The sequence below is a fragment of the Neolamprologus brichardi genome, chromosome 15 (genome assembly GCF_056152115.1).
Source record: "Neolamprologus brichardi isolate AB-2024 chromosome 15, ASM5615211v1, whole genome shotgun sequence".
In the NCBI taxonomy this organism is placed as follows: domain Eukaryota; kingdom Metazoa; phylum Chordata; class Actinopteri; order Cichliformes; family Cichlidae; genus Neolamprologus; species Neolamprologus brichardi.
The window spans coordinates 14,008,508-14,152,686 of NC_142118.1; the positions used below are offsets into that span (position 1 = coordinate 14,008,508).

The following is a 144,179-nucleotide window of genomic DNA, read 5'->3' on the forward strand; positions in this document are numbered from 1 at the left end:
ATAACTTGCTTTGCCTCAGTACTCAGAAGCTGTTTGAAGTCAGAGAGAGTCAATATGACTTAAGGGGAACAGATTTCTTTAAAAAAACAAAACAAGATAAGGACAAATATAAAGCAGAGATGTGTTTCTGTTAGAGGAGTTAACCTGTGGAATAGTTATGACTGTGATTTAAAAAGGTGTAGTTCATTTTCCTTGTTTAAAAACATGTTTTTAAAATAGAGTATTAGAAAAATGTATAAATCAAGAATGAAAAGAGCAAAAATAATAATACTGAAACTATTGATTGTTTTGCTTTGATGTAGTTACTTATCTAAGGTGGAAAGTTTTTTTGTTTTGTTTTTGTTTGTTTGTTTGTTTGTTTGTTTTTGCTTTGCTTTGTTTTATTCTTTGCTTCGAGCCCTGTGTACAGGAGCTGCATGCAAAAAGATCTTTTGTTAAAAGGGTTGGCATAATAAGCATATGCTTCAGCCAATACCTTTTGATTAGCCTTGTCTCGTGCTTTCTTGCTTTGTGGTAATCTTTATTCTGTATTCACTGAGATATTTGAATGCTAATCAAGAAATCAAAAAAAGACAGTGTTGTTAGAGTTAGAGGGCAGTGTTGTGGCCTTTTTTCTTTAAACCTTCTCATTTTTAAGGTTGGTGATGTTACCGTATGGTTAGGGTGAGGGTTAGAGTTGGGGGTCAGGGTGTTAGATGCCATGACTTTATTAACTGTGATGTAGCCTGACTGGCTCAGAGAAATCCTTGTAGTCCTATGATATTAAAGAGAGGTATTGGAGATTCACTGAAATTATGAAATATGGTTTCTCATCCAATTAAATGGTTTATGCTCATTGAGTTCTCAAATTACTGATGACTGCAACAATTAAAATGGGGAAGGTTAATATGTGACACCTTGGGATACAAGTATAAAAACCACTACCTACATATTCATCTATGTTTTTCCCCCCACAAAAAAGATGAATTACAAGTTAAAAAAAATCTATGAAATAATTTTATTCATATATGTCACTGAAAAACATCAATGCGGGTACTTGCCTGTATCTTGTGATATTAAATTTATGCAGTTTTCTTATGGATGAGATTTGAGGTACCAGGGTTAACGACGCCTGCTAAAAATATTTCTGTACGGGGCTAAACAGATCAATTGAGAATGGAAAGTGAGTGGGGAAAAAAATATTTTAAATTGGAGGGTGTCTATCTTTTTAAGTACAGTCATTGATAAAGGAGGATGTCTTTAATTACTTCAATCAATTTGAGCTGAATCAATCTCTCAGAGTCAATATACGACTTTTCCCACTTGAGGCTGATGTAATGAGGGTCAGGCCTTTAAAGTTTATTGGCAATCTATGAGAAGGAAAGCTGGTGTCAGGGCGAGTGCCACACTGGAATATTCATACAGTGGAGAGCGACACGTGTTACGTAAGAACGCAACAGACATGTGACAGGGTTGATTAGAGTGTGTGGTGCTGATGTAGGCAGCAGGGATGACTTGTGATGAAGGACAAAGGCTGAGGCAGACAGGAGCATGGCGGGTCACTGATGATGTAAGCGTAGTTGTAACTGTATTTAACACAAGTGTTATCTTAGCTGAGGAGGAGAGGACAGGGAACGCTGATAGAGAATTAATCACCGGCTATTTTTGTAATCAGATTTCTGTTGTCAAATAATCTGCACTTTATGTAGCTCAGCTCTATCACTATACTGTTTGCCCTTTTTGAATAAGAAATCAATTATGTCAGGTTTTTTGATCAATTTTTTTTAAAAGAAATCTGTCATCTTCTGCTGTGTGAGGTTGTGAGGGATTTTATTTGTATATGTGATTTTTTTTTTTTTTACATTTATAACCAAATCCCTCCCAATCTAACAAACCCAATCCTTTTCCAGATATTGATTAAACCCTTAAAACTCATGTCTTCATGTCAAGAGCTTAGATGTAAATTAAACTCTACACAGATCTATAAATATGCTGATTCGTCCCTACCTCCTGTGAGCTATTTGCATGTAGCCTGGCCTGAGTCCCTCTGAGGGGCTCACTCAGGGAGTGAAGTGAGACACGAGTGTGTTTTGATTGCAAGACTTTTGCTTCTTGGTGGCTTTGGTTCACCTCTGCGAGCTGGTTTCTTTGTTCTTTTTAGATTGCTTCTTTTGTTTTATCTTCATGTCACTGTGCTCATCTTTATTCCAGCAGAAGATTATTTGAGTGTCTTGTTTTCATTTTCTGAGTTTTCAGACTTTCTATACTTGTCTTTGCAGTTTTATTCCTGCTTTTTTCTGTAATTTTTTTTTGTGACCTTATCAAGTCTAGTTTCTCATTAGACTTTTCCAGGGATTCTTTTTATTTCTCCTGTTCTTTGTATCAACATCCCATCTGTCTTGTTCTGTTTATTTATTTATTATTTTAGCTTGGTTCCTTTTTATTTCCATGTCTCGTGCTTTGTTGTCAGGAGTTTGTATTTAGGTTAGGATTAGTATCCTTTGGTTATTTCCTGTTTTACTTTGAAGTTTTGTTTCCCGTTCCCTTCTTCTTCTTCTTCTTCTTCTTCTTCTTCTTCTTCTTTTAAATTTTTAAAATTTATTTACAAATCACCCATCAGTGTGTATGACTAGTCCTAACACTCCTTGCTCAGTGTTTTTTGATTATTTTCATGTTGGTTTGAGATAAAATATCTCCCTCTGCTGTTACTGAGTCTTCTGCTGGCATGCCTATTTCACGTTTTACAGAGGCAAAGTGTGAAATGAACATGGTGGACAAGTGTGTCTATTACATGTTTTCTCACAATATCAAGTTGGACTGACAGTGCAAAGATCCGAAATTATGATGTTAAAACTAGAGTTTACCCGAGGGTTTAGAAATACCAGGTAAAACTTAGACAGCTAAGTTAGTGCTTAGTTGTAGTGTTTGCACTGGTTCTTCTACAGGTGAAGAACATTTACTATCTTGCCACAATACAAAGTTCTACTTCAGGCTCAATCCTGCAGGAAAAAGTGGCATCGTTACAGAAATGGGACTTTCTGAGGAGAACAAGAAGGAGTTTTGACCAAACCTCAAAACTTCCCAGATCCCAATCTGATTAAGAACCTACACCCTGTTGGGGATCAATAAATTATTATGCAGGTGGTTTTAATCTTGTGGTTTATTGCTATATACTGCCTGCCAATAGAGGTCATTCTTGGTAAATAAAGTATACTTGTAGTATTTCTGTGTTTGGAATCTTAATTTGGGGTCAGTAAATTGCCCAATTAAGGAGAAAAATGTTGGAGAAAGCAATCAATTTCAGAATGAATTGTTTATAATCTAACAGAAAGCAAAACCGAAATAACACACTTCGTTCACAGCGAGATTACCTTTGACCCATATGTCATGGTGGTACAGCCCAATCAGAACAAACTTTCCAAATGTCCAGAGGTCACAGATGAAAACCAGTGAACCAAAGTCTCCTGACCAAAATATTCACATTAATGTGCAATGTGACATTCCTTCATCCTGCAGAGCCGAACAGGTGTGTCTCAGTCACTGGGGTGTGAAGGCTAATAAACAGATTCTTCTCTAATTGAAGGGGTATTTGGAATAATTACAAAATGACAGCAGGGGCAGTGGCAGAGTCACGGAGGCAGAGCAAATGATGGGAAAATGAGAGGCTCTAATTGAACATCATTGGGAAGCTGAAGGCCATGTTAAACCTCATGTAATGGGATGGAGGCAGCTGAAGGGAGCCCCTCCCAGGTTGCTTTAAGGCTGGGAAGTAGGTGGGGGTTGAACACTCGGGGCGGGATGGCTGCTGTCTCCCTTGCATTGCCCTAATGATGTCCTCGTATCACGGCATTACGTAACGTGTTCTCCAGTAAAGTTTAGTTAGCCGAGTTGTGTGTGTGCAGGACTTGTGCATGTTTCTGTGTGTAGATGTACACTGGCAATACAGCTGGAGTTAACTGGTCATCGAAATATGACATCAATTAGCTCAGGCCACTGAAAGCACAGATAACAAATACAACCTGGCAATAAATAAGTAAATAATTAAAGATTTTTAACAGAAAACAAAAATAGTAAAGCTCGTCTATTATTGTCAATACTGTTTACTTCAAGGATTGGCCAGCAGAGGGTGACTCCTCTAGTGTTAAAGAATGAAAGAGTAGATTGACATCTTTGCAGTAGCCCACAGTATGAAATTTTTGCGACTGCTGAAAAAAAACAACAAAACGAAACAAAACATGTTCTGCCATTCTTAAGTCATAAATCAGGTTTTTATTTACTTATGAGCTATTGCTACTTAAATTTACACAGCCTCCTGCAGCCTGACTGAAGAATTATAAAGTATCATTATGTATAGTTATGTTTTTCTAAGTTTTTATTTTTTATTTTTTAGAACCATTACTTTCGTATAAGTAGCAATAAAAGACCTCATCTTACTAACATAAAACTGTAGATTACTCTGCATAGAAATGTTCCCTATTGGTATGATATAGATCAACATTATAATTGCAGATTTAAAGAAGTAAAAACATTTTTAAAATAAATCACAACTGAATTTAAAGTCTTTGAGCCCTGTGATTTGGGTAATTGTCAATATCTACAGGAGAACTGATATGGATTCCAATGTAAACACAGTGAAGCAGACTTAATTCTACTTCCAGAGACCGTAGCCAGATGCGGCCACAAGATGGCAGTGATTTAAAGAATGGGTGCCAACAAGAAACTCCGTGCGTTCCATCTGAAATTGGAAGTCAGAAGCTGTGTCCCAATTCTGAGGCCGTCAGTCAGGCGTCAAAGGCTGTCCAAATTCGAAGGCTGCTCTAAATGTGGCCAACAAATGTGTCCTTCATTTCCCCGGATTTGAAGGATGGGTCGGGTGTATCCTTCATGGGCAAACCTATCCCAGAATTCAAAGCGTAGCTCAGCCAATTCCAGTTTCTAACAATGGCGTCAGCTACTTAGTTTTAATATTATCTTTCTGGGTCAAAAAATAAACTTTTAAGATATTTTCAGGCGAGAAGGTAACTGTGTAAACCTCAAATATCTGCTCAATTTATCAAGACATCACATATTTGCAAAAGTGCTCAGACGTTTTCAGAGAAGTCTGTTACCCACCAACTCGATAGCTTACTGGGAGGTCAAGGCTCACTAGAGCCGGAGAGGACAGCGAACTCCTGGCAAATCGTTTTCAGGAGCAAGGAGCAGAAGGCTGAGTTTATTAAACTCCACCGAGACAGCTGGTGACGTAAATCTGAGGGCTAGACCATCCCATTTCACAGCCTCGCACTTCCGGCCTTCTCAGTCTTCGGAGGACCCGGCCCTAATAGACTGCGAAGGCCTGGTCCTTTGAAGGTTGCAGCCTAGGAATTAGGACACAGCTAGAATTTCACATTCCCAGTTGTCTTCACAATCCAAGATGGCAGTAGTGCACCCCAACCTTTTGTACCCCACCTTTTAATCTGTGCAGCCATTGTTGTGCCACTGGAGTCCTGTGCGACAAGAGAACGCCAATCTACCTCAAGTCTACAAGTCGATCGTGCGCTCAGTGGCACTGTACGGGTCAGAGTGCTGGCCAGCGATGAGCAAGCACGAGCAAGTTCTTCACACCATGGAGATGAAGATGCTGAGGTGGCCCCTGGGTCTCACACGACTCGACCGAGTGATGAATGAAGATGTCAGGAAACTTTATGAACCGCTAGGAAAGAAGAAGTCATTGTTGTGTATTTGTGACTCATTAAATAAACCATACACAGAGAAATGACCAGTCACTGTCTGTGAATGGGATGCAGTGATGTTCTGAAGCACAAAAAAACAACAAGAAAACCCCAAGCATTACGCTGTATTACCAGTGATATAATGGCTCTATCTTGCTAAGGAGCAAAAACAATTTTCCGACATATTACTGGACAACACTCAGCTCCAACACGCTCTGAGGTATATAGAATGCATTTGAGGCAGAACCCTTTCTTAGATGAAAGAAGAGAGATCACCTTCACTTTGTTATTTTTTAACTGAGGTATAGAAAAGTACTGCTTTCCTTGCTTGCACTAATGGAACACAGCTACATCCTCATCCTACTAGTTCACAGACCAAGAGGGAAATCCTGTCAAAGTCAAGATGAGGTTTGCCAACTTTTTTAGAAGGTCATAGCACTTCTTCCTGTTCAGATGGAGTCACGCACAGCTGCCTGCTTACCTTCCTACATCTATTGTTTCTCCTACTTAACTTTGAGTGAGTGCTCTGAGATCATCAGAGTGCCTTTGCACATCACAGAGGACACATTTCAGAGAGGATCTCCTCTAACTGAAGACCTGTTTGAGTGAGAGGGGATGACTCACAGGTAAATCAGTTTAAAGATGCACAGCAAATATGGTGTGACTCATTATATCTGGTGTTTTCCCCTCTGTCTCCTTGACTTACTAAGTTGTGCAATTAGTAAATAGCATTTTGCAGTATAACATCATTTACTGTGCGCAGTCGGGAGATTCCGTTTAAAGCTGAGTCATTAAAAAGTGTTTACAATTGAGACATTGGTATTAAAGACCCAGAGCCTAGAATAAATAAAACAGCTGTAAATCCATGTCTAATGACCTTTAAATCTGTTTTTCTTGGTTGCTATTTGCCATTAGGAGCTAAACCAGTGTGGTTTTTAACATTTCTGAAAATCCATGATGTTCAAAGTACATCAAAGCTCTGACTTCTGTGTGCAGCCTCTTCAAAATCGTAGTAATGAGGGTTCAGTTTCGATGCCCTGCTTAAACTGCCGCAGGTCAAATCCTAAAACTTTTTATGACGGGCCCATAGCTGCAGGAAGTGCTCAGACTCATGAAGATGTATTGGTGATTAAACAGTAGAGGGGAAAAAAAAAAACTGATCAGCCTGCAGCAGGTCTGCAGGACTTTGCAGTTGAGGCCAGTTCTCAGCTTAAACATAATAAAATACAAAATAAAGAACACCAGCAAAACAAGCCTCACATTAAAACTGTTAGTGTTCTTAATGAATTGTCAAATCTGATTACATCCATATTTTTTCTTTAGAAAACCCTCAAACCTAGCAGGTTTTATTTTAACTCTATTGTTAGACGTTCGTTTTTCTAATCTTTTAAAGCATCAGATTAATGTATAGCTAAAATCAGTTTAGTAGTAGAGGGAAAGAAAAAAGTTCATATGGTAAGTCAGTGTGATATTTAATAGTACAAGACTATAGCATCTGTGTGTTTTTATAGAATATTTTATGATTTAACCCTGAAATAGATAAAGAAAGAGGAAGAAAAAGGATGCATTTAGAAAAAGTTATTATGTAGACCCAAAATGCAGGACACCCTAGAGGCACATCGGCAAAGCATAAAGGAGGAAAAGGGCATTCTAGATAGAGAACAACAAGTCTCCAAAAGACAATGAATTGCACAGAAGACCTCGGTAAGAGCATAAGGTAAAATGCACAGGAGGGTGAAAAGAAGTTTGTGTATGGTGTTTGTTTATTTGCTCATTTGCAGAAAATCTAAAAAGGTTTAAAAACAATGTGAAAAAACAATTGAACAAAGAGAAAGGCAGTGGGTGCAGTTAAAGTGTCAGTTGTGCTTATGAAGGTTCCTGAGTGATAAGACCAAGAAGTATCTGCATGGCAGCCATAATAAACTATTCAAATTCTCTCCGCTCTTGGAAAATCTTACCTGCAAGCCATCATCTGTAGCAACAAGCCAGCATTTAAGGGTGAGCCCAAGCCTCTACTCCTTGCCAGATTTTCTGCTACCTTATCCTGGTGAATCAGGGCCCAAGCACTTTTAGACTTGTGTAAATTTCTCCTCGTGTTAACGTAGCCACCACCTTTTATTTATTTATTTAACATTATTTGAATTATCTTGCATTCTTTATCGAACAGGTGTCTCCATAGTGTAGTGGTTAACAGATTTACTTGGTCACAAATACCCTCTGGTGTTGTATCAGGATGAAGAATAGTTGAAAGTAGATGATTGGTCTTTTTTTGTCCATGTTCTAAATACTGACTATAATAGGCTACATTAATATAAAATATAATCCTTTCAACTATTAGTTTCCCAAACCCATCAGTTTGCAACATTTATTTTGCAATTAAAGATTTTGAGAGGGATAGAAACCCTGTTACAAGATTTTACATTGTGTTAATCATTCTTCTTGTGTACACATGATTAAAATATTATAATACAATAATATAAAGCATTGCTATTCACAATATATATATATATATATATATATATATATATATATATATATATATATATATATATATATATATATATTTACTTATTCTGTTAAAGTGCAGGTACTTTTAATCATGTAATGAGTCTCTACCTTTCAAAAAACATTATTTAAAATAAATAGTCACAGGTTTGATCAAAGTGTCATGGATTAATTGACGTATTGATCGGCTGAGGCAGCACTTCGGTTTGTGAAGGGAGGATTTATTCTGGCTCAGTCACGGTTGACTTGACTGACCTGTTTATTGAAGCCAGAGCTATTTTTAGCCTGGCTCACGGTGTGGAACTTAAGATTGGCCAGAATCTATCAGTCAGTAATCGAGGCAGCGACGTGCAGTACAGATGTCATCGTCTGTCACAGGCTGGCAGAGATAAAGTTAGAGATACAGAAAGGTCGTCGAGTTCCAGACATGCTGTGTGTTATTTCTCAGAAATGGCTCACTGGGGAGTTAACAACTAGTCTCACATTCACACAGAAATAGGCTTTATATAGCTAAAAATCAGAAGAAATACAACCACTTTATTCCCTGAGAAAAAAAAAGCTATTCCTCTTGCTTGGTATGTTTGTGTTCCTGTGTTAAAACATTTATTTGAGGCAGCGACGTGCATTACAGTAATTTGTAAGTAAAAATGAGCATTAACTAAATAACTGAAAGCAGCAAAATTAAGATTGCTCGATATCCCTAAACAGTGGCTGCATCTCCCGCTGACGTACAACATGTCAGAGAACCACTTACTGGAAACCAGTGACTCTGGAGGTCATTAAATTTGGCCCAAGTGGACTTTTCACTTGACATTTTGTCCGTTTCTGTTTGCGTTATTGCCGTCATGACTTCTGTCTCAGCTTAAACATTATTTACTTCTCGCACACCTCTTGTGGCTAAATTACCCCTCAGTCTAAACATGGAATATTTCAGTAATGCTGAAAACTCTGAGGAGCAGCTTCTGGTTTTGCCTTGGCGAGCTGGGAAAAGCTGGGGTCAAAGAGCAGACTTTAGAGTTTTTATTGGAGCCGAAAAAAACAGCTGGATACTGTGGAAATGTTCTGGTGAGTCATGTTGAAAGCATCGGTTATAGATGGACATGAATCCTTGATGCAATAAAACCATCTCACAGCTCCCAGCAGTGAACGTGAATGAAAAAGTTTGTTTGTTTTTTTTTAAACCCCCAGCTGCTCTGCTGAAGTAGGTCAGTAGTCACCAAAAGCAGCTGTGGTCTGTCAGGAATTCACCTGATTCCATCTTAAAAGAAAATGGGCTGCACTATGTTTCTATGTCCGATGTCTTTTTTCTGGAATTGAAGTTTTTTTTTCAAATTGTAGTTTGAGCATGGAACTTCATTATATGGCTAAACTAACAATTATTGTCCATTATCAATGAACCTGATCATTACTGCCTGTATAATTCAGGTACTAGACGATACAATTGTGATACGTGTTCATCAAAGCTGAAAACTGAGTTTGCTGAAGAAAACAGCTTGGATTTTTTTTAATGCTCTCCATGGTTCCCCCCTTTTAAATCTTGCCTGCTTAAAATTTAAGTTTCTACACAACTTTAATGTTTCCCCCCTTTAAAAAAAATGTAGTGGAGTAGTTTTACATACAATATTTTAAGCCAGGCCTCTGCAGCAGCCTTCAGATATGTGGGTCCAGTGAGCTATACCATTTCTTGGTTACTTTTTAGAGTGACATAATTAGCAAGGAGACAGGCAAAAAGATGTTGGCACTGAAGTACTGCTTTTATAATCTGTATTTTTTCCATAAATAGTTAGTGCAGCTATGAAACCTGGAAGCAGAGTACTTGCAAGATTAAAAAAACACAGAGATAGGCAATACGTTGCAATGAGTGCACAGCATGCTGCTACAAGTGCACGAGATAGAATTAGTTCTTTATTGTTTTATGCAATAAAGATAACTTCACTTTTACTTTTGGCCTAAACCATCCAAGCAGAGGTTTTAAAAATAAAAACATTAAAATAAAACGACACTCTTTTTGTTCATGTTCAGAGGATATTATGACTTGTATCCTACAAGTTTTTCAGGGGTAAGGGGTTGCTTTAGGTAACAAAACCCACATTGTTTAAAGATCATTATATGGTACTTTCAGCTTCTCTGGTATTTCCCAATTGGTTGCGCCAGCGGATGGATCAGCATATTGATTTTTCACCAGATGACATAGCCCTGCTATTTATCAGGACTTGGAACTGGCACAAGGAATACACTAGCTTGTGGCTCCTGAGGCTGTGTTTGCGTATTCCTCTCTGTCACATTTAAGGTGAAAGTGCAAATAAACAAATCTAATCTCAAGCCAATGCAGAGCTTTTCAGTATTCATCACAAATTCACTGGCTGAAGTTTTAAATCCTTCATATTTGCTTTTGTGGTTAGAGTTCAGCATGTACAGAGAGATTTTCAGATTTATAGTAAATCAGGTAATAGATCATACTATACATTTCTTCTTTTAGCTGCTCTCTTTAGAAGTTACCTGAGTTACTCATTTGCTTCCATTTCACCCTATCCCAAACATCCTCTGTCCAGCCAATGCTATGCATGTCCTCCTTTACTACATCCATGAACCTTCTCTGTGGTTTTCCTCTATTCCTCCTGTTTGGCAGCTCCATCTTAAACACCCTTTGTCCAATATTTCCATCACCCCTCAACTGTGCATGACCAAGCCACCTTAGGCCTGCCTCTCTAACTTTGTCTCTAATCCGTTCGACCTGAGCTGTCCCCCTGGTATGTTCATTTCTAATCTTGTCATTTCTAGTCACTCCCACCGAAAATCTTAGTATCTTCAGCGCTGCCTCCTGTCTTTGAGTCGGTGCCACTACTTCCAAACTATACATCATAGCAGGTCTCACGTCCATCTTGTAAACCTTTCCTTTCACTCTCGCTGCTGTCCTTCTGTCACAGATCCCCCCTAACACTCGTCTCCTCTGGCTCCACGAGGCAAACAGATAATTCTGTACAATATTTCCAAACTGTTATTGATTGTTAAGTAGCATTTGTTTTACATTTCATTTGTATCTCATTAAAAATGATTTTCTATAAGAGGTTTTTCTTTACTGAGAAGTAAAAGTAAAGAACTGACACCAGGGTTATTAAAAGAGTTACTCTTCACCTATCTACTAGTGTCTGTAAATCCTGTAAAAACATTTTGCATGTGGATGTCTTGGGTTATTCATATTTTTTTTTATGATAAATAAAGTAAAAGGAAAAATTAAATAGTCAAAAATCAAGTTTTTTTTTTGCGTTTTTCCTTTTTTCTTGGTTCACATGTAACGTTTTTTTTTCTTGTAACTTAAATACCTGAAAGATTTTTTTTTAAAAGTGAGATTATTTATCCTCCATTTCTTTTTCCCTAATGTGGGCATACATTTTTTCGCTGTGCTTCAATAAAGGCTGACGATTTTTTAGTAGCATTGGGGCACAGTGTTCTCAGTTTCTCAGTGAGTCCACAGTATTTCATAAGGAGAATTAAAATGGGATACATGCAGTCGGAGAGAGAGTGTGTGTGAGAGAGAGGTGGGATGGATGCGTGGAGGGGGGTGGGTTGGTGGGTGAGGGAGGCGTGGTGCTGAATGAACAGCTCCTCGGCTCATAAAGTAATCAGAGAGCTCCTCCGCTCCGTCAGAGCAGCACAGCCATGAGCCAGCCGAGTTCCCCGTCCTCAAGACCCGCTCTGACACTCCGCCTGTCCCCCTAACACACACCACACCACCATGAAGAGGCAAAACGTGAGGACCCTCGCCCTCATCATCTGCACCTTCACCTACCTGCTCGTGGGAGCCGCGATCTTCGACGCCCTGGAATCTCAGGAGGAGACGACCCAGAGGATGGAGCTGCACCTGAAGAAAGGGGAGCTGCTCCAGACATTCAACTTGTCCTCGGAGGACTTCGACAAGCTGGAAAAAGTGGTGCTGCAGCTGAAGCCGCACAAAGCCGGCATGCAGTGGAAATTCGCCGGCTCCTTTTACTTCGCCATCACTGTGATCACGACAATAGGTAAGAGAGCAACTTCTTAGATCCTCTGCGGAAAGTCGGACTTTTGTTTGACTCTCGGTTATTGCACAAAACGAAGAAAATTCGTCTCGACTATCAAATAAACCTGTAGTAGACCTAAAAGTGGAGCACAGTTTTAGATTATTGGGAGTATAAAGACAAAACGCGATTGAATATGAGGGAGGAGGTACCCCGATTTAAGTAATTTTTGTCCAACACTGCTGATCGCATTAAAATATGATCACTGCACAATGTCCTGGTCTAACCAGTGATAGCACAGATGAAAGAAACAGAGCATAAAATATCATGTTATTTAAAAACATATGAATGCAACAGGTTTATAATAAAATAGATACAGCCAAATCTGCCAGGAGACATGAAAACCGAGTATTTTAAGAGTATATGAAGATAGCATGTGTGTGTGTGTGTGTGTGGGGGGGGTCTTTAACCATAAGGGTTTAAATAATTTATATTTATTTTATTCATAGTTAGTTTGCTACATTTCTGGAAGACTACTGAGGGGCAGGCTCATCCAGACAAGTTCTGCCTCAATATCATAAGTCCTTATGAATACGTGTGTGAGGAAGGTGGGAGAACATTTGGAAAACTTCTGCTGTCAGGAAATACCAAAGGTAACGTAGGAGTGCTGTGCCTGAATCAAAAAAACAAAAACAAAAAAGTAACCAAAAAGTCAGGTTAGAGCTCACTGGGCAAGCAAGCTTTGAATGTTACATCAGCTGAAAGTGGCCACATTTATTTTGAGTTCCAGCATTATAGAGGATCATTTAAAAGTCAAATTTGAAGCCAATGAGTGCGTAAACATTAAGTGCAAACTTCTCTCCAAAGAATTCTTTTGCTCACAACTTTCTCATTAGACATGAGCTTCAAAAATCTGAAAATCTCTCATGTTGAACTCTAACCACAAAAGCAAATATGAAAGATTTAAAACTTCAGCCAGTGAATTTGTGATGAATACTGAAAAGCTCTGCATTATTGGGACCTTCATTTGCCTCTTCATTTGTGCTCAAATGCATTTCTCCTGTTCCGAAGGGTCCAAGGACAACACCACAAGCCTGGCAGCTCCTTACTCAATTTTTATCAGGCTTGAAAATTAGCCTGTTTGCTTTAGTGGTTTCACTGGAGGTCAGCTGTACTCATTTTCCTCCATAGCACTCTCTGTGCTTTACTCAGTCTGACATCATATCAGAAAAATGGAACTAAAAAAAAAACTTTAATTACTGTAATGAATCAAATTGTCTTGTGATCTGAGGCCAGGTTTACATCAGCTCCTTTTGCTTTTAAAAGAGTTATAACCATTTGTTTTATCATTATGCTCAAAATAGCCATGAGAAAGTGCATCAAAGTGAAAGGAGGGGTGGTATTGATGCAAATACAGAGAATTATCACCAAATTTGCAGCTCCCTGCAGCTTTAGCACATCCTTCACTGTAAATCTGTCTATACAGTAGATTACGGCTGCAACAGGTAGCTCTACTCAGTGTAGGTTCTTTAAAATGCAATTATACCCATTGAGAATGATTGAATTCCCATTGAGATCACAATGACATCTTTTACAGGAGAGAAAAGTTGAGGTGGAAGTTGCATACAATCAGAATCACTCTACAAAGTCTGGATTTTCAGGTTGTCAGTTCAGACAAAATATCCTCTGTACAAGGGGGAAAGTGAGAAAATCCTGGTTTCCCCACATAATTCATACCATAAAACACACTGTTAGTAACTTGTGGATGACTATGGTAGGTCATTTAGCAGCTGATGAGCCACATACTTCCCCAGTGATTTGGTAAAGACATAAAACAGCGATAAAAAGCAGCGAATGTTAAATAAGTTCAATATTTAGAAAAGTTAAAGCACTGTGCAACAAATTGTTGATCTTTTTTGATATTGCCTGAATTTTCAAAGAGTCTTTAAACAGTCCACTGTTCACAGACTTAATGCTCTTCCCAGACATACTGAAATACAATATAGCAGAAGTAATGGAGCAATTGATTAGCTTCTGTGTGAACCATGCGTGCACTTAAAGGCTGTTTTAAAACTGCACATTTTGCAATTAAGAAAAATAATTGCACTACCATAGTAAGAAAATGGTTTGCATATGAATATATACCAATAAAATGTTTCATTAGATACTAATAATTCAAAAACCATATTCAGTATAAGTCATAAACCATAGTTCTTAAAAAGATAAGCTACCTCTGTTACTAGACAGCCAAAGTGGCACATTCAGATTGTTGTGTTTGCTCATAAAGTCATATTTTTATAGATTACACCACCTCATTTATTTCTATACATTTTTTAAAAAGGCTTCACTGTCTCCCTACATCACATTGTCCTTATCTGTCAGAAGCTGTTCTTACCTTCGTCTCCTATCTGAGTCTTCCTCCTGTATTTAGTGACTGGGGCAGCAATGACTATTGACCTGTGACTTGTAACCCTATCAGATGCAGGCAACTAATTGCACACTACCCCAGCCCCCGGGTGGCTGTAACTGCATTCTGTAATTGCGAGCCTCGAGGCTGCTACAAATACAGTGATTGGCGTTTCAGTCTGCCATTAAGTATTAATGACAACACCAGAGCCTCGCTGTTCCACTGGACTCCTGGCACATAAAATCAACAGTACGGACACTGTACTGTACAGATAATATCACGCAGCCGTGGCTTATAGCAAAGTCCAAATATTGCTCCAGGATATGAGAGTGGAACGCCTAATTTGTTAAGCTGAAGCGTAAAAATAGACAAGAACCTCTTAATTCCTCGCTTATTCTTTGAATCTATAATTAAAGTCATTTTCAGAATGAGGCCTCAGGACTTTCCGCTCCAACACAGGACACCCCCAAGGACCAGAGAGCTCAGTATGATCTGCAAACAGCTCAGTATCAAGAATAAAATGGGGAATTTTCCATGTCAACTGCCAGCTAGCACATGACAGAATCAGTCCCTGCAAGCCGTAATGATAATTAAGGGTAAATCAATGAGCCACAATATTAAAATCACTGAAAGGAGAAGGTAATAACAGGGATCATCTTGATACAATGTAATGTTGTGCTAAATACCCCAAATGACTTAAAAACATTTCAAAGACTTTGAGTAATTGACTCGTCTGTGTGATACACCAGTACCAGTACATTAAGTTCCCACCCTGACCTTCAGGAACAAAAGGCCCTACAGTCAGAACATTTTTCGAGGTCCTACATCCAAGCCACGATTTAGCATTACAAGGGGGAATTGCACAGTATTAGACAGGTGGTTTTAATGTTTTGGCCGATCCATGTAACTGACAAAGGCAGGAGAAGCTACAGCCAGTAAGCACACATCGTTTTCTAAAAGAGAAAAGGGAAGGAAGAGGTTGGGGTGTATATTTACTAACCCAACTATGGGAGTAATATGGAATCAATGTGGGATACACCTCCAAGGAAAAAACTAAATGAGCTTTGGGCAAGAAAATGCTCTCTAAATGCCAGCTGGGGAGCGCCCCTGCACGATTTCGAACCGAGTATTATAAAATGTGGGGGTTCACGGGGATCTGAAACAGAGTCATCTTCCCTGTATCCTCACCCACCCTAGGGGTGAACTTCTTATCACTGCCACACCACAGGGCAAACCTTGAACTCTACCAGGCAGAGGACTATTACATAACACAATCCGAAAGAAAGAAAGAAGGACACGGGCATACAATTGGAGGTCATGAGAAGCAGTCGTGGGCAGATGGCCATCATATAATATGTTGACTTACACTATAGAAGTCTTTGTGTAACAAGCAATATGATATCACTGTATGATTACACAAGCCAAATTAAATGGTTGGTTTGCCGGAATTACGCTCACACATTCACTGAATTGACTTTCACTGAATTCAGACAGAATTCCGCAGAAAGAAAACAAATTATATTTATTGTTCTCACAAGTTTAAAAAACACATTTAAAAAGCAAAAATAAAAAACTAAGAATTTTTCTATTAGTGTTGTATGGAAGGCCATTTCTGCCACAAAAAAAAGTATCCATAACTCAAAGTTTCAACTTACTAATTAAAAATTTTGAGAAAAGTAACTAGAAATTTCGAGTTAGCTCTGCCAATCAGTAATCTACGTGAATGACGTCATTTTCTTGTTACCCGGCAGGATATGGTGCAGAGGAACGCACACTCAAAACCAGATCGCAACAAATTGGCCCTTTCAAGAGTACATTTGCTGATAGTAACACCCTGTGATTCAAGCTAATAACACAAGGATTTCATTATTTGTGAAGCCCCGCTGAAAATACTCAGCAATTTGTGCATTCATGACTGGCTATAATACTGGTAGCTTAGCTGTAGCATTTGTAGCTGAGGGCTTCAGCTTCCAGGTAACAAGGAAATGACATCATTCACGTAGATTACTGATTGGCAGCGCTGAATCGAAATTTCACGTTACTTTTCTCAACATTGATGTTTTTGGATGTTTGATAGAAATCACATTTGGTGTCACATATACAGTGAAAGCTGCTCACATCACAGATGCACAAGATGTTCTTTAACACTGGTCCTGTGATGCACAGCAACAGACAGAGACCAATTTCTGCAAACTTCAATCTTTTAATCAGCCTAATCAGGATGTTGTAGTGTCTAAATGGAACAGAAATGAAATTATCTGGCACCAAACCACAACAGCAGTTGCATCAAGGCACTTCATATTGTAAGATAGTGATCTTACAATAATAGAGAGAAAACCCAACAATCAGACAACCCACTTTGAGCAAACACCAGGCGACAGTGGGAATGAAAAAATACCTTTTAACAGAAAGAAATCTCCAGCAGAACCAGGTCCAGGTAGGTACTCTGCTGTGACTGGTCGTGGTAAAGAAGACAGCAAAAGTAAACAAAAAATCAACTGACCACACAGCTGAACAGACAGAGCTGTGAGTAAAACAGGACGCATCTGACCCATCACTAGCTTCAGATTTTGTGACATCACTGGCACCTCACCTCCCTACTTATATGGTTTTTGAAACACCGTAATAAACTTTATAATAACTTCCCAAATAATGTTTATAGGTGCACAAAATACCATTAAGCTGCAATTTTTTAAAAAATTTTTAGAAGATTTTGTTTTTGTAAATTTGTAGCTTTACAAAGATCTAATATTTTCATGCAAACTAAATATTAACCAACTGATCAACATTATTTACCACAATTCCTTTTTAACACTATAAAACAAGCTGGTGCATTTTAATTGAATGCAGTTCTGAGTGTCAAGAGAAACCTACAATTGAAATGAGACTTTTTTTCCCTTTGTTTTAACAACCCTAACCCTAGCAACACCTTGGTGACATCACAGCCTGGAAACCCATCAGGCCCAGCTTTAAGGGCTTTCATTGCAGGAAGTAGTCATGCTGCTCTGTGCACCAGTCAGTGTTTATAAATCCAGACACCTTCGCAAAAGCTAACGCAAAGCTGGATAGCATAGTGGTGTGGACTGGGTTTAACTGGGGCCTTTCTGTGTGGAGTTTGTGGAGTGTGGAGAGAATGAATGGATAATACAAGGCTAAATTGTAATTAGATTACATCCAAGGGATTACAAAACTGCATTTTTTCACCTTCTTGTTCAGTTACATCCACCTAAAGCCTGCATAAAAGTGACTGGTCAGTGGAAGTGGAGCTACAGGCAAACTGCAAGGCTTCTTTTACCTCTACTTCCTGTCCTTTAAAATCTTGTCTCCTACCTACATATTCACGTGCATGACTTTATAGAGATTAACGGTATTGTTAATTCACCATTACCAATAACTTTTCTCTAACCACACTTTAACTACATGAGCAGATACTGAAAAGAAAAATGTTGTCTGCAACATATGTTCATAAAATAATTATTACAATATATTTAGATTAGCTGTCTTAAACACTTGGACCACCTAAAAGAAAAAGAAACAAGCCTTTTTTAAAAAATGTCCTATAATGGTGTGCCTTCTCTGACCCAATGACAGCTTGGACAAGCTCAAGCCTTCTCATAAGCCTGAATTTAATCAGCAATCAGTGGAAGTAATCTTTCTTTGCAGTTGCTGCTTCCTCTCTCCAACACCATCATATAAGTAACTACAATTTTCTGAGGTGATTTAATCATGCAAAAAGTCTCATAAAAGACAGAAAATTCAACAGGAACATGTCCCAGTAACTCTGAATAAACCGCAGACCTCACTGTGAGTTATGGAGTTGGTTCTTCCAGATGGAATACTCTCATTAAAAGCACACTCTTCAGTAGATCATTCACTAGAATGAGGAAAACATAACTGGAAAGAGAAGAAAAAAATATGCAGGACAGAAAAAAAAATGCATGAACGAGCTAATTGAAAATGAATAAATAAAAACCATTTCAACTTCAAATTCTTGTTGATTGAAGTTTTTTTTACTCCCACATGTGTAATATCATATCATGTACCTCAAAAAAAATCAAAAAATCAAAAAATCAAGACCTCTGGGGTACTGCTGTAGCTCACTTGGTCAAGCAGGCGACCCATACACCGTAAGGCTAGTTTTGAATCTCCACTGTCCTATCCCAAAAAAAGCTAAAAAGACCCCCAAAAATCAACATCTGTATTTTCTTTTCATGTCTTTCATTGGGCTATGTCCAGTTCGGTCTGCAAACTATTTTCTGCCACTGTATTATTTAGGTGAATGATGCAAAAAGTTAGTTTTTATTTTGCATTTTCAGCAAAAAATTCAATATTTCAAAAGAGAAAAAAAAGAAATAAAAAAATAAGCATTTCTTTTCCTCTGGATCATCTAATATCTAATCCCTGATGTCATTAACCTTTGCTTTGGGCTCATAAAAACATTTTTCTTTTGAATAGGATCTAAACCCACATGGTTATAGTTAGAAAACCATTACTTCAAAAAAAGAGAGCATGTTTTGCTTGGATTTTTATGACAGTGAATCACCTCTTGTTAAATAGTTCTTGTACAAAGATCATTTGGCTGTTTGCCTATTGTTGATTCAGTAGACGTGAGCTCATTGTCTCAATAGAGACACATCATCATCTGTATCCTTTAAATCTTTAACGTTCTGAGGAGAAAGAAACTGAATCCAAATGTGTGCGGGACATGCTGTCTCTACTAGTCATTATAATCCCAAGATAAAGCCTTGGAGTGTTAAGGAGAATCCCCTAGTTTGTTTGCAGGACATACTCTGCCATCACATTAAAAGTGGCTTGGATCACAGTACTGAAAGCTCTTCCAGCACTGGTTTAGTTACTCTGTCACCAGCAGTACATCAGTTCTTGATGTGCTGGGCAGTTACCAAGTGCGTAAGCACATTAGTGTATGCATGTGACGTATGCTGCTGCTTAAAATGAGCAGGCGTGCTCAGCAAATCCTCTCTGGGTCAATGACTCTAATGTTTCTATATGTGGGCTGGCACTGAATAAAATATCTGATCATTTCTCTATCTCCATTGCTGGCAGCAGTTTGATTTGGCAGCAGGCATGAACCCGTCTTTTAGCTGTTGCATAATTACGCACGAGGGCACGTGTTGAATTATTAATGCAATTAATTACTTACATTAGAATCACCATTATTATTCAGTCAGCTTAAGAGGTTAGTGCAGTAAGTGGTTGAGTGCACAAAGAACGTAACTCTCAGCGGATGTTCCTCGTGGGCGCACCGAGACGAATACTTCAGCTCTTCTCATAGGAGAACGGAGAAAGTGTCGGCTCTGGGAAGATAAAAGAAGGTGAAGAGACATCAGCAAAGATAAAAACAATTATTTATGTATTTATTTAGTTATTTATTTTCATTTGACAAATAGTGAACTTTAAAAAAAATTTTTTTTGTTAATTTTGAATTTTACTCCACATGTTTCAGTCCAGAGGTGTTACCAGGAAATCATTATCCACCTGTTTTCTTCCGGTTTTCTTATTCAGTGACAGTGGCTGGAGCCTGCCTACATGAGGCGCACAAATACCTACAACTTAAAAAAAAAGATTGTACCATCTTCAAGGCTAATGACTCGAAAAGTCATTGGTGTTATGGCCGATGTGATTCCATCTTAGTGTTTGACATGTGCAGTTTCCACTCATTTTGTAGGGAAAGTTTTAACTGAATTCCTAAAACATCAGCATGAGAAAAGAAAACTGGATGCATATCTCCGTCCACTAGTGTTATGCAAGCTCCTTAAGGTCCAAACTCTCTGTGGGTGCCACTCATGGATGAATTAAAGAGAACTGGATACTAAAAATGGTGTCTGCTTGCTTGGATGAAAATTGTTCTCCTGGAGCCCAAAAAGTTTCCAGCTTTGAGGTTTGCTTGTGCAGCAAACTGCACATATGCATTAGTGTTTTCCCTCAGTGGCCCTGAGTGTGGGTTTCTGCTTCCTCCGCTGGCTTTACGTTATGACACACTAGCATTTATATAGTGTTTTTGTAGTCTTACTGCTCACTAAAAGTGCTTTAGAACACAGGCCACATTTAGTCATACATTTCATTCATACTTTATTCTATAGTCATTAATGACTTCATCTACCTCATGTACTTAATGAAGTTAGTACATGAGCTAATGATATCATGAAAGAAACAACGTTTATGGGGGGAGAAAAAAAAGAGTAAAGATGCATACTGTATGAGTGTGAGGGAGGCTATACGGTAGTTGCCACATTGCACCCTTCTGGTGCTTTCATTGGCCACAATTTTTACCCATGTCAACTAAACCAAGTCATAGTAATTCCTGGCCTGCATCTGCACATACCTGCAGATTTAGACATAGACAAAATTCAGGCATTTCAGTCCTGCTGCAGCAGATGTATAACATCTAACACTATGCAGGCTTTCTTTACTAACATTTGTAAAAGAAACACTTATTCTAAACAACAAATAACTTCCAGTGTAGTACTGTAATATGATGCCACCAGTGCAACAAGTCAGTTTGTGAAATTTCTTCCATATCAGACATGAGTTTCCGACCTCCTTTGGCATTAACATCAGCACAAAAACTGTGCATCAGGAGCTTCATGGCATGGGCCGAGCAGCTGCTGTAGATGGCAACCATAGAAAATGGTTTGTGCAATTAAAAATAGGATGAATGATGAGTAATAACTTAATGACAAATATGCACAAGATGAGAATTCGCTGTGCTTTTCTAGCACATGTGCATGTCGCACCAATTTACCAGATGCCCATGACAAACTAACAAAATAACTCAATGACAAAATAAAGAATTTATTTTAAGTGTCAAAATTTATGCAAAATTCATTTTCATGTGGATTTTTATGCACAAACTGAAAGTGTGATGGAAACACAATGAACATGTAGAGCACACAGTCTTCTGTGACAAGTCACGTGTCTAATCAGATTCAAGAAATCCTTTTTTAATCACATTAAAAAGGGAACAAGCTTTATTTTGGTTTGCAGTCTTTTTCATCCTTCAGGTTGCTTTGCACTTTATTAATAACTAATCAAGATCATGTGTTTTCTCTAAATTAAGGAGAAGAAGACACATAAGATGACAGCTGTATTCCATATTAACACTTGAATTATTTTTATTGCTGTTGATACATAAATGATTTTTAATGAATCCTTGTTTTTTTTTTTTATTTCAAAATATCAGCGTTGCTCTTAATAATGAGAACTCCCAAAACACAGTTTTCAAATGAATAATAGTCAAATATTATAAAACTCATTTACAGCAAATAAATAAAGAATAGTTATAATCAACCAGAGTGGTTTTAGTTTACAGTTTAATTGAATTAGCGGTGAACTGATCCCGATGCTGCTGGGGAACAGCTGCTATCTTTTCGGAGATTTTGGGGATAAGGTAACTTTAACTCTTCTGTGCTTCTACAGAAGGTCCCCCAAACAGAACAAATTACCTTATATAACCCAGTGTTGCATTCTGAATGTTGGGCTCTGCCCTCCAAACCCATCATGCAGACACACTTGGATGTAATGTGACATACAGCTTGGAAAAAAAAACCTTTCCACTTCTCATTTTTACAGGAGTGACATAATACCAGTGTATTTCAATAGCATATTCAAGTTCCAAGCCATAAAGATCAAAGCAAAAAGTGTGTATATGCGTGTTAGTAATAAAACAAATGATTAGACTGAGAGTCAGTCAGACGGTGTGTTCACAGGGTCGTCTTTGAAAGCCTGAAGAATTGAACGGATGACTAAGCTTTCTCTGTTTTATTCGTCCAGCTCTGTGTCACTGAGGTTACAAGCAGATCACAAATCTGTAAAGGAAGACAGTAATAAGTGTGCAGCTGAATAAGGCACACTGGTTAATGCAGATGATGGGGTCACTGAGGGAGACATCATCAAAAAAGGAGAAATATTACACAGAAGCCTCTGTGTAGGTTTTCAAATTGATATAATGTCAACTTTTGAGTCCTCCCACCTGATGCGTCTTTGTTTTCCAGTTTGTTTCAAGCAAAATCAGTTAAATAATCTCTATCATCTTAATTGACCATGTTCTGATGCCTCCGTGAAGTCCCAATCACTGTGAACAGTGAGTTTAGCTGAAAAATACATTTTACTCTCACTTCCAGTCAAGCAGAGTTATGTAATATACTCCCAGACTCATACTTCCAGTAGTCCTTGCTGATGAACATATGATTAGAAACTGTAGTATCTCATTGAGCGGATGTGGCTCACTAATGCCGAGCTCATGTGACATACTGTAATGCACATAAAAATCGCACCGAAAGAGAGAAAGCTCCTTTTAAATCCCTTGGTCTCCTTGTGGTGATGCTAAATATTGTTGTATTGATCTATGATGGACTTATGGTAATGATCAATGTTTTTCCTCAGGAAGCTGCAAACAATTGTGAGCTATAATAACATAAAGCTTGACTTCAGTTTGTGGCCGCTGCTAATTATCTGCAATTACACGGTATAAGTAAAGGGGTAGCTTCCCAAACAGGTTTTCTAAATAGAGATGAATGTAATATTTTCCCTTTTGTCATGTGCTGGTGGAAGTGATGAATTGGCTGAACTCCCACAGAGTTGGTGTTCTTTTGGTTTACATCTGATGCCACCCATTGTTTGGATGGAAAGCTTTTAGAAGCCAGAGTGGCGGGCTGGTATTTATAATTCCCTGTTTCAATGATTTCATGTTGTTCTTTGCGTTACCATGTGACTTTTCCCCAAAATTCGCCCTGTAATTTAAGATAGTGTATTTTGCATCCATGTTTAAAGCAAATCTGTCCTAACATTCTGCAGATTAAAGTGCACACTTTCTACTCATTTTCAGTTCCATGTTTTTATTTGTGGACTCTACTGGAGTACAGTCAAGCGCTGTTCAGCATCTGTTTGTAACAAACTGTTTAACCTGTTCTCCTTTTAAGCCAACCTTCTTCTGATTTGTCACCCTTTCAAACAAAACATTTAAGCAGGATGTGGGTGGGGTTTCTGTGCTTACAGAAAGGACTGTGTTCCTCAGCCATGTGCCTGAAATCCATAATAGGAATACACACATACATACATATATATTATATATAATATAATATGTAATATATAATATATACATTTTAGAGGAGCCTGAAGCCTGAGCCCTTTGGCTCACAGGGGCTTCTTGCACATAAGTGTTTTGACCCACTCTTCTTCACAAGACTGCTTCAGCTCATTGAGGTTTGTGGCTAGTTTTTTATGCACAGTGCTCTTAAGGTCACACTACAGAATTTCAGTCAGGTCGAGTTCTTTGACTTGGGCTATTGATATTGCAAAATCTATTGCTTCTTTTCTGTTTTTAGCCATTCTCTTGCACATTTGCTGTTGTGTTCGGGATCATTCTGATTTTCCATGACTCATTATTGGCTAAGTTTTGGCTGTGTGAAAGATGGCCTTTTTGACTCTTGAATACTTTGGTATACAGAGGAGTTTGTGGTTCCTTCAATGACTGCAAGGTGCCCTGGTCCTGCGGCTGCTATGCTATGTTTGGTTTTCCCAACATGTGATGCTGTGTATTATGGCCAACTATCTCCACTTTGGTTTGGTCTGTCCAAAGGACCTTTTTCCAGAAGTACTGTGATTTGTTTAGATGAGACTTTGGAAACTTAAGATGTGTTGCCATTTTCTTTTCAGAGAGGCAATCCTTCCAAACAAGCCGTACTTATTCAGTATTTTTCTAATTGTGCTGTTATGAACTTAAACATTTAAAATGCTATCTGCCCGTGGAGTCTGAGATGTAGCTTGTGGAGTTGTTGAAGAGTCTCTGAGCTTTGTAGAGTAAGACCTTGGGGTGAATTTACAGCAGTCCACTCCTGGGAAGAGTGGACTGCTGATACCAGCAAAGTCCGCAAAACTTCTGCTTTTATAAAGGTTATTAACTGCATCTGATTCGCAGCACCTGTCTGCTACTTGCCCACTTAATTCCTGTGGTCACAGTAAGTTTTCACTCGACTCTATATACTCTCTTCTTTTTCATATGACTGTAGGTCTGTAGGTCTATTTGGCTGTTAGCTGACTTCTTTACTATTAAAGGTAGACCAACAATCAGTTGTCAGTCAGAGATCTCTTTTCTGCCTTTGCGATATTATTGGCTGATGTAACTTTAAATTAAATACCAAATCTTCAGAAATTTTAGTCAAAGTGTTTGAAAGTTGGCCAAACTTTCTCTGTTATGAATTGGGTTAAGCAAGTAACCAGCTTTTTAATTATGATGGCAGGACGCCACATAATCGAACTTTTACAAGACATTTTGCATCTAAATTTCAATGTTTCAAATTAAAAATACAGTCTTTGAATTAGTGAAGAAGATGCAAACCTTTACACTCAGCCACAGGCACAAACTAAGTGCATAAATACTGAAAGATGCACAGCTGTTACTGGCTGAGGCAGGTTGTCGCTGGTTTGGATCTGAAGGAGTTAGGTCTGAGAAAGTTGATAGAAGTCACTCTCATTGCTGCTGCTGCTGCTTCGTTCACATGACCAGCCAATGTTTACCTATTGTGCGTCTGCTTTATGCTCCGCTGCCTCTATGGAAAGTTGAGTACTTGCCTGACTCACTAAACAAAACATGACATTGTATTTATTAGACTTTATATCTCAGCAGGAGCTGGCTGGAGTTTAACCAAATAAAATAGTACACAGTAGTGAGATCTCCCACTGATTCTGTTCCAGAGTATAAATATACAGGATACAGCATGAAGTCTTTTCTATATTGGGGCAAACTGGCTGCGTTATGGTTTATTTGATCAGAAATATGAACTCTTTCCTGTGTTTTTTCTCCAAATGTAAGAATGCCTATAATCTCATATCCTGCAATATTGAATTATGAGCCTCTTTCACAACCCAGAGCTTTTAGTGAGCGCTGGGCACTGCTGCTCGATTAATGTCCTAATCCTTCCATTGGAAATTTGAGATTAACTGAGATGTGTCCTAGCTCCATCAGACACTAAATATGTATTACAACTCAACACTGTAACAATGTAAAGAAATATTTCAGGGTACATTGGAAAGAATTTGTGGGATTATACCGTTTTGTCTGCGACAGTTTTTAAAATAAATTATAAATGTAAAATATTGTTGTTAGATTTGTTAATTAACTCCGTTGGGAATGTGATTTATTTCAGTTTGTCTGTTTTTTTGTCTCTTAAAGTCAGGGACATGAGAAAAGCCTAACTCAGACCTTTGTGGGGAAATCTATATTATAACTTAGGATGTCACCGGAAAACCCTCCAACCGTATGCTTTAATCTTCCATGTTGTCAGATCTGTACCTGTGTAGGGTTAAAAAGCGTTTCGACTTATGTTGTAAGCTATGATATGGATTTCCTGCAGAAGTCTAAATCGGGGTAAATGTCTGGAGTCAGTCTTGATCCAGATTTGCTCTGAATTCAGGGTCAGATTCTTTACCATCGTGGGATAGAGCAAAAGTGGGCATGTGTATGTACCATATATCTTCAAATACACATAAAATTAAAATTAGAACTATTAGCAGAAATTAGTGTTTAATTAGTTTAAATCAAACTGGGATTTATTAAAGCCTCCATGTGGTTCTGAACGTAATAATCGTGTGAGGATCAAAACAACTGCACCAAGACTATTTTGAGATTCCAGAGAATCTCCAAAGCAGCTTGTTTATGGTAAGAATGCCATCTGACCTCAGTCAAACTAGCTGTACACAGGAAGGTTGAGCTAAACACCTTCCCATAGCCAGGTGTGCTTAGCACGTGTGCTGCCTCCTGTGCACTTCACTGTCTTAGACTCAGTCTATCACAGTTTCTTAAATTTCATATTCATTGTCCACTACCCATCACCTGGTTTCTAGGCTTTCATTAAGCTGAAGGACACAACAGCACTTTAGTCTTTGTCAGATTTGTTATCCCAACCTCTGGTCAGGCCCATGGCGCATCTGTTTATTGAAAACGTATATCTGTGTTCCTGCGAGGCTGTCTTCAAAAAGTGATGCATTTGTGTTATAATATTTCCTCTGAATGTCTTAAATATACCCCTGACAAATACTCTCCACATTAGAATAATTAAGGAAAGTAAAGCTAACGGTGAAATCAATAAAAACTAAAATGAAACAAAATCATTTCAAACCACAGAAACTAAACTGAACTAAAAACAAAACTGAACATCAAAACAACATAAAAATAAAAAGTAATTAGGAACTATAAAACTATAATAACTCTGGTTTTGCCAATGTTTGAATTCAATTACAGACCATAATGACTTCTAGGAACAAGATACATCAGGCTTTGAATACACAGTCTGTTTGTCAGCTGGACCAATTCATTTTTTTGTCTTTTGATCTTTTATGTTACTTAATGACGGTATTAAGAACTTGTCTTTTTTTTCGTTATAAAAGACAGGGCTGCTGTTGGAAGATGAGACGTGTGAATCTCTGCACAGAGCAGACTGACTGCTTGTTAAAACTGTCACTGGGCTGCGTTCGCCGCGTTTCTCTTCTCGTGACCTGAAAAGGAAAGGTATTGGGAACTTGTGCAGACAGTTGGGTCGTAACTCCAGGAGCAATGCTGGCAATAATGCTGTGAATATTACACCTCTTTGTTTTTCTGACTGGATATGCAATGTACAGTAGAGGCAAAATGTGTGTATTACAGCGTGCTGCCCCCCACCCACCCAGCTGGGCTGGTTTTATTTGACTGATTAATTTGGTTTTAGGTTGTAGCACAACGTGATAGGATGCCTCTGCTTCTTTAACTTCTGTAACTGAATGCAATCATTTCAGCCAAGAAGACATCTCTGTGGTTTACTTTCTATACAACAGACAGCTGTTTATACATTTTTACCTTTGGGACATCTCAGCCTGTCTCAACTTTGTCTGTGCTGTTTATCGAAGTTTGTGGATTTTTTTGTTTTGTAATCACTGATGTCCGAAAGCCATTAAAGCGTTCAGTCACATATTTCCAGGTGGTATAACAGACATGTCTGAGCTAGCTGCAACCATGCTCACTCATCGTTTCTGCCAGAACATGATAACGGTCCTTACATGACATAGAGATGGATGCACACTGCATACTGTTGAAAGAATCTGCATTTCTAGGTATCCGTGCAGTTATATAGACTTCATAAAAATTACTTGTAGGACAAATCTGCTATGTTCTGGCAGCATAATTTGTGCCATTTGGGCAGTTTAAACGTCAGATTTTTTTTTATTTGCTCTGCTACCCTTCTCTTAATGGTTCTATAAGTGAGATTTTAAATTTTAATATCGCAGCACAGATCTATTGGGTATTAAAAACTAAAGCGGAGTAATGGGGTCTTTAGCAGAGAATGAATTTGTACTCCCTTTGTGTTTATAGTTATCCACAACATCATGCCAGGTTTATTCACATAAGTCTCTCAGTTTAAGCCTGTTTATAAAAAGTGTGAACGTAAAACTGAATGCTTGATGAAAGGCTCCAGCCAAGAGAGTTTAGATTAAAGAATAAAAACAGTATTTTATTCGTGTCATTTACCTCATTTATATGAAATCTTTTCATGTAGCTCTGTCTCTGCAGCTGTTCCACTGCCTTTTGTTTCTCCATCCGAGCTACTAAAAGCTATAAGTGAAGGGCAAAATATGGAGATTGTAGAAGACTTATAAGAAAAACAAATGTATTTAAGAACAAAAGAAATGAGATACATAATCAGCAAATCGGTGATGCAGTTAGTTTCTAGACTTACGTATGCTGTATAAGTAAACCAAGAAATAGAGTTCAAACAAAAAGTACATGGAACAGAGTAGTTGAATGCTTAGGACAGGATGTACTGGCGGTAAACCAGAGTGACAAAATTTACTCTCAACCAGGGGTGGGCAAATCCAGACATCAAGGGCTGGTGTCCTGCAGGTTTTACATGTGTACTTGATCCAACACAGCTGATTTAAATGGCTAAATGGCCTTATCAACATGTCTCGAAGTTCTTCAGAGGCCTGGTAATGAACTAATCATTTGATTCGGGTGTGTTGACCCAGGGTGAGATCTAAAACCCGCAGGACACCGGCCCTTGATGCCTGGAGTTCCCCAGCCCTGCTCTAATCCATCCACTCCCCTCATCTAGCCACAAAACTTAGGTTAATCTAGAGCCATGCACAGTTAAACAAAGAGCAGAGGAGCGCAGCAAAACAGCCGTAAATACATATGATGATGGTTTGCTCAAGAATTAAATTTTAACCTTGCATGTGAAAGTAATGATAAGGAGGGAGCTGGTAGAAGAGAACCTGGAGAGGTGGAGGTATGATCTGGAGAGAAGATTGAAAGTCAGTAGAAATAAACGCATGTATGTGAATGAGAGGGATACGGGAGTAGAGGTAGTGAAAGTAGATGAGTTTAAAATACACTATATTGCCAAAAGTATTTGGGTGTACTTGAGTAACGTCCATCCATCCATCCATCCATCCATCTTTTTCCGCTCTATCCGGGGCCGGGTTGCGGGGGCAGCAGCCTAAGCAGCCTAAGCAGAGAAGCCCAGACCTCCCTCTCCCCAGCCACCTCCTCTAGCTTATCCGGGGGAACACCTCGGCGTTCCCAGGCCAGCCGAGAGATATAATCTCTCCAGCGTGTCCTGGGTCTGCCTCGGGGCCTCCTCCCGGTGGGACATGCCCGGAACACATCGCCCAGGAGGTGCCCAGGAGGCATCCTTGTCAGATGCCCAAACCACCTCAACTGGCTCCTTTCGATGTGGAGGAGCAGCGGCTCTACTCCGAGCCCCTCCCGGATGGCTGAACTTCTCCCCCTATCTCTAAGGGAGAGGCCAGCCACCCTTCGAAGGAAACTCATTTCCGCCGCTTGTATCCGCGATCTCATTCTTTTGGTCACTACCCACAGCTCGTGGCCATAGATGAGGTTAGGGACATAGATCAACCGGTAAATTGAGAGCTTCGCTTTTGCGCTCAGCTCTCTTTTCACCACAATGGGCTGGTGCTGCGGCCGCTGCACCAATCCGTCTGTTGATCTCCGGCTCCCTTCTCCCATCACTCGCAAACAAGACCCCGAGATACTTGAACTCCTCCACTTGGGGCAGGAACTCATCCCCAACCTGGAGTGGGCACTCCACCCTTTCCCATTCTTAATCCATAAGGTTTAATACATTTACAGCTACATCAGCTTCAACTTTTGTGGGAAAGTTTTCCACAAGGTTTAGCGGTGTGTTTATGGGAATTTTTGAGCATTCTTCCAAAAGCACATTTGTGAGGTGAGGTCAGATACTGATGGTGAACAAGAAAGTCTCTGCTCTAATTCATCCCAAAAGTGTTCTTTCTGAATTTCTTGACTAGACTTGTTGTGCAGGTGGCATCCTGTCACGGTACCACGCTGGAATTCATTGAGCTCCAGAGAGCAACCCAAGCACATTGTGTCGCATTGAAGACACAAGTGTATGATTGTGTTGGTTTTTTAACACCATTTTAATTATATTCCAGCACAAACTTTGCAAAAAACACTTGACAAAGTTTTGGCTTCCGATTTTGACGACTTCTCTTCCTGTATCAGCGCTTATGCGGCAATATTGTCTGAGTGGCGATACCTATTGTTCAGGAGAATACTGCAGCAGCGGGTATAAATACAAGTGACTGTGAGATGGAGGTTGCGGTGGTGAGCGAAGCGAACATTTGTGGGTATATTGGCACCTTAATAAGAAGACAGGACAAGATTTGAAATGAGCACATCAGAGGAAGAGCTCAGGTTGAGCAGTCTGGAGAAAAAGGTTAGAGAGGCAAGACAATAGGTTCATGGATGTAGTGAAGGAGGACATGTGGAGGGTATGTGTAACAGAGGATGTTGCTCGGGTGAGGGTGAGATGTAGGCAGATGATCTGCTGTGGAGATCTATGATGGAAGCAGCTGAAAGAAGGCGATGATGGGAAAGTGGTGGCAAAAGCTGAGCTGATGTTATTATCTTCAATTAATATAACCTTTCTAGCTGTTAATGAAATACAAAGGGAGGGAAAGATGCAGCTCGTTTGGTTTGAAACGCCAGAACTCTGTGGTGGCTGCTCTCTGCACCTTTAAATCTACTGTCATGTCGTTCAAAAGGGCACTCATTCATAAATTATGTAATGGGCACACAGAAAAAAATGGATGGATGTTATGTTTGTTATCTCTGTCACATAGTTAAATTCAAGGACAAAAAGTATCTGATGCAATTGTAACCATAGATTTGGATTCATGCTATTAAAAAAATGCATTGCAAAGAGCATGTCTGCCAACTCTCAAGCACATTACAAACAAATGTTCCTTTTTCATTCCCACATCTGTCATGTAAAAACAAGCCTGGATACACACATCTGCAAGACGGTTTTTACAAAATCAGATATTAGCTCTACGGCATATTTTCAACCAAGCTACACGTTCATTATTTTAAGGGACCTTAAAAATAAAGATTTGTTGTTGTTGTTGACTATTTTTAATTGGTGACTTCTAGCAGGAGTCCCCACAGGCTACAAATTCAATTCAACAATACTGTACATCTTACAAAAGATTTGACCTCTCAGAAATTTGAATGCGGACAACATCCAAGCTTTTGCAGTTCATAGGCTATGAGCATTAATTTCAGAAATCCATGCAAACCATTTCACATGAGTTGTCTCACAGGACTTGCATTGTGTTTATTAAATTTTGCAGAAATGTGGTGGATAGCACTGACAAAACGTTTGGACAGACACTTTCTCTCAACCATGCAGAAGAAGCAAAATATTACAGCTCGCGTTCGGCTGCAAATTGCCTGTGTTTATTCAGAAATGACTAAAATGCTGATGAGAAAATTTCATCCCATAGTTCATAATGGCCACTCTGGTATGAGTGTGCTGCGCGTGAACCCTCTATAACCCATTCCATAAACATTACTGTACAGAGCCATAGCTAGATGTAGGATATGATGCATGCAAAGCTAATTCAATCAAGAAATCAGGAGCAAAACAACATCAGAAAACCAGAAACGATCTACATCTAAAAAAATATTTCAACAGATCATTTGTAATTACCCTCTATAGCTCTAAAAAGTCTACATCACTATAACACGACCGCACTATAAATCTCCCAGAGAAACACAGTGTCATAAAATGCACCCCTCACACAGATTTCTCTCTGTAATGGTGGGAGTGTTCATGCCAGCTGAGCCCTGATTGTATGCCCAAAGCAGTGAGCTGCCTCTCCCGGCACCCAGCGATGGTGGAGCCCAAGTAGCCTTAGCTATTTTTTTCCCCCTGGCCTCAGAACATACATGTGCCAAAAACAGAAAGCTCTGTCCATATCACACATAGGATTCTCAGCTGTGCGCAGTGTGTCCAAACACTGATGTGAGCGCTGAGAAGTTAATACTGCATGTTTATGGTTCACACTAAAAATGAGAGCCGTCCTCGCCGTTCTTATCATAACAACCTGAAGTGAGTTTTCTCACAATTCACTGGCTCCTGACGGCTCCAACTTCTCTGCATCCAGAGAGGGGGATTGTGTTGAACGCTTTGGTAACCCGGGTGTTGTATTAGTTTTACGCTACTCCAACTGGCTTTGAGCGCTGGAATGATTCAGTCCGACAGAGCCGAGCGACTGGAGCTCGCCTGGCTTATATACCGTCTCCCAGGGGAATTTGTTTTCCAATTTGTTTCCAGCATCTGTTTAATCTCTCAACAAGCCAACCTGGATGAAGTGGACTGTCACACACCGGGGCGTAATGATAATAACAATAACAGTGATAGTTGAGTCATGTTTATCCCCGAGGGCTGCGAATGAAACACGAGAATATGAGTACACATTTAATTTCCATTCGAACAAAAAAACCCCCCCCAACAACAACACAAAAAAAACCCACAAAAGAAAACAAGTGTCCTGTGAGAACCGTGGGCTAAAACAACAGACTGCTATTTTCTCTGGAATAATCCTAATATCACAGCTGTCAGAGTGTTTGCTCCTTATCTACATGCTGGTTTGCGCTGCTGGAAAATGGTGCCAGGGCATTTACACCTTTGGACTATCAAGTTACCTGATTGGTGGACGACATGCACACTGACAACAGCGACATTAATACCAGCTTCTTAGCAGGTTGCTGTTCACCTGTCACAGTTTTCAGGCATTTTCACACCTATAGTTTGATAACTCTGGTCTGGATCAGTTGATGAATTTTTAAAGCTTTTCCTATGGTTTGGTTTGTTTTCACACGGAGAAAAAGCCAAGTGAAGTCCCTTCAAACCAATATGTCGCTAAAAAACCACATGAGAATAATCTGTCCGCTTATTGACCAAAGCGTGTCTGGAGCAGGAGCAACAAAAGTAAACACAATAAGAAGCTGCTGTGTTCTGGACTATTGGAGAACATGGAGAATTTACATTCATTTCAATGCTAGTTGTTATAACTTCTGCTCTTCTATTCTACTTCTGTCAGTGCGCCCAAGGGCGGCTGTGGCTGCAATGTAGCTTGCCATCACCAGTGTGTGAATGTGTGTGTGAATGGGTGGATGACTGAAAGTGTAAAGCGCTTTGGGGTCCTTAGGGACCAAGAAAAGCACTATACAAATACAGGCCATTTACCATATATAGTCTGGGATACCTTGCTGCATCCCAGAATACAAAGCAAAGTTGTTTTTGTTTAGCTCAAACCCCTGATAGTTGGTCTGGACTGCAGTCAGACCACAAATAAAACACTGCAGTTTATTTGAAACCACACTTAAAGCACCTCCTCCAAAGGGTCTCTGTGTGGTCGTCTTGGTATGCGCCCAATCAAATATGGTGATCACATCTGCGCAAATGAATCACACCAAGGGGGAAAATGAGCCAGAGTTTGGGTTAAACGGACTAAACACATCCTTAGACTGTTTTTGAGTCATCTCTTGTAGAATAACAAACACTAAAAGGTTTCATATAAAGTATAAATAAATAAAATATAATAAATTGTTATTTAAAAAAATGTATTTTGGCAGCACAGTTCTTCTGTTAAAAACAGTTTCAGAAGTATATCAAATAAGTGAAAATTCCTAAAAGTAATCCTAATCCTTGATAACTGTCTATATTATAATATTAATACAATATATTATAACATACAAACAATAGTACAAACAGTGACGTTTTTTTTTAATTTGCTGCTGAATTTGTGTTTTTTTTTTTGCAGTCTACTTTGCAATCATGTCTACAGGGTTTGGTTTTTGTATTTCTTTTTGAGCCTCTGCTTTAGTTTTATTACTTGGGTATTTCTTATCAGTTGTGATCACCTTTAGGTTGTTTCCAGTCCTCTCCAGTGTTTCCTGTGTATTACACTGGGGTTTCTTTGCCTCTGTGTTTAGGGGCTTCCCTTTTATTTCCTGTTTTATGTTTGATAGTCTATCATGCTTGAGGTTTACTTCTTCTTTGTGATTGTCCTGATTAGTTTCAGCTGTATCTTGTTTCCCTTCTGTTTCCAATTGCCAATGAGGCATCAGTAATGCCCATTCCCCTTTGTCTTTGTAATAGTGTCTCTTTAGCCACCCCCATGAAAGCTTTTTTCCTCCTGCAGCTGAAAAAAAACTAAACATTTTTTGCAGTCAATAAGTAAAAATGTTGGGTTATATAAGTCTTAGATGAACCCTAACCCTCCTTAAGTAAGGCAATATTTCAAGATAACTCTCTAACCAATCTTGAGACAATAACCTAAAATTCTGACTTATGGACATCAAAAAAATAAAAGATTTTAGTGGTGCTAACAGCATTCATATTCGCCTATATGCTACCCGTTCATTTCTGGAGTTTTGGAGTTTCAATTAACTTGCATTATGGCTTTCAGTGATGTGGACTTTGCAGTCAGTCTAAGTAAAGTTCAGTTTTGTGTGACCAGTCTGTCTTTAAATTTGCAGACTCTGACAGCTTCTTTATTTTTGTTTCAGTATTGGACATGACTGCATTCTCAGTTTCTCATGGCTGCAGGGCACAGAAAATATTTTGTCATATTGTGTGGCACAAATCAAAAACAGAAGCTGCTGTGTAGGTGCAGCGCTCACTAATCTTTTGTTCTAATAGAGAAGAAGCAAGATAGACACATACCTGGGAATTTATCACTACATTCAAAACAACAGTCTACTACAAAGCAAGTTTAACATTGTCAGAGTTTCTTTGTGTTAGCTTGCTTGACAGAACCTCAGTCAGAGATAACAGGTATCAAGTTGGTGGTTATCAACTTTCTTTGTTAACCCAGGTTTCCTGCTCAGGCTCTGTGTGCCCTCACATAAAATGACGCATTCTCCTTTTAAGCAAAATGCCAGAGGTGGCAAAATTGCGGACATTCTGTGCTCAAGTAGAAGTACAGATACCAGTGTTGAAAAATACTCCAGTCAAAGTTGAAGTGCTGATTCTAATTTTTTACTAAAGTAAACGTGAAAAAGTACAAGTTCTGAAATGTACTCACAGCAAGAAAGTAAAAAGTAGCTCTTTGGAGGATGTTTCTACCAGCTATTTTCGTGCAAACTAGCTGAACCTTGTTGTATGTTAATGTAATAATAAAATAATATCAGTAGAAGGGCATAAAGAATTTGAATACTTTTGCCTAGCTTGAATTATTTATGTTGAACATGAGCAGAGAAAAAGAAGGAAAATAAAAAAGCTGTATTTTCTTTGCCCCTAAACAGGAAAATAAGTACAGTCAGGAGTTAGAGTGGAATTCAGGGAATGGGGGAACCCTAAAAACAGTTTTAATGGCTCAGCGTGGGGGAAGGAAGCACAGCTCACAATAATTTCTATTGAGAGCTCCAGAAGATTTTCTTAAGGCTGTGGTCAGCTGACCTGCTGCCCTTTGCAGATTTAAACACCTGAATTCAACCAGATGTAAACAGATGTTTCATGAGTTGTCCTGGCTGGTTTCCATTCTCGATACTGACAGTACACTGTTTATGCTGTCTTTATACTAGACACTGTGCACCAGTCACACACTGGCCTTTACTTTAAATCCATCACAGTACTGCAATCTGTTTATCCTTCACTAACCTGCAGAGGATTTTTATGCATCCTTATAATAACACAGTTAGTCGACCTCAATTTGTTTTGCAGCACATTTCACAATATGAAAAAGACATGTCACATGTTTAGACCCAATATCTGATTTAAAAACCTTAAGCTTTAAATTTCCAGTTTATCAAATACGAGTCCTCACCACCTCTTCTTCCTTTACTGCCCTGTCTTTCTTATCTTTCTCCATCTCTGAATGAATTTAGCTGTTTCTTTTCTCTCCCTGTGAAATACAGCAGCTGGGCCTTTAGCTAGCAACACACTGTGTGACAATCTTCACACAAACAGTTTGTGTGTTTGCTGATGTTTGTTAAACTGGTAGAAACGTTGCATTTGAAATGACCTGCCAGTTAAAAAATATTACTCCCTTTATCTTTGCAGCTCTTTTTTCTTGCTAGATACTGAAGTACCTGAAACATAACTTAAAGACATCTGCCGTTTTTCTGCTCTGGTGCCAAATAAATAAAAGGAAAGAAAGTGGGTCTAATGGAAATTAATTAATATTAATAATTTTAATTTGATTAAATTTGATCATCACTGCTAAGTGGTGAAATAAATATATTTACACAAGGCAGTAAAACATATGAATGCATTTATATGATCGCTCAGTGCAGTCTATTTATTTCTAAACTCTAAACTGCATACACATTGACGTTAAAAATTACTCACTGTTCAGCTCTTATGCCTTTGGATGGATAGCTATTCTTGGTGATAAATAACAAAGACTTGGGAGTACATTATGATTAAACATAAAAAACGTATCCATTTTCTGCATCACCATCTGAATGTAAATTCCAGTAACAGTACAAAGCACAGTTTGCACTGCTGTAACTTTATGACTGTGCTTCATTTGGTGGTCGCTTTCAACTGATAAACTAAACTCTGTACATAGCCTGCTTATGTGTTTTTAAAGTGCTATATAAATAAACTATGATGATGATGATGCTTAGGACCAGGTTGTTCAGCATAAGTTATCCTGGTGATTTAGCCACATTAAATGACAGTCACATTGGTGGCAATAAAATCTCTGAATTTAGGCTCAACGTACCTCCCTAACGCTTTGTTGACACATTTCTCCTGGACGGTCTGCTTAGACCTGGTAGGGCTCGTAATACACTCTTTTGCATTCGTATTAGATAACAGGGATGCATGACTTTGTTGCACTAATGATTAACAAAGTCGGCCTTGCAACAAAAAATATAGCCGTTTTAAACATGGAAGGTGCTGTGAGATGAAATTCAGCCCAACAAGACTGATTTCACTATATAGTCGCACGAAGAAGTATTCAGCTTTCAGTTGAATATTGCTGTCTTTCAACACCAATACAACTCAGGATGACAGAAATATTTTCTGTTCTCTTCAAAACATTTACAAATCTGTGCTGAAAATCTTTAAACATAAGACTATGGTATGACTAAGTATTGGTAGCTTTTAGCACAAACAGATCAAAAAGATGTCACGGGGCCGAGTGGCCTGTACTGAGCAGGACTCAGGTGCAGAAACCCAGAGCTGAGACAGCAGATGATGTGACAATTTATTAGGCGTAGTGCAAAAAACGTAGCAAAGACAAAAAACAATAAGACGTGGAGTTTGACGTGGCGTGGCCTGGGAAACGTGGCTAGGGCGAGGAAACGGGATGCAGAGTGGAGCTGAGCAGGGAACAGTCACATTGCAGTAGGGGACATGGAGTGTTGAGAGGGGGGTAAGAGAATCCAGGGAGGGCTGAGTGGCGTAGAAAGGCTGACCTGAGATCCGGGGCTTCAGATGGAGTGTGATGGCAGGAGGGCAGGCAGGTGAGGCACAGAGGGATTTTCAAAATGATTGCTTGGTATCCTGAGTCTGGAGGTGGAGCGTGAGCCAAGGTGAAAACAGCAAATGTGTTGATGACGAACTGGCAGTGAATGAACATCAATGTGTGGCTTAAATCCCTCTGGCTTGATTGCCTGCAATAGGCTCCAGGTGTGCAGGAGTTGGCCCTGCCCAGGGGCGGATCCCAGGTAGGTTCAGGAGCCTTATGGAAATTCCAGCCACCCACTGCAGACCATGACAAAAGATCATCATGAAATACCTTAAGGACTTTATTAAGTTGAAAAAATCATAGTTTGTGGTACAGTGAATACTCTCTTACAGTTTTAGATGCTGTGCTGTCATCATTGGATAAAACAAACAGTTATAGTTGCGTAGCAGATAAAACTAATTTTCTGTGATGGATTGAAATGGGAAAGAGGAACTGTTCTCGTGTGTGTAATGTTTAAATAATTCATTCATCAGCACTGGCTGTTTACTTTTTAATTCATTTTGTCCACATAATATATGCCTATTCTTCCTGTATTAGCCACACATTTTATCAGCTGGACAGTTTGATTCTAATAAATATAAAGTGTAAACTGGAGTGAAAACTGTTTTTTGTTTAACGCACTGAGTTTGTTACATTATAAGAATTTAAGTCAAGACAGGATTTAAACCAAAAGTGGTGTTTTCTTCAAACTAGGATTCACGATAAGTAGTATTGACTGCCTGATGTATGGTATCAGGCAAAACATATTAAATGAAACACATGAAGTCTGGAGTCTAGCCCTCCAAGTAGGTTATCATGAATGCCACGGAGCGATTTGCAGATATTATGTGATCCAGTTCTGGTAAGGTGAACCTGCAGATTGAGAGGGGGTGGGGCACCCTGTCTCTTTGCTCCAGCCATATGGGCTGCCCGAGGCAGCAGTTACCTCACCAAGGTGACAAAGAGACCTGACAGTGAAAACTGGATAGTCATTCTGTAACAGTTTTCCAAAGTTACTACACTTGCAGGATTTGATGAGGAACATTTATTGACATGTAATGCATTAGTGTACATTTTGCAAAGGCAGGTCAGTTCAAAGGGCTGAACACCCTTCTTGTTATAAGACCAGAAAACCTGGATGAGCAGGGACACTCGAGTGTATAAAAGGATTGAATAATAAAGAAAAAACAACCAGAGCTGCCCCATCAGCACACTGTCAGCCTGACTTGACTTGATATTGAAAACCTGTGATATTAAAAGGTACACCTAACCTCTAACACACACATTATATTTGCCTGTCATCTTTAACTTAACAAGGACAAGTTTAAAGAGATGCAGTACAAGCTCAGAAAATCCAATAAACATGGTGCACTTGAAAAAGACATGTGTTGCTGATAAAGACTTTTGTGCTCCCACAATTTTTATTGTTCGGCTTTTCCAGCCATTTCAATCGAGGCATTGAATCCCTGCTGTGAATGACAGCATGACTCTCTTATGAAAAACCATTAAGCCAAATGCTTTTTGCTCTTTTGTTCAGATTTATCTGTCAGTTTTGCACAAGAAATATAAAATAATCACAAGATAAACAGAACAACATGCTGTCTTTGCAGAGGCACACGAGGAGTAGTTAATTCTTTTTAGGGTTCATATAACACCTTAATAAGATCCATTACATGATTTAATTGCCTCTGGTCATTAAGTCAGGTGCCAGCATTAGTCTTGTGCATCACATGACACGACATATGATAGTTTTACAATGTGGCAATGAGCCTGGTCAACGGCTCAGCCAGGATGTTGATGGGCAATTGTGTCTCCAGCAGAAAGCCGTTGTCTGACGACCACACATGCTCCTATCTCTGCGAGAGTGCTGTGATGCACCCACACATTCTCTCATGTGGGCTTGTGTTTGGAAATGTCTTCATCAAATTCCATTTTAAAAATACCTCTTGAACTGCTGAGATCATCAGAGGACAGCAAATGGAAACCTGCTTACCTCTGACAAGTTTGTTTAACACAAGAGTCCTTTTCTCAAACTGCACCTTGTGAGTCACAAGAATGAAAAGTGAGACTCTTTTGCCATTGAACTGTACCAAAAATTGAAATAAAATGTAGCTAATCTTTGTTCTGGTGCGTGCTTAATAAGGAAATCCTAGAAGGTTGAGTCTGTTCAGCTGGATGTATGGTTTTCACTTGAATGAAAGATTTTTCTCCCAGTATAAACGTATCAGATGAACAGGATCAACTTTCTGGTAATTAATCTTTCTTTCCATCTGATATCGCTATTTATGTATATAGAGCTGCTTCTGAGTTGCACACATCATTGGGTGCCATTAAATTATTGCAGAAGAAGAAAAGTTAACGCCATGATGTTACTGTAGGGGCACCGGTTCGGTCTTAAACAACAAATCAAGCGTGTGGCATGGATATGTGTTTGGCATTTTTTCCTTGTGCCTATTAATCTTGTATCAAGCCCCCACACTACTGTTCTGGTCTTGGCTACTCACATAAACTTAAAAAAAAAACAACCAAAAAGACTGATCAGCAGCACACTTTGAGACTTGACTAATCAATAGTTATAAACAGTGTATGGTTTAGGCATTAAAACTACTTGGGACAAGCCCACTGTCCAGGGTGGACCCCGACTCTCACTCTGTGGTAGCTGGGATAGGCTCAAGCCACCCTGCATATGGATAACTGGAAGAGAATGGATGGAACTAGCTTCTGTTCAGTATTCTTGTAAATACTAATAATGGTTCAGGAAAGATGAATGCGAGGTGGCCTACATAACCAAAAATGGTTCACAATCCTTTAAAAAAGCCACAGGTCGGGGCTGGGTCCGATGAACATGGGCACAGTTTAAGTTGTTTACGTAGTGAGACACGTGTCATTGCACCTCCTCGTGTTTCTATGGCCTCTTATTTAGTTCTGAGTTTTTCCATATTATCTTTTTGCTTTGAGTAAATTGATCTTTCTGTGTTATGTTCCAGACCCCCCCCCCCCCCCCCCCCCTCTCCGTCTGTCAGTTTAGGACAGCATCTGCTCCCTTTGAACAACTGAACCAGTTGAACATGAGCCAGAGCGAGCATGCATATATCACTGGAATCAGGTGACAGAGGCAGGTACAGGCTGTAAAGACAGAGCAAATACAAGACTGAATTAACAGCTGAGGGGTCAGAATAAATAGATACAGAAGAGGATAAAGGAAAGTCATAAATGCAGAGTAAATAAATGCGAAAGGGTAAGCAATAGTCATGGAAACCTAATCGCAAGACAAACAGCAGCTATTTTCTAACAGGGCATTCAGCTGAATAAAATAATACTGCTGTTCAAATAAACATAAATCGAAGGAAAAGTCAAATCATAGCAGTCTTGTTATGTATTTTGTTTAACACGCTGGACTAGACAAAGCCCCTCCAGTGTGTCAGGATCAACAACCATACAGTGTTGCTCAGGTTCTGCGGTACATCTGCTGCTTTAGCTGTCATCCCACGTGACAAACACAAAACACTTTTGGAGTCCAAATGGATCAAAATGCATTTCATAGTGTGTGGATTATAGCAGTCATCTCCTCATTCACACTTGACCTAGTTCCTAGCCTAGATGTAAGTGTGTCTCTGCTTTTTATATATTCCACAGAAAATTGTCCTCGTCATCCTCGCCATCGACACCTGTGAGTAAATGTACCAAACTTGTGATTCCCAACCTTATTTGCATGTTAGGACAGTATATTGAACTAAAGTTTGTATTTCTGACCTGATGCGACCGCTTTAGAGGGTGATTTGATTATTTCAAAACATTATACCTCAACTGTTTGTGCATTATTGGTAGGTGTACTAGCGAATCCAGCTCAACCATTGCAGGGGATGGTCTTTCTTAATTAATACTGTATGAGGTATACTTAACGGCTTATGGCAAAGATCCAGTTACACAGGTCTAAAGACCAATCAGTGCCTGCAGTTTGTATGGAAGATTTGTTTGCATACAGTTGCCAACTACTTTGCAACCAATTTTACTGAAGCGGCAGCCAGAAACCTCCAGCAACCAGTGGGGGATACTAATTGTTTTCCTATTAAACGGTGACTCCAGGGTATCACCAACTGGTCTTTACACTGGACTTTCTAAAACACTGTTCTTACCTAAAATTGTGCCTCCTTGTGTTTTTTGCTGTCCTTTTATTAAATCTTATTTAGTTAAATTACATATTTGTTTATTTCACTAAAGCATTTAAAAAGGTTATAATCACATATTACTCTTTTTTAACATTACTAATTCATTATTCATTACTTTTATCTTACCGGCTAGCCAATTATCCTCTGCTCTTACCGCCCACTGAAAGTCACACTCTTAATTGCAACATATACATCTACTTTCCAAGCCTTGAATAAAGGCTAGTCCTAGACTGAAGAAAACTGATGAAGACTGCCATTGAGCTCTAGGATTCGGCTAAATCTATGCCTGGGAAACTGAGCCATAACACTGAGGCATACCTCTCAATGTAAAGCTATTTCTACAGTTCTAATTGATATTTTATCAAATGGGTCGAGCTTTTCGGCATTCTTCACTTCCTGGCTATGACTCGGCAGCCCAGACTCATTCAGCAGTCAGATCGTGTCATTATTGTGTAAATCTCTGCTTGTTTTGGCTTAATGCGTCATTATTACCGGCATCGATGCTTTGCACGACCCAGAGAATTTGCATCTATTCCCAAAAGAAACTCTTTGAAATTCCCGTATCATATTACACAACATATTCTCCCTTTCTCCTGTTTTTTTCACTCTCCCTGCCCACACAGGCACACTTTTAAAGCAGATAGCCCAAGTGGAGCACTTGAAAAAGATGCGTCTGTTATTTGAGTTGACCTCCTAAAAGCGTAGAAAAGAAATCCCAACTCAAGCTCCTACATTAGCCACGACAACAAATTAGAGACTTCCTCCCACCTAAATTAAGACTTGAATGTGTCTGTACTTCTTTAATAGCCCTTTTTAAATTCACAACAATGCTTCAGAGGACACGATACAGGATAAAGTCATAATCTGTCTTACTTTTAAGTGATATTTCTTAACCTTGAATTTCTTCACTTCCCTTCATATTTCATCCCTACTGTCCTCTTCTGTCCTCCTCTCCGCTCTCACTTCCGTGTTGTGTACAGAGTTAGTGTATGTGAACCCATTTAAATACAGCTGTGTTGTGAGATTTAAACAAGTCCATATCAACTGTGTATCAGGTACATAAATCACATGATTTATTTAATTAGCTAAACCTCCCAGAGATCTCACACTCTGCTTGGAATGCCTTGCTTACTGACCTCATGGAAAACTGTGGCCTGCCAAGGTTTCCTCTCATATACCCTAAAAAGGAACCTAAGGAGTACGTTTGGAAATAGACGCTGATAGTGGGGTTTTTTCACAGTGAAAGCAAAACATGTGACTTGGACACACACAGACACAGCCACAGTGCTTTCTATTGTGGACAAAGGCGATTTGGCAGATAGTGAATGCTGCGGCTGTATGGCATGATAGTGAAAGGGTTTTACTACAAGACAGGTATATTTGGGGCACTGGCAGCCGAGTCGCAGCTCTCACATCTGACGCCTGGTCGCTTTGGTCTGAACGCTTGTGATGCTTCAGTGTTTGGGCCTCAGCTGTGTGCTGGATGAAAGCACATGCTCCCAGGCCCACACAGGGGTAACCAAGTTAAAGTGAACCCAGACAGACGCTCTGCCAATGCGCTGTCTCTTCTGGCGTTACATCAGATTGCTTGTGATGAATGCATCTCGCATCACCCACTTTTTCTCGCTCGCTCTCAGCGGCTGGACAGGCTCCTTGTTCCCTGTTGAAGCATGTAATGAAAGCCTGATTGAAGAGATTATTCTCACTATTTCACAGTCAGCTGACAGCATCATCTGAATAATGTAGAAGCTGACAAATCTGACATCATTATCAGTATGTCAAAGTACAGCCTTGCAAAGAAATCTCAGTTAAAAGGCCAGTTCATTATGTTGTTGGGTGTTCTGAGATCTGACGCTATACCAGTCAAAAAAAGGCTATGATTTTTACAGCAATGGGGAACTATCGTCACCCAGGCGGGCGGGTGAGCAAGTGGTGATAACTCGAGAACAAGGTGACATAGGAATTTCAAATTGATGCCATAGGGGCACCAACAAGTAATCTTGGATGTTTTCAAATATCAGTGACCCTGACTTCAAGATCAGAGGTCCAGTATTCTGAAAATCTTGACTTGAGGCCAGGGCAACGTAAGATTTTGAAACTGATACCATAAGTGTATCTGCTAGGATGCTGAGGGGTTCCAGTGGCTATCGCCAGTATTTTGATTTATTGGCTAGAGAAATACACTTGTTCATTCACACACTGACGGCAGTGATTTACACGACTAGTCATGTGTTGTACTGTACAAAGGAGCCAGTCAAAACTGCTCTGCCTCTCCCATTTGCAGGATAGCGTTGTTTTTTTTGTTTTTATAGGCACCGTTTTAAGCTCTCTTCATTGAGCATGTCCAGACAAATAACACCTGTTGATGTGTTTTGGCTTGAGTTAAGGTTTATTTAAGGTTTAATGGGAACCCATCTATCGTCTGATGACTTTGCCTTGAGATGACAAACAGTGTTTTGGGGCTGTGGCCAGCAGATATCAGGGCCAAGACTTCATGTTCTCAGTTTACAAATTTTAAAAAGCTAATTAAAAACAAACAAACATTGAATTAATTTATTATTATTAATTTATTATTTTTTTAAACCAAGATTTCGTTAATAAAATTTTTAAACCAATAAATAAAGTGAAAAATGAAAATGTTGCATTTTTAGTTCCATAATTTTTTTAATACAAATGAAAAAGAAAAGTTTAATTACCAAAAAAAATAACAAAAGTCAGTACAGATTTAATTTATACAGTTGTTCATAATGTCGATTTGAGCTCAAAAATGTCTCTTTTTATAGTAAAATTTAGCGACCCCTGGGTTAAGCTAACTAGTATTGAAAGCAAAGGAAATGTTTGTGGTCATTGGTAAAAAGAAACGTTGAAAGAAATGATGTCACCACCCAATTTTCGTTGGGTTCTCATTGGCTCTGCTTTGCGAGTGGCCATGATTGCTAAGCGGCAAATCAAAGACTACGTTTGCGCAAATTAATTTCATGTTGTGTGGTCAAATGTTTGTGCATGTTGAATGTTTTCCCTCCTTTTTGTTGTGGTCAGTGCAGTACTCCTGACATTACTTTCATTTTTTCTTTAATATGACCTAACATACACTGCCTCGTAATTATCATTGAACAATAAAAAACTTTAGACCACAGTCCCACACATCAGCACAAATCCCTGTCCTAATGAGGACACACATACTGTATGATCGTTCTCTTAGTATTTAGGTATGAACACAAAGCTGACAACACAAGGCAAAGATGAAAACCAAGAGAGAGATACTTTAAAGTGATTGCCTAAGGGAGTCTACTTTAGGAACATGAACAAATAGAAATGGAGGATGCAGCCAGACTTCTCATCACTGACTTTGTTACCTGTTGAAGTTGAAGGTCTGGCTCCCAGGCTGGGGTTGGTATTCACTCAGCTTTAATATCACTCCAGGTTCTTGGCTAGCCTAGAGCCATCATGCTGTGCAGGTGCTTGCAAAGAGCTGAAGTTGTGTTAGCAGTATAAAGCAGTTGTTTCTGTCCTGGATGCAGTTTACACTTTACCATCATGCTCTCTTCCTTTTGTGCAATAAATTAAAAGCATTGTCCTTATCCACGCTGTAGACCGAACCACTATCCAGTTCACATCTCTTGCGACTCCTGACTTAACACCGTGTGCATTAAAACAATATTGTTTGTGTGGAATACTACATTTAAGTCTTGAATTCAGCATTTAACTGTTGCTGTCATTATGTTTGGATAAGAGGGTTGAGATAATCAGCTGAAGCCAGTGCTAAAACCCTAGGTTGGTTAGCAAGATGGGTCTCTCATATAAATTGGGATGCTTTTTGGTCAAGATAAAGCACACTAAAAAGCAAATGTAGCCTATTTGGAAAGACTGAAAAGCTGATTTGGTTGACTTTTAGTCCAATTAAATCAGGGGTCCCCAATCTCAGTCCACGAGGGCCGGTGTCCCTGCAGGTTTTAGATTTGTCCTTGATCCATCACAGCTGATTTAAATGGATAAATTATCTTCTCAACATGTCTTGAAGTTCTCCAGAGGCCTGGTAATGACCTAATCGTGTGATTCAGGTGTGTTGACCCAGGGTGATATCTAAAACCTGCAGGGACACCGGCCCTCGTGGACTGAGATTGGAGACCCCTGAATTAAATGCTTGACAAGTGAGAGATGTATGTGTCTGAGACGTCAATTTCACTGCAACTGTAACGCAACGCTCAGAATATCTGCTCCATCATCTGTTTTACCAACACTCTCACTTGCAATTTGTCGCATAAGGACGCCTGGTCAGAAACTCTTTTTTTTGTCACCCTTTAAAACTTGACCCATGAAATTGCAAGAGAATTCCCTTTAAAAAACAAACAAACAAGCAAACCAATCATCAGGCATTTTTGTTTTTCAGGAAAAGTAAGTCCCACTGATAATGTAGAGGTCAAAAATCTAAGACATATGATAGACTTTCCATTAAGTCAAGGGGTACCACATTAGCACGCTTTTCTGACCTACTAAAATCCCTGCTCAGTGTCATATTCCAGCATTAGCAAAAACAGCAATCGGCAAAAGTATGGATCCTCCAACTAAAGACAAAAGTTGGAGTGTTGTTGTAGATGAATGAAGATAGTTTAGTTTTCTGACTCTTTTTGTTTAGGTTTACCCGCTAAAACTTGTGGTTTGAAAAAAAACATGGTTCCTTAAACATTTCAGCAGTAGAGATACTCCGTGTTGAACTCTATCCTCGCACATTCACAATAACACTACTCAAAGCATTAATATCTGACAGCCATGGGTGCTGATCAAAGATTGGTATGTGAAACAATAATTTACTAAATTAACATCAAGAAGTTTTTCAGAGGGTTTGAAGCAAATGATTAACACCATAAACCCATCAGGAGTTCATGAATCTTACTCGATTCATGATCTCAGTAAACATTTTCCTGCTGGACTCTTTATCATCAGAGGAGCCACCACTGAAGGCCATTAATACAATTAATGCAGGTTTTCTTCAGACCTTCTCTAAAGTCACTAGTCACTTTATTAGGTGCTCAACTGCTTGATAACATGAATATTCAATCAGCTGAACACATGGCAGCAAATTAATGCATTTATGTATGTTCAAATAGATCATCAAAGGTGATAAGGAGACTGTAATATGGCATAGTTGTTGGTGCCAGATGAATGGTCTGAGTATTTCAGAAATTGCTGATCTATTGGGATTTTCCCCACACAACCCTATTTTCTCCTAACTGTCTAAAAAGGAGAAAATACCCAGTGAGGAGCAGTTCTCTGGGTGAAAATGCCTTGTTGATGTCAGATGACAGAGGCTGATAACCAGACTGGTTCAAGCTGTTAGGAAAAAGATGGTAATTGGAATAACTACTTATTAAACAGTATGCAGAAGAGCATGTCTGAATGTACATGTTTAACCTTGAAGTTGCTGCTGTCTACTAAAAACAGGTAACTTAGGCTACAACTCAAACCGGCTCATCAAAATTGGACAACAGAAGACAGAAAAAAACATTCTGAAAACATTTCTGCTCTGACATTTGGATCGTAGGGTAAAAATTTGGTGTAAACAACATGAAAGCACAGTTCAGGCTGCTGCTGCTGGTGTAATGATGTGAAGGTTATTTTCTTGCCACACTTTGTACCATAGTACCAGCCAAACATCATTTTAACAGAATATTTGAGTCTTGTTGGTGACCATGTCCTTCCCGTGACCATGGCCACAGTGTACTCATCTTCTGGAATAAGGCACCATGTCACAAACAGGTTAGGTGAACATGACAGTGAGTTCACTGTACTCAAATTGCCTTTATGGTCACCAGATCTCAATCCAATGGAGCACTTTTGGGATATGGAATGGGGTTAGGATTGGGACGATCAGGAAACGAATCTGTGTAATGCTATCGTGTCGCTCCTTCTTGAGTCTTTGCTACAAAGAATTAAGACAGTTCTGACAGCAAAAGGCGGTTCAACTCAGTAATAGCAAGGTGTACATGATGTGTATAGCGTATATAATTTACTGTATGGGAGGAACAAATGGAATCTTAGAAACTGCGTCCACTTCACATCTTTATCTTGGCAATCAGGTTGGAGCTTAGAGGTGAATTTTCTCCTCATTTTGTATAAAATTAAACATTTTCAGCATATCAGAACTCTAATTTTTCAGGTCACCGGAGTTACTTGAAGTCATCAACATGCCTGAATGTATTTCTTTGAAATCCATAACTCATTTCAAATAAATCAAGCAAGCATATTTCTGTTTTCCCAGATCGTGATTACACTCACTCGCTGTAAATATTCCACTAAAACTGGTCTTAGAATTCCTGCCTTTCACACACACACGGACATTACGCAGCAGCTGTCAGCAAGGCCTTGTGGGTCAAAAGCCAAACGGAGTACTGGAGGGAGGTGGGAGGACCAGTGCTGAGCTGGAGTGCTTGTACTCTATAAACAATCGTGAGGTCGTCTGGAGTTTGAAGTGTCTGTGAATGACAATTAATGGGGGGGCTTTAGGTCCACATTTTAGATAAGAGTGGAATTGTATTTGTGGGAAATACAATGTCATAATGGCCTTTTAATGTGACATCTTTAGGTGTTATTCTTCGAAAGGTTTGATGCTTACATGTGGACAAGACTTACAGTTTGTTGGGTCATACAAGGATGTCTTTGGCCAGAGTCAACGAGAGATGAAAGCGGGCTGCGGGGAAGAAGCAGATTGGGCTGCTGCTCAAAGACAGTCTGTACCAAGAGGATGACATGATGATGATGTGTTTATTTGCACACTTGTACAGAACATTCCCCAATCTGCTCATCATTTCAGGGATGGTGTAAACGCAGATAAGGGTGACGTCACGCTGGGATGCCTCCTCTGGCCACCTGTACGTTGAAGAACTGGGATGGCCATATACGGCTGAATATTGTGATTGTGTCCAACACCTCAGAGCACACTTCAGCTTTGCAGAAGGAATTTGTTTACAGATCACGGCCGCATTACACACTGACAGCCATTCCCTCTCAGCGCAAATTATTACAACTCTTCTAGGTACACTGCTTCAGTAGGTCTATAGAAACAGGTGGTTTTTGTATGCACATCCAAAGCTTTTTGCAGTTTTTTCCACTCATTCACTTTTGGGTAGTTCAACACATAGCTAGATAAGAGGCACTACCTCCCCCCAGGACTCATGGGCTGGGTGTCAAACTACTCAGCCTTTTATGGTGCAACATGACACACGAGATGGGCGGGGCTAGAGTAAATCAAGGCATGTCAGGATATCATACTTGTAGCCTCTGAGCATCTGCTGTGTTTAGCATGTTAGTCTATATATTTACAGCATGTTCCAAACTCCTTCCAAAATGTGCATCTTGTATAAATACTGTAAGGCTTTGGTGTTACCTCTCAGCCTCTTGTTCCCCCAAAAAATTCATTTAAAAAAATATTTAATTTTGACTACAGTTACATAACCACACCTCATCTTTAAGAAGTAATTTTGGAAACCCTAGTAATCATTTTTCTTTTTGGGGGTGAAACAGAACCAAGACGACAGAAGACAATCTCAGAAGGGATCGTGTTGGCAGAATCTGACCGATCACAAACATGGGCGGGTCTGTTGGTAGCAGAGGAGCTAAATTTCACAAATGATTTTAAAATAGAGAAATATAATAGTAAAAAATATGAAAAGGTTATACATACACACAGTTGCTGCAGCCAGATCAGCAGTTTTTATTATTTTACCTCCAGCCGCGCTAGAGTTTCATAACCTGAGAGTAATGAATAAATATAAAAGACAGAATTAAACTTTAGGGTTAAGGTAAATGCAAATTCAATACAAGGCCCAAAAGCACAAATCGCTGCTTTAGGATCATGTGTTTATACTCGTAGAACACAACAAATTGTTGTAAAACAAAATACCAACAATAATAAAGTTGCTTCCAATAACTTATATTTATTACTAAACTTGTTCTGTGAAGCACAAAGACTTTTAGATGCCCTTGATGGGTCTTTCAGGATCAGTGATGCCATTTTCCAGAGACCTGATTGCTCAGTAGGCAGTGATTTCATACCTGCTGATTTCTAATCGAGAGTGTGACCGCATCTAGAGCAGATTAGGTCTGCAGCATAAGTTACTATGACAATATACCCTGGCAGGAAGTGAACTGCTTTTGTAATACTAAAAATTGGATAGACACAAATCATGCATCGTCGTGCGGGCCTCTGTGTACTTATTGCTCACAGTCTGTGAATGACATCGTCTTTTACATGACAGACATTAATGTTTTATTTTGGTTTCTGACCTTTGTTTATTTATTGTTACACATTTTACTAAATAGTAATTTTAAATTTTATTTAAGTAAGATTTTCCTACCTTTTTAGATAACAATCTTTTATGCCACACAGTAAATAGGATAATATGCTAATTTTGTCAAAATATTAGCTTAAAATCTGAAATAATTCTCATCACAGTTATTAAATAGACCATTCAAATGCTTCACAGACCTCTAAAACACCTTAACATGCTACCCAGCAAACAGCATCGTTTCCTCACTCTGAGAGCTTCTAATTTATTCAGTAATACAAAGAAAAGAAAACCAAACCCTCCACTCATTTCACCTTTGTCCCTCAGTCTTGTGTGAAACCATACACACACATACACAGAGAGAGACTGATGAGTGCACTACCAAGCTTGGTGCTGCCTGGGCTTCAGGATGCAGAGATGTTTAAGGACGTTATCAGTCGCCTACCCTAGAGGGTGTAGTGCTGCCACCAGCATCTAAGTTACAGACTTCATATCCTGAGATTTTGGATCTTTTTACATATATGGTCGCATTTGAACTTATTGTGAATACACTTTACCTCTGTGGTGTATGCTGTGGATTAGTTGCATGCAGCCTATCCTTACAAATTACTGACAAAGAGCCCCTGATAAATGCACCACCTCTTTGAGAATCCCTTCCCATTAGGTGAGCTGATGAATAGGTTGTGCTCCTCGTCTTGCTGGCGAGAACAAATTGTGCCTGGTAATCAATGAAAATTTAATTGAGTGACAGAGAACTGGAGCCCTGGGAGCTGCATTTATGCCATTCTTTGATGTATTTTCAAAGCCCGTTTTACCCCTGCCTAATTAATCAGCGTAATGAAGACTTTAGATGCAGTTGGGAAAGCGGTTAATGTTTTGCTTAAGAAGCAGGAAGGAACTGTATACACTGAATTGTTAATTGTAAAGGCAAACTAGAGTCAGACAGGAGATATGACAACCAGCACCAGTTTTGCATTTGCATTGCTACAGATGAGCAGTGTTGGAAGATATCAAACATTTAATTTGGAAAATCTGATCGAGGGTTAATATGGCACAGCACTGAGAAAAGCTGTGCTCCCATCTGCTAAAGTGAATACGGATTAAAAACTGTGAAATGAATTACAGGGTAAAAAAAACCCCCAAAAAGTATTACAGGCCAGGATTGAAATCTTGAAATGAAACCTCCAAATTACAAAATGTTGGCAAGCCTATCACAGGGGAATATTTCTCTCTGCAGAATGATTTGTTTTGGAGCATTTAAATTAGCACTAACCTGTTGCTAGAGGCATTAGCTGTAAATCCTGATTCTGCAATCAGAGGCAGCAGCGAGGAGGGTCTGAGTGTATGGTGCACCTGTGTTCTGCTGAAATTCATTAGCCTCCCATGCCAAATAAGTATTTAGAAAACTCTTATCTCCTTCCACAGTTATGCAATTTTCAGATTTTCTTTCACATGATAATTACAGGAATTGGGTTACGAGACAATCAGCCTCGGGATACGGCAAAAGCCTTCAGTGCTGGTTTTCTATCATGCAACAATCCCAACACAAATTGAGAATCTGAGATAATTTTAGCGGGGGATTAATGTCCCACCTCCCCCATGATCAATCCATCAAATATGCATAAACAGTTGTGGCAATTTCTTCATAACGACACTGCCAATTTGGTAAATGGCCTGTATTTGTATAGCGCCCAAAAAAAAAGACCCCAAAGCGCTTTACACATTCACACACACATTCACACACTGGTGATGGTAAGCTACATTGTAGCCACAGCTGCCCTGGGGTGCACTGACAGAGGCGAATTTGAAACTAGATCTTTTCTGGATTAATACTTCAGTTTCAGACAGTCAGGGGTTGTTCAAACAAAACCTCTTTATCTTCTATTGTTTTGTGACGGATGAGGCTGCACCTTTCCTCTGCCAGTCACTATAATCCATGCAAACAGAGCGAACAGGAGACATCCTGTGGAGACATCGTGTCTCATGATAACTTTGTCACTGTTTGGGGGCCTTTCTGAAGATGATTTTGTCATGTGCGACTCTTCACTCTCTCACATAGTGATAGGACTGCTGGCGTTGTTGCCTCCAGCTCCCGTGTGCGCCGGTGACGAGTGCCACTGTCACTCTGGTCATCCCCCTGTCTCGACAGGCCACATGCTCTTTGTGACAGCTCCAAGCAGGCCTACAGCTCAACTTCTGTGCTCACCTGAGCATACACTGCCCTGCTTACTCCACGATGAATGATTAATCAGTGCATTTATTTAGTTTTACTTACAGGTAAAAATCTTAAAAATCCTATTTTTAGATCCCATCTTTTGGGAGTCCCAGATGTGACTGCTGCACGTGCATATTTGCGATATGTACGTCTATTATGTCAAAACAACAACCCTTCAACTGAAATTATATTTTGAGGAAAAAGAAAGAAGTCACATGGAGCCAAATGTTGTGAGCTAGTTGGATGGTGAGAAACCTACCCTACTCAGAATGCAGAAGTCAGGGAAGAATTTTAAGTGTAGAACATTTAAAATAACAAAAACTAAAAGCACACAATGCTAACTGCCAGTCTACAGTAATATCATGTCCACAGGCATCACCTTCTTAAACAAAATGCTCAAGAAGCCATCGTAACAATGACTTTCTCGTCACTTTCCGCACTATAGATCGCCTTTAACTGGATTTCCCAGTCCATTTTGCCACTTCCTCCTTGTTCCATTGGGGCCCCACCCTGGTGAGTCTCTGTGATGTCCTCTGTGATGTATCGATCCCACTGTGCCAACTGCTACGCTGAACTCCTTTTATATCAGGTGACTGAGCAGGTGTAGGTTATTTGTTGAATTGTGGAGAGGCAGGTTGGAAGTAGTACAATTTTTTTTTAATAAAAGCATGCAAATAAAAGAATAAGATAACCTTTATTAGTCCCACAAGTGGGAAATTTGTTGTGTCACAGCAGAAAGGGGACAGTGGAAAGTTACAGTAGCAAAAATTAAGAAAAACACTGGAATAGGATAAGATAATAAGAATAAAGAGAACAGAAGAAAATACAACATTGTCAGAAAAAGACAACTGCGCTTAGTGTTACTGCACATGTGTGGATGTGTGTATACAAAATATAAATAATCAAAATCGATATTAATGAAACCCACAACATAAAATCACAGACAAGATAAAATATTAAAGTTACTTCCACACTATGACAACACTCCTGACTTTTCAGTGTGCTCTGAGTGAGCACACAGTGACACGATGGCACAAGGCACAGCTAAGGTCATTCACGGCATATGGATGATACAAAACGCACATTCACAGTCTCACCTACAGGGACGCATTTCACCCTGCACAACCCTGTGAATGTAAAAACAACAAGCACGCTCCTGGTCGAAGCTGTGACCTGATGGCGCCTTTGCCAGGCTTGGACATTCCAGACTTTTCCATTGAAGACTGATGGTTGGTTAGTTTGTTGAAATCACATATGCACATGTGCTATACTGCAGCACCTCAAAGAGGCTAGTGGCCACATTTAAATCAGGAATTATTTTTTATTTTTATGGGGAGAGCCACAAAACCCTGTATGTGGCTAACATTTTAGAGAAAGAAACACACTCAGGGATTTCACCCCAACATCTTTTCTTGCACTGTGACTAATTATGTTAACTTTCAATGACTTCTTCTTCTTTTCTTCTCTACTAGCAGTGTGCAGGGCCTGAGGGGACAGTAATAAATAATTTCAAATGCAGAAGTAAGTTTGAGCTGCACCTTCTGAAATGAAAGTAATAATGAAAAATTTCCTTAGAAGGTTATGACTTTAATATATATGCATAAAAAGTAACACTGAGATGGAAGTCGGAGGGATGGACTGACCATATGCATTTCTGATTAGCAGCATTTGTTGGAGAAAAAGCAAGTCAGTAGTCAGTTATTATAATAATGGCAAATGCACATGACTGATTACAGCACTGTACAAACGTCTCATTTCATTACATTTTGATAGGAAGATGGTGCAGCAATGTATTGGAATGTATGCAAACATACAGTATATATGGCAAAAACAGAGTTTGTATAATTCTAACAAGCTTGAAAGTCAATATTTTGGTGTGACCACCTTTATTCGTCAACGCAGCCTGAACTCTCCTAGGCAAACGTTCTTCTAATGTCTTTTAGTACTCTTCAGGAATAGTTAAACAGGCTTCTTGAAGGAGATTCAAAGCTCTTCTCTGGATGATGGCAGCCTTTTGTTCTGCTCTTTGTCAAAATTATCCCATACTACTTCAATAATGTTGAGGTCTGTGCTTTGGGGAGGCCAATCCATGACTGATAGAGTTACGTAGTGTGGTTTTTTTTTGTCCAGGGATCCTTTCACGGCACTGGCAGTGTGTTTGGGTTCATTACCATTTGACAAATGAAGCCATTACCATTCAGATGTTTTCCACACAGTGCTGCATGGTGGATCAAAATCTGACGGTACTTTTCCGTGTTCATAATTTCAGCAATTTTCACATATGTCCAACACCACCAGCTGAAATGCAGCCAAAAATCCAAGACAAACTTCCACCGTATTTTAAAGATGGCTGTAGACCCTCACTGTTGTATCCTCCTTCATTGTTAACTAGAACTTTCACAGTTCTATTCATCACTACATAAGAAATGTTGCCACAGATTTTCAGTCCAGTTCTCGTGTATTTTGTTGGGTCTCTGCTGGACTTTTTCCTATTTATTCATGTTGTCAATAGTTTTTTGGGCCTCCCACTTTCACTGCCACGTCACCTTTCCAGTTTCCTCTGATTTTTAAGGACACATTGCACAGCAAGTGTGCCAAGTTTAGCTAGAAGCTCCCCAGCTCTTTGGGAATCACCCAAGGGGATTCCCAAAGAGCAACTGGGTTATCGTTGTCATTTTTCATAGATTCAGCTAAAGCAATGGGAACAAATTGTGTTTTTACAGGTACAAAGATTGGGCTGAAAATGTAAAGAAAGAAAAAAAGAAAAAAAAGGAGCCAGTATGCAAAGAAAAACTTTGAAAGACTTGACAGGAAAGCTTGGCTTCATGGAAGCAAAGTAAGAAATTAAAGCTGACTCAAGACTTTCGAACAGTATATTGTAAGAACTGAATACAGCATGCAGGACGAGGTATAGCAGTAAGGTTGAAACGTGTTAGTGAAAAGAATGATTTAAATATCCTCAAAGGAACGGAGCGTGACTGGAACAGAGAGTTAAATGACAAACAACTTACGTTGTGTCCTTTAAATGGTTTATAAAACATCAACCAGTTTGCTCAGTTAGCTCTGTAATCGCTTACAGAAAGCAAGAGAAAAATGGTTCTAATAGGTAACATTACAAACTTAGTTTTTAAAAGATTAACATAATAGACGGCTGAAATAGAGAGCTAAATGTACTGAATAAATAGCTGGCCAGATAACATGGATAAACAGCTGAAAGTGCTGATTAAATGTTTGAAATCGTTAATTCAAATTATTAAACTGTTTAAGCAGTTTGCTAGAAGTAATGGCTGAAAGCAAATAACAGTCTCGGAGAACAGCTGGAAAAATTATTGCAGGCCTAATGGATAAACTGTTGAAAGACCTAAAAGTAAATTATTTAACCATCCCAACCAATAAGTGATGAAATAATAGTACGTGTGCTGCACCAGGAACGCTAATTTTAATCAAGTTTAAAAGCACTCCCGTGCAGATATTAAGCTCAACCTAAGGTCATCATTTGTCCCGAGACTCAGTCTCTTACTTAGAAAAGACTGAAGTCAGGGGTAATTTCTCTGTCTTTGGAAAATGTGATAAATTTCTTTGTGGGGATGAGATTAAAAATAGGCAAAGCCACAAAGAAGCAAGATGTCCTCGCACTCGGAGAACAGGTCAGGTTTTTCCTTCTACTGAGAGATCCATCAGTCGTAATGACTCTCATTTTGGCGGCACAACTGGGAAAGCTTTAAACATATTTGGCACCAGACAGACAGATGGTTCAAACACACGGATCAGCACGGCAAAAGAACCAGAGCCTAAAGAATTAAATCAACCCAGGAGTAATTACATTCAACTATTGGCCAGCCCGTTCCACTTGCCTAGCCTGTTGTTATCGGGGACGTCATCTTTCGGCCCTGGCGTGCAACAGGTTCTTGTATTGGGAACATATTTCACGCTGTAATGATGTTGCTTGCGAGGGAGTCATATCCTGCTGGGCAATTATAATGAGAAGATGATGTTATGACACAAAAGGCTGACAATTAACCTAAAAATACATCCTGAAATTTGGGAGCTCCTTGCTCTGTATGGATACAAAATCTCTGAGTCAGGCCATAAAGTAGGAGGTAGTGTGTGCCTGCAGGCCATTTCAGTGAGTACACATCTCCCTGACAGTATGTTTTTACCATAAGTGGTTTATCAGCTGCTCTCTGTTTTATTATGGGGGATAAATTACTGGAAAATTTTCTCCCACTTTTTGATATATTTTGTGCCATAGATACTTTTTGGGGGAGCTTTGACAATGCTGACGAGTTTCTATACTTTGTGGGGCAAAAAGTGATGTTATAGAAACAAACTAAAAGACCGGTATGTTCACACTACCCTATGGTGTCCTGTTTATTTGATCTGGAAAATGTTGAGTCCTAATTAGGTGCAAATGTACTCATTAGTTGAAGCCACTCTGCGGACACCGATTGTCAATGAATTATTCAAGCTCTCTCTCTCTCCTGTACGCGACATCAATACTCGGCTCTTCCCGCCGCACCGCTGTGCATTCTCATCTCCAATTGCATACTGCCGCTGTGAAATGAAGGGTTTTTGAATTCATCAGAAGAGCTGCTCAGAGAATACAAATCATTCATATCTTTCCTGCCTCCAGCCTTCTCTTCTCAGACCCCTGTCCTCTGCACTGCAGATTTAATTAGTTCTGCCCCAGTAACCCTGCTTCTTTCTCCCTTCTTCCCTCAGGTTATGGCCATGCAGCCCCCAGCACATATGGAGGGAAGGTGTTCTGCATGCTTTACGCCCTCCTGGGCATCCCTCTCACCTTGGTCATGTTCCAGAGCGTGGGTGAGCGGATCAACACCTTTGTCAGGTACCTGCTCCACCGCCTGAAGAAGTGCCTTGGAATGAGGCGCACTGAGGTCTCCTTGGTCAACATGGTGACCATCGGTTTCATATCCTGCATGAGCACGTTATGTGTGGGCGCAGTGGCATTCTCCCACTTTGAGGGGTGGACTTTCTTTCACGCCTTCTACTACTGCTTCATCACGCTCACTACCATCGGCTTTGGGGACTATGTGGCGCTGCAGAATGAGCACGCTCTGCAGAAGAAGCCGCAGTACGTGGCCTTCAGCTTCATCTACATCTTGACAGGTCTGGCCGTGATTGGAGCGTTCCTCAACTTAGCAGTGCTGCGCTTCATGACCATGAACGCCGAGGACGAGAAGAGGGATGCTGAACAGAGGGCTCTACTGGCACATAACGGACAGGCAGGCGGACACATCAACTGCTCCGTAGATCCGGCCTCTCCTTCCTCCACGCATTCTGGGTTTGTCGGCGGAGGGAGTGCAATCGGAGGAAGTGCGATCGGAGGAAGCGGGGGAGGCGGAGCGGCAAGCCGGGGTCTGCGTAACGTTTACGCTGAGGTGCTTCATTTCCAGTCCATGTGCTCCTGTCTTTGGTACAAAAGTAGAGAGAAGCTGCAGTACTCCATACCCATGATCATCCCCCGTGACCTCTCCACTTCAGACACCTACATGGAGCAGGGAGAGGCTTTTTCCAATCCCCTTCACTCTAACGGCTGTGTGTGCAGTCTGCAGCGCCACTCGGGCATCAGCTCAGTGTCCACGGGGTTGCACAGCATCAACACCTACAGAAGACTCAATAAACGCAGATGTTCCATCTAGAAACCCAGAGGACTTTGTGCATTTAGATGAAGTCCCACTTGAAGTGAGGGAGAGCCCTCCTACTGTGGTGCGAGATTAGTTGTGGACACCAAGGGAACTCTATTTGCATCCTGAAGAGATGTTGGACTCTAGACGTTTGCCTCTTTCTGGCACTGAAGCGGATGCATCCTTCAGACTCCAGCCATGTATTTAACTTCCATTAATTAAGCACAAACCATTTAGCGCTAACATTGTTACTGATGTTACAGAGAAATGACGCTAATGGTTGTTTTAGAAGCATTCGTTACACAACTATTGCTGTTAGAAGACAGGGGAAAAAAAACACATGCATCTCTCTGCACCTCTGAATATCGAGTATCTTAATATTGAACTCAGTATTTTTTTGTGCTCATGAGGCGGAACTTTATGTTTGAATATGAAAAGGGACAAAATACACTGTGAGACACACTTTTAAGAGTAAGTAGGGTGTACTAACTGTATAAAATCCCTGCCAAGATATATTTTATTGAAACAAAAAACAACTTAAATCCACATTTTCCAAAATAAATCTTTGGTTGTAACGAGTATGGTCACTTCAGTAAAATTAAAGCTTGTATATATTTGGACACTAGTAGGTGTTATTGAGGGAAAACCTATTTTTTCAGTGAACGTTTAAAAGATAATTGATCTCAGTGTCTCCTGTGTGTCTACAGTTCAAGTTTAAACCAAACTTTCTGCTCTGCTAACTACTTTATTTTCTCCATCCATGAGATTAAACCACCGTGTAGGTGCTTAAATGACTGAGAATGATTGAGCAGGTTTGCTGAAGAACATTTTGGGGATCAAACCTGCGACAGTGTCTTCAACCACTAAGGCCTCCCTGACAGCCCATTCAGACTTCGCTGCAAAGCGCTGTGAATTTCTTTTGCAAAGTTTCTTCGTGTGCATCAAACTATCTTATGTACATGTTGCTTGTCATATGTTTTCATATAGAACAACTATATTCCCATAGTCTAAATCAGAGCATGCAAGCTCACTTACGTGTAGTGGAAAGTCATTACTCAGTGCTGCACCTTAGAGGACTGTCGTACATGCTTTCATACACTGGAGAACCATTTTTTTAATGGAGTCACATTATGTTGGCGATACACCCCAATTAACTCCTCCCACTTTACTACACAGAAATGTTGAATTCAGTACTGATGGCTGAGAATATCAGGCGTCCACCTCACTTACTGATGGCCTCACAGTTTGCACCTCATGCACTTATGGAGTCTTTGCTCCAGCCCCGTCTAAACGCACTTGGCTCAGCTAGCTGAGGCCTTTATGGAGTGCTCACTTTTGCTTCAGTCCTCTCTGAAAAAGTTTTCTTACATAATCTTCAGCTTATTATATTTTAGTTTAGTGGTTTTACTTTACAGAGTGTCACATTTCATCCTTTTTTTGTACTGGAATGTTCTCATTAACTGCAATATGCCTGTTAACATTGTTCAGCATCTCTTTTGAACCGAGTGATGAACAGTCAGCTTTGTGTGTTACTATACATTAACATTATGTATTTTCTTTAACTATAATAAAACATGATTTAATTAACATGGCTCTCATTTATTACTCTTGGACAGTGTCTTAAATTTGATCTTGATGCTTTTGGTGTATTATTTTAATTTTTAATCATGATATTGGTGTCGATCCAATACCAAGTAAATACAGATAGTAGTGTTGATACCAGTACTGATACCTTTAACCTATAAAGGCAGCTTATATATGGGAGAGCAGTGTCTCATGATTTTTGAGATGAATCATCATCACTTGAAAATTCTGCTAACACATTTCAATTACCAATAAATGCACACAACAAAACATACTTTTCAGCTTTACATTTATTTTGAAAATACATGTAACACAATTTTTTTGTGCACAGCAGTGGAGGTATATTTTTTCACTGAATGGACTACACAGTCACATCATCTCCATTCACTCCAATGAACCTTTTTCTATTTTTTGTTGCAGTAATGGCGGATCATGGAGCCTCATAACAGTTCAAATCAATGCATTCTATTCAACAGCTCTGGTTAAGTGTCCAGACAAATCCTCACATATTTTACTGTATGTATACATATTGATGTAATCACATATACAGTTGTATCTGGTGTAGTAATATAATAAATCAATGCAGTTATAGATTTATAATTATCAAAATTTGACAGTTTGTCACTTAATTTAAATTTGCTGTTAAACACTGCCGTGCATCGCGTGACAAACCCAATTCTGAACGCTCACCGACACAAGTGACTTACTCAGTGGCTCTGGGTGTAACACCATATACCATTCTGACACCAAATTCACCATGTAGCTGCCAGTGGCATCATTCAACAACCAATCACAACCAATTGGGGAATATATATTTGGTACCACCAGTGTCTAGGTTTGCATTACTTTGGCCGAACAAAATGTAGTAGTTGAATAAATGTATGTTGAGAAATATACTTTCATGAAAGGAAACAGAAAACTACATGAAAAATCAAGAAAAAGCAAGTTAGCAACAATGCTTTTATTCTAAATGACACCCATAGGATGGAAACGTGCTTAGAAAGACATAAAAAAAATTGTTTAGCAGTTAAACATAAATGTAAACAACATGGGATTTTAAATATTTAAAAATATGTAAATATTTTATAAGTGGGGAAACACATTCAGAAAATTATTTTACAATTAAAGGATGGTGGTCTGTGTAAACATAATCTTTGTTTGTTTACAGGAAATCTCCTGCGATAATGTTAAATAATTTACCAATTCAGATGATTTGTCTAAATGAAAACATAACCAAACCCTTTCCACCCTCTGAAGACAGATGTTATGTGTTGCTTTGCTTTGCTTTTGTATCAAGTTTTATAAAGTTGCTTAAAAATGTGCCCCTAACAACGCCACATAGTGACTTTTTTTTTTGTTTTAAGCGTGACAAGCTGCCTTTTATTTTGAAAAATGAAAGCACTTTACCAAAAAATATTACCCAATTTTTCTGCAATAAAAAAAATTCTACACCTGTCTGTGTGCATATGGTTAAATGTAACTCATAGCAAATGCTCAAATCATCCAGCATTAGAGCAACAAGAGACTCTGCTACACACACTCTGGTACAGCCTCCTGGGCAGCTACTGTATGCATGTTTTTCTACATTTATTCAGCATTCAGTGTGTTATAGATTGCAGGGGAAGTCAACACTCATCGTTCTTTGTACCTTCCAGGGATTTAATAATGAATGAGATGCCCTCAACAGTCACAGTGCAAATATTCATTGAGCTGAAAATTCCTAACAGCACAACAGCCGTTTTGTCTAAAACCAAAGAGAAAATATTTTACATATTAAAGTTGCTTCAATGCAGAATGGCTTTAATAAAATATGTATTTAATGCATCATAAACAAAATGCATTAGCTTCAGGAAAAAAAGGCCTTTAGTTCCTGTTTAAGTTAAAGAAATTACCATTTTCTATCTTAATTTGTTTTCTAGCATTTTTGGTTGTCAAAGATTTTCCGACTTTTGTTTCTACTTTGTGTTTTTTTTTAACACCCTATGTAGACAAAGCCTCACATTTTTAGACAAATCCATTATGTTTAATGAATAATAAACCGTCTATGTGACCCATGGTATTGTTGCAAAAACTCCCTGAATCTGTATTTGACTGCCACCAGTCCTTTCATCACGACTAACTTTTCAGCTGTGCAGGCTTCAGTGACATGTTACATAACCAAAGTTAGGATGGGGTGACTTGCAGTGTATTCATCCGTTTTGAAAATTATTATATAACTGTCACAGTCACACCTTCACAGCTGCAAACCGTAAACTCTTCCGCTCCACTTCCAAGGAGAAAGTGCACAGATGATCAGCCCAGATCTTCTTGTTGTTCGTTACTTTCCATTCTTTAACCCTGCAAGTACTGACCTGCAGCACTACACTCAGCACCACTTTGCGGTTCAGCAGTTTCTCTATACCTTGTCTTTATGTTCACATCACAGCATAAAAACACAATCAAGAAGCTGCAGCTAATTTAGAGATGTAGAGGTTTTCTTTTCCTTGTTACATTCTTTTAAGATAATTTAAAGGGTATATAAAGGGGTTAATGTTTACTAAGCTGCTTTTAGGTCTCAATTTCTGGGTTCTTCCCTTCCCTCCACCTTCCATGTCACTGGTTGTGGTTCAAGTCCTGCAGGCAATGGATGCCTTCCAGGGCCTACATACATTGGCTCTCCATCCAGTATTATGTTACTGTCCTCACCCATAGACCACTTTGAGAATGCAACATTCTTTAAGACATAAGTAATGCATTTAGATTATAGATACATTATGTAATTTAAAAAAAAACTTTCAAAAAGAAACAATTTAAATAATAATTAGTCCTGAGAATTTGTTAATGGTTCTTTTTCTGTTGGCTTCTCCCTTGAGGGGTCGCCACAGCAGATCATCTGCCTCCATCTCACCCTATTATTAGCATCCTCCTCTGTTACACCAACCCTCTGCATGCCCTCCTTCACTAGACCCATGGAAGTCCTGTTTCCTCCTGGCTGGCACCTCCATATTCACTATCCTTTGCCCATTACATCCACCATCCCTCCTCTCCGCATGTTCAAACCATCTCATCCTTGCCTACTTAAGTTTGTCTCCAAACTGCGTCATTGTGGACCCTTTTAAATTTGGGCAGATAACTGAATTTATGCCACTCTGACTCACACAACTCTTGGGGAAACGTGGATGTGGAAAGCATGAATTGGGAATAAAGTGAGAGCTTTTTCAACACCTTTTTTTGTGTATTTGTTTTCATTGTGTATTTGAGGCTCTTCATGAGATCATGGAAACATACTTGCTGGTCCTAGGTGTTCTCCACTCTTTGGGTGCAATTTATTTGTTTATCCAAGTGTTACGTCTCCTCGAGGGCAGGAGGGGATGACACAACTCTGGAAACCCGGTACAGGTGTTATAAAAAGTTTAATAGCAGCGCTCTCACAAAATAAATAACCCAAATTCAAACAACAAATGTGGGGGAGAAAGGGACAGTTAGGTTGTGCCAAAAAAAACACCAAAAAGACAAAAACAAAACTTAGCTGCCAAACAATTCGAAGGAGGGAAGAGAGCCACGCCCAGCCACAGGTGAGTCTCCTTATCAAGGTGTGCCCTCTTGGTTTGGAGATCCCCAAATTGACATCAGCCTGCAGTCTGCGTACCTAAGGGAATGGCAAACAAAAGGAGAGGGAAAGAAAACATGCAGCCTGCAGACACGTAACACCAAGCAAACAAAAAATATATATAATGAGGTTAGGATTTAGATTTTTTTTTTTTTTTTAAATTACACCGATGATGTCGAGGTCTCAAAAACTCATGCAGGAGATATGATAGACTTGGCACAGGCTGTGTTCTCTTAATAGGTGTGCGGGGATTTAATTACAATTGAGTTGACTGGCTGTACCAGAAACTGTACTGTACAGCCACTTAACTTTAACTGTGTTGTTTATTATAGACTGTACTTTCCGTCCATCATGTTTTATGGCTCAGCCCCACTAAGATTGCCAAGTGATTGCATTTAACTTTTTTGCTTTTAGCACCAATTACAAATAGTTGTGGTGACCAGCTGGTCACTCGGAGTCTGGGTGTGCACACATAATCACTGTATTATTACAAACTGATTGGGCATATTCATCAACTTGACTGATAGTGGACTGAGTCCACCTTATTGGAGTTTTATCGCTGTTTGACACACCAAAGTAGGTTTGAAGATGGCAGCTAACTCAAAGGGATTGCAGCCCTGGTCCTCGTGTTTGAATCAAATATTTCAAGGGTAACAAGATCACAATTTCACTGCACACAGTTGCATTAATTTTATTTGTGTTGTTGTCTCCAACCACTGTTTCCTGCTGTGACTGTAGCATTAATAATGAGCTCAGCTGGCCTTTCATAATTGCTTCATTTATTTCTCACATTGCTGTGGTTGGGTCCATCATTGCTTCTTGAAGAATAAACAAGCAAAAATGTGCTACTGACGAGACAGTTTCTTAGCCTATCGTTTTCCATTTCCTCGTGTTTATCGTCCTCTATCATTCTTTATTGGCAACTGCTGCCTGACTGATTCATCTGCGAGAAGTCCAGCCCTCTTTATTTTTTCCCGAAAGTAATCATTTGTATTAATGATAAGATCCTATTACATATACAATTTGGAACGATGTGTCCTCCAAAGCAAGTTTTTGATTGAACTGTAAAATTTTCTTTTTTCCCCACACTGCTTCATAGGAATGTTTCTGGTTTGAAATCATTGTTTAAAAAAAAGTCTAGCATAGGTTTACAAAATCTGCATGTAATGTTTGTGGTAATTTCCAAATTAACAAAAGAAATACTGACATTATGTCCACTGAACACTCAGTGTTTTGTGTTTTTGCTATGTATTTAATCATTGATGCATTCAACTAATTTATTTCTGCACTATTTGGTGAAATGGACCAATTTATAAACAAAACCCAATGAGTATTTTTAGGAATGTGGACACAATCAAAGAAAACTACAGAATCAGACAGGAAGCGTCCACAGTTATGAGCTTTTCGAGGACACAAATACCATCTGACAGGCTGCAGTTCTTCATGGTTGGACAGCCAAGCTTCACAAAAAGAACACAAGAAGACTTCAATCTGAGGTGATGCTAACATTAAACCATTACTTACTTTCCATTACTTACGTTCATACTTTTGTGTTACATGAACATAACAAAAGGACGTATCCTTCTCACCTCAGATAACATTACCATTGTTAGAAATGAGCAGCATGTTAAGACAATACAGGTGGACTAAATGTGTTACAGTGTAATTAGACAGTAGGTACAGAACAGTAATGGCCTTCTCTGCAAGGCTGCTCTACGCTGCACTCAAGAATATAATCGGCATGCTGTGAAATCCAGGCGCTGATTTTTGAAAGGAGCTGTCAGCAGAGAAAAAACCCATCAAACTGAAGCAATTTCTCAAAACATCTGAAGGTATTTGTACCTGAAAATTGGTCACTTTTTATATATTTTGTTGTCCAGGATTTATAAAAACGCTATTCCACATTATCACCTCCTTCCTTGTTCTCCCGCATTTGCTGTCACTATTGTCTCCTGAGATTGGCAACTTGTAGAATAAACTACAATTATTCCAAAGAATAGCATCTGGATGAGTCCTTTTCAGGCATGGCAGAGCATATTCAAAGAAATAAATAAAAATGAAGAGGGCGTACGTTCACCACTAAATGTCTAGCATTCAGTTCCTCTCACATCTCAGTCGCATTGCATTGCACGAAGCCAACTCATTTTCACAGGAAGCTGAAAATACAGCCGTCTGCCAGGACCCTTATCTCACAAGTGGAAAATGCCATTAAAGTCCTACTCCGCTCCCTGCTGTTAATCACATAGAGAGGAAATGTCTTCTTATGTGCAGAAAACCATCTCCTTTGACAAAAGCAGTAAGCTGTTGTGCATTACTGAATGACATGTCAACATTACAAATTACAGACACTTTCCTGTCCTTTTTAAATTTCTTGTCAGCCAGCGTGTGGTATTTAATGTTTTAAACACTTAAAACTTTGGTGTCAGCTACCAAACCACCCCTATCACTGACTTGAAGAAGAACTGTTATCAATAATGATAATATCACTACATTTTATTTATGTTTTAGCTTGAAGACAGTTCTTGATGTTTCAGATACTGCATCCATGGTGCCATCTAAGGAATACATGGTAAATGACCTGGCAGTTATATTCTACTCTATTTGAGCAGTAGCACTGCTACAAGTTTCATTCACCCATTCAGAAATACATTCGTACAAGTGCTTTTTAGCTAACATTCTCACACTCCCATGAGTGCATCAGGGGAAAATCAGGGTTCAGTATCTTGACAAAGACTACTTTGACATGCAGCCTATAGGAGCTGCAGATCCACAGCCACTGATAAGTTGACAACTATACACAGAAGATACTTCTGGATGCTCCCTTGCCTCAGAGGGTAGCCCCACACACTTTATTTGGCAGGGTTTTATGCCCTTGCTGACACAACACCATAGGAGATTTGTTTCTCTGACTGTAATTGTCTACCTTTCCCTTGCCAAGCAAATGTGTTAACTAGTTCACCACTGGAGGCAGGGAACAGGTTCAGAAGCTGACAGCTATATAGTACATGTATGGCATATGTTCAAGAGGACAGTGGGTGGTTAAAAGGATTTCAAGCTGAACCTGTTGGTGATAGTTTTTGTGCTCAAGCAGTTTATTTATTTAACAGTTGACAAACTGTCAGCAAAAGGAGAAACAGCCTGCCTGGCTCTGTCCACAGGCAACAACATCTGTCAAACCAACACCAAGCTCACTGACTGACTGTGTTGAAGCCTTCCATAAACCAAAGGACAAAAAAGGGTTTTGTAGCATGTTAGCTTAGGTGAGGTGGGTTTTAACTGAATTCCTAGTTCTTTAATGGTTAAACAAACAAGTTATAACTACAGACAGCATTGGAGATTTATTGTGTGATGTCATGCCACATTGCTTGAGAGTTATCCACCATGTTGGAAGTGGTAAAAACAACAGCTGCTTGCAAGGGATTCCCCAACTGACTAGTTGCTGGAGACTTCTGGTTCTTGCTTGGTGTAAAGATGGTGGTACACCACAAAGCTATCTTACAAAACAAAACAAATCTTGCTTTTACTCACTTTTCTGGAACACGCTACATTTGACATGTGAGTTCCTGGAACGCAGCATTATTCACTTGGTTTTACATTGTCACCATGACTGTTAGATGCCCACAAATGATTGACAAGTTGATGTCATGTGGTTAATTGTCACATGGCTGCAAAAGGTCTATAAATGACGAACGTAGCTACGAAGCCTCAAGATGAGCCAAGAGTACACCCCATATAAATCCATAATCCTCTCTGAAACAAGGACAAAAAAATGCATAAATTGGACTTAACATTTTAATAAAGTTGTTAATACGAAATACTCTGCCCTTAAACTCAACAGGAATGTGTTAGCCAACTGGGGGCCATTAAAAGAAAGTTTAAAGGGGAGTCCACATAGGAAGCAATTTGCTCATCAGCATTGCTTTGTTGCTGATGGTTGGATCCAGGCTCTGCCTGTTTAAGTAATGTATTTGCTACCCTGTCATTTGTCAATCAGCAGTATCCTTTGCTCTCACTAGTAGTCACTTGTCTCAAAGTTGTGAAGGTTTACTTTTGAGTCGCCCACACTTATTCCACCTGTTAATTCTTGATGTCTCTGAATGTCATTGACTTTCTGTGGTCTTCAATTGATATAATAAGTGAACTGAATGAAAAATTCTGCATTGTTTATTCATAACAGAAGGGTTAACTTAATTGCCTTGTTTCTCTTCAGGCTGTTTGTTGTTACCAGTTTATTGATTGCTGACAGCAGCTGTGACAGTTAACCAATGATGACACTGCTAACATCATTAGTTTAAACAGACTGATGTTTAATTCAATACAACACTGGCTCTCGTTAATACTAAATACTATTCAGTAAATCAAAGAGGATTTTATATCAGTTGAAATTTCAAAGTTTTTTAAAAAAAATTTTTTCAAATGTAAAACAAACTCTTTTGCTCTTGTCATCACAACAAATGTTCTAAATACAAAAAATAACTACAGAAGCTGGTATTTTTGTCACTTGACTGTGCTGGATAGTTTAGTTTACTTTGCCGAAAAGGTCAAGACAGATAAAATTATATAGCAGTTGGAGTTTTTTTTTTTTTTTTTAATAATGAGACTAAAACAAGGGAAAATTTACAAGCTCATTTTCAGTGGGAGTCATTTAAAGATCAAGATTGCACAAAGACCGACAGCATTTTCATTCCTCCCACCAACACCTGGAGCTTTTCTGTGTATTTCAGCACATGAAATAATGACATGCTCGTCATTGTCGTGAGTAAACAAGATGATAACTCTGGCTTGCTATTTCTCTTTCCTCCTTTCCTGATGAATCGTTGTTTCTTGGCAAATAAATAATTGTAAGAATCCATGTACAGATGTGCATGTGTGACCTATCTGTCAAAATCAGTCACAAGTAAGTGCCTCAAAAATCACAGACAGAATTTAATGCTACACATTTTCAAAAAAGAAGAAAAAAAAAGAACTTTCTTATTTGAAGTCAAAACACATTGGCCGGTTTCATGCTTATTTTACACCTGAATCAGCAGGACAGCAGGGCTGGTTTGAAGCGGCTGTAATGTGATTTTTAGGTAAAGGGAAAATGGCATTCAGCTACAGGGATGCTAGGGAGGGTCACATCTTATGTGAAGGTCTGACATTAGTGCTGTTATATAACTATGACCCCTGGCTCTGCCGCTGCTGAGTCTGGTACAGTCAACCCCAACCCCCAACCTTCCTATCTTTGCAGAAATCATTCTGCTTGCACGACTTCTGTCATGAGCCCAGCTTTCTGTCCAGTCAAGCTCTTGGCACTATCTGGGATGTTCTTCTGATCGGTTGAAGCTGCAACTGAAACGGGAACAAGCTGGAGAATGGGGCAGAGCTTTCAGAGCAATATTACTGATTTCACTGCAGTGAAACCATAAAAGCTGCATGAACTATGATGCCTAGTCTGCACCCAGCATGGAGTGGTTACACTTTATGTAGGCTTATTTAAGCGATTATGCCTAAAAGGATTACTTTTTGGAAAAGTATTACAAGGAAAAATATCCATCACAAACAAAAATACAACATACATTATAAATAAGTACAGTTTGCTCATACAACATATGTGGTTGCCTGCACAATTCATTTTCTGGTCAGATTTCCTTGCATTATACGTTAAGTTATTTTGTCTAATATAATTATGTATCAACTTCCTTGTATGGATGCCAAAATTTGGATTTTCATCTTTGTTTTTGTCCAAAATATTCTGAGTGACAGCTATCGAACTTCCTGCTAACTAACCTCTTAAATCCTCTTTTCTGTGGAACCCTGGATGGTTGCATCACCTGGGAGAACAGCTATACTGATCACTTTATTAGAGTTAAACGAAGCTGGACTCAAGGTGCCTCTGCGGTTGTTTGCTTTTGGGAGCCGAAGGAGCATTTAGATTCGTGCTTGGCTAATTATATCACTCTTAACAAGCAGACAAGCCTATGTGTGTAGTCACAAATGAGACTTTTGGTGATTAAAGTATCTGGTGTCAGTGGCTCTGTGTGAAGTCAGACATAATATATGACTAATGAGGAGGTTTGCCAGAATGATTTGATAGAAGAGCTCTGCAGCAGCACGATCAAAAGAGACATTCACAGCCATGAAACATCAAAAACCATGCATCCGAGGAGACAGAAGGCTTTGCAATCAATTATATACCCTTATACCTGAAGCTAATAACTCAATGTCTCAATTCAAGATTGTGGCAGCAGGAAGAATTTTAAATCAGTTTTAGAGCATCTCATGTTTGTATGTTCTTCTCTAATTCATTTTTTCAGGAGTCTGCGATAGGGACAGGTAGTGCCGGTTTCACTACTAATATTGTTAGAATTAATATCCAGCTTAATTTAAATTGGTCTTGATGTATGTTTTGTTCTCCTTACCTATTCTAATCTTTCTCCAGTGTCACAGTGCATTGAGATCAAAACTGAAAAAGCAACACCAGCTTTTCCAACAGTGGACAACAGAGCTGCAGGGAATCTCTGTCATATGTCAACCTTGGAAACTCAACTTCACTTTGACAGCCAAAAGTAAATAAAGAAAAAGTTTGTGTATGTGTGTTTAACATCCTTGCCGCATTTTATCACAGTTCTAATTGACACATTTTTGAATTAGGAGATAACTTCTGGTGTGGAAACCGAGAGAGTGCCGAGTAGGGACTTAACATCTAGCACATTCTTCAAGGTCAACAAAATCTGACATTCAGTGACAAGCGGAGCACCACATGCTAGAGCAACAGGGAAAACCTGCACGCAAACAAGCTGCTCTCAGCTCTGCCCTCTGGGAGATTGGTATAAATTCAGTCTTTTTTCCACTTTTGCTCTTTTTCACTTTTACCGTATGTAAATGGGTGAAATGGGTGTCATATCACAGCCTTCATAACATAATTTCAGTTGCGCCCTTTTCTCTAGAAAGCTCCGCTGAGAGCCTTGGAAATGTTTCTGACTTCAGGATGGATTAAGATCAAATTTGCAGTGCTGCTCTTGTGTCACTTGTGATTAGGTGTCCTCCAAGAAGATCTGCAGGAAAATTGGCCAGGCCCTTCTGTACACTGAACACCCCAGCCATGTTGTGAAGCACCTCATTGGTTAGATAATCAGTCCAGATATGAGCTGATGTGACTGAAATCCATACGCAGTGCTGATTTAATATCAGGAACAAAGAAAATATAACCTATTTCTAGGCAGTGAATAATGATGTACTAACTGCAATCACACATAATCCTGTTTTACAGCACTGTTAAGGATTACGAATAAAAACATCAAACCCACATGACACAATCATATTTTTATTACTTCATCAAAATGTCACAGTGTTAAATGGACACTCTGAGCCTTCAGCGTTTTTATAAGGATTCAGATTTTGATGAAGCTTCCTATAACCATAGATAAGAAACTTTTGCATTCATAAAAGAGGATCTAAGCATCAGCCACTGAGAACACCACCCCCCCCCCAAAAAAACAACAACAACAAAAATCAGCAATATTAAAACTACTGAGAGGCACTGCACCCTAATCCCGGATAAGCCCCCATCAGTCACAAACCGATCATGACAAACAGGGGAGGCAACTTCATATTAAATTTTAAAAAAGAAGTGTGAGTTTATGAGTTTGAAATTGGTGAAATGATGCAAAATCACAATCCAAATATCAAACAAAATACCATGGCTGCGAAGCACCAGAAACTGGGCTCTTTTACTTTACTTTACTTTGCTTTACTTTACTTTACATTACATTACTTTACTTTACTTTAAAAGAATCGCCCAAGTGTTGCTGAAGTATGAAGTAGTCATATTTATTTTAAAATGCACAAACAGCAGACAGACGGGGAGGAAGTTAGTAATTGAATTTTCTAATTTCCCACTGCAGATCAGAGAGGACTGTCAAGTGTGTTCTCATAAGAAGAGCCAATTAAAATCAAATATTGGCTTCATAATACATGATTAGTCCAAAACAGCACCACACCTCTGAGTTCTTAATGTGAAGTGGATCTGATGCAAAATAAAGGCGAATAATACAAATCCAATCCCTCACGTGGAAACCAGAGGGTGGATTTTCTTTAAGTACTATTTGCTCAAGGGCCTCTTCAGGTCACTCAGGGACTTGAGAGAGCCCCGGTTCCGGCTACTAGAACAATGAGTACTGCTGGAGAGAGATTGCATAACCAGTGACATCTCTCAGTGGCTGATACATAATCACGACAACTGTCCTGCTGTGCTGCTGATACAACAGATATTAGAGAAGACGAGTGGACAGGCGAGACAGAGGGTCGCAGGTCAGGACTGTCTGTGTCAGAGATTTGGGTTTTGTTTTTTGTTTTTTTGTTATTTTAAAATATGCAGCATTTTATTAAAAATGTGCAAACCAAACAGTAAATTTGCTGTGAGAGAGGAAATGACACAACCTTTAGTTTGTGTGCCATTACAAAAACCATGAAATTACGCAAAAATTTTACTTCTAATTTGCATTGAACACACTTTAATCTGTCAGAACAGATAATATTAAAGCCTGTCCTCTATGATTTAGTCCTGGTTATGAAAGTGGCCAACTCAGATTATCGCAACTCGCCTTCAGACAAAGAATCTGTACCCACGGCCAAATATGGACGCATTTCTGATCTCATATTTGTTGCTGTTAGCCCTGCTCTAACATGCAAAAGCAGTGAATAATGCTTCAGACATTTAAATAGATTTAAATAGGCTTCCAAAGTGGAAACTTAACCTTTGTTCTTGAATTAACTTCTGTGTTTATTTGACCTTTCACTCACTCATAAGATTTCTCATATGGAAAGAATGATATTTAAAAGCGTGGCTCTGTCTGGAAGTCTTCTTCTGCACAATTCGAGGTATCTGTTGTATTTTCCATTCTCAGTATTCAACGCTCATGCAATAAATTTCAGTCCAATAAACTGATGTTTAAACAGTGTCAGACTCTACAACACAACTAAAGCACAAGCCTAAACCCTTTTTTTTCTTTTAAGATAAACCATACTATAAGCGCAACTAACTACACTCAATAATAAGGAAAATGACACTGACATTTTTCTAACAATAACATAAATTTGTTGAATTTAATTGGCCCAATCAGAATCATATATCATTTGTGGAAAACACCGAGTGAAACTTTGATGCTGATGTGCAGTCCTGTGCCTCCGTACAGATGGTACTTCATGAAAAGAGGAACAAACTGCATCAAATACAGTATCAAATACAAAAGTGACAAAGTATTTTAGACCCACTACTAAAGAATAAACTCCATTGAAGTAGCAGTAGAAACACTGGCAAGGGAAAGTATGACTTTTACTAAGTAACTGAATTATAATTATTTATCACTGCTGGGAAGAGGATTTATTCTGGAAAACCTACTTTCAGTCTTTTTTAAATTGTACTTGAACTTTAGCATTTAACTGAGGCCTGTGAACATTGCACAGCCTGACCTTGATGTGAATTTTCTGGAAAGATCGTGCCATCATGTTAACGTGCACCTAAATCCAGACCAGACTGCCAAAACCTCTGCTTTCATAGAGGTGCTCACACTTCCTGATTATCAGTTTTTCAAGTGGAATTGATTAACATGGCGGCGAGCTGGTATGACATGGGCATTCTAAAACTGCCACAGCGTCTACAAAAATGCATCGACTGAAATGGCGATTAACCTTTGAAATTATGTAAATATTATAGAAAATAAATGTTTTTTTGAATTTCTAAATAAAAAAATAGGAGACTTTACTTTTGGGATTGCCTCCGTAGTTTGTCACAAGACTTTGTGGAGCAAAAACACAATACATTAGTAAATTTATATTTTATTATCTTCAATTCTAGGTCCAGTACATCTCGACAACTGTCTCAAGGCACTTTATATTGTAAACACCCTACAATGGCAAGAAAAACCCCCAAATATCAGACAATCTCTAATGGGCAAGGACTGGGCAACAGGGGGGGAGGAAGAACTCCCTTTTAGGAAGAAGAAGAGGAGAAGACACCTCCTGCAGAAAACTGCAAAAAAAAAAAAGTTGCAGAAGTTTTAAAGGTCTTAGCAGAAAGTGGAGCAGAAGTAGAAAGCAGAACGATGTAGAAATAGTTAAAGTATCAATATATTCACATTACTTGAGTAAATAAAGTGAGAAGTGATGGACAAACAATAAAGTTTCATTATTGAAAAGTTAAAAAAATGCTAAAGTAGTTTGTAGTTTACCCAGTGAATGTAGAGATGGTCTGAGTGGTAGTAATACTAATAATAAGAGAGGCATCCACTTTAACACATCAAGTGATATTTAAAAAAAACAAAACACTAGCAGTTTCTATTTAATCTAAAAGTTTTAAAAGTATGTGTCAGGGTACCACTGCTCAGTAATAAAAAAAACAACAACTTGCAGTTCAGTCCACAGTGACACATTTTTGCCTCATTTACATGTTTTAAACTGTGAAAGAGATGAAGAGGTCTGTCCTTTACATCAAGTGTCATACAACAGCCTCTTCATGACTAAAGCTGAGTTAGTACTGTATGTCAGCAGCACACGAGTCGTGATGGTTTCCAGCTGATGTTCTTTCCAGTTCCACGTTAACAAACCGTTCATCCCAGACAGTGAGAGGACCCTGTGGGAATATCTCTGTCTGTGTTGGGAATAGCAGTTATTATTGTTTTTAATGATTCACAATGATTCCTGGCCTGTTCCACGAAGGTCGAGAAAGAGCTGTCTAAGCCGTTATGTTCAGCCGCACAGAAAGCAGTGCACATGCAGGGTTGTGTTTACACTTCATTCATCCAGGTGAGCTTTGTTTGAGGATTGTAAATGGATTCCAAGAGAGGCTGCGTAGATCCACTTCACCCGAACCCACTGCATGTGAAGGAAGGCTCAAAGTTTAAACTACTTTCTCCTGGGGAGGGCTCAGTCATTGCTTTGTCTTATTTTTCCTGTTATAATTATTGGATTAGGTAACAGACAATAAAAACGATTGATACTGTCCCAGTAGACAAAATGACCTGGAGATAAATATAGCGTTTAATCTTTCTATTTCTGGTTTATTTCTCTCTTAAATGAGGTCACAGCCTGCATCACAACATATTCCTATAGCTCCATAAAGTAATGAGACCACTTATATATTCTGTCGGGCCCCTGATCAAACTAGTTCATTAGTCTACTTATTGACTGTGGCAAAATTGGTATGGATTTCCACAAGGTGATAGGGTTAAGGGATTGATTAAGTGATAGTGCTGAAAGAAAATGAAAACACAGACAAAAGCAAATAAATTCATTCATTCTGTTTCTGTATTGGATAATACACAAACAGTGGTACTGCTGATCCAATCTGTTGATTCAGTTAATTTAATTAACATGGCTCCAGCAGTCAATCTTTACAGTGTAAGTGCAGGTACAATGCAAATTGTTTTTTTCTGTGTTTTACATAAAAAGTTAAGACTTTTCTGTCCTTAAAACAACTGAAAAAGACACATTAGGCAGAAGATTACGCCTCCAGTCGCTTATTTTAAACAGCCAGCCCTTATCGTGTGCTAGGCCTTTTTCTTTTCCCGTTACAGTTCACAAAGACTTCAAAGAAACAGATTTTGCTGCCATAAACTGTACATAGGAAACACCATAAACCAGCAGTGGGCGACATTTTTTCCACAGAGGCCTGTACTTACTAAGATAAGGTAAGTGAGGCAAGCTTTATACGGAGCGACTGTGGCTCAGGGGGTTGGGAAGCGTATCTGTAACCGGAAGGTCGCCGGTTTGATCCCTGGGCTCTCTGTCCTGGTCGTTGTGTCCTTGGGCAAGACACTTTACCCTACCGCCTACTGGTGTTGGCCAGAGGGGCCGATGGCGCGATATGGCAGCCTCACTTCTGTCAGTCTGCCCCAGGGCAGCTGTGGCTACAACCATAGCTTGCCTCCACAAGTGTGTGAATGCGAGAGTGAATGAATAGTGGCATTTTAAAGCGCTTTGGGTGCCTTGAAAAGCACTATATAAATCCAATCCATTATTATTATTATTAAAACAACTTAAGTTAAACATGATGCACATAGTGCTGAATTATGCTGAACTTCATGAATTTTGGCAGGTATAGCAGGTAAACCTGGGTCTTGGGGTTCTGTTTTCATTAGAAATAAAGCTATATGCTTTAAGTGATATGCTTATTAATACATGAATAAATATATTCAAATATTACCCACTGGGCAGTTTTACTTAAATCTAGTTTAAGTTCTTGTTACATGTTTTTTAGCATCACTTTAAAACTAATGTGTTTAAGTGGGAAGTAGATTTTGTTTCTGCTGCAGATATGTTGTCCAGAGAGGATATACCTCACCATGGCAACCAAGAAAAAAGTTTAGAAGAATGTGGAAAAGTGATTTTTCCGAACCTGAGTAGTTTTTATTGCCGAACCCTGACCAGGTAGCTGGGAAGTGGTATGATCATTGCTAACCCCATCTGCCTCCAAATGCAGAGCTTTTTACCCCCTCAAACGTAAAATGTATTAATTTCATGTGCATTGGCACAGATTAGTACATTACAGTCCATTCACATAAGAAACTGTGTCCAGGGACATGAAAAAAAATTTAATATTCATTCCCAGAACGATGAAAGATTAGAGTAAAGGTGATGAATTTAAACAGGTGAATGACTTAAAGCTCATTCCCTGTAAGCTTGTTATGAAGGTGTAATTTAGACTTATGTCTTGTACTACACTGTAAATACTGTAAATTTAGTTAAATTAAGTTTAGAACCAGCCTCAAGTGGTGAATCTAGGAAATTAAGTTTTTAGTGAGCTTCATCTTCAACCCTGCAGATTATTATTTTCAGGGTCAAGTTAGATTTTGTGACCTTTTGCAGTTTCACTCAGGTATAGTGAGCAGTAAAACAGAGCACAGACTAATTAATGGTTTGAAGATGTTAACATATTCTATGTTATAAAAAAGAAAGCCAAAAAGTTACAAAGAAAAGCAGCCGAACACCCAGGAAAGCAGGCAGATGAGAGATTACAGATCTTCCTTACTGAACTTATGCATAAGATTCATAACAGAAATCAAAGTAAACACTGAACAGAAACAAATAACAATTACAGGCTGGGAAAACTCAAATAAGTGCCGAGTGCAACGCTGTAACAGCTGCAAACTTGGACTCTATGAAAGAGAGACACTTGTAGGAATTTTCAACCAGGCCACAGTAAGTTTTGAAAATGCTCACGCATCGGGGCATGACAAAGCTCCATCACTACAGCGCGTGCCCCATTCAGTAACCTTCTCAAAATAGCATCAGATTGGATTTTATTACCTGATCCAGCTACAGCGACCTCGAGGGTAGAAGAGGTTTAAGGGCAGGGACAGTTGTGACAGCCAATTTTGATTGCCTTGTTAACGAATTGATGTTTTATGGTTAGCTATTTATAAGGAAATACAATATCTGCTTCCATTGCTCCATTCATCAATTTGCTACAATCAATGTGATGTTTTCAAATAAGGCATTAACATTGAAAAGCATCTGTGAGGTTTGCCACAGCTAGTACAGGAAGAGTATAAAACAACAGAGCCAGCCTCGCAAAGCATCAATTGAGTGTTTACATACAGTACGTTTAGGTACACTGAACAACCAAGGTTGATACTGATTGATTTGTATGAAGACTTTTTTAAGTCAATAAATATTTCAGATAATTTAATGTAATTTAATATTAAGTTTGTTAGTAAGTATAAAGACATTTTGGGTGATTTTAGTGATTCTAAACAGAGGTTAAAGTGACTTTCATGCTGTTTCCAAATTACAAGAATTATTGTATTAATTATTTTTGATTGCAAGATTAAAAGTCATCTTGTCACATAAAGCCTTATTATCATGCAACATCATTTTTTTAAGTAAAAGGAAGACACATTGTCAACCTTGGACTCATCGCAAACCTCATTAAAGAGGTTTATTACTTATTATGCTTGGATGCCCAAGCGCCACTGCAGAGAAAGCAACCATTCTTCTTGAGATTCATACAAGTAATTATGGTTTCACTATATTAAATATCACATACACATCACAAAGCAAAGAAACCAACAATGTAATAAAATTATTGAAACGAACGAGAAGAAAAGAACCGAACAAGAGTGAAACTAAAAACAGTCACATCCTAATGATGGCAAACCAGAGAAAAGATCAGGAAGTAAAACTGAAGCAGGACACATGAGAAAGTTATCCTTCAAAGTAAAACAGGAAGTGACCAAAGTCAAAAAAGCTAACAGTGAGACATGAAGACTAACACTGAATATGATGACAGAGAGAAGAGAACACAGAAGCTGTCAGAAATTTTATTCATTTGAAAAAGTGATTTAAAATGAAATTTTGATATTTTATTTTTTTTATTAAAAAAATAATGCAAATTTTTTATTATTTTTTTTTAAATCTAATTTGCCATTTCACTATATTGACAGGTGAACATTTGTAATATACTAATACACATTAAGGTTAAAGCTCTATTAAGGTGCAACGGCATTTTAAGGTAGGGGATCCTATTTCAATAGAATATACAGTAATGACTGGGTGATTCATAGATTTCTCTACAGAGTTCAGAGATCTTGCTGCTTTGCGACCTACCATCCAATCAGATAACACTATTTGCTGTTGGTGGGGTAATTTTTTCCCCACCTTAGTGTATGTCAATATGTTACAAACTTGTTTGTTTTATAGTCCATCATGGGGTAATCAGAAACCATCTTTCTTAACTGTTGGTGCTCGCTCCTTCATGGGATCGGTGGCAATCGTCAAACAAAATGCTGATTTGTAACTTGTAACGAACGTGACACAGGAGCTGTCAATCATTAGTCTACACCCCTCCCCCTTGATGTACACCCACAATACAAAATTTGGGTCAAAAGACTGAAACTGAAAAAAAGGACCTGAAAATGTAACAAAGAGTTTGAAGCCCCCCCCCCACCCAAAAAAATAAATAAATACTGAAACTAAAAAAAAAAGAAAAGAAAGGAAGATTTGCATGGAAGCAAATAACTTATTATAAAATACTTCATTTGAATAACATTTTTAGATGTTATATTTTTAAATATCAAAACGCTGAATTTCACTTGCAAAAGACTTTTTCAAATTAAGAAAACTTGACGCTGATTATTTCCATTTTGAGTGCTTCCCTTCCCTTCTGTTGGGTCCTCAAGTTTCCACCTGTCATGTCATTGGCTGAGATCTAAGTCCTGCAGCTAATAGATGCCCTCCAGGGCCTATATAAGTGTCATGTGTTTTGAAAGTGAGCTGTTAGCCTTTTGCTTTGTTTGTTTGTTAAGGTTCATGTTCCTGATTACCTTGCTTTTACTCATCACACTTGATCAATTTGCCCTTTGTTCCTCTGTCTTCTGTTACATTGACCAAAGGACGCTTGTAGGGGAGAGCTGCCAATCATTTTTCTCCTGTATTTTACTGGTTTCTTAGGGATTTGAGGTATATGTTTGTAGCTTTTCTTTTGCCTCAGTTAATCATTTGATGGCGTTGTATTTCAAGTTGGGTCTGTTTATGTATGTGTGTGCTGGCCTTGGCTCTCCTTGAAGCTAACTTGTACTTCATTGATAACATCCTGGCAATAAATCTTTTCAGACTGACCCAAACAACCTCCTCATGTTTCTCCATCTAATACTATGCTACTCCCCTTATCCCTAGATCAATTTGTGGATGTAACACTAAGATTGACTTATTAATTAAATAAGAGTAATCAAATCAACAAATCAAACTGACAAATGAGGGCCTCTTTGACTCAGAGTTGACTTCCAATTAATAGACCACGGGGTTATTTGTTAATTGATAGGTTGGATGTTCGATCCCCAGCTCCTCCAGTTTGCACTGCAGTGCTCTGGGAACGATACTGAACCCCAGGCTGCCCTCATTTGCATTGTGTAAATGTTAGATTTTTTTTAAGTGCTAGGGTGAATGAGGCACATAGTGGAAAGTGTGTTCAAATACAGTAGAAGCTCTATATACAGTGGTGTGAAAAACTGTTTTCCCCGTTCCTTTATTACAGGTATGTTCTCATTACCCAAGCAGTATAAAGAACTTGTTCTTTTTTTCATTCACGGCAGCACTTGAGCAAACTTACAATAACTAAATGTTAAGTGGTAAGAGCCAAGAGGTTTTACTGCTGTCTGCAGAGAGAGAAGAGATGAGACACTTCACAGGGAGTCACTGAGGCGATGACTCCTTGTTCTCATCAGCTGTCTGGGAAGTCACCAAGAATTCTGTTTAGCACCCTTTAACACCGGAGGAGTGAGAGCACGAGAAGAGCCGAAAATATCCCTGCAGCAAATAGAAGCTGTGAAAGCTTGATTTTCTCAGGCTTTTGGTGTGAGTCATTCCAGTGAGGATTGTCCGAGTAACATTAAAAATGTGAATCTAGAGCCTCAAATGCTTAATTTTACTATAAGTATTTTTTTTTTTAAATTAAATGACACTAATCTTTTATTCAGAGGTTTAGAAAAGCCATAGATTGACCTAATATGGGACAGCATCCTCATGGAAAGTGGAATGCCTGTTCTAATTTTAATCAATGTGAGGCCACAAAGGGGGGGACACACTCTGGTCCCAGTTTGAGTTCTTAGATGGTCTGTCTGGTCTTTGACTCCACCTGCTGGTTATCCATGGTGCCTTCTCTGCTACGTTTAGGGAGCCTTGAAAGCATTTGCCTTAAGTGCATTAGCTGGAAAGCAATGATGAATCAGATATGGTAACATGAGTGATAAGAGGGGTTTTAGTTCAAATGATATGCTGCTTCACCACTATGTGATAAAGCTGCAGATATCAAGGACACTAGACTAGTATTTAACTCAAATATAGTATACTGGATGGGTTTAATGACTCAGCAGGATACTGTCTTTATAATAAATTGAGTTACCTTATACAGTTCCTCAAACTTTACACACAGTGCACTAAAATCTAGGAATGCACCACATGTTCTTATTTTTTATTTGTTTATTCTGGCTTTAGCAACAGGGAAACAGCAAAAACACTATGAAAAAAATGAGAAAAATGTTTTGAAGGTCACATTATCTATGAACATTATGCCTGTTAACAATCAGAGTGACAGACCAGATAAACACTGGTCACAGTTTTCAGTAAATGCCATATGAGTAGAAGTTAGTAATTGACAACAGTGAAAAGCTAATGTGTCAGTCCAGACTTATCTGGAAATAAGTTCACTCAAAAGTGCATCACCACTTCTGGCCTAGAGATATGAAAATTTAATCATCTATATATCTTCCATAGCTCACCCTTCTAATCTGATCAAAGTGAAAGGTTGAGAGTATAACCGTTTTTTACTGTACTTTGTGCTTAGAGCCACCCCTAATTTCTGTATATTTTACTAGGAAAATGGCAAATACTGTAGGTGCGGTGATTTGTTGAAGTATGTGCAAACATACATGGACGAATAAACAGTATATACTGCACAAACAGAGATTGTACAATTTTAACAACCGTGAAAGTGAAATTATGACCACTTTTTTCTTTCTTTCTTTTTTCTCAACACAGCCCGAGCTTATTTAAGAAACTTTCATCTAATTTCTTTCAGTAGTCTTCAGGAATAGTTCTCCATGCTTCTTGAAGGAAATTCAAAGCTCTTTTTTGGATGCTGGCTGCTTTTTGTTCCATTCTCTGTCAAGATGATCCCACAGTGCTCTGAGGAGGTGAGTTCACGACTGATATAGTGTTGTGCTGTGTGTTTTTCTATCAAGGCATGCTTCTACTGCACTGGCAGTGTTTTGGGGACCACTGTCAGGCTGGAAAATGAAGCTGTGGCCAATCAGATGTTTTTCAGATGTTGCATGGTGGATCAAAACCTGACAGTAATTTTCTGTGTACATAATTGACAATATCTCCAACACCGCTAGCTGAAATGCAGCCCAAGCCATGACGCAGCACCCACTGTGTTTAAGAGATGGCTGTAGATGTTTACTGTTACGCATCTTTCCTGATCTACTCTGTACATATTGACAACAAGTTGAACAAAAAAAAATCTAATTTGGATTCATCACTCCATTAGGCCAGTTGCCACTGATTTTCACTTAAGTTTTTGTTTAATTTGGCATACCTCAGCCTTTTCTCAAGGTTTAATGGCTTAATGACAGCCATCCTTCCACTGAAACCATGAATCAACTGAAGGTCCAGATACATGTCTCAGATCCTGTGTCAGGTCTTTCCTGGAGAATTTTCCTCCTTTCTTAACGTTATGACTTTCAGATTCTGTTTGTGTTTTGGGCCTGCCAATTCTTTTGTCCTCCTCTTGTCCAGTTGCTTTTAAGGGGACATGAAACGCTACACATATAAAGGTTAATTTACACCATTGACAGTGTTGGGAAGGTTACTTTTAAAATGTATTCCATTACAGAATACAGAATACATGCCCCAAAATGTATTCTGTAACGTATTCCGTTACGTTACTCAATGAGAGTAACGTATTCTGAATACTTTGGATTACTCAATATATTATCATGCTGTTTACAACTACATGAATGTACTATTGCTGTGATTTATTACTGTTACTGAAGGACCGCGGCTCCGAAACGTAGTAAAGGGACCTCTGGCTAATACGGTGGGTTCTGTGTCGGGCTCGTAGCCGAAAACTAGCTTTACTTTGTTGTCTGGGTCAACTTCGCTCTCTAGACAGAGAGAGGCGTTGAAAAGCTGCTCCAACAGAACTTATTGTTTCAGAGGAAAACACGAACACGGTGTACAGTCGAGTCTTAATAGCTTACTTACAACTGAGCTCGTCAGGCACTCTTCTTGGCTGCAGTGGTTATTATTATATTTACATGCTTCCAGCTCCCGTTTTTGCTCGATGACAGCTCGTACTTTTCCTTTTTCTCCCTCCCTCGCTCACAGACACATAACGTGTATGGCAGTCCATTCTCCCTGCAGCACGGACTACACTGCCTATGATGCTACATTCTTTAGAGCTATACCTGTAGCATTCTGCCTATTAGCTTAGCACAACAACAACAGGCGCTCTCTCACCCAGGAAACACGCAGAGAGAGAGCGTAACCCTGTAACCATGGCAACCGTAACGCTGCCACCTGGAACAACAGAACGTAGCTGTCAAACAAAACCCAAACAGTCCTGACCCGCCACAATATGAAACAGGGAAGTACCGCAGTGTAATCCATTTATTTCAACAAAGTAACTGTATTCTAAATACCACCTTTTTAAACGGTAACTGTAACGGAATACAGTTACTCATATTTTGTATTTTAAATACGTAACGGCGGTACATGTATTCCGTTACTCCCCAACACTGACCATTGAACCCTGCTCTCAAAAACTGACATAAGAGTTAACACTCTCTGTGAAGCCAGATTTAAGAAATAAGTGCTTAACGTTTCAAAAAAACATGTTTAGCGCCATCTTCTGTCTGTAGGGAACGTGACGTCATGTCGTTGGTTGGTTGTGGCTGTCTTACTTAATTTATATTAGATAACTACGGACAGAATTGGTTATTCAGAGGAAAATAACAACACTAAAACTAAAAATCTGTTTAAGGGGATCCCATTTGTGCTTTATTTATACATCCACTGAACCATCTCAAACTCTTAAAGTAGGCCTTTATACTTTCATTTTTCATCATCAAAAGAAATGGGTTGCGTAATTTCCGACGAGTCCTGAAGGTAACACAGCGATAACGCTCGGCGGTCAGCTGACGATGAGCTGTCATGTGACGTTCATAGAGCGTGGCTGGGCAGAGGAGATCAAGCGCAGCGGGTAAACAACAGCGGTGTATTTCACCAAAACAGCTCGGTGGTGTCCGTTTCCTGCTCCTGCTCCTGCTCGTCCCGATCCATCCATCGTCCATCATGGCTTGGACAAAATACCAGCTGTTCCTCGCGGGACTTATGCTTACAACCGGCTCCATCAACACGTTATCGGCTAAGTGAGTAGATTTAATTATGTTTTTCCCTCCCGTGTCATGTGTCTACAGTTACTGTAGCTGGAGCTTGGACCCAGGAACCGACCTGAACTACAGATTTAACATAAAATTTGAAGGGTGGTGGGGACCAGTTAATTGTTTAGAGAAGTTAATAAATGTAGTTCGTTTATTGCATTTTCTTACAGATTATTAACGTAGAGCTAGCCCGTTAGCTAGTAACAATAGCATCTCGTTTCCTTGTTAGCATGTAAGCGGCTAACATAAACATATTTATCAAGCTGTGAGTTTGAAATCAAACTAGACTTTCCTGTTTTCATGTGAAACTAAACTGTGGGGGGACGGTGAGATCACTTATTTCCTTTCCAAGTAAAGGTCGGGCTTCTGTCTGCTTCAAAAAGGGGAATAAAAAGCAGTTCAATTCATTTCATTCATCGAGACATAAAAATAACGTCCTCACATAAAAATAACTTTGGTCTATTATGTCTTTGATTTACACGTGTTTCTTGCATTTGGTTCATGTTGTTTCAGCAGAAACAGCATGATACATATGATACACAGAAAACCTGCTGAGCAGCTGCACTCTCTGGTGTTTATTTAATTGTATTTTTCCTTGGGTGGTATGTAGTCTCTTTTGTATGACTGTGAAGGTTCTCAGTCATCCAGGTCATTGTAGCCTAAGGAGCTTGGAAAGAAAAGCGTCTGGACTTCTTTAAGTTGCTTGAAGCAACTTCAAGAACATCAACCTCAACCTCAAGCAACTTAAAGAAGTCCAGACGCTTTTCTTTCCAAGCTCCTTAAAGTAGTCTCTTTTGGTTGCTGCTGATGAAGTAAATAATTCATGATTTATTTGTAAGTTTCATTGAAATACAGAGTATTAACATTACAGTTGTTTTAAATAATACTAGATAAGATATCAGTACATTAACATTACAGTCAACTCTTGTAGAAAAACTTTTAGATGTGAGGTATCAGTATTTCACTTGCTTATCATCAGACAGACGGTGTTTATTACATGACAAAACCGAAAGCATTTGAAAACAATGCAAATGCACAAGAAATGCTTTATCTGCCGCTATAACCAAGGAGCACTGCAGCTGTGGCTTTATCACTAAATGTAGTTAAAACTAGACTATCATATATTTATATGATAGCAACCTATTATTGTTTTTGATCCTAGCTGATTTTTAAAATATCAGAAAACAATGAAAAATGCTTCTTAAAGATTATAAAACTGCAAGATCTTTTAGTCTGTAGCCACATCAGCAAATGGCCAGAAACTCCCACCCAAAATAAATGTTTTTTAATATGTTATATGTTCATCCAGATGAAACCCACAATCTGAAATCCACTGGTTTAGCGGGAAAGTTGTATATGTAAGTGTGGCTAGAGTTTTCACCTCCATACTGTGGAAGTGGTATAGAATGGAAAATTGTCCAGAAACCATAATTCTGCGTGTTTTAGCTAAATATTTAGCAGCTGCTGTCTGCACTCTTGCTGTTGGTCTGATTTCCATCATTCAGCAGTCCACACGCTTTTCTATATTTAAAATGAAAAACTGAATGCTGGATGATGGAAATCAATTTTCCTAATTTGATAATCAAAGTTGGGTTAATAAAGGTTTTATGTGACTTGAGAAGCTTTGTAAAAAATATCTACTACTGCTACTGAAAAGCAGCTCTCGATAGGATGCAAAGATTTATCTAAGAAATGCAACTGCATGACATCAGTATTTGCTTTTGACTGTTTAGAGATCACTCTTCATTCCTTGTCTGCTTAACATTAAAACATATACAGGAGATAAAAGTAATATGTCCACAGATTCAGTATAGCTTGTTTCAGTTTTATTCATATAGCTCTAATCCACAACAACTCGAGATGTTGTCGAGATATTGTAAGGTACAGTTGATAAAATATTATAAAGAAACCCCAAAACTATGAGCAAGCACTTGGAAAATATGGGAAGTAAAAACTCCCCTTTAATAGGGAGAAAACTCTAGTAGTTCTTGGCTTGGGAGGGGAGCCATCTACTTTGACCAGTTGAGTGAGAGCGGAATGATGTAAAGAAAGCACAAGTGGGCCTAAAATCGAACCCTGGACTCCACGTGCCACTGAGGACAAAGAGAACATTTGCTGAAACAGAAAACCTCGACTCTTTCAAATAAATCAACTTAATGTTGCAGTCTGTTTATCAGGACTGCCACAACCTGCTGAGTCACCCACTGGCTGCTAAATAATTAAATCACCAGATATTTTTTTTGTCCAGTTAAGACAATTAACCAATTTATAGATGTCTTTAAATTGACCTTTTTGCTCAAAATCCAAATATAATTAACTATGTTTATCCTGAAACACTGAATAATTGCTGTAAAATTCTGTTTTATTTTGACAAATTAAAAAATAAATAAATATTAAAATTTTATAAATTTTGCTACATCCGGCATTTTTGTGTATTTTATTAATGTTGCTCACGGTAGTATACTGTTTGTGTATGTCAATTTATTAGGGAAAAAAATCACACTGAAGATGTTGGAAGTCATCATCTAAAACAGGTGTATCAAATATAACATACTTGGCGTCACAGGGTGAAATAAAAACGTGCACATTTCAGAATCAGTGATTGTTGGTAATTTAGCTTGGGTGACTAGATTATCATAATGAGTGCTCACTGCATTTAGGATCTCTTTTGCTGTCATGATAGGAAGAGGTTTGTCATCTCAGTGAAACAAAAGATTCAGCTTTTTCAACTTCTCCAATATTCTGGGACATCAGCTTTCTGCTTCCTGACACGCACTTCTTTGTCCTTTTGCGGGTTTTGTCAGCTGAACAGATCTCAGTTCTGCTGCTAATTGCAGTTTGTGTCAAACAAAACGGGTCATGTAACGTTACTTAAGAGACAACTCGACAACTACCTGGTCAAATTTCACAACATTCACCTGAAACCAGCAGCATCTCTGTGCTGCCTCGCTGCCTTAAAAGCCCCACAACTCGGATCAGTTACAGCTCGGAGGATGATAGTTTTCGTGCAACTTCCATCTTTTCTTTCATTCAACTACCCGCCATGTAAAGATATTTAATCCAAAGCACACCAACCTTAAATAACAGGACAAGCAAGAGTAGATTTAGATGAGCAGACAGATCCACTCAAGTTTCCTTTGCGTATTGATGAGCTCAGAGGTTTCAAGAAAGTGCTGTGTCGTCACTTTTAAAGACCACAGTCCTGCGTCGCGCTGTCACCGGGACGCTCACATGCCAGTCATGCTGTCAGACAGTAAAAAAATAAAGGTTTATGCAGACTTAAGCACTCATTAACTTCACGAGTGAAAAGACGCGTCATTCAATCATTCTGTCTCTGTTCTTCATGTCAGCAGGCAGTGAAACAAGTGACATGTAGGTGAAGTGGAATTATTTCATCACCACATGTTCAAACCCAAACCTGGCATAATGTGAAAGAATACAAAACAAGAAAATGTATTTTTAATTTTCTCTTATAAAAAACCCCTCTGTTTCTTATGTGTTATTTCTGACTATATATTTTATTGTTTTAAAAATCTATAATTAAGCTATAATAATCATGTTTGTTTTTTTTTTTTTCTGTGACAGATGGGCTGATATGTTCAATGCGAAGGGTTGCCAGGAGGAACCAGAGCGTCCATTCTCTCACCCATTTCTACAGGTATGGTAATAAACTCGTAGTGACAGCTGAGCTCAGCACTTTGATCTCAGTTAAAGTTTTTTCATGTCTTGGTTCGTATTTTAAATTAAAGTAAATTAAAAATCATTCCAATTTTTATTTATAATAATAATAATAATAATGGATTGCATTTATATAGTGCTTTTCTAGGCACCCAAAGCGCTTTACAATTCCACTCTTCATTCACTCTCACATTCACACACTGGTGGAGGCAAGCCATATCGCGCCATCGGCCCCTCTGGCCAACACCAGTAGGCGGTAGGGTAAAGTGTCTTGCCCAAGGACACAACGACCAGGACAGAGAGAGCAGGGGGATCGAACCGGCAACCTTCCGATTACAGATGAGCTTCCCAATCTACTGAGCCACCGTCGCCCCCATATTAACATATTTATTTCATATATGCAGAGAAATTAAACATTTTAAATTGTTTTTTGTCTGTCAAGTGAAAAAGCTTCACCTACATGTCACAGCTGTGTCTTTAAACCCAAAACCTCTTTGTGATTATGTAAGTCTCTAACAGTTTGCATGGAAGATGCCGACTTGTCTGCACACATTTGCAAACTGCCCCCCAAGCGGTAGCGACACTATGAAAGGCATGATGCAAACTAAAAATGGACACTGCATTCTGAAATGCATCGGTTGCAGGGATAACGTCTAAGTTTCTGGTTTGCATAGTAATTTTTCTGGTGTTAGTACAGCTCAGGTGAGTGTTTGCAGATGAGTTGTCTTCCATTCAAATGAAAGGCAACTGCTGTTTTTGGTGTAGCATTCTCCTTCAGCTTCCAGAATCTGCTAACCAAGCACTTGGGGAATGTTGCAGACAGGTCTCTAGAGCTGTGCAACTGAGGCCTGACTTCATTTCACTGAACTCTTTGCATTTTTGGTGGTTTTTCTTTGATAAAGAAACATGTCCATTCTTTTTGAGTGAATGACGTGTAAACTAAGAAAACTGTTTATTTTTGTTTGCTTGTTTTTTTTTTTAAATCTAATGAAGAGGATTTATTCTCGTTTCGGTTCTGCTAAAACCCCAAAAGAAGGTACCAGAAATGATCTCCATACAGAAAAACCCAGGTGTAGGTTTTGGGAGGTCAAGCAAGTGAAAACTGCTGCAAACCTATTTAAGATTCATCAGAAAACTTTTGAAAACAGAAAGATACATCTGGATTAATACAGTAACTCGTGCGTGTCTTTAGTTTTCTTTGCGGAATAACTGGAATAATTCATTCTGTCTGTCTCTCACTGTCCAGGCGGTGGGGATGTTTCTGGGCGAGTTCTGCTGTCTCGCAGCTTTCTACATCTTAATTTGCCACGACAAACGTCGACCAGAACCCAGGGTAAATCGTGGCCAGAGCTTCAACCCCTTCCTCTTCTTCCCTCCTGCCATGTGCGACATGACGGCCACCTCCATCATGTATGTTGGTAAGTGTCCACAGAATCTTTTTACAGGTCACCAAACCCTTCTCTACCGTCTTATTAAAACCGTTTTTGTTTCACAGCTCTCAACATGACGAGCGCCTCAAGTTTCCAGATGCTCCGTGGAGCTGTGATCATCTTCACTGGTCTACTTTCTGTGGCATTTTTGGGGCGTCGCCTGGCACCTAATCAGTGGATCGGCATTTTTATCACCATTCTGGGGCTGGTGATAGTGGGCCTGGCTGACTTCATCAGTGGAAACAAAGACAGCTCACACAAACTCAGTGATGTGATCACTGGTAAGATGTTTTGTTTTCTTTGTGGTCTTTTTTAAAACTCTTGATAAGGATCTAATTTGTTTATTTTGTTTGTTTGTTTGATATGATTGGATCGCAAAGTGTTTCAGTAAAAAAACCCTCACAGTTTTGCTTTGTTTTTGTTTTTTGTCTGACTGCAGGAGATCTTCTGATCATCATGGCTCAGATCATTGTGTCAGTGCAGATGGTCCTCGAGGAAAAGTTTGTCTACACACATGACGTTCATCCTCTCCGAGCTGTTGGAACTGAAGGTACGACAGTTATAAGGAGCTTTGTCCAGCTTACAACATCAGATCTCTGCTGCTGGACTTTTTTAGAGTGGATGTGTATCCCCTCAAACCAAAAACCTACAAAAACAGTTACATTCCTGAATTATCAGTATTTACTGAATGTCAATAATGAGATGGGCAAAGGTCATATACCTCATACAAACATTTAGAATAGACCTATGTTGTCAGATGAAGGCAGTGTCAAAAGTAGGTCTGTGGTGTGCTGTTGTTGGTCCGTCAGCCGTGGAGAAGGGCGATGCTAGAACATACAAAGAGCTGAAGTGAAACTGAGTGCTAAAAACAATCAAGTGTCTGTGCTGTTCATGCTGGTTTTTTCTGTTGTTTTGCGGTTCTTCTGTTCCCGGTGAACTCGGCATTCAGCAGATCCATACGTCATCTGCACAGTTGGGATTTTGGAGGACTGCACAGGAGTACCTGTGCCGATGGTTTAAAAAAAAAAAAAACATCTTTGCTCACTGTCCTGACAGAGACGTGCACACAGACCTAACCTTTGTGGGACCTTAACTTATGTTTCAGAAACTCAGCTACACAACAGGCAGTGTGGCCTAACCTAACACTTATACTGCTGTGTAACGTATCATTTGTTACATTTTAGCATAAGTGCTGCATCAGATTTGACACCACAAAGTTGTTTTAATATTTTTAAGCTTTCACCTGTTAAAAATTACAAAGAAAGGTTCATTTTGCGGTGTTGTTACACATGTAACAGTACATTATGTATTTTTTAACAGACCCTTTTTAAGAGTGTAGAGGGCACAAGCTTCATACATGGTTACACAGCAGCATTAATCAATATTTTTACATAAATAGTGGATAACAATATATTTCTTCTGCTGTGAATTGTTTCAGTCACAGTATGAAAAGCAGTTTATCACCAGATCCTGCATTTCTCAGATTGGAGCACGTTAGCGTCTTAAAGCTCATTATTTTGGCTTTACACTTTACCTTTTGTTTCTGGTTTAGCCTAATGACTCTCGTGAGCTTTAATTTTGTTGTCTCTGGTTTTCTTTTGTGAGTAACTGGGTGGGGTGATTTTAAGGTGAGGTGAGGTAACTCAAACACACACGACTGGCTAAAGTAATTTCTTTTTCAAAATATTTGTTTTCAGGTTTCTTTGGCTTCTTTGTCCTGTCGCTGCTGCTCATCCCCATGTACTTCATCCCTGTTGGAAACTTCGCCAACAACCCTCGGCACGTCCTGGAGGACGCGCTGGATGCCTTCTGTCAGATCGGCCACCAGCCTCTCATCTTGTTGGCTCTGCTCGGCAACACGGTCAGCATCGCCTTTTTCAACTTTGCGGGGATCAGCGTAACTAAAGAGATCAGCGCCACCACCCGTATGGTGCTGGACAGCCTGCGTACGCTGGTCATCTGGGTGGTGAGCTTGGCATTGGGCTGGGAGCACTTTCACGGACTGCAGGTTTTGGGCTTCTTGGTGCTGCTGGTGGGTACCGCGCTCTACAACGGACTGCACCGCCCCCTGCTGGCCAGAATACCGTGCTGCGCAAGGTTTGCCAACGAAGACGATGATGGCTCTGGAGAAAGAGAGAGACTGCTGAATGACGGCCGGGTGCAGACTGGTGACAACAGCTAAAACTTGTGGACACACACGGCACAGACAGAGTCCCGGTTTAGTGGACGCTCTGCCAGAGACACTGGTGTCAGTTTGCTTTAAAAAAAAATCAGGTGTTCACATCTCAGATTTAAACTGGCACACAATGCTGTAACAGTGAACAGTGTGAAAAGCATATTAAAGATAAAAATGTTGACATTTTGTAGAAAAATATGCTTGTTTCTTTTCAAGATTCAGCTGAGATGATTAATACTTCTAGAACAGGAGGAAACGCTGGTTCTGTCCAATCCCAACTTCCAAGCTGAGAAACTGTCTTGTATATAACTTCCATAGTTACAACAACATCATGACACCTGCTTCTGTCTTATTAATCTCCTCATCTAACATTCTGTAAGACACTGAACATGTTTATTTTACAAAATGTGCAATTTTGCAATCAAAGAAGCCAGTGTTAAGAAAGAGTGGCCTGAGATAGATTTTATATTACGGATTTTAAGGGATTATTTTAATTTTTTTTTATAACTGTTATATAAAAACAATTAAAAGCCAGTGTCAGCATTTTTTCCCGACCCTTTTAAATATGTTTGTTTTTGAAAGTGGAACTTTCAGTGCCAAAACGCTAAGACACATTTTCATCCAAAATATACTGTCAGCATCACTTTTTTACTTTTTTGAAGAATGACGGACCGCGCTCATGTTTCTCATTTCTTTTTCTGCCACTCATAGTGTTTTATAATTTTGCTGACTGTGCAGTTTGATTGCGACGAAATTCTTTCCACATGGTGATGTGCGCCTGATTCACACCCTTGTGACGACACTACAGGGGCATTAGTTTAAAATATCCTTCGTAATCAAACTGCATGCCCGTTCTCCTCACCTCACTTTAGTTCTTTTCTGAATTTTGAATTTAAAAGAAGTGTCTTTATGTTCCTCTCTCAGTTTTATTTGTACTGATGGAGACGTCAAGACTGTACAATCGATTTGTATTCTGCGTTGTAAATCCACTTCTCTGTTTAGTTATCCAAGGTGCTGACTGTAATGTTCAGTAAAAGAAAAAGGGAACTATTATCAATTCACGCTTTTATTCACAGGGAGCAGCCTTTCTGATGTGAAGGTTCGCTACTTTTCTTTTAATCAGTTGAAGTCAGACTGTGGGCTTGAGGCACAGACTCTTATGTGCAACATGGATGTTAATAAAATCACTGTGTGAAGCCTCAAACTGAGTGTTTTGGGTATCGCTATCTCGATGTTGTGAAAGTGGATGTGATGAGCGGGAAGTGAATCCAACTAGGGGAAAAAAGATGCTAATAATAAATAAACAATAATATTTTTTTTTATTACTGTGGGATTCAGGATTTTAGAGATAAACTGAAAGTTGGAAATGAGCCTGAAGTTATCAAGGTTGTTGGACCAGGTTTTTTTCAAGAACATGGGTGATAGAGGCCGTTTTGATGGGTAAAGGGACACTAGCAGTGTTGAGGGAGGAGTTACTTACCTCTCTTGGCTACAGACAGTGCAGGAAGGTAGGAGAAGGGCATCCAATGAGCAGGTGGCAAGGTCATTGCAAACTGAACATCACCATATATTGAATAAAGCTTTAAACTAGGGACTGAGCCCATAAACTTACCAGGGATCTTTTTCCTGAAGTTATAGATTCGACAGATGACTATAAACTGGACTTGTTTCTAGAATCAGAGGAGTTCCCCAAATTTAAGCCTATTCCTCCTGAGTTTTTCAAACCCAGAAGCTTCTTCGAGATTTTTTTTCCCATTTCAATCATAAATTTGCTATTAAAGATAACAGCACTAATGATCATGTAAGATACAATAAACAATAAAACACCAGTTTTTTACTGACCCATAACAAGCAGCTGATTAACTCCTGTTTAAGATAATATAGTGAAAGTATAGGTTTAGAAAAATGCATCATTAAAAAGCTTTAATCACACCAACACCAGCAGCTGACACCTGCTTTCACTTCCTGAGTCAAGTCAACAGCCCTTCTACGAGAGGTCAGAGGTTAAACTGAAACCCCCCCCCCCCAGAGATCTTTGTATGTGTAGCGGAACAGGAAGAAGGAAAATGTGTTAACAGACCACATGCACATTGACACGTGGTAATTATCCATGTGAACACACGAAGAACAAAATAATGTTATTGTGGGTTTTGTTTAATAGACGGCAGGTGTTCATTTTTGAAAAATATAAAATAATTGATTACTTTGATTTATTTAAGTATTTTATTTTTCAGTTTTTTATTTGTTGTAACCAAAATAACATAAAAATTTAGAGAAACTTTACAGCATAAATTGCTTTTTAAAACAAAAACAACTTTATACATGCTTGCTTTTTTTTAAAGGAGTATCTAGCTTCAATCATGCGATTAACCAAAGTTTCCTCAAAGGTTTTCATGACATAAAAAGTAGTCCAGTGGACAACAGTGCCCTCCACAGTCAGCAGCTCTGAATCCAGAACTGAGCTGACAAATCAGGAGAACGGAGGTGATCACGATCGTTCCAACAAGGAGCAGAATCTAACATCATGTGGAGCGAAACCAAGAAACTGGGCTCATTAAAGAGCAAAGAGAGGCTCTATTCATTGTTAAATTAAGGTGCATTCATGTAACAAAACAGGTAGAAATAGATCTTTGACTTTGAGAATTTTTAATTATATTCTATTATATTCATTCTAGTCCAAAAGCTCAAGAGCACAATTTTAAGTATAAAAAACCATCATTTGAATGTAGAAGCGATAATATGCACTCAATGGCTACTTTGTTAGGTGCACCTGTTTAACTGTTTGTTAATGCAAATATCTCATCAGCTAATCACATCAGAGCAACTCATGCAGGCAAGCGGACAAAGTAAGGCAACCTGCTGAAGTTTAAACCGAACAGTAGAACTGGGAAGAAAATAAAGAAGATAAAGAGTATTTCAGAAAATGCTCATCAACGGCAACTTTCATGTGTAACTAAAGCTAGATTTACAGAGAAAAGGTCTGAAAAAGAGAAAATATCCAGCTAGTTTCGCATCTCAATCCAATAGAGCACCTTTGGCATGTGGTTGAACAGGAGAGTCACATCAAGTTCAGATTTCTTTAAGTTGTATTCTTCCTCTGAAGCAGTGTTCATTATACTCAAATGGATTTTATCGATCATGAAAGGCTTGTTTAAGTAAGTCACTTTGAATTGTTGTTTTTGTATAAATAGGGCTTTATGGTTGCCTGATGGAGTAATGGGAAACATGGCATCAGAACTAAGTTCATAAAGTGGAGTCCAGTGAAGACTAAACTGGAGGTTTTTAAGGAGGCAGTGTCAGGCAGGCTACTCTTTTACACTTTTTGGAAACTGGATTGGCTAAATCCACAATCAAGCAGGCCAAATATGACTACAGTACAGACCACACCACTAGATAATCAAACCATCAAATTCTGTTTATTCATAGAAAATTAACTTCATTTCAGATACAAAATATGCTAAATAATGAACACAAGCCTCTAGTCAGCAAAGGTCCTGTCCAAAGAATGCTGCTTTTTAGTGGTCTCAGAGGGCAAGTACAGTCTCAAGGCCAAACACTCATGGCAGGCTGAGACATACCAGCATTTCACAGTAGACGATGGAAAAAAGACCTATTTACAGATGATGTGAAGTCTGAGATTTGTGGCTGTAACAGAGGGGTGTATGTAAGGAGACTAACAGCAGAGAGAATGATACCCACGGTGTATCAAACCCACAGTGAAATACGGTGGTGGGAACAGTCAAGTGTGGGGGTGTTCGCTCCGCTGGAGTTGGAAACAGGCGCTAAAATGTGAATGGACTCCACCCTGACCAAAGAGAAGTGGCTCCCAGTATTACAGATGTGATCCACACTCTGGTTTACTATTTGTGAGAAATATTACATTTTCAAAAGCAAAAAGAATCTTTACAAATAGTTTCTGACTTTTGGAATACTTTTCACTTTGGCTTAAATTATTTTCCTAAAACTCTAACCAAGACCTGCTTTCTGTCCTTAAAAAAGGGGGGCATGCAGCATGAGGAATACAGGCACACATGCGAACACACTCACTGCAGACCGGCAGTCTGTCTCGGCAAAGAAGAAACTGGCCGCTAGATGGCAGCATTTTGCTGAAAATAGAAGGCCGCTCTTCAACGTGTGTGGCTGCTTTCTGTCATTGCCTCCGACCCTGTCATTGCCTGCGTTATACTGTCTGCAGTACTGCGATACTCACATTCTAAAATAAATAACTGTAGTGTAATAGATATAGCTCCAACTATAAGAATTACAGCGACGGGTAACATCAGTAACCCTGAAAAATAAGCAGCCTACAATGAAACCTGTTAAATGTGTCGAGAAATCATTTAAAGGGAATCGATTAAGTTTAATTTATGTGAGGTTTTATTTCCTTATTGGGGGGGTTAAACTAAAAGTCTGGACATGTTTTTATTTTCAGTAAGAGTAAATGAATTAGTTCGGAGCATTTTCTTTATTTTCTTTACAATACGTGAAACCAAATTTATATGAGAGAAATATGTTTATAGCTCGAACAGCTGGATAAAGACATAGAAAAATACACTCCTGGGACAGCGTGGAAAATGATTTCCAGTAGCTGCTATTGTGGACTGACTTTTCCCAGTGTGATCTGTGTGTCCTCCCCAGAGACAAACCGAGCTACAAGTATAACAAAAATAACAGATAGATAGATAGATAGATAGACCTGCAACCTTATAATTAGTGCCTGTCATTTTAATCTAATTCACTTTAACTTTACTGACGCGGAGGCTGTTATTATCATATCTGAAGCAGACCAAACTTTTTCAGTCAACCAGCGTTAGAGAGCAGCGGGTTTGCCTGTATGAAAAGCTCCAGGCTGAGCTGCTCTGCATCAAACCTTGTGCCCTCGGTGCATCTGCAGAAAGATTTCTATACAGTGTGTGACTTTTTAGCAACTTATTTTGCGCATTTTCCCCCCACTTAATTGGAAAATGACATTTTTAAGCAGATCTGACTGCAACGGCCTGCTGGTTCATGCTCCTCGTGGCACCCCTCTGGAGAGGCAGCGAGCCTAATGGTTTGTTATTATGACCTTTTGTGTTTCCATTAGTAGGCTCCTCTCCTGCAGCCTTAAGCCCGCAGCTGCTTACAGTAAGCGGGGTATTTACGTGTGTACATTTGCACACTGGGGCTGCAGAGGGCCCCGAACCTCTGCACAAGAAGCGACTTTAATCTGTTTTAATGTAAACAGACGGCATTGCTCAAAGGCACCGAGTCACCATCATATTTTAAAAGCCTCCATTAAAGCATGCCCCTTGGGTTGTTTACAGCAGAGGCCGGACTGTGGTGAGTGTGATTAGTCTGCCACTCCAATGTCCAGCTAATGATCACTTAATGTGTCCAACTATGACTGCGCAGAGTGAAAACCCAGATACCACAGAAGGAAACACGGTGCTGTAATGGGATTTACTCTCATAGGATCTCAGCATAGCGGATTCATTTTCGGTACCTGCCATAATCCGTCTTTTTCTTCAGATAGTTATAAAAACACGTGTGCTATCAGCAGGTTATTAGACAAACAAAGCTGCAGATTTCATGATTTCTAAAACTGACGTTTTAATTCAAAGCAGATGCGGCCAACTCTAGACTTTCACCGACAGCCAGAAAACCCCTAAAAAGTTTACCTTTTCCCTTAATATGTAAAAGGTATTTTCTGATTTTTTTTATTTATTCTATTTTATTTATGTATGTATTTTGCATTCATGTGGCAATGTGGCAACCATAATTTATTGCTTTCTCGTCCTCACTCATATCAACATTGCAATAAATGGGGTATTAAAACATGCAATAAAATGGACGTTTTCATGTAAAGTGGGTGAAGTGAATTGAAGTATTATACATAACAGGCATGGGATGCACATAAAAAACAGCAGCTACATGTGAGTTTGTCCTATAATATTAAAAATGTCACTCACACGAGTAAAAATAGTTTATTCTCAGGCTAAATATTTTTAAAGGACTAAAAGCCTTTGTAACTTTTTAAATTTTGAGTGCTATATACTTAAATCCTGACAAATACCATATGTTTGGATTACTGGCACTATTGTTGCAGTAGTACCAGTACTGAACACTTTTTTTTTCTTATTTGGAGTGTGTTTTTCTTTTGTTTTACTGGTATATTAGGAAGCAAAAAACTAATTTTCCTCTAGCCGTGGAAATGTAAAAATAACCTTAAATTCCGACTTTTTCTCCTAGCTTTTTGAAATTTGTTCTAACTGTTAAGTACAGAAACCAAACAGCAATTTTGAACAGAAAACAGTTTTTTTAAAAAAAAAAAAAAAAGTACAAAACACTTTATTGAGCAGAATAAGGTTTAAGGTGCAGAAAATCCAAAAATGCAGTATCCCAATATGAGGACGCTCTCAGGAGGAGGATTTTTTTGATTGATTTGATTTTCATTTATTCTACAAAACTACACAGTGTCCTAATGTAAAACAACAACAGTGGCATCTTTAAGTGTTTTCTTTCTTTCCTTTTTCAAGCCAGCTGCAAATACTCGTCTGTTTATTCAAAAGCTCTCTGATAGACAGGATTGGGTGTCTATCTGAGTGGAAGGTTTTATTTAAAGGACAAAACATTAACAGCAATGAAAATCCTTTGTGTGTTAGTCTGTGGAGTGAATAGTTTCAGCAGAAGAGCATCAGTGTTCAAACATTTTTCCGTCTTAAAAATACTTTAAAAAATCAAAGTATATTAAAACGTGTGTGGAATGTTTTCATCAGTGTACCAAATGGTATGTGTGGTACACTGATATATGTGAATGATTGTGTACATGTGTATGTATTCATAATTGAAAACGCATATAAGCATGAATACATATATATTACAGTATAAGAAGGATTATTTATTTAATACAGGACAAATATGCATGATGTACTGTCTGTAAGTGTCTGTGTGTATGTACACATAAGTAGGTGTTGGTAAATTGTATACACACACGTGTATATGGGACATGAACCGGTTAATTGAAAAAAAAAAAAAAAAGAATATTGTAATTACTGTAAAGTGACGAAGTGTAGGGATTAACATAAGTTTATTCTTCTTTCCATTCCTTTTCAAACAATCGGCTTCTTTATATACAAGAGATTAACGTGTAGAGTAATGCTTTATTTTTGAACGTGCAATTTATTGTTTCATTTAAAAATTAAAATAAATAAAAACAAAATGCACTTTGTTCTTTTGAATGCTTGGAATAAGCACATTTACCACCTTAAAAAAACCAGCACGGAGCAATAACAGAGAGAGCTGTTTTTCATTGCTGTCACTGGGGGGAGCTCCTCGACATACCTTCGTATGTCATTAATATTCCACATGTTATCTGTGTAAATAATCACTATTTAACCCATAACCTGCTGATCACAGAGCGTGTAAAATTGTAAAAGGGTTTCATTTAATTACATAAATATTTATGATTAATGAATTTAATGATTAGTAATAACAATGGATATTTATATAAATTGCTTATTCGGAGTCAGAAATGAAAAAGGGCCTAAGTACATTTGCACGTGTGTATGTTTTTTTCTTTTTTATATCTTACTTTATATTCCTTCTGCTAAATTATCTCATATCTAATGTCCTGTATCGGCATGAAATAAAACACTGATATAACTTAGACTTTGAGGTCTGCGGCAATAAAACGGAGCTTACCCGCGATTTATTCATGAGTAAAAATGATATGATGTGTTATAGAAACTAGCCACTTTGTGCCTAAAGAACGATTTTGTTTTTGCTCTCTTCTAAATGCGCTGTGGCACTTCTACTTTTGCTAGGTTAAAACAATCCTCAATACTGTTATTCATATATCCATAACCATGTTTACTATATGAGCAAAAGTAGTCGTAATTGGACGAACAATCATTCGTGTTTCATTCATTCAGTCATTCAAAAAGAAAAAAGAGAAAAAAAGTAGACTATGGTTGCTGTCACTTTGACATTTAACCTCCAGCGTGTAAATTAGAAACCATTCATTTCAACCTCGGACAGAGTTCAGCGTCTGAAATACACGGGATGTGTTCAGGGTCACACAAACGGGACGGGCTTGTTTTGAACTGACTTTAAACATATCCCTAAGTTCTTTTTTCTCTCTGTGGAAATGGTGGCAGTGTGCCATACAGAAGGCTGTGTACAATGGCCCAGGTCCCATTAAATCTGCGAAAGTTCCTTCCTGAGGCAAACATTGCCAGAAATAGTAATCTTGGCCTGAACTGGAGCCTTACGAGAGGGGAGCAATAATTCTCGGTGTAATAATGGAAATCGTTTAATTCTGTCCAGCAGCATGTGATCCTGCAGGGCTACGGTGCGAGGTGCTCATTCAGTTTTCCTCCGCCTGATAAGACTTCCTGAAAAACACACAGCGAGCAATCAGGCGACAACAATAGGCTCCGTCGGACGCTTTAAACTTCAGGTAGTCAACAGTGCAAGATTGCACGGCTTTGTTTTCCCCCCACAGCTAGCATGTGACTCATGAACGCTTTGAGATTTTGGGTTTCATGTTGTTTGTTTAAGCTCTGATTGCACTCTGCAGTTGATTGTTCAGCTAGCCCCTCATTAGCGTTTTAATCTTCTAACATATTTTATTGGTCCTTTAATGGGCGGTGAGACCTCAGTGATTCATGTGTGTGTGTGTGTGGGGGGGGGGGGGGGGGATCCTCAATTTTCTTGGACTTTTTAAAATAAACTCAAAGGTTGGAGAGATTTTAGCCTGATGGAAGAAGTCTTCGAAACTTGTGATGTAGGAGAATCAAAAAATAGACACAATAATTTTGGAAAAACCCTCCAATTACGAGTAAATGAACTCTGTGTTTATGAGCACAGAAGTATTACTAGCAGAACAGTAAAAAAAGGATTCATACTTTTTGGACATCTTCTACAGAAAAGCATATAGCGAAGCTATGACGCCCGAGGGATGCCTCCGCACCAGTTCTGCAGCCTAAAAATGCGCACACCACCCTTAGAAGGATGAGAACACACCAAACAGTGCATACACACAGTGAAGTCAGTCCTAAAACCTTCACAGTTGGTGAGACCCAACGTGATCCCCCCAGCCCAGATTTCACTCAAAATCCCCCTACACTCACCCTCACTTGTTCTCTTCTGCCCCATAAAACCAAATGCACTACAAATATGATTTTTTTAAAGATACTAAAATTGCACGAACACGGTCACGTTACAGTTATTTTTGCATGTAATACACATGTATATGCAGGCACTGTAAATGTATTGAGATATATTTTTTGTATTTGTTTTTTTTATTAGAAAGTTCAAGTCAGAAAGGTAAGTTAGATATTAAATATTACGATTATCATTTTTCATATCAATTCTAAGCCTGCAAAGAAGGCCAAACTCTAACTGTACAATAAAATAAAAATATCTCTGTCTCATACAGAAGGTTTGGAGTACAGTGCGTAACTGTGAAGGCGCACTAATCGTGGAATAAGCAGTCTTTACTTCCATTAAGGGCTTGACTGAAAGGTGACACACACGATATTTGGATGACATATTCTGTGTCCAGACTACTTCAGAAAAACCCAGTCAAGTCTCATGCACTTACAGTCCATTAACCAGAGCCAGGCACAATCGCTGGCTCTGTACCCCACCTGCCATCATTTATTCAGCCTCACCGAGGAAAGGGGCGATAAAGGTGAAGAATTTGTTTCACAAATCATAAGTAAAATCTGTGAAATCTGTTTCTTATATTTTCCAGATTGGCTCATAAATGTGCGCCAGAACTTATATTTTCAAAGCAGGAGTGCTCTCCCGAGCTATGAAACTTGACTGGGCTAAAATGGGTTTGGTAGTTTCCACTCTCTCCCTGCCATTCACAGTTTGTGTAGTGACAGTAAGCTGTGCGTAAAGGCCGATCTGAGGCCCTGTTTTCTTATAAACTTCCCACCGAAAAAGCTCATCAGCTGCACCTGAAATAACTCGAGGCGTGCTGCGTCTGCTACATCCTCTTCCCTGGATTGTTTTGACTGCACGGTGGAGGGCAAACGTTAAATGTCATTTCTAAATTTAACCCGGAAAAGTGTCACTCGAAAACATCATGATAGCGGGCAGTCAGGGTCATCGGCCCTTCCGCCCGCATGAATCAAGACTAAATGAATGCGAACTTCAGAAGCCATTGTTTCAACACATGCAAGAGAAACATGCGATCGGAGTCTTTGAGGAAGGAGGAGGGGGACCCGAAAACAGAATCAAGACAAGACAGTATCAGAGGAGAAGAAAGTGAAGGGCAGTTCATTTAAACTTAAAATGCAGACAGCGCAGACAGTCACACTTAGAAAAACAGTATTATCAGAGATGCTAAAAATCGGTTTGTTTGTTTGTTGTTGTTGTTTGTTTGTTTGTTTGTATGGGGTTTTTTTTTTGGGGGGGGGGGGGGGGGGGGGGGGGCTCAACCAAGCCAGGCTGCAGGATCCTTTCTAAGCAAAGTCCCTGATTATAAAATCTTATTGGCCGGCGCCCAGCGTGTGTGCATCTTGAGGGGCCTTGCGGATGAAGTATCGCCTCTGAAGTTAATTGTGTTTTCGTTTTAGAGGGGAATAGATTTCCTCTGTTTATTATGAGCATGGGGACGGATTTGCGTCACCGTGCAACTTGCAGTTCGAGATAAAGTTGCACAAATATTGAAAAAGGGAAGTTCTAACAGTCATTATAAAGTTTCCCCCCCTCAGCTCCGGAAGAAATAAGGATTTCTGCTGTATCCTAAAATACTAAAACATGTTCTATTTTGGGGGCAAATCTAGCAGGCATATCCGCTCATTTAACACGAATCACAACCCATCAAAAACAGGATGAGCTGGAACTAATAGAGACTCTCCTGGGCCCGGGGTTTTAACAGTTGACAGTTCATTATTAAATAGTGATTTTCGCATCACTGCGTGTTGCCCGTCTTTCGTTTCCATTTCAAACTTATTTTGTTAAAAAAAAAAAAAAAGAAGACAAAAAACAGACCTATATTTAAAGTCCGCGTCAATTTCCACGAAGAAGAATCGAAATTAACATGACAGTCCCTGTGCGTAATGACTGTTTTTGTATGTGGTGATATGAGTGAGGAGGAGGTTCTCTTTAAGTGATCAATCCATCATCTCAGGATCAAAATTGCTCCAACGAGCCCCGGTCATGTGTGTGTGTGTGTGTGTGTGAGAGAGAGACTATGTTACACATCATCCTCATTTACAAGGGCGTGATGTGAGCAAATGCAAAACATCCATTGGCTCCGACAGCGACCAATCAGTGTCAGCGGAGGAACTTCAGAGTGGAACTGCAGGGTTAGGATTTCAGAGTTGAGAGAGCGATTTGGCACTTACACAAAGAGCACGATCATCTGTCCTCCTAAAACGCTACCCGTGCTTTTTTACATGCCTGTCCTTTTATACCCACTTCTGATCAACAGCGCGACGCATTAGAAGCTCCGGGATGTACACGGCCGGGCTCAATCCGTTTTATGCATCAAACTTCAGCCTCTGGTCCGCGTACTGCGCGGGGGGCTTCGCCGTGGATACCATGAAGAAACCCTCGTTTTGCATCGCAGACATTTTGCAGGCTGGAGATGCGGAGAACATCTCGGGATCGTCGGCCCTCATGGTGCACATGGGACACCACCACCATCGCGCACAGCAGGGGCACTCGGGCAACTCTCCGCTGCGCCCTTCTCCCGTTGCGCCGGAGCCGTACGGTGCCAGGGTGAATCCAGCGTCTCCCTACCACAGACACGGACTACAACTAACATCAGTCCCCAGAACGGCATTTAACTCCCAACAAGCCCCCCCGCCTTCAAGCAAAGACCTCAAATTTGGAATTGATCGGATACTGTCTACAGACTTTGATCCAAAATGCAAAGAAAAGTCGTCACTAAGAGGTGAGCGGAGAGGTTTTTATCCCACTCAAGTTACATTTTAGAGGCGGTTAAACAACAAACAGTGGTGTGTTTATTACCTTAAATATTTCTATGATACCACATAGCTGTACAAGAAGACAACACAAAATCACATCCAAAGCTTAGAAACTGAAACCAGAAGCAACCTGCTCCACTTTATAACACTGACAGATTGGTGACAGAGTCCGGGCGCACATAGTCTCGCATTAACGAGTCCTGTGGGGAAATCTCCTCTCTTGCCCCCCCTAACAAGAGGTCAGAGGTCAGGATCAGCTTCAAACTGCAACGACGCAGCTGGAAGATTGTTACGCAGTACTTTAACCAAATCAAATCCGGGTTATAAAGTCAGAAAGGTCCCCCCATCCCCCCAAACTTTATTTTAAACTTGACCATGTTTGCCCCCAGCAGAAAAGAGCGGAGGTGTAAGTGTGTGTCTCTGCGATAATTGTGTGCTGACTGAAGCCCCTCATCTCTCGCTCTCTATAACAGATCTCGCATCCATCGTTAGCTCGAACCGTCAGTCAGGCATCCACGTCCCCGTTCAGCCTTCAGCCAGCCAGTTCTTCTCCTCCATAGACCACGGGATGAGCGACGCGTCCTCCATGATGAGTTCACTAGGCAGCAGCAGCAGCAGACAATCAGGCCAGCATCAGTTTCAGGACACCTTCCCAGGTAGACATCACACTATAGGACTGTAGCAGACGGAAAAAAAAAATCTAATCTCTTTTTTAATGTGTGACACACCTGCTGAGAATGTCCACTATGACTGTTGGAGTCTATTTTTTTTAACCTCATCGTGTTTTCTTTTCTTTTGTCCTTTTCTTTGTTTTTTCTCCATTTAGGTCCATACGCTGTCCTGACAAAAGACACGATGCCTCAGACGTACAAGAGGAAAAGGTCATGGTCCAGAGCAGTGTTTTCAAACCTGCAGAGGAAAGGACTGGAGAAAAGATTTGAAATACAGAAGTACGTCACCAAGCCAGACAGAAAGCAGCTGGCTGCCATGCTGGGACTGACAGACGCTCAGGTAAGATGCAGTGTTTACTCAGGAGGATGGGGCCTACACTGGCCTGTTTTAGTCATTATTATTATTATTATTATTATTATTATTATTATTATTATTATTATTATTATTATTATTATTATTATTATTATTATTATTATCTCAGAGACAGGTTTTGCAGATTATTTATTCATTTTATTTATTTTATCAACAGCTCACGTAAACCTGCTTTCATATATTTATTCTACGTAACCTAAGGTATCTTTTAGTAGATCCAGGAGAAGTCAAGGCAACAAGACATGAAGCATTTTAAATACACTCGGGTTATGAACCCATTTACCCCCATAAAATTGCCCAGTCAAAGTTTATGTTTACCCTAATTCCCCTGCTCTAAAAGCTGACCTCTCTGCCCTCTAAATCATTGCACACACTGTAAAATACCCACAGTGTGCTTGTTTCTCATACTTCAGTGTAGGCTAGTTAACCCAGCTGTTGCCAAACTCAGCGTCCTCGCTTGCAGCCAGTGAGGAGGTCAGATGACTTTTGCGCCTCCCCACATTTGTAATTCTCCAAAAAGGTTGTTTTCAATCTTTTTTCTTCTTCATTTTTCTGTCTTTTTTTGGGCTCGTTTATATACAGAACAAAGAAAAAAAAAAGGAAATGAGTAACAAAGCTGAAACCCTAACAGGCTTTTACCTCCACCTCAGGCAGCATTGTGACTGTATGGTGCAATGTGATTGGCTAAGAGGCCTTCTGCCATGTGCCAGATCTCACCCTATATTGGGCAACCTTTCGCCACGTTTCTTTTGTGTTTGCATTTCTTCACTTAGTAGAGCGTCATTTAATCTCACCAAGCAACATTAATGCTAATAACTAAAATAGAAACAGATTCTCATATTTAATTAATCATATATTTTTATTATGTCACATTTGAGGATATATTTTATATGAGGGTTCCAACTTCTTGTCATCTGCAGAGGTTTTATAGCTTTTGCATTTGCATTTGTGGTGTTTATTGCTTTTGGACTGCTCCTTTGTACCAGTGGGATTCACCTGGTAAAGTGAAATGTTCCTGGGCAGTGGTTTGCCTTGAATTGTGTCGACTATTTTTCATTTTTAACAAGAGAGGAAAGAAAATAAATATTGGGATTTTTTTTTTCCTTGAACAAAAACTGTTTAACCCTTGAAATGCTGCTCCAGTTTGTGTGAAGGTTTAGGGGAAGGGGAGTACAAGAATTTAACGCTTCCTGACCTAAACGTTTGCTTTCAGGTGAAGGTTTGGTTTCAGAACAGACGCATGAAGTGGAGACACTCCAAAGAAGCGCAGGCCCAGAAGGACAAGGAGAAGGACGAGAAGGGCGAGAAGAGTCTGTCTGAGTCCGGCGGCAGGGAGCCCAAAGAGCCGCTGGAGTCTGAGTGTGAGAGCGAAGGCGGGAGCGACTGTGAATCCGACGAGGCCGGGGAGGAAAGCGCTGATGGACACTTGGACATTTCTGAGCACAATAAGCCCAGCGTGATCATGAGCGGGAGCGCGCCGGCAAGCAGCACAGAGACTGCGGCCACAGTCACAGACACAGCGGCATCACAGGTGCTAATATGAGGACGCCGCGCGTATTTAGGTCACGAACAATCATTAGAAGAATGAGAATTTATTAAAAAAAACAATTGACAGAAGAGCGACAGTATGTTCAGACGCCGGGGAAGCAGTATCACTTCCCGCTGCTGCGGTGGAGAAGTTAAACTTGAAAGGTCGGTTTAATTCCTGGAAACACGTGATGCAAATAGACAGCTTTATTGCAAAATACACCCAGCATGCTGCAGATTATGGTGTGAATTTTACTAAATTTGATCTCTGTTTTGGCCTTATAATAAAACCATAGTGCACGTAAAGTTTAAAGAAAAAAGAAAAGAAACAAAAGGCAGACTTCCGGCCTCCTCCAGTGTCTGCTTACTCTCGTTTTCCTCTCAAGAGCTTCTGTGTGCATGATGTTTTCCTCATGCGAAGGAAATACGGGGTTGTGAATTTTATCTTGAGGTTATGAACCACTCGTTTCACGTTATGAATGAGATCTCAGAACATCACGCAGTGTTAATGTTATATATATATATATATATATATATATATATATATATATATATATATATATATATATATATATATATATATATATGCTATTTTGTTAATCATTTGCACTGAAAATGTTGTAAATAAAATGTTTTCTTACCTTGAAAATCGTATTATTATTATTACCATCATAGCCACACTATTAACGAAGATATTCTGTGCGATGCATGCTTGGCTGTTTGCTTGTAAACAGTGCAACTAGAAAATTCAACAAACACAAACAGCAATAAATTTCAGAAAAATAAGCCGCTCATGTAGGTAACTTTTGTTAAATTTATTTTTTTATTGTCATGAAGGTTAATAGCAGCTGATGTCCAAAATAATAATCTGCGAAAATAAAAGACGATTAATATCAATATGTAGCTAATTTTTTATTATTATTTGGAAACACCAAACGAACTTATCCTTGTTTAAACATTTTAAATGCGACATTAGTTTTAAAACATAATAATTCGTAAATCTACCGTAAATAAATGTTTACCCTCGTGGAAGCGCATTTCTCTCCTCTGGACGCTGTTAATTCAGGCAGTGCCGACAACGGGGGAGACACCCGGAGGATAATTTACAGTTTGTATATATTTACTGGCTCCAGATAGCAGCGAAGTATATTTTATGCATCCAGACAGATACAATCAACATCTATTCATAATCCCCCATCTGAAGTCACTTTTCACACCAAATACAAATAAACGATGCCGCTCATAATCCAGCATCAGATGATATGTCAGTGACCCAGTGAAATGTCCCAGTTAGCCAATCACAGAAAATCACAGGCAACAGGGAAAAAAGCCATATACAGAAAACTGCATGTGCAGGGCAATGAAGTGAGCTAAAGGAGGTTTAATAGCATGATGTCATGACACACTCCCCACTTTTACATGTCTATTATGTCTATCTGCGTCTGTAGGAGTAATTCTGTTTTATAAGGCACTCGTAAATCTTGACTAAAACGCAGTGAAATCTCCTCAAACTCTTCATTCCTCATACTGCAGTTTTAAATACAATGTAAGTGTCATAACAAAGATCAATGTTCATTTCTGAGTGGTCATCATAGCTGTCAGGGTCACGTAAAGCACTCTGTTACGAAAAAAGAAAACCCAAAAAACAATTGATGACTTCTCCAGAAAATTCCTCCTGTGTAAGTGTTTTCCAGGCCAGCTGCAGGCCAGCGTAATGATTGTGTAAGATGACAGTTTGAGTCACACTGTTGTTTATTAATGTGAGTATAAATATATTTAAGAGCTCCAGTGTCGTGCGTCTTGCACAGCAAGGATAATTTTTGCATTAATCTGAAGCAACCTGCCTCGGCTACTAGAAGGTCTGTTGATGGAAAATAAGCCTGAAGGAACTTTATGGGAAAACAAGCTAATAAATAAGCTTTGTACTGTTTTACAGTGTATCCTAAACTCCTAAACACCAGCACTGGAAGATGTATGAGGATTTATTGGAGTTAGTGCCACGCAGTACTCCTAGGTAATGGGCATCCAGGATCTCACGAAAACTATTAATGAACTGGCAACAAAACTATATATATATATATTCTTGATGCAAATGCATTTTACTTTATTTTGTTAACAATCTGTACAATCCTGCTATATTTCAAATATTGTGCTCCTGTGGTATTTCTATATTTACTTAAATCACAGATTTAAACAGGTGCAGCTTTCAATAATAAATTCAGTCCAAGAACAACAGTAAAGCTGATCACAGCGTGACTAGCTGGAACTATTTCCACTAAGTCAAACACCTTTCAAGATAAATATCATAGAGAGCTTCACAGTAAAATGTTAAAAAGATAAAGTTTTTTTTTATTAATTATTTAAAAGAAATGTTGAAAAAATGAGCTTTTAGCAGCCATATAAAAGAGACCATTGACTCCACAGTTTTCTTTATGCTGCACAGTCACCAGTTCATGATCACATGACCTCGGGGACCTGCTGGGGATGTAGGGATGTGAAAGACTATATGATAATCTGTAACAGTATTCCTTATTCATTATAAAGTTACCATTAGTACCAAATAAATCACAATTTTCAGACTATGACATAAATGAAGCTGAAGATAGCGCAAACCTTTAAACAACAGAATGAAAATGGGGTGGTGGCATGATTTGCAGTGATGCACAAATTAATCTCCACCCTTTAATCCAGTCAGGAAACTCAAAGTTCTTCGCTCATTCTTGTCATGTAATCAGCATCATCATAATACCCAAAAAACCTGGACCACCAGAAACTCTCTCAACTACGGAGTCCTCTCTCTTCTCCTCCGGAAAGAGCGCTGCCCCCCGAGAGAGCTGGGGGTTTTCCGTTTTACTTTAGCATCTTGAATTTCACTTTCCTGCCGCCATGCCTGGCCGTACAGTATACCTGCTGCCTTTTATTTACCCCTAAGCTTCATTCAGCGTCGCTTCTCCTAAACTTGGCTTGGGACGGTTGAGAAGTAGATGGCACTCTTCATCTTCCTCTTCACTCTTAATTCTTGCTGGATGAGAAGTTGTCAGAGTTATGATAGTCAGTTTCCATGGAAGGCAGTAAAAGCTCCGGGCACTTTATCAAGCTAATATTAACTGTTAAACACTCGTGTATTAAATGTCTGGGTGGGTTGAGTCTCGAATTATCCTCAAAAAGCCATAAATTACATTAGTATTTGCAAATGTACAATAACAATAACAATCCCAACCCTTAACATAATACTGAGAGGCCTTGATTTGTGAACTGTCCTAAGAACTTTTATGAGCAGGATAGGAGAAAGTCCATCTGGCCTGTATTTAATGTCAGCCTTTCCGCCTCCATTAAAAGCTGTCCTATACGTCCCTCTTGACAACCCCAGGACAGGGCAACCCATAAAACAAACCAACCTCGCAGATTTCAGCCAATATTTAACGCTTTGAAAAAGTAACTGTGTACAACAAATTACCTCAGTGAGAGCAGAGGAGGGGGTTTCTGTCAGCAGTGCTTGAGAGATTAACGTGACTAAAAGCCATGACGTCTCAAGTGCTTTGAGGCATTATCTGTGAAGTTGCTCGATAGGCTGATGGAGATTTCTCCCGCGTTGCTGTAACGCATCAGTCAAGGCCTTAGCGCCCATGGTGGTGCATATGTCTCTACAAAGTAACCGAACAAGTGCTTATGAAACTGCCGCTGATAAAAGCTGCGTGCAAAAAAACATAAAGGTTTATGTTAGTAAGTCTGCTTCTTCCTCTTTTGGAAGATGATTTTGATAGCATCTTTAATTGTCATGGTGATATGGATAAGGATCATGATGTAAACATTTCAAGAAAATGATCATGAATTTCTTCAACCAGCCTAGAAAGAAGAAGTGTTAAAATGGCACTTAACTGCTTAAACTTACAGTTAAGACCTTTCAAATGAGTTTATTGGATTATCATGCAAATGTTGCACTTTAATGGTGTAGCAGCAGAGTTTTAAGTCCTTTATTGTGGTTATTAAATAACAATGCATCATGTATTTTACAAGCTGAATATCTGGTTAAAGTGTGTTGGAAGGTTACAAAGGACACAGAGTGTTTCCTTTAGGGTGTTTATCTGAGGAGTGAACCGCATTTTATTTTATTTATCTGATAAAAGTCAGTTACTAATTTTACTTACATTACCTACATTGATCCAGTTTAGTGGCTCATTGTAGTGGTTTACACAACTGTCTAAGAAATGAGCATACAAGGAGACACAAATCCTTTCAGGGTTGCATCGAGAAGCGAATTTGGTGTAAAAATATGCTGTTGGAGCCAAACTGAATGAATTTTGATGATCACTGGGTTTTTCATTTGTTTGGTTGCTATGGTGATGTGTAACTGGAGTCACGTGGATGCTAGCGGTGACATTAAGAGGGCGTCGTCAGTCTGTCATTCACTGGTTTTGATTTTGACAGAGAGGAGGGCTGGGTAACCGTAGTATTTGTTGACCGCTGCACAACGAGTTTCCCCTTGTTGCATTAGAGCCTGGGATGTTTTAAGAGTCTGAATCGGGAGCACATCACATTACTCTGTAAACTTTCAAAGTACTTTAATAAACAAGCAAGCAATTCCACCTCTCGCATTAAAGTTGACAGCGTGTCAGGCAAATAGGCAGGCTCCATCCCCGGCCTTTAGCGACTGTGGAAGTCGCTACATATGCGTAAAAGCGGCACTGCCCACTGCGGTCACCCTTTGTGAATAGGGACCTAGTTGAGATCACTATAACTGATTCTTTGTTCAAGAATCCCAAATAATCAAGTTGTACAAAAAACCCCAAGACACCAAGTTACCAACCAAAACCTTTATCCAGTACTTACAGGCAGATAAGGGCTAAAAACTGTTAATGTGTTGTTGTCTGTTAGTGATTGTTGACCACCCTACTCTGCTAAGGGCATTCCTTTGTGACATTTGATATAAAGGAACAGTTCACCTCTCAGCCCTTAGTGCCATCTAGGTGCTTTAACTGTGAGCTTCCTGGTTTTGAAGACACTGAGTGTAGCGATATCTTCTCTTTAATATAGTGGAACTTGATGGCACTTGCCTTTTTATGCTCAAGGTGCCAAAAAAACTGAGGCAGACTTGAAAAGTGGATGATGATGATCGTGATGATGATGGGGAAAGCCCGATATGACATTTGCCAAAAAGAATGTACAGAAGGGTATCAGCTGACATGTGATGGCATTAGGGTCAGCTGATCTAATGGGACTGCTACACGAGTTTGACAGAAGTAACCTGTGCTTAATATGAAAAGGTCACAAGCAGTGTTTCTTTCCAGAAATCATGACGCAGCTGCTCCACTAAACTTGTTGTGAGTAGTTTCATGGAGGAACCTTTTTTTTGGTTGTGTCCACATGTACTTATTAGAAGAGGTGCGCTGCTATCCAGTGATGTCTAATTTGTGTCATGTTTGCTTCATAAAAAAAAGAAAAAGGAAAAAAATGTGAAAAATAACAGCCCCATTGTCATTTGAGGTGTTACCCATGTGTAAACCATACTTTGTGTTAAATCATATGAACGTTTTCACAGGACTCTATGCAGTCGTGATTTAGTAGCTTGTAGAACCACCTTTGGCAACAATAACTAATCATTTTTCATATGATTTCAGTCTCTCAATGTTGCCCCACTCTTCTTTACAATGTTGCTTCATTTCATTGAGGCTTGCAGCTGTTTGTTTACTGCCTACTGGTGGTGGTCAGAGGGCCCTGTGGCGCCAGTGTCCAGCAGCCTCGCCTCTGTCAGTGCGCCTCAGGGCAGCTGTGGTTACAATGTAGCTTGCCATCACCAATGTGTGGATGGGTGTATGACTGTATGTAGTGTAAAGCTCTTTAGGGGCTAAGTAAAGCGCTATACCAATACAGGCCATTTACCATTTCAGCACTTTGTCTCGTCTGTTCGAAGGTGATTGTTCCAGAAGTCTTGTGGTTTGTTGAACATTAGCTGCTCTGTCATGTTCTTTCTAGAGAGAAGAGGCTTTTTTCCTTTCACAACCCTTCCAACAACCCATACTTGTTAAGTCTTTTTGTAACTGTACTGTCATGAACTTTAACATTTAACAAGCTAACCTGATGAGTCTGAGATATCGCTAATAGATTTTTTTCATAGTCTTAACTTTGGGTGAATTTGCTGGGATGTCAACTCCTGGGAAGATTGTGGGATTGTGTTAAAACACACCTGAACACTCCAGATCAGAGAACTGCCAAAACTCTTGCTTTTATTAGTAGTGCTCACACTTGCAGATGTTCAGGTTAATCATGTGCATTTGGTTAGTAGCACCTGGCACTCTTAATTCCTGTTGAAGCAGTAAGGGTGTACTTAGTTGAGAACTGCACAGAGTCCTGCGAAAACTTTCTTATTCACATGACTGTGGGCACAAACAGACCTTAAATTATATCTGTGTTTATCCACCGTTTTAAAGTTTTGACTGTGACATTTGCACTCATAACCACAGCTTCACAGTCACCAGTCATCTTACACAATTCTTACACTGTCACTGTGTTGGAGCAACCCATGGAAAACACTTATTCAGGAGGAATTTTCTGGATTAGTCGTCAGTTTTTGCACCAAAATACTTTACATGAGGCAACGGGACTCTGACCACTATGATGACTTAAGTGTGTCCCACTGCTGACATTTCAGATCACTCCCTAGCTGTGTTTGCACACAGCATTAGAATATCTTAGATCTTAATTAATATGTTCTGGCCTCTGCTGCGCTCAGAGGTGTTAGCTTTTGGCTAGAGGGCCTTAAACAAAAAAAGCCCCAAAAATGTGTTCATCATCAATGGAGCATTTTATTCAGTAACTAACGGGAGCGAGTGTCGAGGTATGTTTGTTCCATCAAACATTGATTTATGAGATCGGCTGCGTGCTTTTTTTCCTAAATGAGTTCTGAATCATTGGCATGAGAGATGACTTCCTCCCGAGACTAGCAAAATATTATTGCATGGTACAAAGCTTTAATTTGATACCAGGCCAAAATGTTTCCAGCCGCCCCCCCTCATTTTAATCCAATTCTCTGGAATAACCAGTATCAAGTCTTTTATTTATAGCCTTTTATTCCAAACACAGTTGGGATTTTCTTTTTCCCTGAGTATTAGAGGAGAGTGTGGCTGAAGTTGCTGTGGAGAAACAGTCAAATGCACATTAACTGACCACAGTGCCAAGCCAGAGTTTATATCTGATATACTGCATGTGAAATTTAAATCACCAAAAACAATCCCCAGAATATTTATCTGCGTGATCTCGATTCCCTTCCTCTCACATCACATTAGGCTTCAGTAAATACGCCACCACTGTGTAAATCAAGTGATTTTCTGAATAGTACTGGTACTCAGGGCTTTTCTGCAGCTGCACAAGTACCAAACATGTTCACCAGCGCTGAAATCTGACCCTCTCGTACAGAAGCTGTCGCCACATTTCCAAAAAGCCACATTATTGAGTGCTTTTTTAACATGGTCGCAGTTTCCAAGCATCTTTGCTTTGCTTTCAAAACCTGGCTCTTGCCAGCAGTTGGGAGTGGAAGAAGAAGAAGGAAGAAAAAAGAGAGAGAGAAACATCTCAAGTTAAATTTAAAGACGTGTTTCTCTTGGAAGCCAGGCTGCGCTGCCATAAACCAAGGGAGACATTTTCATGCTCCACATTTTTCATGGTTTCTCTCTGAGTTTCCTCCCTTCCTTTCTCACTCCACCTTGGCTCCACAGTTACCTACTGCTGCACTGACTGCAGACCACAGCCAGCGGAGCACTGTGGGGTGGCCCATTCCTCCCTCTCAGCCTGAAAAGAAACCCTTCCCCACTGCCTCCACTAAAAAGTTCTCCTGGCTGTCCTTGGATGGCTCGCTCAGAGGAGAATCCCTCAGAGAATCTGCCACCTGGACAGTGCTACTTAGGCTCTTTTCACCACCCTTCTCAAATAATACACTGCCTCCACACTCTGAGCTGATGGCCAATGGTAATCAGTTACAAGCTAAAAGTCCTCTGACCTACTCTGCTTTTTAAGGTGGCCATGAAGGAACCATTTTATTGCAGACTGCAGACTGTTGTCTTGAGCCAACCTCATGTGGTATAGGCTGTAATTTGTAAATGGTGCAGAGGTTTGATATTAATTAGGGCTGTGAAATGGCAGCGGTTCGACCGCCTGCCTGTTTCCATAGAGGCTGAATTCACTGAGTGATGTACACACTGGGAGGAGGATTATGGCCGAGCGCTGGCTGCCCACTGAGATGCAAACACAAAAGGGAGGATGTAAAAAGCACTTTCATTTCACTGGACCTGTCATCAGCAGCAAATTTTCACTCTGCTGCCTCAAACCGGGGCGAAGTGCCTGTGGCTTTTAGACTAACCGTACGCTATGTCCACACATCAGATAGAGTTGATGTTATGTGTGTGCAAATGAGAGAGTTGCTTGTATATTCAACCTTGGCTCTGGCTTTCAGGAGGATTAAATTGTTTTTTCTGTCGGTGATGTGAATATCATAGTATGAGGTTAAATTTTAGGCCTCGTGTACAAATTTCAGAATGGATTCGACACAAAGTTGAAGCTGGTTAACTTAAAAGAACAAAGTTAAATTGAAATATATGAAACATAAGTAATAAAGCTCCATCCCTTAGAAACTAAGTTGCTGCATCTTTATTAGAATGAAATGTAATGCTGGCATGTTATCAGTTATGAAACTATTTTTAAAACTAAAGGAACTCAACGCCCAGAATGAATAAGGCCCTATAGAGCTGTAGCCTTTAGCAATTTTCTGTTTCAATGTGTTTGGAGTAAAAGTTAGAGAGGCAAGGCTGAGATGGTTTGGAAGTGTGCAGGTGAGGGATAGTGGATATGAAAAACATCCCATCCTAAATCCTTCACTGTTAAATGAGTATATATCTGCAGATTGTCAACATTTTATGGGTACACTTATTATGCCAAAACCAGGAATGCGTTAATCATTACTGGGATTTAGATAGGGTCGTTATTCGTTACTTCTTGTGGTGGCTATCACGGAGCTTCCACAGATTCAGTAACATTAGCAAGTGGTGGAGGCCAGCAGGTGGATGAGGGAAAGGGGAGGCAGGAGAAGAGACCCGAAGTGGCCGCCGGTCCGAGTGTCAGGTGAACTGAACTTCAGGTAAGAAGTTATGACCTGCAGTCTATCTGGGTCAGATATAAACCAAGTTTAGGTGGAGTTTATTTTCGTTATGCTGACTGTTTTTGTACTGGGTGCTAGCTAGCATGACAGAGTTTCTATACAGCTGGGTGGGTGCTATGATGTTACTGATGTTGAACCTTATTTTTTTCATAAGGTTAATTATTAGAGTTGTCAACAGTCCCCTAAAAAACGTAATGTCCCGCATTCAGAGAAAATATTATGCCTTTCGTATTGAGGTGAAAAGGAAAGCAGTTTGTCCCGGACTTCAGCTACAATGAAAAAGACACAAAGCTGGAGTTATTCTGTGTCTTTGCTGCACAGCTGCATCTTCTCCTTTCATCCTTTCCCCTCCCTCTCCTGTTTCTACTTCAATCATTAAACTGATCAATGATCAGCTGATCGGCTTTCGCTCTTGTTTGTTTATGGCCCACTTTGCGCCAGAAAGAAGAAACCAGTGGAGGTCGCATTAAACAACAGCAGCACGTTTAAGCTTGATCAGCTGTTGTTAGAATTTATTTAATATTACTTTCTAGTATCAGCTGATGTTTGCTGGAGCCACAGCCGTAAAAGCTGCTGGTCATGATATCGGTTTGGTTATCTGGTGAGAGGGAAACATGAAGATGAAATCAGGAGATGTCCTTACTGAATCATCAGAGCTGAACAGGTTTTGGAGAAACAGGTTTACCTTTTAGGTGACATGAATGAGTTGAAGGGAAGTTATGAACTGTTTCTGAGAGACAAATAACACCAGAATCCTTTTTCTAAGTAGCTGACAGCTGGTAACTGTGCAGGGGCAGGTCTAGCAATGTTTTGCCAGGGGGCCAGGTAGGGCATTAACAGGGAGAGGTGGGCACAAAAAAGTACTTTTCTTTCTTATTCTCATTTAAAATATCTAGCTTTTAAAAAATAATTATCTGAGTCTTACAATAAACGATTGATAGATTGATACATATATACCATCAAGACAGTGTACATCACTGTCACAACAGCGTTTGTTTTCATTCAAAGGCTTTATGATTTTTCCTATAATGGTGGGCCAGTCAGTCAAAATGCCCGGGCCGATGTTTTGTCCCAGTCCAGCCCTGTATGCTGCTCATCTGCAGTCTGGTGTTACCTATATCTTCCTATTCAGAAGGCAGAATTTCCGAGTTCTGAGTACAATCGAAAGCACCACAACTGCAGTTTTTGTGTTGGATGTAAAAAGCGCACATGACGCTGTGACATAGGCTAGAATCACGGCGGCGGTCAACGACGGTCCAGGCGTGGGATTTCTCTCGTGGAAATATGCACATTATCTTTTCCTTTCTGTTGGTAGGCGACACAGTGCACTTGTGGCAAGTAAGTATCCAGTTACTGAAGCAACACATTAACAAGAGAATTCTGAATAAAACCAAAGTTACTTTCCCTAGTAACAAGTTACTTTGAAAGTAACGAGTAACTTGAAGTAACTGAGTTACTTTTGATAGAAGTAACTAGTAATGTAACTAAGTTACTAATTTAAAGTAACTTACCCAACACTGGTGTTATATAAGCTTAATCTAAACTAAAATATTGGCTTTTATCTATAAGCAAGTGCAAATAATTACTTTGCTGCTTAGCACCATTCACTCCAATGTATTGAGAATCACTTTAATGAATTACAACCAGTTTTAGTACAATTAATAAGAAGGTAAGAGGCACTGCATAAAGCTGCTCCAGTCCTGGTTTGAAGCCTTGACAAGCAAGAGGTAAGTCAGACTTAGAAACAGAGGACACTGTGCACCCATGACCCATTGCTCGTCATCAGAAAGTGTCCGATCATGAGCCCAGAATGCTGTCCCTACACAGATATCCCACAATCCAGTGATGTACCTAAAAGGCAGTGGTAAATGGGGACTGGGTAGATTCACTCTACTATTGATAATTCTTACAAAGCAAACATTAGTGCAAATATAACTACTACTTCCTTACTAGCTGTAATTAGGAGGTTGCTATGGGTTACCCAGCCTTTAAATGGCACCTTATCACTCAGAAAGTGAAGCTAAATAGCGTGTCCAAAACATTTTGCTACTCTTTATTGTCATAAATTGTGCTGAATAGTACAAAAACACAGGATTTACTGTTTTGATGTCATTTACCAACCGGAGTCTTATCAAGGTTATTTTTTTACAGTTATTTTATTGCTTATTTTTGTTTTAAATGCTAAGTTTATGTGTTTACTGGAATAGGGGCTGGTATGGAGGGCTTCAACTTTACAGATTGGGAATTTGTGTGCAGAATCCCATCCGTGTCTGGGTTTCGGTAACAACAACCCTAAAGTTAGGAGAAGACTGTGGTTTTTCCCGTATGATGCGTTAAGTTGTACAGCTCAAAAAAGCCGCGTTACACTCAGACAGAACCTGACACATGCAGCTAAGTTCACCTGCGTGGCCTCTCAGAAGATAAATGTTAGGTCTGCTGAGTATAGTCTGAGGTTTCCTTATTTCCCCTTTTCGGTGCTTATCGTGGCTTGCAGATGCAGTTTTATAGAGAACAGCTAAAACGAAACACCAGTCAGTGAATACCAAGACCAACTGTATATCCCCTATTGCTTATATCAAATGGCTAACAGTGTTTTTGCCTCTTCATTGGGTAAATGACAAGTCACCACATGTTCTCCGTTTATCAAATCAGATGTTATCATTTAAAGGGAACACAAATGTTCCCTAACCTTTATTTAAATTCAGTGTAAAGCAGCACCACTTTTAAATGGCAACGAGAGTCGACGGTGAAGCGCAGCATACCAACAACAAGTTTTTTTTTTCATCATTAAAATATTTTCAAAACCACTTTTAAATCAGGCCTGTTTACATTTGTGGGAGAGACGGCAAGCCTGCAGTATTTAGACCACCCCAGGGACCAATCACAATCAGGCATGTCACTTGCCTCATTGCTCATGCTGCTTTTATCTGATATTGCCCCCCTCATTATCTGACTGTTGTAGCATTAGACCTGGTCACACTCCATTATAAATACGTGCGAGTGTGTGTGTTTGATGTCAACACTCTGGAGAACACACACTTTGGACTGATACTGAGTGATTATCAAGGAATTCCTCTTCACAACTCTGCTTGTTAAGGGGAGGAGAGGGCAAGAGCGGGAAAATAAATAAAACGTCACTTGGGTTTGTCTTGTTCTTGTTCCAAAATAAACAGAGAACTGCTGGGGCTTTCGGGGCTGCTGAGTTTTAAACAGCTCCTTTGATCAAAACAATTTGGATAGAGAAAAGCGCCACACACTCGTCACCACAGCAACCAGAGAGGAGACATGCAAGTGAGAGTGAACAGGTGATTTATAGAAATCACTGCTCGGTTTCACATCCTTTATTCCCACTTCCTTTTAACTGATTTAGCAGACAGATTCAGATGCGGGTGAGAGAACATAATTACTGTCCTTATTTGCGTTTGTGTGGTTCCAGTAAAGCCAATTCTGATGCACTGACGGATACTCTAATTTTTACTGGTTTAATAAGGGTCACGTAGTCCACGCGTTCGTGCAAGCCAATCGGGACGCTGTGACTTTCTTGCTCTGCTATGTGTGTGCGTGTGTCTCTGTGCGTAATGTTTGCACATATTTAAGTGCACGAACAAGCGTGTGAGTACGAGCCCTGTAACCCATATGCGCAAGGGGTGAGAGTTCAGTTCCTGCAGGGTTTGTTTAGGAATATATGACACTGCGCAGCTGGCCTAATCATCTGTGCATATCTGACTATAAAACTTTACTGAGCGTCACCAGAGCCAGCTGCCTTTATCGGGGAGAGATGGAGCTATTCCCACTATGGACATATGGAGGCCTCAACCCCAGATCTGCTGCTCCGCTCCCAGCGGTCCTCATCAGGAACTGCTCTGCTCAGTCTACTGTACCTTAAATAGCTGTTAGTGCTAATACCAGAAACACCAGAAAGACCAACTTCAGAAAAACTGCACTTGAACTAAGGACAGAAACCTTCTTGAATGAAATGAAAATGGTAAAGATAAACATCCAAAAGTTGTGTTTGCACAGATGTGACTGTTTCCTTCGCTGGTTTAATCCATTATATTATCTTATATATCTTTTGATTTTTCTTATATGTGAATTAAGCAAAAACATAACTTGCTTTAAAGGACAATTTCAGACAAATGCATTACTGATTGTTTTTGCTGGAATACCTTCTTGGGGTTTTTCACGCAGCAGTGTATCCAACAAGATAAATGCTAAAACTGGGAACAACAAGGCTCTGTCATGAAGAAGTAGCCAGATGGACCCAATAGACCAAAGTAGTCAGTGGAAGTGAAAACATAAACACAAATCACAGTTTTTATAGACACACCCGCTCCCTTTCTGTATAAGTCCTAAACAAATGAGATTGTGTAATATCATTAAGCTGTCTGTCTGTACAACTGTATCTCTTTTTTTGCCTTGTTTGACTTTCAGTTCAATTCAGTTTTATTTATACAGCGCCAAATCACAACAACAGTCGCCTCAATGTGTTCGTCGAATTTGTGATGTTGGTTTATGAACTTCCATGGTTCTGCAATTACCACAGCATTTATAGGAGGCAACTGTAGCCTCTCTAAAGGACTGCAGGGGGCGACTCCTCTGATTCCAAAGACAAGTCTGGCTGTACAGACATGTGGATGCTAACCATGAGACATGTGACACAATCATGGTAACCATGTAGGATTGAGTGAATAATGCCCCACTGAAACTTAGAGATAAATCAGGAAAAATTAGTATTCCCCGGACGCTAGTGGTTGCTTATCCCTGCAGACATAGTCTGAATGGACGTGATGGACTTGTCTACAAACACTGTCCAACTACTCTCTGGACTGAAACTGAAAAGTGTGACAAAAACTGGAAACAGGGACCATTTGCCCAAAAGTAAAAGTGGATCTTTTGAAACATGTTAGCTACATTTTTGAGGCAGAACTTTTACTTTGAAGGTGAACTTACTCCATTTCCAATTTGCTCCATGAACCACTACTAACTCATTAGGGAATACACATTTTTCTCCAACAACCAGTGGTTGTTAGGCTCAGTAGAAGTCTACAGAAAAACCTTAACAATGTCTTGCTCTTTCATGACTGAAAACCTTTTATATAATCTCAGTTTCAATTAATTATTTATTAATTAATTATTCATTTATTTATAAGCACATTTAAAAAACAACACAGATTGACCAAAGTGTTTCAGTTATTATTTAACACAGCGATGTTCGTTTTATAGTTGATGGTTGCATTTAAAGAAAAATACATAGTAAAGGTGCGTGTTTTTTTGCACAGGTCTACCTCATTATTAACAGGTTGCTACTGTACATACATACATATCAGTATGTCAATAATGTAAAAGCATCTTTAGTTTTTCATGTTTGTTGATGTTTAACAATGAGTACCAAAGCATTAAAGTGAAGGCTCTACAAATCGGGGACTCCATCTTTTGTTTACAGTCTATTGTAATTGCCTTGAAAGTACATCATAACTATAGCAAAACCAGCAAAAATAACATGAATCTCTTGCTTCATTGATCATGGTTTTGTCTTTTTTTTTTATTCATCTTTGTCATACATGCTCTCCAGATTAGGCTGGACTGAACATGTAGTATTTGGAAGTTATTGAAAGTTGCAACTTCATCTTTATTTTTTAAACAGCATCCATCCAGCATGGTCAAACATATTTTCCATGAGTGTTGTTTATGTGCCATGTGGTTTTCTGCAGCTATCTATTAAAAGCTGCTAATTCATATCCCTTTATTAACACAGGTTATTTTATTTTTTTTTAAAAAGATTGTGAGTTGCTTCAGTGCCACAAATAGCACTATTAGGAAGTAGTATAATTCCTGGTAGTGTCAAATGAGTCACTAAATGTAATTGTTTTGAAGCTTTTTCCATTGCTGCACATGCAGCCATGCATAACTGGCCTTCACTCTATTTCCCCGTGACACACAGTTGACCTCAGACTCACAACATCCATCAGGTGAACATTACAAGTTGGAGGTCATGACCTGCACACTCCAATCGCCACACCTCTGCCTCTTTCTGTAGTAACCCGGTGTTGCATACATACCCTTCACTTCCTCTCCTGCTGAAACAAAAAGTCATCAACTTCATAATGTTTCCCCTGGTACAAGTTTGTGGATTGAGATATAAAGTGATCCTGTGTGATGGCAGGAAACAGTCACAGAAAATGGAGATGCACTGCATCGCTTCGAGTGCCACTTCAGGTTATTTATTTGGACAGATTTGTATTTTTTTTTACATGGGAATCCCCCTCCCTCCATCACTCTTGCATTCCCAGAGCTGATGTCGGAGGGGGCCGGAGGAACAAGTCTGCAGTGTCATGTAGCCTGTTGAGGCTACAGGGAGGGATCTCTTCCCTTCCCTCTCACCCTTCTCCTCCTCCTTCAAACAAAAAAATTCATGTGGGGAATCCAATTAGTTAATCTCACTCTTCACACACTTCTACTTGTGCACAACACAGACACGCCATTCCTTCACAGAGCCTCTCATAACAAGCTGTCAGAGAGGAGAGCGAGGCAGAGAAAGTCAGAGCTGCTCTGAGTGAGGCTATTGATTATAAGCCTTAAACAGACAGGGAGACATCTGGCTTCCATTACAGCCCGTGACGGGATGCAGGGCTCCTCAGCAGCAGCAGTGGAGGCCACACGATGCACAGACACATGCTACGCAGCCTGTAATTACTGCATATGGGATTGATGCTATACGATCTGCAGCAGAAACAGGTTTATAATGGACTTTCCATTATTAAACCAGCTTAGCTGCCACTTTTTATGTCAAACTGGTGTGTTACTTCATTTGGTGTTTGTGATCAATCTGTAGAGTGGCACTGCAAGTAATTTTTAAAATGTTTAAGAAGAGGCATCATAAAACATAGATACTTGAAATCTGGGTGAGGATTTTGAGACATCACAGATGTCGGGTGCTTCCAAAGAGTTCAAGAAACAAACAAAACTGAGGCTCACAAAAGTTTCAACTGTGGGACTGCAGACGTATCTACTTGTTATAATAGTGATGATGTAGGTAGGCAAACCTTTTGATAATAAACATTTCAGATTGGGCTTTTAAGGAAGACCTTAAAAGCGGAAGCTTCGTACAAACATAGCAGAAGTAAAATCTGAAGGACAAAAACGTTTCTCTCTACATTCATTAAAATTCTGTATTTAAGGTGCATTCAATCATTTGCTTATCTTTGATAACTAAAAAGCCGTTATGATGGTGACCATGTGGCAATACTTGTTTGCTGACATGTATTTTAACTGCTCACATTGGATGAATCTGCAAAACGACCACAGCACGCAACAATTTTTTTTCCAAAGTGCCATGTCAAAAAAACAGAAACAAAAAAAAAAACTGCAACTGACTAATTAAAGTAAAACTGACAGAGTGAACATTAGCATAAAAAACTGCATAAAAATATTTTTTGTGGATATTTTGTTGCTAGTAGCAAACACTTCTGGCCTAATTCAAAAGAGGTTTAAGTGACAATTTTACAGTGGCCATTTTCTCTCATGAAATGCTACTGTTTGTTTTTTTTTCTTCTCTCTGCTAAATGTTGGCACATAAATTTTTATATAATTAAAGTTACATTGTGATTTCTGTGGTTAAGCTTGGTTCTATAGGTTACCAGCAGTCATGAGGCTAATGGGTTGCTAATGCTAATGCAACCTTTTGTGCATTTCACTTTATCTTCCAGTCTTAAAGATCCAACTTGTCCAACTGGTCACATGGTCAGGAACCATTCTTGCCTTATTTCAACATACCTCATACCCATTTATCATCATTTTCTAACAGGCAGGTTTGAAAACCTCTCCAGAAAACAATTTTTGCAAGAGTTAGAGCAATAAATGCTGGGCTATTACTTCATAACAGTAATCTTTCACTTTTCCTTTTTTCACTGGGGTTAGGTTTAGTCACCAAAACTACTTTGAAAGGATTAAGCAATAAATAAGTATATTTATTGTTATATTTAAGAATAGACCATGGATTGGGCTAAAATACACATTTTTACAACATTAACCACACATAACATGCCAAAGTAAATTCTTACTTACAAAAAAGGATACTTTTATTTACCACAGTCATCATGACAATGACCACACCGTGTGAGCACATTTGCCTGGAGACCCACGATTTCAGTCTTTGGGGTTCTTTTTAAGTCTTTAGGGCTCAACTGCTTTTTGAAAAATGACCTAAAACGACTGCCAGTGCAATATCTCCTGACCATGCATCTGCTAGGAGCGGCGACTGCGTGTGAAGGGGTTTGTATGGTATGACTGAACTACTGAGTTCTCCTTCCTATGGGTCAGCAGAGTGGCGCGGTGGTTAACACTGTCACTGGTTTTGAATCTCTCGGCCAGCTAGAGCCTTTCTGTGTGGAATTTGCTTGTGCTCTGTACCTGTGTGAACGCTTTCTGGTAGGTTACTGGCACAATCTGAACAGTTTTTCATTAATTAATTGGAGATTCTAAATTGGCCATGTGTAGGTGTAAATGTGAATGCTTGTTTGGCCTGTGATTGTTTGGAGACCCATACAGGGTGTAAGTTCCCTCTCACCCAGTAACAGAGCTAGGGTGGTGTTGGTTAACAAAAACCCTGAATTGGAAAAAGCATAAATTATGCAATTCTCCTTAATCCAATTTTCAAAAAAAGACTGCATACATTTTTTGCTGGTTTTGTGCAAATAGAATTTTTAAAAGTTGGGAAAACAGGTTATGCATTTACTTATATTTGTACAACAGATGTAGGCTTAAACATTTGTAGCTGTAGACTTCCCTTTACTGCCTAAAAATGCACTACTCTGACCAAAGTGTCTTCACCCAGCAGAGCTCATTAGGGTTCTCACGGTCCAGCGGTCCTCATCTTGCAACACAGACTGTATCTTCTGGAGACATCTCTGTGGCACCTCAGTAAACACCAATGACGCTGTCTTCTGTTACCATGAAAAGCTGAAAAAAGGTAATGTGTAATTTCAGGCATTGTTCTTTAACTTTCAAGGGAATTCTCCCGTACGACCACTTACCAAGAACATGTGGTCCAACTGATGTTTTTGCATTATGCAAACTCCCAAAGAGAAGTAATGGTAAAGACTCGCCCTGCTATATCACTTATCACTGTCTCAAGATGGAGATTATTGACTTAACTGGTGTAAACATAGAGAACGAATGATTTAAGCCTCCCCCCTCACACTCTGATATTTGTGTATTTTACTTGACTGGAGGTAGGAGAGAAAAAAAAAAAAAATTTATTTATTCTTTGAGACAAAGATGCAAGCCACGAGCTGCGCTGTCATGTCAAGACTAAAAGCTGTTGTGACTTTAATGCGCTTATTTGGGGTTGTAGGGGCGCGTTGATGAGGTGGGAGTGGGTCATGTCATGGCAGCAAGTAACACAAACAACACTAAATCACCTCCTGAGTTAAACTAATCGAACGGGCGCGCATAAACACACACACATTCAGACTGTGTAAGGACAGGAGACAAATTTGCCTTTATTGGAGAAATATCTTGCAGCTGTATAGGCCAAGATTTAAATTGTTAGTCCTCTTACGTTTGTCTTTAATTAGAAATGTACTGATATAAGCTTTTCAAAGCTTCTTTGCAGTTTTTCAGCAGCTTCTAAAGATGTTGCTTTTGTGCATTTTTGACTCGCAGCAGGTTTGACTGCACGGAGCTACTAAAGCTGCTGGTTTTACTACAGTATCTCATCTCTATCAGTTCTCCTATAAATAACAGTCTCGAGTACACACAGGCATGTGTGCATACGTGTGTACTGTGTATGTTAACTTCACATGTGCTCTGTTACGTGACAGACACTAAAGCTAAACCACAAAGCAATAATTTACTAATGCACTGCTCGGCTATGCTCCCCGGGTCTGTCTGAAGCTTCTGATGGATGCTGACGGCTCCAAAGATGGACTGCTGCTGATAGGGAGTGACCGGAGAGGAGCCTGATTAAAAGTAGTGGGGCACGGTAAAGGGCGATAACCCCAATCCAGCAGTGATGAATCCACTCTGGACAGGCTGCTGTCTCATTAGGGTCTAACCCCAACCAGGGACTGCATGTCCAAATAAACGCTGAACAATCCTGCTTTTATCAGTGGGATTATGCTTGTTTTCCTTTCCGCAACTTAGCTTGTGTGGGCTCATATAGAGCATCCAACCCCCCTCTGCTGGCCTCTATAAACTGAAGGTGTGATTCACCAGCCCTGACTCCACTGTGTTTATACAATTCTGGGTCTATCTTCTTGAATTAATGAGCACAGGAGCACCATTAGACAACTATTTGCCTGGCTAATCTGGAGCCCATATGAAATAGTGAGAAAAAGTTGAAATAATCTGCCTTTATTTGCGATAACATAAACAGTTGAGCTGTTTTAAAGGGTGATAACATTAAATATTGGGTCTGGGGAGGGGGACAGAAAGAGGTAGTTTACATTCCCGCTAGAGTAGTCTTGATAACAGGCCAGAGGGAATATGAGCCCCTTTAAATGTGTGCATTAGTGTAATTTATTGGGCTTCCCTCTCAGCCCTGCTGTTGCTCCAGCTCCTTTTTCCCAAACAAAAGACAGGCCAAGGCTCCAGAATGGATGGGAGCAAAAAATCATTCACAGTTGATAATCACATAAAACAACGGCATATTTGCCGCCTAATAAGCACAAAACGTTCCATCGGCCTCCTCCCTTCAATCAGGATTAGGCGACTCCTCCAAGCAGAGAAGCTTGATTTACACTCGCGTTTTGGTTTTGGAGTGGGTACGAGCAGAGTCAGGGAGGTTGGGGTAAGGCCAGAGATTTCATAATTCTTCGCGTATGTCTGGAAGTCATCCACGCGTTCCGATTTTTACCAATTTATGTCCGAACAGAATGACCCTGGGAATTAATGAGGTTCTGGCTGTGAGTTCCAGCACAGCAAGGTCAAGTAAATCATGCTTTAGGGCTCCAGTCCTCCCCACTCTGCTCCCTCGCTCTTCCCAGCTCCACATCCTGCGATAACAGAAAGACAACGGGCCTGAGAAATACCACCTCATTGACACTTGTGTCCATGCAGTAGGACATATTTTAGAGCAGGAGCGCCAACTGGCTGTAAAGCCCGCTTTTAGTGGAGGCTGAAAGCTGATGAATGGGAGTCGGGCAGAAGCAGTGGGACTAGAGTTCACTTATTTCATTTCACAATTCACAGCAGATTGTTGATGTTATACAAGTTGCTCTCTCCAGAGGTGACTTTTTTCTTCTGGGCCCGTGTTTTATTGAAACATTATAAAGAGTATAATCTTGATTTAGCTGTGCCATTCCCCTTTGACTGAGCCCATTTGCAAGAAGGAAAAGTTGACATCATTAGACATAATACCATGAAACCTAATAGAGTAACACCTAAGTAATGAGCACTGCAAATCAGTCAACTGGTTTTATGCAGAAAAATAATTTGTCTTTTCATTTAATAGCTGTTAAAATGCCATAATTTTTACACATGTGTTTAGTGTTTCATATTTAAGAGGAAAAAGGGTGACAACATTGTCAAACAACCATGAAACTGGAGCACAGTTCACCACTCATGGAACATTGTGGAGAAATACTGCCAAGTCCTGCTCGCCTGTGTTTTCTGTCCTACTGTTACCAACGAGGCAGCATTTACAACAGAGATCCAACCAAAAGTTTCCTGGTCTCTCTTTTATTAAACTTCGATCACAGACGTTGCTTGTAGGTGAGACACAAAGGTGACATGACTGACACCTGCTTTCCTGCAAGTGTACTGGGCTTGCAATTCTTGCCACCTTGTTGGTCTGTGCTGCTTGTTCATGTAATCTGACCTTCATGAATTCAACCATAAAGCCAAATGACCATAAATTGTGTCCATGCTACTGCATGTTGATTTGAATGGAACTGGATCAATTATGCAACTGAGTGGACTCGTACATAAGTACAGGGCTGTGGAAAAGTATTTGCCCTCTTTCTAATTTCTTAGTCTTTTGCAGAGTAAATATAAAATGCAGTTGTTAAGTAATGATTTCAGTTATTAAGGTTAAAAAAAAGTATCCAAACATCCCTGACCCTGTGTAAAAAAGTAATCGCCCCCTAAAGTGATTAAGTGTTGTGCCACAATTAGCAGTAAGAACTGCAATCAAACATTTGTGATATCTGATGATGGATTTTTTACATTACTTTGGAAGATTTTTGACCCACTCTTTTCTGCAGAATATTTTTCATTCAGCCACATTGGAAGGCTTAAGCATTAACAGCCTGTTGAAGACTGGGCCAAAGTATCTCAATCTGATTTGAGTCCAAACTTAATTACACCTTCATTGTGTTTTTCTGAGGTGGACTTGATGGTGGTTTTTGAATCATCGTCAGAGCTTAAACTGATCTCCTTTAGGATATTGTGATCTTATCTTTATTCTGAAATGTGTCTTCTTTGTTTTTTACAAATATGCAAAAAACTAAAAAATATCAGGAAGGGATCAAATACTACAAACTGGATGTTTATGGATGATTTTAGAATTGTCTCTACTAGAAATCTTTCTTTCTGCTCAAACATATATACTATTAAAAGTGTTCCCCACGATATAATTCTTGATGACTCTGACGAAGGCTACAGGCTCAGACACGTTGGCTGAGCGATAAAGTTGTTCATCATACTACAAGTGTTGCTGGAGCTACTCTGGAACTGGATGTTTGCCAGTTTAAAGCAAAGTTTGGAGTGGTTCGCAAAAAAAAAATGGCTGGGAAAGCAAGTGATTGATGGTTCACCCTGCATCCAGCGCAACCATCAGGGTGCCCTTTAGCAAGGCACTTAACCTCCAGCAGTTTAGTGTTCAATGTCCAGGAAACACAGGGAAATCCAACATGCACAGATGATCTTTTCCTGATTTATTACATTCTCACTGATATCTTTCTGATTTTGGTGTCAGATTTAAAACCTGGAGATATATAATGCAGATAATTCAGTTTTACAGGGTCTTTGAAAGGAAAAATGTTCCTTATTATAATAATGCAGACAAGTCCACTAATAAACAGCTAAACCAATAAAAAGATTAGATTAGATAGTCTCCTCTGACCTGTAGTATAAAAAAGTTTTACTTTGCATGTTAGATTTATGCTTTATTTTGAAAAAAGAACATACAAATAAAACTGTAGTCTAGTGGTTCCCAGTTTAGAAATGACGTTCACATGAGACAGTCCCAAAGTTTAAGCAGTGGTGACCTAGATATCCCGATTTGGTATGGGACAACCTCAAAGTTACCATAATGCATTTTAATAGTTTGTAGCTTCGATTTATTATGCAGGAAGCTTTTGTTAAAAATGTAAAAGTGTCAGACTCGAACTGAACTGACCCCACTGATGTAAGCAGGATTTTTTTATTAAACTTTTAAAAACAAAATCCAGGTTACAGAAGATGTTATACAAGTGTTTTCACGGGCAGTCCAGTATTTCTCATGTTAAGTAAACTGAACTTCACGCGTAAATTTAGTGAGCCTTTAAAGTTATTACATGTATCACTGATATGGTTTAGGACAGAGCAGGAGAACTCCCTTCTTGACCATTTCACAACCTAAGTTTATCCACACATTCTTTCCTCTGGCTAATGCTTTACCTTGTTTATAGGATTATCCTCCCAGCAACTGTTAACTTAATGTATGAATTAGACCAGGGCGACGACTCTGAATAAATCTGGCCTGTCTGCAATTATCGCCATTACATACTTCAGGGTCTGTTAAAACAAACGGAGCGGTGATGTCAGGCGTCCGAGTTAGACCGGCTGAGAAGAAGCAGTCTCCACACTCTTGGCCGATGGCTCCAGACAAGCACCTTGATGGCTGTAATTACTGTCATGTTTCAAAAGAGATGAGAGATACCAGAGGCCCAAATAAAACCTAAAACGGTTTTGATATGATGGATTTCTACAAATCTGTTTAAAAATTCCTTGAGCTGTCTGTCTGGAGACTCAAGGAGATGATGACTTGAGCACTAAAGTTGCTCCATTCAGCCCTTCAGCGCGCAAAAGCTTTATAATGTTTAAATCAATAGATTTGAGGTTTGCACGCGGCTACAGCGGCTGCCTGTTTGCCTCACAAGTAAGTATGCAGACTGGCTTCAGTAAATGTCTGCTGTGTGTGTTTACATTCTACCTAATGCACTCAGATGACACTGAATCTAAACACATTCACACAGAGACTCTGCACTGCTCAGCTTTACTGGCACATTCCAAGTAGGTCCATCTTTATGAGTCCAGCTGTCCTTAAGCTGAAGTTTCCCACTGGCTAGCATTTAAACATAAGCACTCACTAAGTCAACAAAGATATGAATTATGCAGAGTGTTAAAAGAAGGAATTTTTATTGTTTGAGTATTTAGCAGTGGCTGAAGAAGATTCAGCCCAGATTCTTCTTTTGAAAGTCGTCATAATGCATAGAGTAAAAATTCAAATGCTAATATTAGCTACATTTGCTGCAAGCATCATCATATAAAAATAAAAGGACTTAATATAGAAAAATGAGGATTCAAATTTTCTAAATAAAACGTTATTGTTTATGAAGATGTTTTTTCAAATGCAAAGATACTTGCAAATAATGGTAGTTATGCAGTATTTAGCAAGTTATTTAAAATCTTAGTACTTTTATAGTCTAAGGCTGTTTGGGGTTATTTCTCCTTTTACTCTTTCTCTCTCTTGCCTCTTACCTTTCCTTTGCTTTCAGGTGGAGATAAGTAGGTCCTGCCCATCTCCACCCTCTACCATCCCTTTACCTCCTGTGAAAACTCTGGCCAGTCACCATCTCCACCACCTGCTCCACAAGGAACTCATAAATATTCAGTATAACACTGGCAACATGGATGAATCTACTTCCTCTCTCTGATAGATGTCTGCTCCTGTTCTCTGAAGTGAAACTCACCTGTGGTGAGCTGCACATTTCTCTGCTTAACCTGAGGGCCTGTACTAGTTGTACTAATAGTCTAATAGTCTTTATAAACAGCTCTAAAGTCTTTACACGCATGTTAAATACTCTGCATTTTACTTTTGGGGAAATAGAAAATTAGACACTTTGGTTTAACAAGCAGCTAGTTTACAATTGGGAAGTACTTAGAGACCATCAGCAATGACTGCATATCTAAACGCAATACTGCAAAGCTGAAGGGCATGCTAGAAACACAAAACATATTACACAAGCACCCTGTGGAGTTACCAGAAGGTGTTAGTGAGCAAATCTCAGGCCAAACACAGGGGTCTGAAGTGACATGTTGCCGATGACTATCTGTGTGAGTAAGAGCACTGGTAATGTCACCTTTCTGATGGAACTCCCAGCCAAAAATGAAGGAAAAATTACTAAAACCTGAAAGTGATTAGAGACAACATGCAAAGCAAACTTTTTTCCTCTTTAATTTTGCAGTCACTCCAGGAAAAAGAGAAGTTGAACAATGTGGCACAGCCAAAACTATTGCAACCGTGTGCAAAAAACTTGCAGTCTTGTTATCTTTTGAAATGGTTACTTCAAAGATGAGAACTAGGTCTGCGATCGGTTGCCAGTTGCCGTCTTCAAAGCAACTTTGGTGATGATGATGATCAAATGGCAACAGGATGGAAACAGTCTGCTGTCAGTTTGATTGATCAGGGTCAAGTTGGCAGTGGTATCCAGTGTGTTTGCCATCTGTTGCCATATGCATACACAGAAATTCACATTAACTGCTTACATTCAGAGTCCAACCTCTTAGATCTGAAACAGAAATTCCTCCACAATTAGTTATATAGTTGCTGCAAGATAAAGTGGCACAGGAGCTCAGCAACCTTGCTTTTATACAAGAATGTAATCGGTTAGCAACAAGTTGAGTCCCCGACTGCAAAGACACATGTCATTGTGGAGTTTATCAGTGCAGACTGAGTCAGATGGATGGCAGCGCATTGGCTTGGCCTGGGTGACCAGTTGGTCTATGCAAAGACATTTTTATTCCAAGAAGCTTTTAGTTAGACTACAGCTTTTATGGTGCATTCATGACTGTACTGTGTTTCGTTTTTCTGCTTTGTTACCTCTGTTGTGAAGCTATATAAATAAACTTTTACTTACTTTACTTTTACTTTTTACTTATGCAACTCTTTGCAACTGGCTGCTGAATGCAAATGCAATCATTGGGCAACAACTGATTTTTTTTTTTGCTTGTAAAAGGAAATTCGCTATTTTTTATTTATTCTAGTGCGACTGGGCCAAAAATAGAAGCATTCCCATATGCCAGAGATGGTAAAAACAACCCTGAATGAGTGTTTATTCACGCAGGTTCATGTAGGTAACACAGAGAGAGACAACCATTCGCACCTACGGCCAATTTAGAATCACCAGCTAACCTAACATGCATGTGTTTGGATTGCGGGAGGAAGCCGAAGTACCCCGAGACTGAAAGAACGCAGAAAGGCCCCAGCCGGCCGATGGATTTGGGCTCAAGAACGTCTTGTTATGAAGGGACAGTGTTAACCACTGCAACACTGTGCCGCCTACAGTGATTATTTAATTGTTGCTATTGCTGGGTTCATTCAGTGAAGCCAGACAAAACAAAGTGGTGCCCAGTTTTTTAAGAAGTATTCAAACTATAGCTCACTTAGTACAAGGGGCTAGAACTGCAGTACTGACTGAAAAGGGTAAAACAGTCACTTTTTTACTCACGTAGGTTGAAAATAGTGTTGTTTATAAAAAGCATAATCCACAATGACACATTAATGTATACTGTGTATCACTTTATAATGAAATTGCTGCTAATCTATAACAGATTATAACGTATTAACTAGATAATGCAAGTCGCCTGCAGGCTGTTTATAAACTGATAACATCTTCTGTGTAGACTGTAAGTACCTCATTTATTCCCAAGTACAGAACTCAAGTCAAGGTCCTTTCAGCAACTGATATTTAGCGTTGTTTTCAGTGCACTGTCGTTTGAAATGATAATTTTTCTGCACAACTCATTACCCCTCTTATATTACCTCACAGCTCTCCAATCATTATACCTTCCAGTTGTGTTCTGATGGACTCCAGTTAAGTAAATGCGTCACAGTGGGAGCTGCCACATCCTCACAGTGAGCGTGCCAGAAACTTAAAAATGAATGACTCCAGCAGTCACTTGAGGTTTCACAGGCCGTTTCTCGCTCCCTCCGTGCTGCAGGATTTAGCACACCGGGGAGATAAAAATCTAATTTTTGCAAATGGGATTAAGGCATATGGAATAACAAAAGGTGAATGAATGGGGTTACTGTACTAAAAAAAAAAAGATGTACATGATAGTCCCTGTGAGGTTTCCACTCAACAGATTTTCATAAATAGTGGACAGCACGGAGACGCCATCCATTTAACTGTAAGGGAGGGTTAGTTATGTGTGGGCCAAACTGCTGTTTAAATTTGTCAGGATAAAAGTCTTTGTTCACCGAGATGAGCGCCCACAATGTGTGATACATTTTAAGGGAATAAAGTTTTTATTGGCGTACGACACACAGCGATAGCTGACCGCTCTGCTTTCATGTGCCATCAAATATCAGCCTTAATCAGATGTAGTTTTATATTGTGTGCCTGGTTTCACTCCTGACCTGCAAAAGGGAAAATATCTCTCTCGCGGCCTTGAAATTCCTCCAAGCAACATAAATCAGTAAGCATAAGAATTTAGATGAATAGCTTTTATTTTTATACTTTTTATTCAGATGTCCTTTTCTCTCTTTTTCGTGCTGGAATAAAATCATCTCCTCCAATAACCTGCAGAGCCTCCAAACGCGCTTTAAACAGCCTGCCGACCTTGCTGTTTAACTACGTGTCTGTCTCACAGTTGAGAGGGTAATACTCGATATGCCTCCCCTGTTTAACGTGAAGAGCAAAGACTGAAAAGAGTCGCCAATTCTCACCACAGTTTCCTCTCTTTAGAAGCTCTGATGCTGCAATAACACTAACGCGCCAAGGGATAAACGGTACTTTCGGCTTGTTCGGAACTTTTAAAATCTGAACCCAAATGTCAGCATTTCAGGACTACGTCATGTGTATTGTAAGCGACAAGCATAATCTCGGGGATAACTAGATGGATAAGCAGACAGAGAGAGAAAGACAGACAATGAGCAGAACTCACCGTGAATTGGAGGGAAGAGAAAGAAGAGATCCATATGCCCTTCCTAAACCACAGGTATGATTTACAGGGGTGGGTTGGTCGCCTGCGTAAAATTAATAATAGGAAATGCAAGGGTAGTCCAGTGACTTGTCCAAGATATACTTTCCCTGGCTCTCTAGACCCCTGGAAAACCTGGGTGGCCTGCAACCGGGCTTCCTCTGGTTTCTGATGTTAATGTCATTGCTTTTGCTGGTATGACAGGAGTTTTACCACAAGTGTGGTTTGGGTCAGACAAAAGGGTCAAGCTGCGATAGCAGGATACAGCACCATATTTTTATTTATTTCCATTTTTTGCTACAAAAGAAAGAATTCACTCTGCATTTGTCCCGGTATTTTTGTCCCATGGTGGAGTCTGTTGCCACAGAGAGGGAAGGAATGAAGGAGGAGGATGACATTTTTCAAATCCGATTGTTTTTAAGTACTTCACTTTTCCAGAAATCAGTAAACCACACGGTGTATTATGGTTAGTGGATGTTTTGAATTACTTCAGCAACTTAATGGTTCCTCCTTACCCAGCCCACAGAATTGTTTCATAGTGGTTTTCAAACTTTGCTCAAGTCATTGAGTTGGATGTTGAGTAATCTGCTTTCTAAACCTACTCTTCATATTTAAGCATGTAGGCTGTTCCTTCATTGGAAGCAATGGAAGTTGCTTAATGTTGAAGTGCCGCATTATTGAAATAACTTCAAGAGAAGGACACAAGTTACTGTTATTAGATAAAAGCTCATTTTGGCCTGAAATTCAACAGTTCACGGAAGTGAAACTCACAGTTTACATATGTATGTAGGTCATATAAAGGATTAAACTAAGCTAAACTAAGCTCAGCTTGTTTTTTCTCTGGTTACATTAAAAGCCTGCAGGTTAAAGTAACTTAAAGACTAATAGAAAAAGCACTATTAGTCTTTAAGTTAGCCCTGCTAAAGTTGGCCCCATTTTGAGAATCCAATTTTAAGAAATAACAGAGGATCTAAGGGCCATTACTCTATATACGGAGTATTGTAAAGAGGTAAGTGGAAGTGGGTGGAACATTTTGTAAATCTTGTGTCACCAAAACCGCCGCAAGCAGGATGAATGTGTTTGCTTCGCCAACAGGATATCCCCTCAGACGTGCTCAGCGCGTCAGTGATGAGGATAACAGAGGGGGCATTATTTTTGCTCAACAGCTCGGGAAGGTGATAAAGGGCTCCCAGATTTCCCCGCAGGAGTGCAGCCGTACGCACACATCTATTTAAGTTTTGATGCAACATTTCATCTCCCCAGCTACAAAGGGCCGGGGGGTAGGGGGGCTCTGTCTTTGGACTTTAAAGCAGCACCATAGCCAACTCAACTAGAGGGTTTGGAGGAAGGTTTCTCAACACACAGCTGCCTGCACACATCCCATTTCCTTATAAAAATATCTTCATAACATTATTAGAAAATGATGTAGTTGGAGTCTGTTGAATACTGAATGTTATTGTAGTATAAATGTGTCTGCAGTTTCAATTTCTCTGCTGTACTGTTCTTGTAGCACTGCAGACATAGTCTTTAATGTTGATACAGAACAAAGTGTATATAAACTCAGTTGCTTTAAGGCTTTTCTCATATCAGGAACATCATGTTTACTTTTAATGCAGTTCTCAAAACTTTAACACATTTCCCCACCCACTTTATCGTTTCTCGTTGTATTTACACACACTGTTGCTGTATCTAGGCATGCTTCACTAAAAAATGACTTTGTATCATTGTGATGATACATCTGACTCCAACGACTCATCAAAACGGTTTTCTGCTTTCGTCATTCAGAACTACAGATCTCTCACTTACCATGATACCGTCCAGCATCGCAATAGTGTTTTCAGTCAAATCACTTCAAACTCGTTTCAGGTATGTATGAAAGAGCCTAGCCAGCAAAATAGCAAATAGGTATGCATGCTCTCAGACTTGTATCACAGGTGCATGTCATGACACAGAAGTATATATACTATACATAGACTGTGTGCAGTTTGACAGTCTTTAATGCTATACTTTTTTGTTTGTCTGTTTTAGATGCATATAGTTTCAGATGTATCATTTTGATTTTCTCAGTTTCAGGTATTATATTGCATTGCATTATAATGTTTCAAATAAATCCTTCACATTTTTGTGCCTGAATACTTTTTACTTTTGCGGTTTTACTGTGTATTTTGGGTTTCCTGCTAAATTACACAAGTTTCTTGTTAGCTAAGGTTTGCCTGTTATAACTAAGCTAGCTGCTGTGCTAGCATTGCACTAGTGCTAAACTAAGTCTTAACAGGCCTATTATCAGGAGGAATAACTGAAACAGCTGCTGACAGGTGGCTAAATTTTTTGCTTGTTGTCACTGCTGTAGTATATATGGTTTGTGTGAAGTTTTAAATTATAAGTGGACTGAAATCGGCAGAAGTATGCGATAGGTGTTAGCTCAGCCTTTTAGCAAGATTATAAAAAATTATGAAAATATGGCACTGGTCATGGTGGAGGAGAAAGGTTGTTTTTAGAGGAGGTTTGTGTCACAAGTGCATGTCATATAAACTGCTACTTGTACCAATGTATTAGGTACACCTTGCTACTACAAGGAGTGGCCCCCGGCATTGTCTTCTGCTGCTGTAGGCCATCTACATCAAGGACCAATGAGATGTTCTTCTGCATACCTTGGTTGTAATACCTGGTTGACTGAGCTACTGTTGTCTTCCTATCAGATCGAAGTAGTCTGGCCATTGTCCTCTGACCTCTGACATCAGCAAGGTATTTTCACCAGTGAATTGTCGCTCACTGATTATTTTCTCTTTTATGGACCATTTTTTGTAAACCCTAGAGGTTGTTGTTGAGATACTTTTGATTTTACCTCTATATTTCATCTTTAAAATAGGTTTACCTTGCCTTGTTTGGTATCATTATTTTCAGCACAACCTGAAATAAATGAAGTGTGAGTTATTTTTTCATTTTGGCAAACTATATTAGCACAGTTGATATAAATTCAGACAAAAAAATTCAAAATCCAAGTAGAAAAAATTTATATTTTGTACTGTAAAACCCACAAACATGTTTAACGAATCATTTTCATAACTTGAAATGCAAATAGAAATTGTACATTTCTAAAAATTCTGCACAAGTTTTGCAAACAACAAAGTTATATGGTACTATTTACCTGAAAATGCAGCCAAGGCCTCTGGCGTTTTTTATATAACCATTTCAATCTATTTACAGAACAACAAATAAGAAGGCACAAATTATTTGTGCCAGTCCAAAAAATGTAGTTTGTGTTCAGTATAAGACAGAGGAGAACACCACAGGCCTAAACCGTGCAGGTCTGACAGCAGGAGGTGTATAAGTCCAGTTTTCCATGTGGGAACAGCGTTTACACTGGAATCTGCCTTTGACGGCTTTTTTGGGCCAAATGTGAAATTCAGCAGTATAACTGACACACAATACAAAACAATAACTACACAACACACTAACACTAGCCTCCAAACACGCTAAACATCACTAATGTCTCACATATGAAAACTCGCTCTCTCTCTTTCTTTCGCTCACCCGCTTCCAGTTGCTGGTGTCACTCCTAAAACTTCCCCTTCTCCCTAAACAACCAAATGTCACATGTTGCCATTTTTTTTTTTTTTTTGATTGGCTGACATGGTAAACTCTAACGCCAATAGGGAAGGGGTGTTTTTTCTTTTTTCACTTGCAAGCGGAGAGTGTTTGCTAGCGCTGTCTGTAGAAAACGCAGTTTTTACCCTTCTTCCCGCTGTAAACACCACTGTTTGTTCAGAAAAAAACATCGCGAGTATTTTTTATCATAACTCTGGTTTTACGTGGCACATCGACACAATTTAAAAACTGGTATGTAGTTTTAAGTCCGCACTTTCGACCCAAGTTGAAACGGAGACTCTGAGTTGCTGCATCTTGTAGCTGTGTCGTTTTAAATTGGTTAAATTGGTCATGTGATTTTGAGGGTTAAACAGGCTGTGTTGATCACGCCTACATGTCTAAATGCTTTGAGTTGCTGACATGCGGTTGGCTGATTCGATATTTGCATTAACAAGCAGTTTAACATGTTACCTAATTGACTGCTGAATGTATGTAGCGTGACTTTTCTGGACTATTACAGTATTTGCTGCTATGTTCCAAGATTGTATATATTTTCTTTCTCTGTTTTCAGACATACCATTTTGTTTTTACTTGATTTCAGCAAATTTGCATCGTTTCAAAAAATAATTTATCACTTCATTTTTTCACTTCTTACTCTAAATGAGTCCAACATTTTTGCAGAAATGTTCCCAAGGTCAATAGCGTTTTGATAAAAATATGAAACTATTTAATGTCTAAGCCTTAAAACGGTGGGTTTTTATTCGTTAAAGCGATTAGCTGACTTGACTACATGTGTTGAGATGTGAAAAAGGTTTTGACAGTTTTAGTATCTTTAGCACAGATGAGTATGAATTATATAAATGACTTAACTGTTCTGAGAACTGAATAAGGACTGTTGAGAATGACATGAAAAGCAAATATAAACCAATACTTAAGGTCACGTTTATCATCTTGGCAATATTTCTTCTATAAAGACGGATTAATTTAAACACAAGGTTATTAAAGCTCGTCATATTAATACAATATCACTACTGCAAAACAGCCAGCCAGTGACAAGAAAACTCAACATTATCTTTACGATAACCCGTGAACTGTGATGAATCGTGAGCCGGATGAGCTACTACACTGTTGACGTTCTGGTTTACTTTGCTCAAACTTAGACTCAAACTTAAGGTGTAACTAAGAGTTCACTACATTTAGATTCTGATTTACTTGTAGACATTTCTCTATTAAAATTGATAAATAATTAATTTGGTTTCTGCTACATCAGGTTTAGGCTAAATATACCGATGAGTCTCATTAATAACCCTCAAACAGGCAGATCCGTATTTTGCATTCTCTGATGCTTAAGGTCCTGAAACACAGATGACTTCATTTGTCTGGGAATAAGTGCATGTTATACTGTTTGTGCAAGAAATGCATGGCAAGTAAGGTTTATATGATAAACTCTACACAGTGGAATATGTATATTTTTATTATTTTAACAGTTAAGTCAATATTTACAGGAGCGACCAGCCTTTAGACAGATGCTATTTTCGGGTTTATAGTAAACAAACTCTGGCTGCAGCACCTATGACTGTGCGTCATTTTCTGTGGGTTGTGAAAGTCTAAGCATTTTCAAAATGACTGAGTATGGTGTGAACAAGACACAATCTATTGTCTTTTGTGCCTGGTGATTAAAATGAATGATTCCTGTTATGACTGCTAGTCCCGTTTTACTTCCGCTCTATCTACTAATAAGGGCAAAATACTTCTAGTGAGGAGCAGTTCTCTGTCTCGATCAGTTCTTGATGCACACATATTTTTAAAACCCAAACTTCCCTTTATTTCTGTTATTTTTGGCTTACGGTCAGTATTAAGCTGTGTGAAAAAAGGGCTCCAACAGCTGGCCTCAGGTGCCCCGGGTCTGCCTGTAAAACCAAGAGAAACATGTATAAACTTTGGCCTCTTTGAGATTTTGAGGAGTAGCATAGGTTGGTGGATTTTGTGGTCATTTTTCTGTGACTCTTCATGTTGTTCTGTACTTGGTTAGCAAGCCACCACATGTGGTTCTTAAAATGGCACTAAAGTTTTTTGAGACGGTGCAAGCTGTCTGCATTCATAAAAGTGCAGTGCTATAGCAAAATATACAAAGCTATGCTAGGATCTCATATTTGTAGTGATGTCTCAGCTGACGTGTGTCTAGCACTTGTTGCACGTGGACGTAATTTCAGTCTGGCATTTACTCCAAATATTAAAATTTTTGGCTGCCTTAGACCTGATTTCATCTAAGTTCATGAGTTTTCAAATTATGTGTGAAAATATGAGTGTTTAAACTTTTCTCAGTGTGAGCATATTGCTCACTTATTCTTTCATTTCACAGAAATTATCAGCGCTAGTGTACAATTTATCAATATGAACCAGCATGGTAGATTAAGCATTCCACTCACAGGAGACACCGATGCCATGAAGCTTCTGGTGCACAGTTTTTGTGCTGATGTTAATGCCAGAAGAGTGTTGTCAACATTTACCCATTGAGTGCATCAGTGCTTTTTAAGCCCGCCCTCTAACTCTGAGCAGTCTCACACCTTATGGTTGAGTAGATGTGGTTGCTAAAGCCTTTGCAATAATATCACTTGTAGCTGACGATGGTGGCTCTATGGTGCTGTGGTTTACACACATGCCTGAGAAGTAAAAGATCCTTTATTTGACCCTGCAAAGAGGGGGAGGGTTGTGTCACGAAGGCAATCCAGCATAAAGATTTGTCAAATCAAACATGCCTGCTGATGTGACCCCATGTGGATAAAGAACTTGATTACAGCTGTGGACCTGAAAACATCTAAACTTAAGATTAAAAAGTGTGGCCCAAAACTTTTGTCCATATGATGTAGCTGCCATAAAGCCTGAATATGAGTTAGTTCTATGCAAGGGCTTTCATTTAGACCCTTGCATTTTTATTGATATTTCTACTTTTTTTACTTAATCACAAGGTGTCATCACAACAGGTAACTCCACATGTTTGATTTGGAAGACTTTTTATACAGGTTGTCCCACCTAATGCAACCCAAAACAGATTTGTGTGTCTTCCTGAAATCAAGCCAGTGAATTAGTGATGTGTCAATCGCGATAGACACGGCTCTTAGAGCCGGATCTTTGACGTGAACGATGCGAGCCGGCTCCTCATCACGAGCCGTGGGGTTTTTTTTCTTTCTCTCACCCTTTCTCTCTCTCTCTCTCTCTCTCTCTCGCACTTTTTTTCCGCTTCACTCCGCATGCGAGCCTTATGCTTTACACTGGGATGAGGGGAAAGGGGCAGTAGTTACACTCAGTAGCGCAGGAACAGAGCGGGAGGGAGAGACAGAGAAAGAGAGCCAGGGACAACAACGTTACATTAGAAAGGTATAGTAATCATCCACAACTATTTTCAGTTGCAGATGATAAAGGATTCAGAAAGTTTATTCATGCAGGCCCATATGACAGAGAATATGCATCTTCTTTTTGTTTTCATATTTTAATTTATATTTAATTGTGTTGTGGTTTGCAGTGTTTTGTGTTGTTTAACTTTAAATTTGTTTAAAAGGAAAAAGCTGAAAATTTAAATAGTTAAAAGTTGAAATGTGAATTATTGGTTTTTGTATTATATGATTTATTTATTACATTTTATGTGGAGTGAATAAATAAATGTCTATTTATGGTGGTCCCTACAGACAAAGCACATACAAACTCCAAAACACATACAAAAGACAACAGAAGTGCTCCAGGATGCTAGGCGCAGTGTTGAGCTTTTGTTACCTAGTGGCTACACAAGCCAGCAAGTCCACCAAATCCACCAACAACCGGATTTGGTGTGTGGTAGTAACAGGTAAATGAACATTTTTTTTTAATTTATTAGAATATATATGAGTGCTTGTGTATAAATACACAAACAATACACATATGATTTCAATTGTGTAATTTAAGTGATCTAGGTGGCTCTGTTTTGGAAGTTCAGTTAACGCTAGAAATGTGTTTTGGAGTTTGTACGTGCTTTGTCTCAAGGGGCCACCGCATATATTTATATATAAACATATATAAATAAAACCACTTTTTTTTACATTAGTAATTCCTTTTGTGCATAATTTTATATTGTTGTTAATAATAAATTAAGTAAAGCAACAAAACAACCTGAAGAGCCGGTTCGGAGACGAAAGAGCCGGCTCTTTTTAATGAGTCGAGCTGAAAGAGCCAGATCTCTAAAAAGATCCGGAAATCCCATCACTACAGTGAATAATCCAACAGTGTCTAGGCTACTTTATTTGCTTGCATTTGCATTTGACTTTTGCTGTTACTGGATATATTACCACTGTTGTACTATAATGCTGCTCACGTCGTCTTGCAATAGATTTTCACTTCAAATTAGTAAATGTGCCATGAATGACAATAGCTCATTGTAAGAAGGAAAGATGTAAAATGCCCTTTATTTACTTACACTTATAATTGCAGCTGTCTGCAAGCTGCAATAAAATTGAGAATTTTTGTGAAACACCATGATATTGCTTAGCTTTCACCCCAGGACAGCTCATTTAGTAAAGCAAGTGTTCTCAGTTTGCAAAGCCAGTTAGTTTGTCATAGTTGTGGCAAATGATATGTTATTGTGTTATTGTGACTCAATGACTGGTTATAGATGAGGCTAAATAAAGAGTTTTGTTGAGTGACATTTGAACCGACTTAGCTGAGGTTTGTTTCAGCCACACACCAACAAAGCCCATTTCAGAAAATAGACGGCACTACCTTTCAGATGGAGTTCCATTTGTGCTTTACAGTTATTCCATTATGAACTTTTCTATTTGGGCATATAGATGACATTTCAATTAAAAAAAACAGTTAAGCATTTGACAAATAAATCATTTCTCCTTTCCTGCCTTAATATTCCAGTCATGACTCTTTAAATCTGCCGTCTTTTCCACAGTGCAAATAAAGAAGTAGCACTAAATCTCATCAGTGAACATTAAGACTGGTGCACTTTTTGTATTTTCAAAAGCCTTAACTGTAGAAACCTTAGCACTGATTTACTGAAAGTTCAATAATGAAGTCTCTCCATCACTTCCACAGCTCACTTGTTGAAGGGAGCTGCTCTTAATTATAGTAAAGGTGGTCGAACAAAACGCTTCTTTTATAGCGCTGAAATCATTTCACAGGCTCTGGTAGCGCTGGCATAATTTTAAAAAGCCTGGGTCTGAGGTAGCCCATTAAAGATGCTCATAAACATTAATTTTGCCAGTGGGATGTGAGATTGTGTTACCTTCTTGGCAGAAAAGCGTATAAAATATGTGGTTTTACTTTGGCTCACAAAATTTCCCAACACTCGCCTCTTTTGAAACGTGTGTAATCTAGACTGAGACTGTTTGTCAACTCGGTTTCAAGGAGTTGGACAGAACCCAGTCGCCATATGCCTTGTCATGATGGTGATGGCGGTCATGTCAACGTTAAAGCCTGCAAGCTTGAGGGAGGTTACCCAGCCAAGGAAATGTGCTGACTGATTAGCGAAGCACATTTCACATATCCTAAAGCCAAAATAAAACAAATAAAGATCAGCGATGAAGATGGAAAGTTACTGAGACGTTTCCAGTACAATGACTTGTTTGAATATGGTTTTCAACCATTGTTGTTCTAGGAAACTTTTTTTTCAAGAATGGAAATTCATAATGAATATAACCTATGCTTCACATTAAAACCCGCAAGGAGGCATACACTTCTCCCTTAATCACAGAAAACATTTTGACTTCAAGTAATCCACGAACCATGAAGAAAATTTAGGAAGCAAAAGCATTAACCATTGCAAGAAAAAAATTCATTAACTCAGTGTGAAACTAAAATAGAGCTTTAATTACAGGCCGAGGGTTGTGCCAGACAGTTATTTCCAGCTCATTCTCATTCCCAGAGTTTTAGTTACTGCTCTTTTGGCACTCTAAACACACAAGATGTCCTTTGGTGAAGAACCTGGAAAACTGGGTTTAGGCAGTGTTCACACAGGTCTGTCACTACTGACTCATTGAATAATTTTAATCCAAATTGTAATCTTTTCCTAAAACTAAACAAAGAGTTGCCAGTTTCTAAAACCATCCGGTGTCTAAAACTATAATTTAGACATGTGCAGCGGAGGAGAAAAAGAGGAAGACCTCAGAGAAGATTCAAAGACGTAACGAAGGACATGCAGAGGGTTGGTGTGATAGAGGCTGATGCTCAGGATAGCATTAGATGGGGCCCTAGCAGCCAAAAGGAGAAGAATATGAGGGGAAGTAGGGGAAAAACTACTTGTGGAAGATTGGCAACTAGTGTGTGGAAATAACTTTCGTTGGGGAGCTGACCAAGGGATGATAAATGATTCACAAAAAGCAATATGCAAACCTTGGTTTTTCAGACCAAGGTAGGAAATACTTCTAATTTTGCAACGCAGCTAAATGACTGGCATTCAGTCTATTCAAGAATTCAACTTAAGGAAGTTTCAAGTCACAGTAACAGCATCCAAAGTACTATCCTTCTTTTTTCATTCTGAAATGCATGTTACCAATGTCATGTTTGAGACAGCTGGGACTGCTGTTGTGAAATCAGCTTTGTTGCACAGGGTGAAATGTTTGCAATGGCTATCACTGAATGCTAACATGGGCTAACTCAGCAAACACCTAGACATGTCAAGCTGTGACTTGTCACCCTAATGTAATGCTACTATCTAAATAAGGTGTCTGCCACCATATCAATGTTTTAAAACAACTTTTTAAGTTTATGATCATTTAGTTTTGGTATTGAAGTGGACACACAGTCACACAGGCCAAGAGACTGGTCGCTAGGGAAAATGTCTATTCCCTGACTGTGTCATGATCCTGGGTTTTGTACCCAGCGTTTTCTGTTTAAGACTCGGTTTTCTGTTTGCTATTTTGTTGTAGCTTCGGTTAGGCTTTCATTCCCATTTTGTATTTATCGTTCTCTTTGTTATTCTCAAGGTTTTTCCTGCCCTCCTATGTTCCCCATGCTTAGTCTGTGTTTCTGTTATATCTTCTGTGGTTAGTCAGTTTTGTCTTTGTGTTCACTTTGGCATATCAAGTTCATGTGTTTTGGTAACAGTCTTAGTGTTAGTTTCCTGTTTTATTTTGATAGTCTCTTGTTCTATGTGTGTTGTGTTCAGTTTTGCTTCCCTCTTGGCTCGCTAATTGATTGTCTTCACCCGTTCCTTCTTTTCCCTAGCTGTGTCTCTTTCCCTGATTACCTCATGTCTGTTTAAGTCACAGGTGTCAAACTCCAGGCCTCGAGGGCCGGTGTCCTGCAGGTTTTAGATGTGTCCTTGAAATGGCTAAATCACCTCCTCAACATGTCTTGAAGTTCTCCAGAGGCTGGTAATGAAATAATCATTTGATTCAGGTGTGTTGATCCAGGGTGAGATCTAAAACCTGCAGGACGCCGGGCCTCGAGGCCTGGAGTTCGACACCCCTGGTTTAAGTTCTCAGTTTCCCTCTGGTTTTTGTCATGTTATCGTCAGTCCCTCCTCGTGTGTGCCGTTTTCTCTGTTATGAAATCAGTAATTCTAGTTTTCAGTTTAGGTTGAGTTTTTTTGTTGTTTTGTATTCTGTTTCCTGGGCTCCAGCAATTAAGCTGTTTAGTTTTGTTAAGCCTGTCTGCCAAGTCAGCTGTATTTTGGGTCCTCTCTCTGCCTGCCACACATCATCATTTGACACACTTGTTGACAGCTGGTTGCGAGAGCTTGTTGCTTGGTGAAATCAACTGCAAAGAGTGTGCTGCAACAAAACCTTCCTTGCTTTGCTTTGGTTGATAGCTGATTGACACTTAGCAAGAGTTTGCAGACTTGCTTTTCTGCAAACTCTCGCTAACTAACCACTGAGCAAATGAATGGACTGGTTCTTAGATAGCACTTTTCTACTCTGAGCACTCAAATCACTTTGCACAGCTTCCTTCACTGACACATGCATTTTTTTCTATACGAGTGCTTCTCTCTAACATTCACAAACATTCATACTCCAATGGATACATCGGAGAGCAACTTGGGGTTAGTGTCTTGCTCCAAGGCGAGATACTGGCTTGCAGACAGGGAGCAAAACAACAACCTTCCAATTAGTAGGTGACCTGCTCTACCACCCAAACTACAGCCACCGAGCAAAAGTAAAACTTGAAAAAGTGTGATGAACACAGAAAATATTTGATTTTAAAGTCAGTTTTTCCTCACTTCTGCAGCCAACATGTTCAAAAGCACCACATGCAATGTGTTGGCATCTTCTAAGCCTCTGCTAGCAATCTGCAACCAGAGGTTTCTAATGCATCTAGTAACAGCAAACATCCTCCTGGAACCACTCACCAAGCAGTCAGGGAATAGCAACTGGCAGATGGGGTTGGCAACCAGTCCTTAGACCTAAGTGACTGGCCTAAATGCTTGAAACTAACCAAGTAGTTTCCACTGCCTAAACCTTACTAAGTGCCTTCAACTGGCTCAAGCAGATTTTTAGTGCCTAAGCCTAACTAGGGAATAAAAATGAAAAGTGAGTGAAAATAAAGAAGAAAACCTAAAGACTGAAATGGGACATCTCCTGGTTGACAAATTTGTTACAGCTTATTCCACTGCCAACTCTCCAGACTTATAATGCAAACTGCAGACTCTTATGTCTATGCACCCAATATTGTCAATGGTTGATAAAGAGGTTGATTTAGATATGCTGGTAGCAGTATTTGATGCTTTAAATGAAAATGTGTTGTTATTTCAGTCAGTGTCAACCAGTCAGAGTTTG

The 144,179-nt window shown here is 39.4% G+C and overlaps 3 protein-coding genes across 4 annotated transcripts; all 3 read left to right on the forward strand.

Moving 5' to 3' along the window:
- Positions 1 to 11,856: 11,856 nt before the first annotated feature.
- kcnk3a (potassium channel, subfamily K, member 3a) lies at positions 11,857 to 59,261 on the forward strand. Its single transcript, XM_006792574.3, has 2 exons — positions 11,857 to 12,214; positions 56,768 to 59,261. Exons 1-2 carry the CDS (start codon positions 11,932 to 11,934, stop codon positions 57,706 to 57,708), a joined length of 1,224 nt encoding a protein of 407 aa, XP_006792637.1. The 5' UTR covers positions 11,857 to 11,931; the 3' UTR covers positions 57,709 to 59,261.
- A 23,216-nt stretch (positions 59,262 to 82,477) lies between these two features.
- slc35f6 (solute carrier family 35 member F6) lies at positions 82,478 to 91,273 on the forward strand. Its single transcript, XM_006792575.3, has 6 exons — positions 82,478 to 82,773; positions 86,371 to 86,443; positions 87,710 to 87,881; positions 87,959 to 88,174; positions 88,333 to 88,443; positions 89,591 to 91,273. Exons 1-6 carry the CDS (start codon positions 82,697 to 82,699, stop codon positions 90,073 to 90,075), a joined length of 1,134 nt encoding a protein of 377 aa, XP_006792638.1. The 5' UTR covers positions 82,478 to 82,696; the 3' UTR covers positions 90,076 to 91,273.
- Positions 91,274 to 101,334: 10,061 nt separating this feature from the next.
- On the forward strand, positions 101,335 to 105,114 carry hlx1 (H2.0-like homeo box 1 (Drosophila)). Of its 2 annotated transcripts, XM_006792576.3 has the most exons (4): positions 101,335 to 101,962; positions 102,470 to 102,652; positions 102,823 to 103,007; positions 104,254 to 105,114. In XM_006792576.3, the coding sequence occupies exons 1-4, from the start codon at positions 101,521 to 101,523 to the stop codon at positions 104,581 to 104,583; spliced, it is 1,140 nt and encodes a 379-aa protein (XP_006792639.1). In that variant the 5' UTR covers positions 101,335 to 101,520; the 3' UTR covers positions 104,584 to 105,114. The 2 variants fall into 2 exon arrangements, with proteins under 2 accessions (XP_006792639.1, XP_006792640.1); XM_006792577.3 differs by lacking the exon at positions 102,470 to 102,652.
- Positions 105,115 to 144,179: the final 39,065 nt, after the last annotated feature.

What these genes read in the sequence shown, in the direction of transcription:
- kcnk3a (XM_006792574.3), top strand. Translation starts at nt 11,932, where the DNA reads ATGAAGAGGCAAAACGTGAGGACCCTCGCCCTCATCATCTGCACCTTC. An exon ending in CACTGTGATCACGACAATAG is followed by an intron (nt 12,215 to 56,767) that starts GTAAGAGAGCAA and finishes TTCTTCCCTCAG; the next exon opens with GTTATGGCCATGCAGCCCCC.
- hlx1 (XM_006792576.3), top strand. Translation starts at nt 101,521, where the DNA reads ATGTACACGGCCGGGCTCAATCCGTTTTATGCATCAAACTTCAGCCTC. An exon ending in AGAAAAGTCGTCACTAAGAG is followed by an intron (nt 101,963 to 102,469) that starts GTGAGCGGAGAG and finishes TCTCTATAACAG; the next exon opens with ATCTCGCATCCATCGTTAGC. An exon ending in TGGGACTGACAGACGCTCAG is followed by an intron (nt 103,008 to 104,253) that starts GTAAGATGCAGT and finishes GTTTGCTTTCAG; the next exon opens with GTGAAGGTTTGGTTTCAGAA.
- slc35f6 (XM_006792575.3), top strand. Translation starts at nt 82,697, where the DNA reads ATGGCTTGGACAAAATACCAGCTGTTCCTCGCGGGACTTATGCTTACA. An exon ending in ATCAACACGTTATCGGCTAA is followed by an intron (nt 82,774 to 86,370) that starts GTGAGTAGATTT and finishes TTTCTGTGACAG; the next exon opens with ATGGGCTGATATGTTCAATG. An exon ending in CCGAGCTGTTGGAACTGAAG is followed by an intron (nt 88,444 to 89,590) that starts GTACGACAGTTA and finishes ATTTGTTTTCAG; the next exon opens with GTTTCTTTGGCTTCTTTGTC.